Source organism: Sorex araneus, chromosome 1, assembly GCF_027595985.1.
Source record: "Sorex araneus isolate mSorAra2 chromosome 1, mSorAra2.pri, whole genome shotgun sequence".
Classification (NCBI taxonomy): domain Eukaryota; kingdom Metazoa; phylum Chordata; class Mammalia; order Eulipotyphla; family Soricidae; genus Sorex; species Sorex araneus.
Window position 1 is genome coordinate 65,949,125 of NC_073302.1, and position 144,179 is coordinate 66,093,303.

At 40.3% G+C, this 144,179-nt stretch overlaps 2 protein-coding genes, 1 non-coding gene and 1 pseudogene across 3 annotated transcripts; 1 reads left to right on the forward strand and 3 right to left on the reverse strand.

Moving 5' to 3' along the window:
• The first annotated feature begins 4,850 nt into the window (after positions 1-4,850).
• On the forward strand, positions 4,851-5,590 carry LOC101541390 (cytochrome b-c1 complex subunit 7-like; annotated as a pseudogene).
• Positions 5,591-13,423: 7,833 nt separating this feature from the next.
• UHRF2 (ubiquitin like with PHD and ring finger domains 2) lies at positions 13,424-100,259 on the reverse strand. The gene is made up of 16 exons (XM_055136016.1): positions 99,500-100,259; positions 91,853-92,086; positions 84,582-84,841; positions 59,838-60,056; positions 42,042-42,151; positions 36,927-37,113; positions 35,188-35,311; positions 34,153-34,260; positions 28,714-28,818; positions 26,007-26,113; positions 22,562-22,724; positions 21,751-21,891; positions 18,461-18,557; positions 17,527-17,684; positions 15,989-16,087; positions 13,424-14,432 (listed from the first exon to the last, which is right to left on the reverse strand). Exons 1-16 carry the CDS (start codon positions 99,650-99,652, stop codon positions 14,286-14,288), a joined length of 2,412 nt encoding a protein of 803 aa, XP_054991991.1. The 5' UTR covers positions 99,653-100,259; the 3' UTR covers positions 13,424-14,285.
• Positions 44,690-44,788, reverse strand: LOC129401048 (small nucleolar RNA U13). Its single transcript, XR_008628074.1, has one exon. It is a non-coding gene; the product is annotated as a small nucleolar RNA U13 (small nucleolar RNA).
• A 34,944-nt stretch (positions 100,260-135,203) lies between the features above and the next one.
• TPD52L3 (TPD52 like 3) lies at positions 135,204-135,953 on the reverse strand. The gene has a single exon (XM_004600339.2). It carries the CDS (start codon positions 135,951-135,953, stop codon positions 135,204-135,206), a length of 750 nt encoding a protein of 249 aa, XP_004600396.2.
• Between the last annotated feature and the right edge of the window lie 8,226 nt (positions 135,954-144,179).

A 144,179-nucleotide genomic window follows, 5' to 3' on the forward strand; every position in this document is an offset into this window, starting at 1 on the left:
TTTGTTCATGTTTCAGGTAAATTTCCAGAACTCTACCAGGCAATGCTCAGGGCTTACTCTTGGCTCTGTGCTCAGAGATCACTCCTGTCAGGGCTTCAGGGACTATACCAGAAACCAGAATTTGAGCCCAGATTGGTCACATGCAAGACAAGTGCCAAGCTTACTTGTAGTAATTCTCCAACTATAACCCCCACTTCTTTTTAGTGCAACTATAACCATTCTTAGAGAAAAATTCATCTTTCCTTGTTTTGTCTGGAAAAGACTTTCCTAGACTGGGTACCATACATTGGCCTTGCACTATGGTCAGGAAGTCATTTTTCTGGAGAGTAATAGTCATGATAAGCTGAGGGGACCATAGAAGAAAAAAAATCTGAAACGGGTCAGGGACGTGAAGGTCCTGGTGTAGGTCCTGGGGTAGTGTCTGCCAAGCCCTGAGTGAGCTGGATCTTCTAGATGGGAGACTGGGCCCCAGGCCTGGTGTGCTCATCATCTGCTCTGTATGAAGGCAGGCGTGTCCCATATGAGGATTGGAGAGTGTATGTAAAGTATAGCTTGGTTGTGTGAGTATAAGAAGTTACTTTCCGGCCATTCCGCTGCTCCACGAGCACGATCCCAGAGGCCAACTGAACTACTTTTGGACACAAGTAGCTCGCAGAAATGCCTCCAGACTGTGAACTGAGCCACTGCCCCATGCGGCACCAGCGGGGAAGGGTTTCTCTCTCCAGGCTTCTCCATCTTATGAGCACCACAAAAGGGAAGTAAAAGCTTGCAGTGATGCAATTTCTGGTAGAATTTTCCCTGGACTTTATACAATATCTCTTAATAGTCAGCATGTGAAACGGTTCCTTTTTAGCAGGTCTGACTTTGGGTGGGAAACGCCAAACAATAATAGTGAGTTTTTTTGTTGAAATATTGAAGGTAATCAAAGTAGCAGCCATTTCTCTAGACTGTGAACTAAGCCATAGCCCCACACCTGCTGAAAAGAGGAAATATCCTTCTTTCTCAGCTCTTTTCCCTTTTAGGGGGGAAACGCAGCGTGGTGTCTGCCATGTTATGAGGTCTGTTAAGCAGGCATGAACTTGGTGGTTCGGGAAGGGGAAAAAAAATAATTATGTACTTGTAACAGTGGGATGCTTGTCTTGGGCCGGGGCTGATACCAGCGTACGCTCCACTGAGATTCAACCTGGGTGGCCACACTTTTATGCGGCCACTTTGCTGCTGATTGACCAGGATCTGGAGGCCAACTAGACTACTTTTGGTTCCAGAAACTGCTTGCAGCCATGTCTCTAGACTGTGAACTAAGCCATAGCCCCACGCCGGCCGAGGACGGGAAATATCCTCCTTTCTCATTTTTGTTTTCCCTTGTCGGGCGGCATGGCTTCCGCCATATTATGAAAACTATTAAGCAGGCACGAACTTGGTGGCACGGGAAGGAGGGGAAAAAAAAAGTTATGTACTTGGAACATCGGGACTTCATATCTCTTCATTCTCAGCAATGGAAAACTAATTATCAAATGCTTCCTTGGCAGCAGGGCTGTCTTTTTTTGGGGGGAAACTCCAACAACAATAGTGAGTTTTGTGTTGAAATATGGAATGTAATCAAGGTAGAGAGAAAGTGAAGTGAAATTTATCAGTTACGCAGGCGGGGGTTGGGGGGCGGGGGGTGGGAGGTATACTGGGGTTTTTGGTGGTGGAATATGGGCACTAATGAAGGGATGGGTGTTTGAGTATTGTGTGACTGAGACATAAGCCTGAAAACTTTGTAACTTTTCACATGGTGATTCAATAAAATAAATTTTAAAAAAAAAAGGAAGTTACTTTCCAGGGCTGGAGCAATAGCACAGCGGGTAGGGCATTTGCCTTGCACGTGGCCGACCCAAGTTCAATTCCCAGCATCTTTTATGGTCCCCTGAGCACCGCCAGGGGTGGTTCCTGTGTGCAGAGCCAAGAGTAACCCCTGAGCATCGCCAGGTGTGACCCAAAAAGAAAAAAAAAGTTACTTTCCTCCTGATACCTTTACCTGTGTAAGTGAAATTCTCTTACTGCAAGTACAACAGAAGATGCAATTCTCTTCCTTCGCTGAGTATTTAACCTCAACACATACTCACCCACCACACTCCTGCAGTCCCTCCACTAACCTGCTCATTTCAGGGGGCATCTTGCCTTCAGCTAATGCTTTATGCAGGCCGCTGACCCTCAGCTTTCAAACACATCGCTCCATTCCTGCTATGTGTGCAGCTCACCACTGTCCCCCCACCCCCACCCCGAGGCTAGGAATCAATCTCTGTGAATCAATTTGCAACCTCTGCTGTGAGAATACCCATCCCAATTCTGGCTGGAAAATGTCATCAGTTTGGGCGAGGGTGTGGTAACCAGTGCCCAGAAATGGCAAGGGATACTGGACACCATTCCTGTAAAAATGATATTGTTAAATGATTTAATAAGCTCTTAAGGCTAACCTGGGAAGCTACCCCTTTCTCCATCATTCCTATGGAAAATGATGTAGAAACTTGTACAAACTCACACAGATGAGATTTATTTATTTACTTTACCAAATTCAGGTTTTATTTAGAAGGAAAAAGGGAGAAAAAGAAAGGATGAAAGGATGTGTGTCTGGGGTAGGGAGATGGGTGTAAGCATGATTTCCGTTTTCCTTTTTTAACTTTTTAACTTTTATCAAGCGAAAGATTATAGCTCTCATCCTTTCACGAATTCATTTTTGACATGCATGTTGGAAATTGCCTCTAACATATTCTGAATTCAGAATCAATCTTCCTTCCTTGGCTGGAGCAGTAACACAGTAGGTGGGGCATATGCCTTGCACACGGCCAACCTGGGTTTGATCTCCCATGTCCCAGATGGTTTTCTGAGCACCACCAGGAGTAATTTTGAGTGCGGAGACAAGAGTAAGCCGTGAGTGTCACTGGGTATGCCGTGAATAGACCAAAAAAAAAAAAAACCCACCAAACTCTCCCTTCTAATGGCCCTGCAGGAAAGAAATAGGTCTCTAGTTGTCAGAGGAGGTCTAGGGTTTCCAGGAGAACCAAAGCAAAAACAATTTTATTTTTCTTTTTGGGTCACACCTAGCAATGCACAGGGGCTACTCCTGGCTCTGCACTCAGAAATCACCCCTGACAGTGCTCAGAGGACCATATGGGATGCTGGGAATCGAACCCAGATTCGCCGCGTGCAAGGCAAATGCCCTACCTGCAGTACTATTGCTCCCGCCCCGCAAAAACAATTTTTAGCATGCTTTGGATGCTTATTGTACCTGTATTTTAACCTTACAATGTTGAAATTATTCTGCGTGTGACATTTCATAATCTTCTACCAAAGAACTTCTAAAGATTATTTGGAAAAATAACTTAGACTCAGAAGGTTTGAGTTTAAATAACAGTCAGAGTCATAACGTGCCAGAAACCAGTAAGTCTAACGGCACCAGGAGTGACATCAGTCATCTTTTAAAAGTCAGATTTCCCTGCAGGACTGGCAGTGGGAACTTGATCCCAAAGTATTCCAGCAGCAACAACCAAAGAAGAATTAGATACAGATTCTTTCTGGAAAAAAATCTAAGATCCTTTCTTATAAGCATGAGGCGGAAAAAGAACTTGTTTATGTTCAAGATGCTTTATCCAATATGAATTTCATAGGAACACTAAAGTCCCCTTAAACAGAAGAACTAGATGTTTTCGTTGGTTAAAAGTAGCTGCTAGAAATGCATTTCAAAAGACAATGAGAAGAGCATTTTTCCTGGAAGGAGACTGTTGGGCAGGCTGTGAAATAAACTTGCAAAACAGCAAAAATGTGTGTTTCCATCTAAGCTGGGAGGGTGGGAGGAAGTGTGGAGGGGCAGCACTATTTTTGTATTATTCCAAGAAGAAAACCTCTACTTGCAACTCTCAACGCTGTCTGTCAGATGCTTCTGAGCATGAGGCATTTCTGGGAAGAAAGGCCAAAGGTGCCATAGGTAAGCAGGTTCAAAACAATCCTTAAAATTAATTTATCTTCCAGAAATGATTTGCTTTTAGGAATAAAGTTATTATGTTAGAAAATGAGAAGAGTCTCTAAAAAAGTGTGTCATGTCACAAGCATTCAGATATTTTAGAGGAAACTCATTTTACATATTGGAGAGTGGGTCAGTGGGTACAATGGGTAGAGAGAGCTGTACAGTGGGTAGGATACTTGCCTTGTATGTGGCCAACCCACGTTTGATCCCCAACATCCCATATGGTTCCTTGATCCTGCCAGGAGAGTGCAGAGCCAGAAGTAAGCCTTGAGTGCAGAGCCAGAAGTAAACCTTTAGCACCACTGGATGCGAACCAAACATAAATGAAAAAATAGTGTCTAGAAACAGACTTCCCTCCAATAAAAAGTTTACCACAGGGGAGATACATGGGGTCAAGGATGAGGATCTGGTTGGGTGGGTTCTGGGACAGTAGTGGAGAGAAATGGATACTATAGAGGGTGTGGCACTGGAATGAAACCCTACCATTAGATATTGTAAGCCACAGTGCCTGAAGTCACTGTATCACCGTCATCCCATTGTTAGTCGATTTACTCGAGCGGGCACCATTAACGTCTCTGTTACACTCAGCCCTGAGATTTTAGCAGCCTCTCCATACTCGTCTTTGCCAATGATTGGAAGCTCTTTCAGAAGCAGGGGAATGAGCCCTATCGTTACTGTTTTATTTATTAAAGTGTTTTATTTATTAAAGTCAAATTTAATAAATAAAATATTGTATCCAGAGCTGGTTTTCAAAGGGAAAAAGATGTAATAAAAATTACAAAGTAAGGGGCTGGAGCGATAGCACAATGGGTAGGGCATTTGCCTTGCATGTACTGACCCAGGTTTGATTCCCAGCACCTCATATGGTCCCCTGAGCACCGCCAAGAGTTAATTCCTGAGTGCAAAGCCAGGAGTAACCCCTGTGCATCACTGGGTGTGACCCAAAAAGAAAAAAAAATTACAAAGTAAGCAAGGAACTGTAGCTCAGTGGCAGAATATGATTTGTGTGTGAAGCTCTGAGTTGGATTCTCAGTACTAAAACAAACATTAAAAAAAAAAAATTAAACAGTGGAGGGACCAAAGAACCAGGTAAATCTCAAAATGTAGAAGTAATGAAACCCTATCATTAACAATTTATAAAATTGTAAATCACAGTGGCTGAAATTAAAAAATAAAACAGGGAAATAACCAAACTAAAGGTAATGGGAGGTCAACCTGGCAGGCAGATAGTTGCAGCTTTAAGCTGGTGGCTGAAGGGCCCTTTGGAATTGGTATTGCAATGTCACAAGGTTCAATAATCTGAGTTTAATGCAAGATGATACAATCTATGAAGATGAAGACATAAAAGAAGCCATCAGGAGGCTCCCCGAGAACCTGTACAAGGACAGGATGTTCCCCATCAAGAGAGCCAACCCTGGACCTGACTGTGAGGGTGCAGATCTTGCTCAAGGAGCAGAGGACAAAATAGGAAGATAAATTCTACCGTGAACCATATCTAAAGAGGTTATTTGGAAGAGAAAAGAGAGAGAAAAATGGGCAAAAAAAAAATCACAACTTATATTTGCTGTCCTCAAAATCTGTTAGGAAGTTGGTGAAAGCTAAAATATACAATCTTGAACTTATCTGAACTGCAAATGAATACATTACTTTAAATAAGTACCTATTGTAATTACTGGAAAAATTTAATGTAATGGGTAGCTTAGATAACATCATTTTTTGATTTGACCTGAGTTAGATCCCCGGCATCCTATCTGGTCCCCCAAGCTGGCTAGGAGTGACCCCTTAGTGCAGAGACAGGAGCAATGCCTGAGCACTGCTGGATCTGACACCAAAACAAAACAAAACAAAACAAAAAAACCTTACTAAATCTCAAACAAGGTAAATCCAACGAACTCCATGCTCAGATATGTTAGAATCAAATTCCTAAAAAATTAAAGATAAAAATCTCAAAAGAAACCAGTTGGAACATATTGCCCATAGGGGTACAACAATATGAAAGACTACGACTCATAAACAACCCCCCCCCACACACACACATTCCATAAACAAAAACTGATCTGATACTGAAGTTTAATCAAAATGAAAACTTTTGTTCCATTCCATAAGACACCTATTTAAGAATTAAAGAATAAAAATACAAGTCATAGGCCAGGGGAAACATATGCAAAACATTTATGTGACAAAGAACTAGTATTCTGAAGATATAAATAATTCTAAACAACAGTAAGACTCAATCCAATTGGAAATAGGCAAAAAAAAATAAATAAACCACCAAAAATGGTTCATGTATATATGGATTAGCACACATGAAAAAATGATTAAATGATTAAATCATATTTGCTATTAAGTAAATATAAAATATGAGCCATAAGATACCATTATAAATTTATCTATCTGCCTTTTAAGAATACTGACAAGGACCAGCACTGGCAAGAACCTTGGACAATGGATCAGTTGGGAACGTAAAATGGTGCAGCTACTCTGCACACCATTAAGCAGTTTCTTATACGGCTGAACATAGTTACCATACAACCCAGAATTGTGCCCTTGAGAAATCCCAGAGAAATGGAAACATTTTCACACAAAAATCTATGTGAATACTGAGTAGCTTTATAGGCAAAAACAAATGACCTCAAACTGGTGACCGAAGAACAACCTGGAATAACATTACTCAATAGTAAGAATGCAATTATTTGCAGGGCAGGATGGGGATGGCGGGGGGAGGGGGGGCACACTTGGAAATAATTCATGTTACTTCTGACTCTGCACTCAAAAATGACTCCTGTGTGTGTTCAGGGGACAATATGGGATGCCAGGAGTTGAACTCAGGTCAGCTACATGCAAGGCAAGCGCCATATCCATTGCACTATCACGCTAGCCCAAGGATGCAATTATTATAGATTTCCTAGATGGTTGTCATGTGGATAACTTCCTATAGTTATAAAACACACACTCTTAGTAGGAAAATCTGAAGATTACACAGGAATTCTTGATTTTGAAGCCTGTTAGACTAAAACTGGTTCAAAATAAAACTTCAAGGAAAAATGGAACTGGAGATATTCAACTTTAAAAACTGAAGTACTTAAGAAGTGTTTATTGATTTGATAAAATCACTTTTCTGTTTAAGGATTGTCTGACCAAATTAAAACAGTGTGGTTGGAGAGGAAATGTTACTTTAATGGGGAAGAATATGAATGCAAGGTTCATCCAAGTTTAACTGTTGATAGCATAGCAATAAAGTAAATTCTAACCCTAAAGTATTTGGGCAATCTAGGTCACAACTTGTACTTCTGTACAAGTAGAATAAAGGAGGGATGTATGTGGAAAATGAGAAAAATCTAAAACATTTCCTCTATCTGGCAGAAACAGAGTTAGGAGCTGTTTGGAGAAACTGTTCTATTTTCCAACAGTATCATTTCTTATGACAACTCACCAGAAATTTATGAAAAAAAATTCTCAAGAAGTAAATGCAATCAACAATTTTTTGACTATAGGAGGGAAAGAATAATTTAGAAAAAGCTAACTGTAGGGCTGGAAAGACAATACTTCGGGTAGGGTCTTTCTTATCTTGTATTGAGGCTGACGCAGGTTCAATTTCCGGCACACTATATGCTTCTGAGTCCACCAGAAGTGACCTATGAACACAGAACCAGGAGTAAGCCCCGAGTTCTGCTAGGTATGGCCCCTCAAACCAAAAAGAAACAAGTGACTGAGGGTAGATATTAGATGACTACAGTGTAGTTTCTTAATCAATAATGATCAACAGTGTCCAAACTGGGTGTATTTAAAGAGGAAAAGTAAATTCACAATCTCTTTGTAGCAATGAACAACTAGGTTTGTCCGAGGCAAACTCACCCTTAAGGTAACCCTACCTAAATTAATCTTTTGCTGCAAAACAAATTACCCCAGAATTTAGTGATTAAAAGAAAATCCATTCTTAATTTCTATTTATCAGGAACCTTAAGTGGCTTGGATGGTACCTTTGTCCAGTGTCTAGAAATTTAACAAAGGCGTGAGGTCGTCACAAGGCTTGACTCAAGTCCCATCTAAGCTCACACTGAGGCCTTGGGACCTGACATCATTTCCTTGTCACCTAATCTTTTCTCTAAGGAAATCCTAAATATAACATCTCACTTTGGGAGCCGCAGTATTTTGGTAACATAGCTGTGGAAGTAAAAACACTTGCTGCATTCTATTCATTACAAGATTAAGTCCAGCTGATATCCAAGGGGAGGAAATTAAGACTTCAGCATGCAGATTAGAAGGTGGAGATCAGCAGGGATCATTTTATTTTTAATTTTAATTTTTTTTAATTTTTGCTTTTTGGGTCACACCCGGCGATGCACAGGGGTTACTCCTGGCTCTGCACTCAGGAATTATCCCTGGCGGTGCTCAGGGGACCATATGGGATGCTGGGAATCGGGACCATATGGGATGCTGGGAATCGAACTCGGGTCTGCTGCGTGCAAGGCAAATGCCCTACCCACTGTGCTATCGCTCCAGCCCCAGCAGGTATCATTTTAGAGACTGCCTACACACCATCATCAATTTATCAACAGCTCATAATCAATCTGATTAGAATATAATTCAATTGAAAGACAGTTCAATTAAATTCCTTGCCTACTGGTAGGTTGAGAAATTTGGGGAAATTTCCATTAATCAAGATAGGACAATCATTTAATTTCTTAGGGTCTTAAAAGATTTACTTTTTTCTTTTTTATTTAGTGTTTGGGCCATACCTGACTGTGCTCAGCATTTACTCTAGGCTCTGTGCTCAGGGATCACCCCTGGAAGGCATCAGGGAACCTTGTGTGGTGTGCCAGAGATCAAACCTAGGTGGGCTACATGCAAGGAAAGCACCTTACCCCCTGTCCTATCTCTCCAGCCTAGAAGTTCTGTTGTTTTTTTCCTCATTGTGGGCAAAGTTCTATCAAACGCCTCCATAGAAAGAGAAAGCAAGCTCCAGAGATCAATGAAATGCTCTACCTATATGAGCATATTTCTATTACAGCAAACTGACCAACTGGACACCTGACCCTAACCACAAGGATGTGCGATCCTAACACTTGTGCTTGAGAACTAGAAATGCCTGGGACACAGCACACATGACTACTACAGTCATTCTGGTTTCTGAACAGCCATCCATCCTACCTCCTGTAAGAACTACATAACCTGTAGAACGGTTACAACCGAAAGGACGAACTATTAGGATGTGTGCCAACTAGAACTCACATATAATCTACCTTGGAAAAGTCTGTAGAGATATATGGAATTTATAAGATACCGTCAAGATATTTTTCCAATTTATACATAAAGATTCACAGATGCTTTAATACAAAATCCTGGATAGAACTCAAATGTTCGCCCACAGATGAATAAACACATGGTAGGATATCCACGTATAATGGATTACTCAGCCACACTTTCAAAGTTTGGCAGTGTGCATTGTTTTGCCTGTTGCATTTTGTTTTCATAATCTTGTTTATTTCTAAATAGGCAAAGAATTTTAATTGCTAATCTCAAATTACTCATCACACAACAGCTTGGTCTTATTCTATGAACAGTTTGATATTTGAAGATATAGCCGTAAAACCTTTCTTAGTCTTTTCTTCATTTTTTTCCAACAGTAGCCATTGGATCAGTCTTACTTTCTCTAGCTAGCTGCTGATTTCCTATGTCCAGCATCTGGTGATAACTTTGTGTTTGTTGTACTGAGTTCCCTTAGGAAATTTTGTTTGTTCGCTTGTTTTTGTAAGATACCGGTGGGGCTCAGGACTTGCTCCGGATGTTGTTTGGGAGACCACCCGGGTTGTTAGGTAGCCTGTTAGGAAGGCACCCTACCTGTTGTACTATTGCTCTGGCCCCTCCCTTAGGAATTTAAAGATCTGTATGTGGATCCAGTCAGCAGACAGTGACCAAGAAGAAATCTTCCCAATATAAATAAATTAATGATATTATTAAGTCCAATTTCTCCAAATCTGGTAGAGAATAATGAACTTTATCTTTTAGGATGTCCTGAAAAAGAATAGGTTAAAGGCTTGGTCCCTAATACACAAAGGAAAAAAATGACAATTGGCAAGTCAGAGCTATTCAGTTCCTGTAAGGAGGATCTGTGCTAGAATCCAAAGCTTTACATGATACAGGTGGGGCTGCTTCTTGTTAGCCAAATAATCACAACAGAGTTGTGAAGAAGCTAAGCGAGTTTTAAAGTTCTCAAAATTTACCTAATAACTGTTATTAACAAGTACATATTTTTGGATAACCATATTTAGAAGGGAGTTCTAAAATTACAGACCCTATTTACTTTAATTAAAAAAGAAGTTTTTTCCCACATGGAAGTGGCTCAACTAATTATGAATTATTAGTCTAAGACTATTATAAATTACTAAACAAAAGCAATTTAGTGAAAAGCTTAGATTTCAAATCAGATATTATATAAAGATAACCTAAAAAAAGCACACCAACTGTGAAGGAATCTTGTCCCCACCAGCATCCCCCAAATCTTAAAATTTGATCTGGTCATGTTTGAATTCTAACACTCGATTTATAGAAAATAAAGAAAAACAGGTTAAAAGTTATGCCACGTGGTAATAATTAGCAAAATCTATAGTCAGAAGGACTCCAGATGAATTTTGTTTCAAAAATCCCAAAAAGAAAAAAAAAAAAAACATAGATGGAGAGGTTATACACAGGTTTAAAAAATACTTAAGTGATAGTAGTTTACGACAAGTTCTTATTTGGACCCTACCTAGTTCAAACAAGTTAACAATATATTCATGTACTTGAGATACATATCTCAAATTTCCATGACATTTGACATCAACTATTAATTTTCCTATATGCAACAGTGATTTGTGGTATTTTTCTAAAAATTCCTCTTTTAGACACAAACTGCAATATCTATGTAAAGAGTTCTTTAAAAAAAATTAAGAGCAACACAGTATTGCCAACTTTTGGGCCACTTTTGATATATGTAAACATGTTAAGCTGTAATTAGCTTGCTTTCTTAGTCTATCATGTTAGAGTATGAAAGACTATATATGTAAATAGTATACATTTGGGAATCATTTATTTTGCTAACAAGTGGTAGGACTAAACAAGTTCAAGTACTAAAACTCAGAGCTATTCCCCTTCCATCATGCAGCGATATGACCAGTGTTGGTGAGAATCCAAAATCCTATTTAAATTCTGTTCTCAGGAGCAGAGAGAGAGTACAGCAGGCAAGTCACTTGCCTTGCATGTCTTGGACCCAGTTCAATCTCCAGCACCCTATGGAGGCTCCCTCAAGCACTCTAGGAGTAATCCTTAAGTGCAGAGCCAGGAGTCAACCCTGAGCACATCCAAGTATGGTCACCCAAACTAAAACCAATACAAAACAAAAAATAATTTGATTCTTAAAATAAAAATGAGTTTAACATCTATAATTAGCCCTAAGTGACAAGAGCTCCAATCACTTTCGTTGTGCTCCTCAGAACCTGATTTTGAATTTAATTGAATGCAGGAAAAATCAATTAAAGTAGTGTGGCTTCTGATAAACCAGGAGTAGCACACCAGATTAGATGGGATGTAAGTAAGTAGGCAACCAATCTTGATTAGCAAAATATAAACACAGAAAGCTTAAGTTGTAATTTCATTTTAGTAATCTCTTATACAAGGGCTTAATGGCTCCATGGTGATAATACAACAATCTTCACTTTCTTCTAAAAATTCTGTTAACAAATTATTGATAACAAGCAATATAAAACAAATTATTGATGGCCTGCAATGAAGGCAGGCTTAAGAGATAGGAAAATTGAAGACAATGGTAGAGGGAAGGTGTAATGGTGGTAGGATTGGTGTTGGAATATTGAATGCCTATAACAAATCATTACGAACAAGTTTGTAAACCACAGTGTTTATCTAAAGTGTAAGGGGAAATAATTAAAACAATTGCAACAACAACAAAAACCAAGTAGTGTGGCTTATCATCAGTGGGAGAGACTATTTGAAAAGGCAAGGTCTGACAGGATAACACCAAAGTTCACAGCAATGCCACCTGCATATACCCTTTGCTGCTTCTTAACCTCTCTGTGCTTTAAATTGGGGATAAAAATACTAGCCTCTTAGGAGGATCAGAAGACTAATGACTTCACATTAAAAATATCTGATTAGTTCAATGGAAAAATTCAATAAATAATGGCCAGATACATGGTTCTGATTTGATACTATTACAACCTATCTGATGAATATAAACATATGTGATAAAATTTCAGAGACTAATGTTCTAGTTCTATAATATTCTCATGTTCTTTAAATAAAAAGTAAGTTATTTTGATAAATTGAATACAAAATAAGTTCTTGTATGTATATATTTTTTTTAACTTTTTTTTTTTTTTGGTTTTTGGGTCACACCGGCAATGCACAGGGGTTACTCCTGGCTCTGTACTCAGGAATCACTCCTGGCGGTGCTCGGAGGACCATATGGGATGCTCGGAATCGAACCCGGGTCGGCCACATGCAAGGCAAATGCCCTACCCGCTGTGCTATTGCTCCAGCCCCTGTATCTATATTTTTTGGAGGGGCAGGGGGAGTTGGGGCCACACCTCTTAAAGCTCAGGGGTTACTCCTGGCTCTGCTCTCAGGAATTACTCCTGGCAGTACATGGGGGACTAAGTGGGATGCTGGACATCGAACCCAGGTCTGTTGTGTGCAAGACAAGCACCCTACCTGCTGAACTATCTCTCCAGTTTCTCAGAGTTGTTAGATTTTAAAAAGAACGGTTGGAGAGTTAACTCAAAGGGCTGGTGCATGCCTCCTGCATGCCATAGGCCCAGTCTGTTCCCAAGAACTATAAGGTCTTCTGTACACTGATGGGTGTGAGCTCTGAACTGGGAAAATCCTGTGAGTACTGCCAGGCACAGTTCCCCCAAAAAATAAAATTTAATTTAGTTTAGTTTAAAAATCAGGTTTACTAGTTTTCAGTTAGAATCTTGCCAATTTAGTAAAATTAAAACAAAAAACAAGCAAATAAGAAAACTATAAATCCAGTATGAAATGTTTCCTTAAAGCTTAAGTAAGGTGCTGGAGCGATAGCACAGCGGGTAGGGCATTTGCCTTGCACGCAATGGACCCGGGTTTGATTCCCAGCATCCCATATGGTTCCCTGAGCACCACCAGGGGTGGTTCCTGAGTGCAGAGCCAGGTGTGACCCAAAAAGCAAAAAGCAAAAAAAAAAAAAAAAAAAAAAAAAAAAAAGCTTAAGTAATTTCTTACTAATTCTCATTACCAAAACCCAAAACCTTGCGCAGAATGTCTGTTTCAATTTTTAAGAAAAGCATACAATGAAATATTCTGGAAATGACTGCTTCTTAAAAAATACATAGTTACAACAACATAGTTACAAGCCTGAAAAATGTAAATATATAAAGCAAGAAGGAGTTATTTTTCTGGTCATAAAATATTTATTAAGGTATACTTTGGGGAATATAGTGAATATAAAATTTAGGATCACAATATGAAGTAATTTCAATCCTCTCAAAAGTCAGCCCAGCCCTCAATGCTCTGCAGATGTAAAACCACTGGTGAGATTCACTAAAAGCAGTTTGACTAGTACAGAAGAGGCATTTCATGAACATTTACAACTAGAGCATCTGAATACCTCTTTTAAGTGCAAAACCACGCCACATTACACTAATGCAGTAACAATGCATTCATATTGTTCTCATTAGTCATTAGTAGTCAACTTGCATAAAACACCAGAAAAAAAGCACAGTGGTGCTCACAAAATGGGCTAAAAAACACATTGCAATGGAAGAAGATACATTAAAACAAAATATGCACACTACAGAAGCTGCGTTCATTTCAAAGATCTCAGTTGTTATTTCCTTTTCTGTGAAATCAAATTACATGAACCAGGCACAACTAATATTTGAGAGGCAGTGTGTAGCTAAAATTTCATTTAACTAATGATTCAATGATTTAAAAAATCCCCATAAATCTTTTCTGTCCTGAGGTAGTTGCAAAATAAATCATAACTTGGTTATCAACTAGAGCTGAGGCTTTGACTTTTTGCTCATTCAAACTAGTTGTTACTGTCAGGAACTACCTTTGATATTTAAAAGACAGCTGAGAAATGGGCCTCTTACTACACACACAGGATGATGGCTAAGTAGGAAAGAGGATTCGCTGCTTCAGAACGTGAGCGAGATATGGTCCACCATAGCTTCCACGTCCCCCCTCCCTCCCCCCATTTTAGATTCTTTATTGTCCAAAAAGCCACCACGAACAACACAGTGGTAGATCATCGTCCTTTGCTGTACCCAGGGAAGAAAAGATCAAGGAGAGTCTGCAGAATTTCATTGGGGATCATGATGTAATTCTGGCCAAGATCATGCCGGCAAGCAGGGCAGGAGAAAACTTGTGCCTTAAAGGAGCGCTGTAAGCAATCCTATGGCAAAAGCAAGATCAAAGAAAAAACAAAATGAAACATTCAATGTCATGTGAGGATAAAGCATGTAAAAAAGTACTTAACAACTACATTTTTTAGTAGAAACTATAAAATTACTGTATGGCATAATAGGAACATACACGGTAAGTTCTGAAACTGAATTATTAAAACTAGTTTTTTAACATGCCCTTTTTTTGGGCGGGGGAAGGTCACACCTTGCTGTGCTTCGGCAACCGCGTGGGGTGTCAGGGATCGAACCCAGGCTGGGTATGTGCAGCCCTACCCACTAAACCATGGCTCCAGTCCCTTTTGTTCATTTTTAGCACATAAGATGATGAGGACAATGACTTCACTTTTGTTTGTTTTCATTTTCTCATCCAGTAAGTGGGGGCTCCACTAGATCCATCTTTTGAGCTGCATTTTAATTGAAAGTTGGGAGGGTGGGGGGGGACGACTCGGGCCACCAGCAATGCTCAGCCAACCAGGCTTGAGGATGTGTTACTACAGATCCCCAGTGGTTATGGGGACCCTCAGGGCCACCCTGGCAGTAGTATGGGGCCTCTAGAGCTGCACCTGGTAGTGTCTGGAAAGCGAGGTGTCGTGTTTCAAACCAGAAGCAGCTCCCTCCCCCACTGTGACTACCCTAGTCTGTATTTTAATGGAGAAAAGGTTTAAGAAAATAAATTCTGGATTCCTCAGCTTAGAACTATGTTATATATTTTACTAAAAATATATATTGTCATGCAACATATAAAGGAACTTCTAAAACTATAGTATTACATAGTTATAGGACATTGTTATATATATAGGACAAACACTTTTGGGGAAAGTTTATTTCTAATTTATGAAGGAAACTATAGATTAGAAGTTAGGTGAGGGGGCTGGAGTGATAGCACAGCGGGTAGGGCGTTTGCCTTGCACGTGGCTGACCCAGGTTCGAATCCCAGCATCCCATATGCTCCCCTGAGCACCGCCAGGGGTAATTCCTGAGTGCATGAGCCAGGAATGACCCCTGTGCACTGCCGGGTGTGACCCAAAAAGAAAAAAAAAAAAAGAAGAAAAAAAAAAAAAGAAGTTAGGTGAGAGCACAAAACTGGTAAGCAGTAGAATAGGATATTCTAAACCTGGTTTCTAAAATTCTGTTTTACTCTTACACAACTCCGACTAAATAATATTCAATTCAGATGGGCATGCTGCCAAGACAGAATAAGTTTAGAATTCCTCTAAGTGCATGGAACAATTCCAGCTTGACTTTCAATATAGCAAACATATTTGATTTATCTTAGAAAACAGCACTGACATATCCTTACTACTTTCTCCCCATTTTAAACCCTTCTTCGCAATTCTAAACAATAGAGTACCTCAACATATCCATCTGGATCAGTATTTATAGAATTAAATTTACCATCAAGATGCAATTATATATTTCTAAACAAGCAAGGTTCTAGAACTGTTCTGCTTGCTTCTTGCTTCAGAACAGTGCTTCTTCACATATTACAAATAGATTTAGTATGCCTTTGCGAAACAAGGGAGAATAAGAAAGGAATTCTACTTACTTTACAGACATTGTGGAGGCAATCTGTTGTAACAGGCTGGTAGACTAGCTCCTGGCAGCAGACACACATGAAAGATTGTTCCAATTTTTTTAGAAAATTCTAAAATGGTAAAAAGGGTGAGAGAAAAAGGTTAGTTTTATGTACATTCTTCATGTTAATAGAAACGCAGAATTTATAAGAATTACAAATAAGAAATTTAAACTCAGACCTCATTTCAAAGGTGCTTTAACTTTTATTTAAAAACAGAGTAATAATTTGACAGAGTAAATTATCAACAATGTGTCATCCAATACATTAAGAGAATATGCTAATTAGGGGAGATGTCTAAAAAACTCGAATTTTTAACATCACACATCCTCTCCCTGATAAATTGTTAATGACTATCTTTCCCAGTACCTCCATGGTATCTGAAATTAAAATTTAGATACTAGAGGGATTTTGAATTCCATGTACTCAGGGACTCATCTCTGTGAAGTGGTGATGAAAACAGTAAGGCTCCTGCTCTTACAGAACCCTATTTTTCATTTGAAGAGTAGACAAAAATCTATTTCAGGTAAGAGTACCAGAAGAAATAAATCAAAACAACAGAGTGGCTATTTTTGAAGCAATGGCCACGGAAGGCCTCACTGAGCAGTGTCATACTTTTGCAGAAACTTAAAGGATAAGGTGCAAGCCATGCAAAGATAGAGGAGAATTCTAGTCAGTGAGGTAATACATATGGTAAAGGTCTTGAAGCAGAAATCACTGTAACCAAAGCAGTCTGGGCTGACTGAGTAGCAAGAGGAGACTGAAGAAGTAGGTAGAGAAGCCAGAGCATAGAGAACTTTGGGAAGGTATTTGGGTAGAAATTCACTCACATATGTAATATAAATAGCCAACTCCTGTTTTTTTTCTAGCTAATAAATTTTTTCCTGGCTTATCAGGAGAATAGATATAACATAACAGGACAACAACAGTGCATAAGCACTAAGAATTACCCCTAGCATCTGGCTTATTTTACCCGTAGGCTGAACAAATAGGTATTGAAACTTGTGCTGACTTAAGATTTATGCTATCAGGTGACTGAACTGCAATTTTCCTGATGAAGTTCTGTTTTTGTGCCACACCCAGTGATTCTCAGAACTTACTCCTGGCCCTGTGCTCAGGGATCACTCCTGGCAGGGCTCAGGAAATGGCATGTGTTGCCGGAAATCAAACCTGGGTCGATGGGTGCAAGGTAAGTGCCCTACTTGCTGGCCTACTGCCCTGGCCCTCCTGATGAGTTACAGATTAAGCTGAATGGATTCTACAACAGAAAATCTCATCATATCTGAATCTCAACACAAACGAAGTTCAAACATGCACAAGTAAAAAAATCAATTTTAAAGCATTTAAATATTATCCCAGGTTATTTCTGAAAGGTAATTGCAACACTGGATGAGAAGACTGGATAAAAGGATCAGGTTGTGACCAACTTGTGAAAATGACACATCACATGGAAACAAGTTTTCATCATTTTTTAATACACAACATTATTATTTAAAAGAACATTTACATACTGGTCCTTCCACAAGAGACGCGAGCACTTCATCCCATAGCTTCTGGTTTTGATGATCTTCTCTGATTAGACGTTGTTGTTGAGGGGTGAGTTGGAAAGCCTCCACTGCTTCTGCTGAATCTGATGCTTTGGGCACTTTGGAGGCACTTGGACAATTGTCTAGATTTATTTAAAATTACATCAGAGAACTGATAAGTGAGTGGCTCTGAGCAGAACTATGTAACAAAAGCATTAATGCACCAGTTGTATCTAACCTATTTAAAGATAAACTGCATAAAGCAGCATCTAACCTCCCCTGAAGTCTAGGCTATTGGGTGTTGGTTCTGACCCTATTGAAATATACAAGAAATATCCTCTGGGCTGGAGTGATAGCACAGAGGGTAGGGCATTTGCCTTGTATGCGGCCGACCCGGGTTTGATTCTTCCGTCCCTCTTAGAGAGTCCGGCAAGCTACCGAGAGTATCCCACCCGCAGAGCAGAGCCTGGCAAACTACCCGTGGCGTATTCAATGTGCCAAAAACAGTAACAAGTCTTAAGTAGAGATGTTACTGGTGCCCGCTTAAGCAAATCAATGAACAGTGGGATGACAGTGACAGTGATCTCTCTAACCTTCCCAGCACCAGTCCCTCCAAATATTACTTGGTTTTAATTTCGTATAAATTTCATTCTTTATTTTTTTGCTTTTTTGGTCACACCCAGCAATGCACAGTGGTTGTTCCTGGCTCATGCACTCATGAATTACTCCTGTTGGTGTGTGGGGGATGATATGGGATGCCGGGAATCAAACCCGGGTTGGCTGCATGCAAGGCAGATGTCCTACCCACTGTGCTACTGCTCCAGCCCCTCATATAAATTTCCTTCTCAAATAATTATCTAAATATTCTCTTTCTTAGAAACTATGTCATTAGGACTTATGCTCTGCAATCGATACCTACCATCTGGAGTTGGCCTTTTGGAGACTTCACTGGCCTGCTTCTTTGACTGTCCTTTAGTCTTTTTCCCATCCTTATCTGAAGGGTAACCGACTGGATACTGATGGGAGGAAAAAGCATAATACAGACTCAAAACTTCATTCAGAAGGGGAATGGACTCTAGATCCTAGTGAGAAATTTAAAAAGGGAGTGGGAGGGGAGGAGTCTACACTTGCCCTGAACTGTAGTATATCTTTAAACAGAGGCAACAGACATTTAAAAAAAAAAAAAAAAAACCTAACAGAAACGGAATAACAGAATTCTCTGTAGATTCCTAAAATCCCCAATTCAATTTCAAGTCTTGTTTTTACACTATTTGATATCAAAATGATCTATAATCTTAGTTTTGGATGTAAATGAGGAAAGGTAAGTTGTGAATACTTGGTTAGAAAAGCTTAAGGAAGCAGGAAAACTGGAACTGAGACCTAAAGGCTGGGGAACGTCAACCACAGAGCACGAAGAGCTCAGGGACTGCACTCAGATGAGCTCCTCCCTTCTCAGCAAACCTTCAGGGTTAAGCTTCTTACCTTCCAAATTGAGGGAGGGAGGGAAGTTTCAGAACACCTCAAGTCACTAAATTATGGGAATTTACACCAGCTGAAAGTTAGACTTTACTGTGTTAATGTCAGAATGCACAATAGGTGATTCACAATTGAATGTGGCTTCATTAACACATATTGTAACACCAGCATCAAAGTGTTAAGGAATTCATTCTAACAATTATCCTTGATTTTCCTGGCTACGTGCTATTGTTTTTTTTTTTCTCCCTTGCAGGTGGCCAAGCATTATGATTAACATGCCTTTTAAACCTCAAAATATTTCCAGTCTTATTGATGACATCCTTAACTCTTTGTAGTGAATGATCTTCTGTTCAGTTTCAAATCTATTTAGAAAACAACTCTGCTGAAGAGTGGAGCTGAAAACCTTTTTAAAACTGTATTGAACAAGTTTTGGGCTGGAGTGATAGCACAGCGGGTAGGGTGTTTGCCTTGCACGAGGCCGACCCGGGTTCGAATCCCAGCATTCCATATGGTCCCCCGAGCACCGCCAGGAGTAATTCCTGAGTGCATGAGCCAGGAGTGACCCCTGTGCATCACCGGGTGTGACCCAAAAAGCAAAAAAACAAACAAACAAAAAAACAAAACAAAAAACAAACAAAAAAACCAAAACTGTATTGAACAAGTTTTAAAATATTGTTTTATTGAGTTTTGTTTTGGGCCAACCCCAGCAGTACTCAGGGCATATACTTGGCTCTATGCTGGTGGACTCAGGAGCTGGGGATTGTGTGCAAGGCAAGTGCTCTGTCCACTGTACTATCTGGCTCCAAAATTTTGTTTAAAAAAATCTGAGGTGGGGGGGGGCAGTTATTTTAGCAGGTGTAATTCAAACAAATTTCGAGTTTTGAAAGAAAGCAAAACCAGAAATTGACTCACTGGGTAGTCAGGCCCTTGCCCAAAGTTCAGCCTCTACACACACAGTGGGCAGAGCCAGGAAGCACAATGATGGGGAGTGATAGGGTCTGAAGGAGGAGGAACTCAAACCACACTCTGAAGTCAGTGTCGGATGAAGTCTAGGGTGTACAGGCAGTAGAGGCGGAAATATAGCCAGGCTACCCTGCACATAAAGTCTGATGTGGGTTAATAGCTGAGTATGGACAAGGGGGCACAAAGGCCAAATCACTAAAGGTGGTGACAGGACAGAGAAGGAGCTCTGAGGGGGGGAGCAGAGGGGTGAAGAAAATCAAAAAGGGTAAAAGCACATCACTCTTATTCGACACCTTCCCCCGTCCCTACCAGACATGCCCCCATGCCCTCTAGAATTAACTTCACTTCTTAAGGATTCCTTACACCTAAGTTGTAAGGTTCTTTAAAAATTCTTCATTTTTATTGAGATTCTGTGGTTTACAATGATTTTTTCCCGTTTTATTTTTTAATAAAGCTGTTCACAATATTTGTGGGTTTTTTTCTTTCTTTCTTTCTTTCTTTTTTTTTTTTTGCCTTTTTGGGTCACTCCTGGCTCTGCACTCAATTACTCCTGGCGGTGCTCAGGGGACCATATGGGATGCTGGGAATCGAACCCGGGTCGGCCCCGTGCAAATGCCCTACCCGTTGTGCTATCACTCCAGCCCCTGTTCACAATATTTGATTACACCAATCCCATGACCATTACACCTTCCCACCACCAAACCTCCATCCTGAACCCCACACCCTGCCCCTGTACCAGAACCAAAATAATTTATTTTGTATTGCTTGTTATAAATAATCCACTAAAAATGATCCAAAAAAAGGTTTCTCAGAGGATCGTGTGTGAAGATTGTTGTATTTCACCCAGGAGCCAGTAGCCCTTCTATAAGAGATTAGTAACGTGTTATTAAAGGTTGAGCCTTGTGTGCTTATATCTGTATTTGTATAAATACATTTCCCCCCAAGATTGGTTGCCTTCTATTTTAATCCCAATCAATGTGGTGTGCTACTCTTGGTATATCGGTGGCATAAAGTATGAGATGTCTAGGAATAGACTCACTCATGGGTGAGGCTTGGCCCGAGCGTGTGGAGAGCGGCCATGAGCAGGGCTGTGGCTGAGTTCTGGGCTGCCAGGGCTGGGTCCACTGGGGCAGGGAGGGGCCTCACCCACCCCCCTCTGGGGTGCCCTGAGTGAAACAGCCTGGCATGGGGTCTGGAAGCATGGCTATGGGGTATCGTTCAGTGCTCTCTTCTGAGAGATTTATTGTTGAGTCTCTGCATCATGGTTGTTAATATAGTTCCCTCTCTCTTTTATTATACCTTGAGACATTCCAATCTGTGTTTTTAAAAAATTATTTAATTAATTGATTTTTTGCTTTTTAACCACACTTTGTGATACTCAAGGGTTCCTCCTGGCTCTGCACACTCAGGAATTACACCTAGCGTTGCGCAGGGGACCATCTGGGATGCTGGGAATTGAACCCAGGTTGGCCACATGCAAAGCAAATGCCCTACCCGCTGTGCTATTGCTCCAGCCCTGAGACATTCCAAACTGAATGGAAGTACTTTACCTCTCATTGACAAGCCCAGCTTTCCTCAAGCACAAATTGTGGTCTTAAGGCAGTTTGACACCTAGAAAACTATCATTTTCCTTCATATACTTGTGAGATCTCATTCCTCACCCCCTTAGATGTTATAACCTTATAGGTTATGTTCATGTTAAGGAATATCAAATAGTACAGAGGTGTATGTTTTTAATAAAGCAAGTGATTTAGACAAATGCACTCTAACCTGTAAACGTAGACATAACCTCCTTGACCGCTCTATTCCTTCTGAGGTCCAAGGAGCAGGTTCAACGTCATCTCTTCTTAAAAGATAGCGCCAAACCAAAAACCCATGGCTTGATGAAATTTCTGGCCAGTATTTCACCACCTAAATAATAATATGTCAGTACTAGTTTGAAATATAAAGTATGCACTTATTTATAATGTTATGTTAGTGTAAACTTGGCAGAACTAAGCACAAAATGCAAAAGAAAAATTTAAAAGATACTTGCTTTGCTGTATGAGTGTAAACAGACTATTCATTGATACACTGTTCTGACTTTATTTTCAATTAAGATAGTTCCCATAAGTACAGACTGCTATCTATTTGAAATAGGAGATTTTGCTAATTAACAAGACTTTGCAAAACAGTAGATAAAATGGAGGCAGTAGATGCCTGTTTTTTTCTCAATGAATGCAACTTACTTCAAAAGTGATAATGTGCTCTTCTTTGAAAATTACAATTTAATTCATTGTGAAAGATGTTAAGAATCAAGTTCTGTAATAGCCAAGTTTTTAATCAAAGAGAATATATACTTGTAAAAACCATAGCCCAAAATATAACTCTGCCCTGAGGAATTTCAAATAAGCTTTAAAAGCAAAGTATTAAAGTTAAGAGCTTGCTTGTGCATCTGTTACATTTGCAGAAAAGGTAGAAGTAGTGATTACAACGGTCTATTTCCTTCAGCCCACCCACAGAAGAGTAGTTCCCCCTGTAGCTACCCTGTCTTGAAAGCCCAGGAAGAATGACTAACAAGATGTCATGCCAGATAGAGCACCTTATAAATGCCATCATATCTGTTGCCTTCTTCAGGAGCATATTTGCTGATCTTCCTCCCTTTAAAACTGCGTATCACTCTGACTGGCTTACCAGCTCTCCAATTCCGAGACTCTGCTCCAATTTTATCATCCAATGGAGCATCACAGTTTAGGGCCAATGCCCTAAAAAAATAAAACAAAGTCTTTATACCAAGTAATCTTTCTTCAATTATATAATCGCATCATTAGCTCAATTAAAAGGTGAATTATGCCTTACCTGATGGTTAAGTTTCTATGATTCTTTCCATATTATTCCAGATAATAGGATTATGCTTTCCCCCACCAGCAGAGAAGACAAATCAGTTTTCTGATGTCACCCCCAAGCCGGGGGATTGGTTCTCAGATAGCCTGTAGGGTTCTTCTGAAAGTAATAACATCTGTGCCACGTATAATAGAAAACAACTAAAAATACATGGAATTTTCTTTAAATAACGTTTTTTGAGGGAGGGGAGAAAGTTGGATAACTAAAGCAAGTGATTGTTGTAATATTTATTTTTGATAAGGGAATGAGGTAAATTGCTGGAATAATGTAGAAAGAAATCCAGAAAATTTGTTAGCAAGGTACAAATGACCTTTCCAGGTAAACTTTCCACATTCCAGACAAGCATAGAGGTTTCTTATAGTTTAGAATATATTAAGACCAAGTTCAATAAGAGAATATTCTTTAAAGACCTCCAGTAAAGGATAAATTTAAATAAAACTGAAGCATAAAATGCCTTTGCTAAATCATGATAATCAAGATTTTTGGCTGCTTGATATCTCATTTTACTGATATATGAAAAAGGAAGAACTGTGAACTGGAAGCAGAGCCTAGTTCAGTTTCCTTAGTATGTGTGCACACTTAGTAGAAATTAATCAGTAAGGTTATGGAAAAGTTAAAAGAGCTTTCTTGGTAGGGTTTAGCTCTGCCAAATAAAACAAAAAAACCAGAAACCCTAAACTAGAATCTGTTTAAAATTAGTGTTCTTCCTCTAAGTCATCTACTTCCAAAGTGAAAATAAACTACTAAAAACCACGAGGGTTATAATGCGTGTGTCTATGTGTGTGTGTGTGTATATATATATATATATATATACATAGATACACATGTGTATATACACAAACCCAAATCTGGTGGTCATATATAATATAAAAATGGGTAAAATTCCCTTTACACTCAAAAAAAAAAAAAACACAACTTAAAACTAACCTACTGAAATCTCTTTAACATAGTTGTGTTGTTAAAGTAAATGAAGTACTTAAGTACTCTCAAAAAAAAAAAAACCTCCTTCTCTAGATGTAGTCAAAGTTAAGTTTACCAAGTTATCTTTTTTTAACTCTAGGAACTGCTTTAAAATTCTGAGAGGTAGGAGGAAATGTTGATGTCAACTTCAGGGCTAGTGTTCTACCATATTAATGGAATGCTTATTGAGATATACCTAGTTCATCCTCTTCACCTTAAGCCAGGACAAAGATAATACTACCTTCCTATTAATAAGTGGACTGTTCTGGTGCTCACTGGTACCTTCAGTCAAAATGAATGCCACCAGTAACTGGCACCGTTAACTCACTTCTAACTTCATATTCTTTTCAAGCTGTTCAAGGATGTAAAAAGAGTCCAAGAGGATAAAATGAGGCAAAACAACAGGCTTTTCCATTATAGTAGCTGCAGCTCAAGGGGCTGCCTTGAAATGCCCTGATAAAGGATGGTACGTCATTGCAAAGGAAAAGCTAAGAGAGAGCAACAAGCTTTTCCAAAGTAAGAAACAGATGTCTAAACTAACTCTTACAAACTCGAATCAACTCCTGAGTTAGAAAAGATCTCAGCATGGGTCAGAGATAAAGCCCTTTCCTCTCAGTTTTCATGTTTTAAAAAGTTCTGCTTGAGTTCTTTATAACCACAAGGTGTACACATAGCCTGGTGTAGAAATGAACCATATGGATGTAAGAATCGGTATGCCAAGTAAATCCTAAATGGTTTTGAGTCACTATTTCCTTCTCACTACCTCCCATTTAATATATTTTTGCTGCTGTCAATTATTTTCTAATGAAACTATCATAAGATAAACAAGGTGTACTGATTTGATTATGCAAAAGCTTGAAATGAATTTACCATGGACATCACAAGTTCAAGCAGCTAATATAAGTACTTTCATTCCAGCAAAATTATTACTATTAAATGAGAGATGCAATTTTCAAATTTGACAGCTGGAAGAAGTCTTCTGAAAGGTCTAAGTACACTTTCATTGATAAAAAGATGTAAAACTATTTCTCTTTTAAGATGATTCCTATTGAAGAGCTGTTTTCATTTTAGAAGAATTGCTAGGGACTGAATTCCTACCTCAAGAATGTTTTCACCAGCAAATCTGACCTGTCTCCTCTGCTGGTTCAATAAAATAATCCTACTGTCAGAAATAATATAGAAGGAAGATACAAAAACAGAATCTATATAACTCCGTATGCAACAAAGCCTTAACATATTATGGGTATATTCTTCACCCAGGAATCAGAAATTGAGGGCACACTACTTAAAACTGATTGACTTAGGCTCAAGAAAGAAAGGAATAAAAAACCCCAAACCCCCATTCACTTTTACTTAATGACCCACAAAATACCCTTAATAGTAGGATATAAAAATGTTCAACTTTATGAGATGATCATATAATTTTAAATGTACCAAGTTATAATGTGGTTCTTGCTCTCTAGTAGTTTGGGTTACTAATTCTTTTATCATTGGTATTAGCATGCATTCATTTATGAAACAAAACACTTTGACGTTACTTATATGTTCCCAGGGAAGTGGAATGTCAGTAATATATCTATAAAATAAAATAAAGGTCAAAACACAAGGTGGCTCTTTTGTAATAACTTAGAAGCAGTTAGAAAGTCTTTTTTGTAATTAAATTAATATTCCCATTTATAACACTTAAGTGGCAGCTTATTATTATGACTCTTAGAAGCATGTTGAATACAGTTTTGATTAAGTTATTCGGTGTTTCATTTCTACATATAAATGTGGCTCACAAAGACTCCAAATTGACATTGTTAAATTTCTTTTAAACAGGAGTTTGTCATTTTCAAAGACAAATTTTTACTGAGCATAACTTTAACCTATGGGGTAGTAAATTAAAAGGGCCACCTTGTACTCAGATTTGATTAAGTTATATAGGCTTCTTTCCTTTAAAGTTTTTAACGTGTTTCAAAATGCAAGCACGTATTAGGACTAAGAATTATGCAATTTTAAAATAATGATATAAATAAATTAGGATGCATATAATTATCAGATAAATGGGATTTTTATTTTAGATTTTCACCTAAATTTGTTAAGTTTTTTCCTCTATAATATATGATACCAATTATAGTCCTATAATTAAACTTTTATAATAGGCCAAATTCTAAATAATTTTTACAAACTCTAACGAGTACCTGTTCATGTTTGTTAATGTTTGGTCAGCTGATGGTGCACCAATTCGTTTATTACCAGCCAGATTTTTACCACCACTCCCAGTGTATGTGAACTCATCACCTCGGTCCTGCAGGGGAAGAGTTTTGGCATTTAGAAAGTAAAACCCAATAATACTTCCACCAATTCTGTCAGATTTGGTTAAGACACCGTGAATTAATGTTTTCTCAAAGCATCTACCAGAATAAGCAAATTCAACAGCAAATCCAAATCAACATGTGTGCAACATGAAATTGTCATTTCATGAAAAAATTTTATTTTAAATTTATAGTTTTTAACACCTGAAAACGTGACTATGAAGAGATACACACATATACTTAGTCAAATAATTTACTGATTATTTTATCATTTTAATGAATGACTTTCCAATTGCCACCTATACCAGTGTTTCTCAACCTTTCTTTGATCATGGCCCTGTTCTGAACATTTTTCTACCCTTCTTGTGGCCCCTGGTCCTACTAGTTGGCTTCCGAATCTCATGCCATAGTCGCCCCCATTTATGTGATTTGTGACTCCCTTGGAATATCATGGGAACACACAGGAGACCACATGGTTGAGAAATATTGATCTATACCATAATTACGTTTGTGCTAAATTTTAAGTTCTAACAGCAGTAAGTTCCCACATTGAACATTTTTTAGGTTTACTCAAATCACATTCAAGTAAACTGTCACTGTCATCCCCTTGCTCATCAATTTGTTCGAGCGGTCACCAGTAACGTTTCTCATTGAGAGACTTATTGTTACTGTTTTTGGCATATCCAATAAGCACGGGTAGCTTGCCAGGCTCTGCTATGTGGGTGTGATACTCTCGGTAGCTTGCCGGGCTCTGCGAAAGGGGCAGAGGAATCGAACATGGGTTGGCCGCATGAAGGCGAAAGCCCAACCCCTGTGCTATCACTCCAGCCCAAGTAAACTGTAATTGAATATAATATGATGGGGCTGGAGTGATAGCACAGCGGGTAGGGCATTTGCCTTGCATGCGGCCAACCCGAGTTCGAATCCCAGCATCCCATATGGTCCCCTGAGCACCGCCAGGGATAATTCCTGAGTGCATGAGCCAGGAATGACCCCTGTGCATTGCCGGGTGTGACCCAAAAAGCAAAAAAAAAAAAAAAAAAAAAAGAAAACAATATGAAAAGTTGTACAAAATATTTTTTAAAATTCTCTAAAGTTAAAATGTTACATAAACTCTAAATATTCCACAAATATTATATAGCACCACAATATTTCTGTAATAGCTAACAGATTTACATTGATTTTCTCTACTCAATTCAGCACTAAATTACAGCTAAAAGTAATTAACAGTACACATATTGATTCTACAAACACTAGCTAGGTAATAGTTATTAATTCTAAGATTATTTTAATTAGTTTAGAATGAGCTGGAGACACGAAGTTTTCTCTCTAAATGTCGTTGATATTAATGGTCAATTATTCTGCATCTTGTTTTTCCTTTAAAGGCATAATTAAAATCTCATGGCTTTAAACATCTGTATCTGCCAAAAAACCTTGAATTCACTTTCTGTAGCTCCACTTTTGAGGTTTATACTCTGAAGAATAAGAAATTAATTTTTTTAAAAAAGGTTTTGGGCTACATCTGGCTCTGTACTCAGAAATCACTCCTGGCAGAGCTCAGGGGACCACAAGAGATGCTGGGGACCAAACCCAAGTTGGCTGTGTGCAACGCAAGTGCCTCACCCACTGTACTACCTCTCCAGTCCCAGTAATTGAAAGTTTTAATCTTTGCTCTGCACTTGGTCTAAAGGAATTCTAATAATTAAATACATCTAGAACAGTCCAAGGCAATTCTGAAATTGATCAGAAACAATATTTCAAATGTTATCTGGACTGGCTTCATAATGCTGATTTTACCCTGTTGACTTTTAAAGATATAATGTCGAAGTGCTATAAAGGCAAAACCAGTGTGTAGGAGGGCACAGTAGAGACAAGTTAAGCTACATAGATAGCAATTGAAACAGACAAACAAAAATATTCTGAATTATTCTCTGAGCAGTTGATAAAAAAAGTGAAAATTTAAAATTCAGTCATTAATTCCTCTACACCTCAAATCTTTATAGCAACATAAAATAATACAAACCAAAAAACCCAAATCTCTGTATTTTACTGAATGATCGAGACAGGTTCTTTCCACCCTCCCATCCTAGAATTTTTTTTTGGGGGGGGGTCACACCTAGTGGTGCTCAGGGTTACTCCTGGCTCTGCACTCATGGATCACTCCTGGAGGTGATCCATGAGATCTTACGAGGTGCCTGGCATCAAACCTGATTCGACCACTGCAAGGCAAGCACCCTACACAATATAGTATCATTCAAAACCCTCCCTAGGAGTAACATTGTTTTAAAACATTATATAGGAGCCAAAGAGATAGCACACTGAGCTTGCCTTACTGACAACCCAACCATGAGAGACACCACATATGATACCCCAAGCACTGCCAGGAGTGATCCCTGAGCACATGTATAGGAGTAAGCTCTGAGCACCACCAGGTGTGGCCCCAAAACTAAAAATAAAATAAAATGCAACTTTATACAGATATCAGGTATACATTTGTAATTCAATACATTAAGTTCATCATTACAATTCAAACTTCAGTCCTTAAACAAATAGGATCTAAAGAACAGGTTAAAAAGGTTGCATTAAAACTTACTACTTCATCTGCAAATCCTCCAGCCAAGACAAGAGAATAAGCGCCATCGTTACTTCGACCATGAATTCCACCAACATGAGGCCTATGGACACCTGCTTCGCTCACCTACAAAGGAAGTAAAGAGAGATTGAAAATATCTTTAAAAAGTTGAGTTACATTTTTTAAATGCTCACCATATATTATTGGGGCCCCCAACTAAGAAATAAATGTCACCCAGAACCTTAATTTTTGTTCTTTGACTTTACTTTTCCTCAATACACATTCCTTAGGTACTGCACTAATTATTCATAAAATAAAATAGCTTGGATCTAGAATTCTGATTTTCAAAATTACTATATAATCTTCATCCTATGTCCACTAGTTAACTTCACCTCAACTTGGGTAAAAAGAATTTACAATCAGAGCAGACCTCTTTCCCTTCCTATTTCTCAACTTTGATTACAGAACTATTCCTGAGTCAACTGAAAAAACTTGTAAGAGTCCTCTTTGGTTGCAAGTACAGCTGATTTGAGCTCCTAAATCTCTCAAAACTATCTTTTTCTACTTCTTCCACTACAATTTTAGTTTACATCGCAAACGTTAAAAAATAGATTATTTTCACTACTTTCAATGTTCTTTCATTAAATCCAATTTACCCATCATAAATAGAATGATTCTTTAACAAATCTGCTTTTAATTTTCAACTGCTGAAAATACATTAGTCTTAACATATCAAGTACAAGTATCACATATCACCCTCTTTCAGTATAATTCAAATGTTCTTCCCTTTCATTATTTAGCTTCTCCTTGAAAGAGCCTATAGTGTATGTGAGCCCAAACTACTCAATTTTATACCCAAACACTTTCTTAGTCTTGGTTCTGCTATTTTACCATTTTAACGACCTATTACTTTCCTCCTATCTTTAATTCTGGCTCAAGAAAGCCAGAATTTCAAAAATCTGAAACACGGTTCTGAAATTAAAACTCCCTAAGGGGGTGGAAAAAATTTTTAAAGGTTTTTGGGTCATACTCAGCAGTGCTCAGGGCTTTGTCCTGGTTCTGTGATCAGGGTTCACACCCTGGCAGGGTTCAAGGGATTCTTACTGTGCCTGTGACTGAACTAAGGTCAGTCATGTACAAGGTGATCACCCTTTCCCACAGTACTATCCGGCCCTGAGAAAAATATCTTAATTTGTGTGCTTGTTATACAACTGCTATTAAAAAAGAGAAATAAAGGCTGAAATCCAAGTCTGCATAATCGGTTAAGGAAAAGAGGCATGTTGAAACAAATGAGATGCTGATAAGAGTAATAGAACTTAATATTTTGGCCTTGGAATAGCAGTATATTATCAAATAGGATCCTTGATTCACATCCTCACCAAGCTTGGTAAAAATCTGTTTTGAATCTTTCTGCTTCCTAAATGAAAAATCATACTGCTATGGCCAACAATCTCAAAGTCAATTTAGACCACGTAAGGGGCATCTTAGAATTCAACAACGAAACAGTTGACAGGTATATGAAGATTAAAGCAAACAAAAGGTAAGGCAATTAAAAATATACTTTATTAGCTCCGCCCAGACGAGATCCAGAGCACCCGCACAGGAAACGGCCCCTCGACTCCAAAAAGACTATGATCCCGGTGGCCTACTAACCAATTTTGGCACCCAGCGGCTTCTTACAGAAATGCATTTAGACTGTGAACTAAGCTACAACCTCATGCCGCCGGGTAGGGGAAAGGTCTTTCTCTCTCCACCTTTTCTTTCTTCGGAGACAGCAGTGCCATCTTCTAGAGCCCACTATCCAGAGATACGAGTCTGCAGTGACATGGCGCGCAGGAGATCTCGGGAGGGGTGGTGTTACCCGAGCGCTCTCTGCCCAGATGAGATCCGGAGCGGCCGCACGTGAAACAGCTCCTCTGCTCTTAAAAGACTATGATCCCAGCCCTTTGGACCCTGCTGCGGAGCGAGCATGATGGAAGAGCCCAAGGAAGCGCCCTTGGACTCCAAACAGCCCACTGAACTAATTCCGGCATGGGACCAGAGACCCCACGGTGCGCTGAAACAGTGGGAGCCGGGCATCCCCCAATTCTTTTAACCTCTCTCTCTCTCCACACCTCCCCCCTGAGCACAGCGCAGGATCCGCGGTTTTCCTGAGCGCAAAATGGAGACGCCGAGCCTCTCTCTATGCTTCTCCATCTTATGAGCACCATAAAAGGGTAAAAGTTTGTAGTGATGTTATTTCTGGTTGTACTTTCCCTGGACTTTATACAGAAACCCAAAACCTCGCGGCCGCGGCAGCCGTTGATGACCTAATGTCATCTTAGCATCAGCAATATGTAATATGTCCCTTTTTAATGGGTCGGACTTTTGTGGGAGATCCTAACAAGAATAGTAAGTCTGTTGCTGAAATATTGAAGGCAATCTAAGTGGTAGCCATCTCTCTAGACTGAACTAAGCTATATCCCCACACCAGCTGAGAAGAAATATCCTTCTCTCTCGGGAAGAAACGTGGCGTGGTGTCAAACATAGTGTGATGTCCATTAAGCAAACAGACCTGGTGGCGTAGGAATGGGATATAAGGGGAAAAATTATGTACATGGAACAGTGGGACGCTGGTGGAATCTCGAGCCAGAGCCGATACCAGCGCAAGCCCTTCAGTTCCAGAAACTGCTTGCAGACACTCGACTAGTCTATCAACTAAGCCAGAGCCCCACGCCTGCCGATGACGGGAAATAACCATCCTTTTCGGTTTTTTTTCCCTTGTCAGGCAGCGTGGCGATTACCAAACAGGCGTGAACTCGGTGGCGTGGGGCAAGGGGGAAAAAGAAAAGTTATGTAACAAACAGCGGGACTTAATATCTCTATATTCTTAGCAGTGGAGAACTATCAAATGCCTCCTTGGCAATAGGACTGCTTTCCTTTTTTGGGGGAAACCCCAACAACGGTAGTGAGTTGTGTGTTGAAACATGGAATGTAACCGAGATAAGGCATAAACGAAGTGGAACTTATCATGTACAAGGGTGGGGACTGGGGAGGTGGGAGGGGGCGGCAGGTATACTGGGGGGGGTTGGTGATGGGAGATGGGCACTGGTGAAGGGAAGGGTGTTTGAGAATTGTATAACCGACATAATCCTGAGAACTATGTAACCCTCCACATGGTGATTCAATAAAATTATTATTAAAAAAAAAAAAAAAAGACTATGATCCCAGAGGCCTACTAACCACTAACTCTCGGCCTTTTTTTTCGGCGACTTCTGGCAGAAATCTCCCTGGACTTAATTACTAAAATATCAGAAATCCAAAACCGCGTGGCTGCTCATATGTTCTTCATTCTCAGCAATGGAAAACAAACTATCAAATGATGCCTTTTCAGCAGGTTTGATAGTTGGGGGAAAATTCCAAATAACAATAGTGAGTTTTCTGTTGTAATATTGAATGTATTCAAATTATAGAGAGAATAAAGTGAAGATCATTAGCCATGCAACTGGGGGTGGGTGGGAAGGGGGTATACTGGGATTCTTGGTGGTGGAACATGGGCACTGGTGAAGGGATGGGGATTTGATCATTGTATGACTGAGACTTAAACCTGAAAGCTTGGGGCCGGAGCGATAGCACAGCGGGTAGGGCGTTTGCCTTGCACGCGGCTGACCCGGGTTCGATCCCCGGCATCCCATATGGTCCCCCAAGCACTGCCAGGAGCAATTCCTGAGTGCAAAGCCAGGACTAACCCCTGAGCATCGCTGGGTGTGACCCAAAAAGCAAAAAAATAAAAAAAAAAAAACCTGAAAGCTTTGTAACTTTTTTCACGGTGATTCAATAAAAAAATAAAAATTAAAAAAAATAAAATATATATATATACTTTATTATACTTACACTGTTTTAATATATATTACTGTATTTTACACTCTTTGTCATATCTGTATTTTCAGAACTAAAGTAAAAATAATGACATAACCATTGCAAAGATAAAAGGACAAAATATGTTAAACATTCACCTTCCATAGAGAGCAGTGAAGAAAAACTAAAATATGAAGAAAGAAGCAGTATACACCTGCTTAGTCAGAGAAGAGGCAAATCATAAAAAAGAAAAAAATCTAAAACTTTAACTGGTTATCTGATTAAGAAAAAATTGGAGATGCAATGGAGAGTGGGTCTTAAATACATAAACCACCCACTAATATTCAAATTTTCTAGCTATGTACATAGATTCCATTACTTTAATTTTAAAACATTATTAACAATATCAATGAGTCACTCAATGATTATAAAAATTTAAAATCCCAAGTATTTCTAATTGGAAACTATACTGCTTTAAGTAGACTCCCTCACCCATCCCATAGTAATTAATACTGATGAAATTACCTTACTAAAGAGGAAATCAAGAGTATTTATATATTAGCGCTACCTACAAAGGGATAAAAAGAAAGAATCTTATCTTTGATTTGGTACTTCCTTTGATCAGTGTCTATGTTAACTTCTATTCAGGAGAGTAAATCCCTAAGAACACACCTGAGGTTGAAAGCTTTCTTAAAGTTCAATGTCAGTAAGTGAAAAGCATTACAAGACTTAATATTTTGATAATTTGGTTCTTGAATTAAAGCTCTTTTTTTTTCCCCCAGGTTTTTTTGGGTCACATCACACACAGTGGCGCTCAGGGCTTACTTCTGACTGCACTCCAGGGTCACACCTGGAGGGCTCAGGGGACTAGACGGGGTGCTGAGAGCTGAACGCACATAGGCTGTGTGCAAGACAAACATTTTACCTGCTGTTCTACCACTCTGCCCCCTAAAGATTTTTTTTTTAAATTTTAAAAAAATTTCTTGGCAGGGGCCGGAGCGATAGCACAGCGGGTAGGGCGTTTGCCTTGCACGCGGCCGACCCAGGTTCGATCCCCAGCATCCCATATAGTCCCCCAAGCACTGCCAGGAGTAATTCCTGAGTGCAAAGCCAGGAGTAACCCCTGAGCATCGCTGGGTGTAACCCAAAAAGCAAAAAAAAAAAAAAAAAAAAAAAAAATTCTTGGCAGAATTGATACAGAAAGCTTAACAATAATATTAAATAACTTAACTGTAATAAAAAAAAATAAAAGTGACGAAAGGCATAGCTGATGCTTAGTTAACTCCCTGAGATATGTTCTTCTGAGGGAGAGCTTCTCATTCTCAAGAAAATCTTTCACTGGGCCAAGAGATACTATTGTGGGTAGGGCACTTGCCTTGCATGTGGGTGGGTTCAATCCCTGGCACATCCTAAGGTACCCTGTTCCCCATCAGAAGTGATCCCTGAGCACAGCCAGGTACTCCCACCTCCAGAAAATAAAAAAAAAGAAAAAGAAAGTTTTTCATTGTAACAACCAAACGCTATATGGTACTATCTATGTTAGAGCACTGATAATCAACAGAATGACACTGCTACAATTTGAAATTTTGCCCTTTTGACTAAACCAATTAGAAAAAAAAATACCTGAACTCTAAATCTCCATGTTGATCCAACAGGAATCCCAGGAATAGGTCCATAATGATTGGAAGGAACAATGGTACATTCTTTAGTGCGACCAACACAGGCCATTCCCTACAAGTCAAAGAACAAGCTCTTTGAGAAATCAGTTAGGTTAAATCTTAAAGAAAGATTCCATATGACCCAGCAATTCCACTTCTGGAAATATACCCCGACAGCCCAAAATCACAAATTAGAAAAAGACATCTGCACTCCTAGTCACTGTCGCACTATATACAATAGCCCAAACACGGAAACAGCCCACGTGTCCATAAACAGATAACCTAGATATAGAAACCATGATATACACTCAGTGAGTTACTATGCAGCCTTAAGAAAAGATAAAGTCATGTGATTTGCTGCAATATGGATGAATCTGGAGAGTATCATGTTTAGTGAAATCAGTAAGAGGGAGAGAAACAGACTCAGAATGATATATTTCATATGTAGATATGAAGAAATCCCCGGGGAGAATATCAAATGCCCAATGGCAACAGAAATGAGGAGCAGGAGAACTGATCTTCAGCAGGAAGCCTGGCACTGGGGCAGGGGTAAGGGAGTAAGTTAGGGAAGGGAACACGAGGACAACTGGGGGCGGGGGGGGAGTACCTGCCACAGAGGCAGGCTGCGAGGTAGGAGGGAAGCTGAGGACACGGGTGGAGGGTAGTGAGTTTCCTGGCGAAGGGATTGATGTTAGAACAATATATGCCTGATAAAAATGAATCAATATTGCAATTTTGTGATTCACAGTGATAAAAAAGAATGCCCTTACTTACTAAACTCTCCTAAAATGTGAATAAAGTAGAAGCCCAATTACTTTTGAACAACATAATTGTTAACATATATATAAAATTAACAATATAAAATTATAATTATAGGTATTTGTCAATGTTGTTGGCAATCATCACTAATTTCAATGTCACTACTAGTACTGAAACATAACTTGCACTTCAGTTATAAACATTATAATTAGAAAGAAAATGCAACTTCTCTTTTTTTTACCCTGCCCCAGTCTCTCCGGCTTTCTGTACTAGCTGATGGCATCTTTGCTTTCTTTTTACTCATTTTCAGTTTCTCACCAGCCTTTACAACTTCACTGGAATCAGTTTTACAGGACGGACAATACCTTTAAAAGAAAAAATAAGAAAATGTGTTAGGGAGGCTGAAGAGATGATAACATGATAATGGAAGTTTAATACAGAGAGATAGTACAGCAGGCAGGTTGCTGGTCTTGCAAGCAGCTGACCTGAGTTCCATCCCTGGTATCCTATATGGTTCCCTGGGCCCTGCCAGGAGTGATAGGTGAGCACAGAGCAAGGAATAACCCCTGAGTATTGCCAGGTGTCACCCAAATAAAAAAACAAAAAAAAGAAAAAAGAAAATGTGTCAATACGACATTAAAACCAATAATAGGATGGCCTATTCATGTAAAAACCATTTTTAAGATAAAATTTTTTAGTGCTTTAAGAGCTTAAAAGCATTAAACTTACAAAATATTTACAGTTATGCCAACACAATAAAACTAAATAAAAAACCTTGTCATTCTTTTAGAGAAGTTAGTATTTTAATATCAGAAAATTCAGGGATTGGGACAATAGCACAGCAGGTAAGGTCTTGCATATGGCAGACTAGGGTTTGCTCTTCAGTACCTCATATGGTCCCCTGAGCCCTGAGTGCAGAGCAAGGAGTAAGCACTGAGCACTGCTGAGTGTGGCTTAAAATATATATATATATATATATATATATATATATATATACACACATATATATGGGTAAATGGCCAGAGATTAAGTACAGCCAGTATGGCACTTGTTTTGCACGAAGGTGACCCAAGGAGAGTCCCCAGCCCCACGTATGGCTCCTCAGTTACTTCAGAGTTCATGCCCTGAGCACAGAGCCAAGAGTAATCCCTGAGTATTATAGGCCTGGAGGGACAGCACAGCAGGTGAGGCATTTGCGTTTCAGGATGGCATCCTGGGTTCAATTCCTAGCACCCCATATGGTCTCCCAAACACCATCAGGAATGATTCCTGATTGCAGAGCCAGGAGAAATCCCTAAATGGAAGGAAGGAAGGAAGGAAGGAAGGAAGGAAGGAAGGAAGGAAGGAAGGAAGGAAGGAAGGAAGGAAGGAAGGAAGGAAGGAAGGAAGGAAGGGAGAGAGGGAGGGAGGGAGGGAGGGAGGGAAAAAAGGTATACAGGCAGAGAAATTAAGTCAAAGGTACTGTGCTGGGCACTGTACAGTAATATCGAGTCTCCAAAATAAAGGCATAACACAACTGATTTGTATTTGAAAGAACAAATATTCCAGGTTAAGAAAGAACTAGAGTGACTAACAGTTTATAAACTATTATAATAATAAAATTATCAATTCCTAAGTATAAGATGACTACCCATTTTATACATAAAGAAGCACTTTCACACTACTTATAAAAATCTTTTAGGGTGCTGGAGCGATAGCACAGAGGATAGGGCGTTTGCCTAGCACGCGGCTGACCTGGGTTCAATTCCCAGCATCCCACATGGTCCCCTGAGCACCGCCAGGAGTGGTTCCTTAATGCAGAGCTAGGAGTTATCCCTGTGCATTGCCAGGTGTGACCCAAGAAGCAAAAAAAAAACAAAAACAAAAACAACAACAACAACAAAAAAAAAACAAAAAAAAACTTCTTTCATTAGTTCAAGGGAATTATTATAAAAATGTAATTCTTAATACAGTCACAGTGAAAATTCTTGATAATCATACCAGTATTCTTCTTCGGGGATCTTCTCCAAAGGTGGATCCAGGCAGTAGATATGATATGCCATGTTACATTCATCACACAGAAGTTGCATATTGGGTTCCTGTTTCCCACCACATGTACGACAGGAGCAAGAATGGCATTTCTTGTCTGGGTCTCCACCACAAGAATCACATTCAGGGTCGTTTTTCCCTATTAAGAACAAAGTTATAGCAATCTCAATCTTAAGATCACTTTGTATATTATATTTAGAAAGTCAAAAATGGTTTATAGTTCTCTTAATAAAAGACTCACAAGGAAACATCAAGTATGGAACTTTCCAGAATAAATGGGGCGGGGGGGGGGGGACAAAGGGGCGGGAAGAGGAGGAATGACAAGTAGCAAAGAACATGACTTCCATATGCAAGGCCTGGGTTTGATCCTAGCATCACACAAGTACCCTTTCTATCCCCAGTGTGACTCCCAGAACAGTAAGTTAATTCCTGAACTGCATACAAGACTGATAAATTATATTTTTAGGGTTGGAGCCAGACATCTAACAGTGATCAATCTAATGACACACAAGCATGAGTATACCCTTTGTCTTAAAAATTATTTGTTCTCTTGGGGCTGGAGCGATAGTTCAGAAGGTAGGGCATTTGCCTTGCACGTGGCCAACTCGGGTTCGATTCCCAGCATCCCATATGGTCCCCCGAGCATTGCCAGGACTAACTCCTGAGTGCAGAGCCAGGATTAAGCCCTGTGCATCGCTGGGTGTGACCCAAAAAGAAAAAAAAAAATTATGGACCAGAGTGATAGCACAGCAGGTAGGGCATCTGCCTTGCACGCAGCTGATCCGGGTTTGATTCCCAGCATCCCATATGGTCCCTTGAGCACCGCCAGGGATAATTCCTGAGTGCAGAGTCAAGTGTGACCCAAAAAGCAAAAAAAAGAAAAAAGTTCTAAAGGACAGATTTTTTTTTGGGGGGGCGGGGGACCACACGTGGCTCTGCCCTTAGGAATTACTCCGGGTGGTACTCAGGGAACCATATGGGGTGCCAGAGGATCAAACCCACATCAGTCAAATGCAGGGCAAGAGCCCTACTTGCTTAACTCTACCTCTGGCCCCTGGAGGACAGATATTTCAAAGAAATGAAAGGCAAGTTTTGAAAGCAGGAGCCTTGGGCTTGAGCCTCAGCACCATATTGTCCCTCAAACAAAAATTTTATCACTCATGAGCAGAGCTAGGGGACCATATGCAGTACCAGGGAGCAAACCAGGGCTACTTGAATGAAAAAACAAGTGCCAAGTGCCTTACGCCTTTTATTATCTCTCTGGCCTTAGAAAACGGGATGGAAGGTGGGTTCCCCAAGCAGTTCTGAGGTGGCCTGGGGGTCATCTGAAGCATTACTTAGACCACCAGATCAAGCAGTTCAGTGCTGGAGTGTGAGGATGTGGAGCTTCCTGCTCTCTGTGGTGCCCAGGACCACGTCCTGAGACATGCTGGCAGTGGTGGGAGGCCTCCAGGGTCACACCTGAGGAACTTGGAGACCTCCACAGCTATGTGAAGTGATGCCCAGGAGGTCATGTGGTGCTAGGGCTCAAACCTCGGCCCGAAGGTATGCAATGCATGCACTCCTGGCCATGCACTGCCGGGCTCTTTCCTAGCCTCACTCACTTGATTATTCGGTTTATTTAGATTTACTTCTGGGGCCACACCAGGGTGCTCAGGGAACGTTATGTGGTGCTAGGATTTGAATCAAGCTGCAGCCGTATACTGGGAAAGCATCTTTATCACTGTACTTTCTTTCCAGCCCACTCACTTGATTTTTATTTCTTGTCACTGGTTCAGAACTAGAGATAACAACTATTGTCCATACACCACATCTAAACCAGAACACATTTCACGGAGTTATATTTTACTGAATTTTAAAATTAAACTACAATAGAGAGTTAGGCAGGCATATTAAGTTCAAATAGAAAAGTATACAGAACTTATTATTTTTTTAATTGAGGAGTGGTGGTTTGAAGCCACACCTGGCAGTGCTCAGGGTTTCATATGTAGTGCAAGGAATTGTATCTAGGTCAACTGCATGCAAGGCAAGTGCCTTAACCCCTGTATTATCTTTCTGGTCCTTTGGCCCAGAACAAGTTTCTTAACATTATGTACACACATCACTGTCACTGTCAACCCGTTGCTCATCAATTTGCTTGAGCGGGCACCAGTAACGTGTCCATTGTAAGACTTGCTGTTACTGTTTTTGGCATATCGATTACGCCACAGGTAGCTTGCCGGGCTGTCCGAGAGGGGTGGAGGAATCGAACCTGCGTCGGCCACATGAAAGGCAAATGCCCTACCGCTGTGTTATTGCTCCAGCCCACACACAAACATACAAAGATGAATTAGAGAAATATTCCTGGAATGACATACCTTTTGGAACCTTAAAAACCTCATGGGTATTTTGCACTTGGCAAAACAGAGTGAAGGAAAAGGCTACTAATTTTAGTACCAACTTTCTGACTGATCACTACTTGCTAATGGAGGGAAGACTATAAATGTTTCACTTTGACTATGTCAGCTGTGATAACGTTAAGTAATGGAAGTATAATAGACTTAAGAAGCTGAAGGCCAGGCCAGAAAGATGGTACAGTGGGGAGGGCATTTACCTTAAATGTGGAGACCCAGGCTGATTCTTGCTACCAAAGATATATGATCCCCTGAACAACGCTAGGAATAAGTCCTGAGAACAGAGTCAGTAGTAACTCCTGACCATCGCTTGTTGTGGTCTTCCAAAAACAAAAACAAAAAAGCTAAAGGTCTATTTAGAGTTTGGTTGGGAGAATAATCAGATCAACAGTAGTTGTTCTCTCTCTCTCTCTCTCTCTCTCCTCTCTCTCTCTCTCTCTCTCTCTCTCTCTCTCTCCTCTCTCTCTCTCTCTCTCGCTCTCTTTCTTTGTCACACCCAGAGATGCTCAGGGGTTATTCCTGGCTCTATACTCAGGAATTACTCCTGGCGGTGCTCTGGGGACCATATGGGATGCTAGGGATCGAACCTGGGTTGGCTGTATGCAAGGCATATAAATACCCTACCATATGTACTATTGCTCTGGCCCCTGAAATGCTTTCCTTAGAAAGAAATTTAAAGGATCATAGAGAAAACAGGTGCAGGTGCTTGCCTCACATCTGACTGACCTAGGAGTTCAATCTTTGGCACCATATGACCAGCCAGCATCACTCAGTATGGTGCAAAATGCCCTCAAATTAAAATTAAAAAAATAATAACAAAAGTATAGCTATAATGTGATTAGTTTTAGGCAGAGCAAAGAATAATAAAAATATGCAAACAATTAAAAAATCACAAGGACGTGAGATAAACCTTCCTAATCATGGTTTTCTATAGTGGTTTATTAAAAATGTCTAAGTCACATTAAATTAATTTACTTATCAAGTTTTTATTCCTAGGATATAACCATATAAATGATCATACAAAGTATGCTTTAATGTTCTTTATTCAAATATAGGTATATTAGCACAGTAAAAAATGAAAACGACTTATACAGATGAGTAACATGAGTAACATCTTTAACATGGTCCGTTAAAGATCTTTGCCGTGACTCCATGGATATAATGCCCTGCATGAGGCAGGAGGTTCAATTCTCCGGTATCACACGGTCCCCTGAGTTCTACCAAGAGAGACCACCAAGCATCATTTCAGGAGTAGCCACTAAGTACACGGCTGGGTGTGGCCCTAAATGTATGGAATGGAAAGGGTCTTTGTTGTCTTCTAAAATGCCACAGTAGAATATTATGATTACGTTCCAGAAACTTGAGACTGATTCAGCATTATTCTTAACTATACTGACATAAGAAGTTTTGTAGAACCAGAGAAAATACAAAGGTCATGTGGCTGTCTGTCATGTGGCTGGGGATGTGACAGTGGTTCAAATCCCAGCATCACATGATTCTCCAGGGACTGCTAGACATGGCCTCAAAGTGCCATCAAATGGGGACCAAAACCGAAACAAAAATTTAATTATTAAAAATTAATTTTCAGGGCTAGAGCGATAGCACAGTGGGTAGGGCATTTGCCTTGCACGTGGCCGACCTGGGTTCGATTCCCAGTATCCAATATGGTTCCCTGAGCACCACCAGGAGTAATTCCTGAGTGCAGAGCCAGGATTAAGCCCTGTGCATTGCCAGGTGTGACCCAAAAAGCAAAAAATAATAATAACTTAAAAATTAATTTTCTGGGGGCTGGAGTGATAGCACAGTGGGTAGGGCGTTTGCCTTGCACTCGGCCAACCTGGGTTCGATTCCCAGCATCCCATATGGTCCCCCGAGCACCACCAGGAGTGATTCCTGCCAGGAGTCAGCCCTGAGCACTGCCGATGTGACCCAAAAAGCCAAAAAAAATTTTTTTTTCTGTGTGACAGGGGAGATGGCTCAGAGGTGTACAGCACATGCTTTGCTGGTGGTAGTGGCTTGGATTCAACTCCAGACATTACATGGTCCACCAAGCACCACTGGGAATGGATTCTTGAACACCAATCTGGAAGTTGCCCTGAGCACTGTCAAGTGTGGTTTAAAAATCAACAACAAACATTTGGATGATGGAAAAACAACTGAGATATTTCCATTTTAAATTTTACTGCTTTTTTGCTTAAATGCACCAGGATTTACAATACTGTTAATGATAGGGCTCTTAATTTAGTCAGTTTGTAATAGAGAAAATTGCTAAGAAAATGTGCATAAAGTGTTGATTAAAAAATATTTCTTGGGTCTGGAGCAATAGCACAGTGGGTAGGGCGTTTGCCTTGCACTGCGACCGAGCCGGGTTCAATTCCCAGCATCCCATATGGTCCCCTGAGCACCACCAGGGGTAATTCCTGAGTGCAGAGCCAGAAGGAACCCCTGTGCATTGCCGGGTGTGACCCAAAAAGCAAACAAACAAAAAAAAAGAAAATTATTTCTTGAAAAAGTTTTTCATTTGGAAAAAATAACAATTTTAGACACCCCAAAAGTTGTCTTGAAACGTAAGTTCTTCTGATACAATGATACCATTTTACACTTTTCCAAAAGTATTCCCCAGACAAATTTCAATCATGTATAATAGTCTGAACCTGTAAGAAAAAAATCATACTTAAAAACTTTCCATCTGCTAATGAGAGAGGATGAGCTCCAGGCTTCTCAATCTTGAAGATTTCATTTACGAATGTTATCTGGCAGTCATTTAATTTTCCTTCGGTACCCCTGTTTGGAAAAGGAAGAAAGATTAACCTTTAAAGAAATAGCAACAATATATAACCTGTCCAAATGATTAAAAGTCAGTGTACAAACTCAGTGAATTGTTTATTTTCAAATTGGAATCATATTATTGCAATCATTGTTATCGTTTCCAGTAATAGGGAAAAAATTGGAGATCTCATTGTTAACTAGTAAGAGGAGCTTAGACATTTAAAGACAAAGTAATTGATAGTGTCCAAAAGCTTAGACATACCTTTAATAATATTATAATGTTTCTGGGGTAAATAAATTGCTTTTATCAATGTCTTCCAAACACAAGTCATATTTTTAAAGACGTACATTATATCTATTTGCAAATGCTTCTTCAAACTCTCCTGCTATGATGGAAATTACATATGTTCTTTAATCTGTCAACTTTTGCCTTGTATTTTTGAAGCTAGTTATTGGGTACATGCAAACTTAGGATTCTTAGTAATACTTAGTAATGTATCCTATATCTTTGCTTTTTTGGTTATAACTACTTATTGACCTACTTCATCTTTTTATTCTTTTCTTTGAAAAATTTTAATAAAATACACAAGTATTTAATTAAAAATTTAAATGTAGGAAACTGCATAAATATATAGTTAATCAATTGCAAATAGGCACATATCCTTGTAACCAATAATGACAAAAGACAGAACTGTCCATTAACTCAGAATTTTTGACACGCCCCATTCCAATCACAACTGTTCACTCACTCCCAAGATAGATATTTTCCTCAAATTTCTTCGGATGTATCATTTTTTTTTACCTTCCAAACCATTTGGCAATATTTGCCTGTTTAAGATTACAAATTCCCACACAATCTTTTTTTTTCTACCTCGCAATTCAAAGAAACTCATCATTTCTTCTATTTTCCAAAGTACTGATTTTTATATCTGCACCCCCAAAGTGTAGTTTAAATTGTGTTTTCTGACATCCATATTTCCATTAAATTGACTGTTGGCTCTGAGCAAAGGTAAAAAATAAACAGCCTTAATGCACTGCTTATTTTTACTGGAACATGATTCACTGAATTGTTTATATATTCTTTAAGGCTAGTTTGTGCTAAAATGGCAGAGCAGAGTAGTTGTGACAAAGATTACCTGCAACCCCCTCAATCCCCCTACCACACTCCCCCCCCACCTCAGAAGCCCTACTATCTAGACCTCTAGAAAAACAAGTTAATCTTCACACTAAATGCTTAACCAAAGCGCAGGTTAATTTACTTAGTAAAATTATGTCAATTTCCATCAAGTAGTACCCAGTTCTTTAATTTTCTCTTACTATGACAGCAGCCACAGATACTTAGTGCCTATATTTATTGATTGGGGACTGGAAAAATATATTATTCCCTTCTTGTTTATGTGATGGACTCAGAGATGCCTGACTTCATCAAGCATTTGGTAACCCAGTAGTATTGCTTATATAACAAGAGTATACACTTTTTTTGGCAGTTTTTTTTAAACATTTTCAATATAACCAATGATTTTCTGTTTCACTAAGAACTCACGAATTTGAGGTTTTTAATCCACCAGTTATTTTTTTATTTAGATGCAAACTATCTCATCTTTGGTCAATGACTCTTTCAGTTAAATAACAATTTTTTCTTAAAAGAAACTTACTCATCTTTGCCGACTACCTTATTATCCTCTGTAAGACAAGATATTACAAAGTTCATCTTGTACATTTTTCTAGTCTCAGCCAGAAATCTCCAAGGAAGAAGACTGATTTCCTTTAGGTGCAAATGGTTTCTTAAGAGCATAATTTAGGAACAGGAAAGCTTACTGAAAGTTAACAAACCACTTCAGTGGACAGATATAAAATGTAAACATATATGTTAATACAGCTATAAAAGACTTTGTGTTCAGATGAAGCATTTCTGTTTAGATTTCGGAACAGAATAAATTTGCTTGTTGCTCCTAGCGAGGGAGTCAAACCACAGGCAGTCGGGGTCATCACAATGTAGAACTGCAGCAGCACCACCTGGAAAGCTCATGGCCTCAAACCCGGCTTTGGCATTGGCTAACCCACTGATAGCCATCTCCCATCTTTCAGCCCGTTCTCACTGGGTATCCTCATGCCTGCTTTTGGGCAGGACCACAGTTTACACTAGTGTCAGCAAGTGCTTTAAGCCACTGAATCATATTCTGGGCCTAGATAAATCTATTTTTTAAAAAGTTAGCTCTATATGTTGCTGCTTTTTCCTCCAATCAGAATCCTCGTTCTCAGGAGCTGGAGGGAAATATAGCAGGTAGTACAGTGCTTACCTGCATGCAGGTGACACAGATTTGATCCCCGGCACTCTATAGGATCCAAGCCCTGCCAAGAGTGATCCCTATGTGTAGAGACAAAACTAAACCCTGAACTCTGCTGGGTGTGGCCCCAAAAAATAGAAAAAAAGAAAAGGAAAAGAAAATCCTTGATCTAAAAGCCATTAGGAGGCTTGCTCTTCAAGCCCACGTTCTCTCTTGAATATGTGTCTTGCTTGCTGGTCTATGATGTTTTTTCCCCCCCCTCTCATGTCAGATGGGTAATGTGCCTATGTCATACAAGATTTAAAGGATGCACATGTCAAACAAATGTGTGAGCACACAATTATCATAGTGAACTGGAAGAGATCTGTTTCTTTGCTTCTTATTTCCTCTCTGGAGAAGCCTGTGTTTTCTCTCTAACATGTATTTCTCCCTCACCCCTCACATTTTTCTAAATAAATTTCAATAAAAACTACCCACTTCATCAAAGACATAGTAATGTCAAAATCAGAATGCACAAATATCGCTTTGCTTTATTTTACATTACACATAATATTCACTTAAAATATATAGCACATTACTATACACGATTTACAGTTAAAATATTTTTTAAATCATGAAAGCTTAGTTTTTGAAATCCCCTGGTTCTACTCTCCTTCCTTACTTTTTTTTTTTTCTTTCTGGGTCATATGCAGCAATGCTTAGGGGTTACTCCTGGCTCTGCACTCATGAATTCATCCTGGTGGTGCTCTGGGATGCTGGGGATCAAACCCAGGTTGGCAGCAGGCAAAGGCCCTACCTGTATTTTTTGGCACTTTGGGGACCCTCCCAGTACTATATGATCAAAGGACTGAACAGTTCAATCCAAGGGTCTGGCAAAAAAACACTACTCAAAGTCCAGTGATGCCAAGCATCACCAGGACCACCCCAGCAGTGCTCAGGGGAGCATGTGGAAGCAGGGACTGAACTTGGGGTCTTGCACACATAAGTGCCCCTTGACCTCTGAGCTATCTCCTTGGCCCCTCATTTCTCCTACTTTTTTTGTTGTTGCTGCTTTGGGAGCAACACCTAGCATTCAGGGCTTATTCATGGCTTTGTGCTCGGGGATCACTCTTGGCAATGCTTGAGGACCTTATACAGTAACGGAAGGATTGAACCCGGGTCATCAGCATACAAGGCAAGTACCCTACCTTCTGTTTTATCACTAGGCCTAAAATTAAAAAATATTTATACTCTTTCACCTTTCTAGAATACTATATATTCTTTTTATAAAGATTTTTTAAATTGAATCACTGTGAAGTAAATCCTTACAAAGCTGTTCACGGATAAGTTTCAGTCATACAGTTTTCGAAGATCCATCCCTCCATCAGTGTAATTTTCCAGACCAGTATCCCCAGTTTTCCCTCCCATACTCACCCCCAGCCTGCCTCTATGGCAGGCACTTTTTTTCCTGTGTGCCCCCCCCCACACACCCCATTTTGGGCATTGTGGTTTGCAAAACATACTCCAAGGTTTTGTATATCCCATTACCTACCTTTAACACTCAGTTCTTGTCCAAAGTGACCATTTCCAGCTATTATTGTTATTCTGGCCCCTTTCTGTCTTACCTACCCTCTACCCCCACTACACACACTTGTGGTTGATTCCAACCATTGACCAGTCCTCTTGGCACCTGTTTTCCCTGGCCATGGATATTAGTCTTCTAATATTTATATATATTTTTATATACCACAAATGAATGCAGTCAAAGATATATTCTTGTATTTTCAACTTCTAACTTCATTTAAAAATTTTTATTTATTTATTTATTTTTTGCTTTTTGTGTCATACCTGGCAATGCACAGGGGTCACCCCTGGTTCTGCACTCAGGAATTACCCCTGGCAGTGCTAAAGGGACCATATAGGATGCTGGGAATCGAACCCAGGTTGGCCGAGTGCAAGGCAAACACCCTACTCGCTATGCTATCGCTCCAGCCCCTTAAAATCTTTTTATGAGTAGCATATAGTTTTGTTTTTTAAATCTTGCTTGACTTGATTTTAATTTTATTGCTTAGTCACATTTTGTTATATAATGGCTAATCTATTTAACTTTGTTTCTACCACTTCATTTTTCATTTTATTCTTCTATTTTAACAGTCATGATTACACTCTTTCAAATTATTCTAATATTTAGTATTCCATTTCCATCTTCATTTACAAATGTTTTATCAATATTTAGTAGTTCTTAGATATTGTACATTTCAACCCAGACGAGTCATTCTATCTTTTTTTTTTTTGGTTTTTGGGTCATACCTGGCGATGCACAGGGGTTACTCCTGGCTCTGCACTCAGGAATTACTCCTGGCAGTGCTCAGGGGACCATATGGGATACTGGGATTTGAACCCCGGTCGGCCGCGTGCAAGGCAAACGCCCTACCCGCTATGCTATCACTTCAGCCCCTGTCATTCTATCTTTTTTCCACTAGCTTTCCCCAATTATTCTTGAATTCACAGCAATATTTGCTAACTCCATCATTTCGCTGAGTTATCATGCATCTTATTCTACACATATTCAAAACCTCATTTTTACCTATTTGAATAGTCTATTTGTACTGATATAGTCACTTTTTTGTTTTCACTTCTCTTTCTGTTGTCTGTCTGATATTATAGTCCTTTTCCTTAAAGAGCTTCCCTTAGTATTTCAGTGCATCTTTTGGTATTCAATTCTCTTGAGATTTGACTTGATAATATCTTCATGTGGACTTTTTATGGGATACTGTTCATACATTCATAGAAATACATATAAGTTGAGAATGTATTAGTTGCTTGGCTCATGCCTGAAGCACTTTTGATTTGTGGGGAGATGCATGTAAGACCAGATATTGAGCTCAGGAATTGAAGGTCATATCCTCAACTACTTAAATTGGGAATTTTTTTTTCTTTTTGGGTCACACCTGGCGATGCTCAGGGGTTACTCCTGGCTCTGCACTCAGGAATTACTCCTGCCGGTGCTCAGGGTACCATATGAGATGCTGGGAATTGAACCTGGGTCGGCCACGTGCAAGGCAAACGCCCTACGCACTCCAGCCCAAAATGAGATTTCTTAAATCAGAGTTTTCAGATGCCACCCCTGTGTTCTATCTAGCTCACATAACTTGTAATGTAACAAAAACAGTTGTATTCCCATTATTTTTATCTTTCATTTTCAGCAGTCAATGCAACAATGTACTATTTTCTTTAACCTGCTTCCAACTTTCACAAAACTGTCATACTAGGCTGATAGCTTTAAAAAGTTTCAGAAAATTCTGTGTTTTTCTTGTTTGGAGGCCCATCCAGTGACACACAGGGTATTCCTGACTCTGAATTCAGGAGTCACTCCTGGTGGGCTTGAGGGACCAGATGGGGTGCAGGGATTGAACCCCAGTCGGCCGCATGTAAGGCAAACATCTTGCCCACTGTACTATCACACCAGTCCCCAAACCCTGTTTTCAAATCTTTCTACCCTATTTCCTCATTTTAGGAGCTGCAAACATATGTAATACATACCTTTTTACCAAATCTCACACATCTAACCATCTTTTCTGTTGTTGTCTCTTACTTTTTCTGTCTCTGCCTGATAACATCAACTATCAAGATCATTCCAAACCAAGTTTTGGTTTTTCTTTCTTTGGTTTTTGATTATGTGATGCTACCTTTTGATAGCTCTGTCTTTTAGGCTCATGATGGCGATGGATATAAGACATTAGAAGCTTCAGATATTAGCTGGCCTCAAAGAAGGTACAAATTTTCTTATGCTGAGGTGCTACTGTTGTTTGAACATTATAATGATCAATTATACTAAGGGAAAATGGTGCATAGCCTTGGTAAGGTTTAACCTATTTGTATTGCCACGGCATCCACAGTTCTCAAACAAGACCTGTTTGTATATTCTATAGGACCATTAAATCAGTGATGGTAAAACCCATGTGTACCATTTAAGTCTTTTAAGTTCAAACCTCTACTCTTTTTTTAATTTTTTTTTGCTTATGATTTTATTCTAACCAGCAGAAGCTGAGTATTTGGCAAAAAATCCGACAGGAAAAAAAGGCATATGCTTGAGGCATCCCAATGGCAAAAGCTGATTTCTATCCCTACCCTGCCATCAGTTGCTACCAAATAGATTTGCTCTGCATCCATAATTAGAAGTCTCCATGACAAAAGCAACTACAAAAGTCAACTGCCTTCAAACACAAACTTGTATTGTTTGGCTACTCTGTTGCTTTAGACAAGAATTCTAATGTACTGCTAGTGAGTCCATCCTGCTGGGAAATACACTCTGTTTGTGCTTCTTTACACAGTGCTAATATTTTTTTTTTTTTTTTTTGCTTTTTGGGTCACACCCAGCGATGCTCAGGGGTTACTCCTGGCTTTGCACTCAGGAATTACTCCTGGCGGTGCTTGGGGGACCATATGGGATGCCGGGGATCGAACCCAGGTCGGCCGCGTGCAAGGCGAACGCCCTACCCGCTGTGCTATCGCTCCGGCCCCCACAGTGCTAATATTAATGTCACATAAACAACAAAACTAAAATCACTTTCCTTCTAATTTACCTATTTTAGTTGAAGATTTATCACACCCTCAGCATAAAATTGATGAACATATAGTTTAAAATCAAAACATAAACTGTTCATTCACTTTTTCAAGAACAGTGTGTGTGTGTGTTCCCCTCTCTGTACCAGGAAGAAAAGTATAAATCTTCATTAATAAATACCACTGTATCACTGGAGGCAATAAGATGAGATTGCACAACAAATCTATATAATAAATATAACAACATAATAGATAACAACCCTTGTTTGTCATATATTTTGTCTTTTTTTCACAATTTATTTTCCAATACAATAGCTATGCTACAATTTATAGTGATATACTTGGACTGGAGAGATAATACAGTGGGCAATGAGCTTGCCTTGCACATAGCAAACAGGGTTTGATTCCTGGCACTTCGTAGGGTCCCCTGAGCCCTATCAGGTATGATCCTTAAGTACAAGACCAGGAGTAAGCTCTGAGCACTGCTGGATATTCTCCACCAAAAGACAAGTTAGTAATATTCAATATGACTCAACAGAGATTCCCCAATTTACCTTCTACCCACTTTTTATTCAATCTAATAAATGCACAGTAATAAATGCCACATTTCAAAAAGAACTGGTCTGTCAAAAGGCAGTTTAAGAAGAATCATCCGGTACAGTTGGGACAACAAATGAAAGCCAACAATTGTAAGATGTGTAACTCCATGAAATTTCATAAAGAAAAAGAAAAAAAACTGAAGATGAGGTGTCTAGAAGGGTTCTAAGGTAAAAGTTTCTTTTGTAGTCAAAGATAAATGAAAAATAAACTACCTTACAGATTAAAAACAGAAAATAGGGGCTGGAGAGATAGCACAGCGGGTAGGGCATTTGCCTTGCACGCGGCCGACCCGGGTTCGATTCCCAGCATCCCATATGATCCCCTGAGCACGGCCAGGGGTAATTCCTGAGTGCAGAGCCAGGAGTAACCCCTGTGCATCGCCAGGTGTGACCCAAAAAAGCAAAAAAAAATAAATAAATAAATTAAAAAAATAAAAACAGAAAATATACTCGCTTGTTTCAATCACAGTCAGGATTACGTTACCAAAAGAGAAGTACTTATATCTTCTAAAAGTTGAAGTACAAGACATCATTCATGCAGATTTATAGACGTAAATAACAATACCTATAAGGTCCTTTAAAAAAATTCAAGCAGAAAATTAATGTAAGTTAGATGACATTCTAAAGTTTACATAAGAAAACTCAAAATTCTGAAATAATTCAGCTTCAGGGGCCGGAGTGATAGCACAGCAGGTAGGGTGTTTGCCTTGCACGCTTTTTTTTTCCATCTTCCTCTGCTTTTCTTTTTAAAAATTGCATTCTAAGTCTCTTGAGCCTGAATCTATAGGCCATATAATCCACACTTCTTGAAATCAACTCATTAGTCTAACCAATGAAAACGGAACAGCATATGACCTGGGTTCAATCCTCAGCATCCCATGTGGTCCCTCAAACACCACCAGGAGTAATTCCTGAGTGCAGAGCCAGGAGTAACCCCTGAGCAATGCTGGGTGTGACCCAAAAAGCAAAAAAAAAAGAAGCAGAATAAGAATTCAGCTTTAGTCTACCAGCAACTTGAAGAAAAACACTGATTTCAGAGGATTAAAAAAACTGAATCTAAGATTCTATTCAACATTTTATTTACTGAATGAACACTGTAATAAGTACCTGGAATATGGTCTAACACAACAGCAAACAATATGTCTATGGCCATTTATACACATACGCACACTTTGGATAAGTACCTATTCAGGTCTTTGGATCTGAATAGGCAAACAATAATCCAGGCATTGATAGTCTAGTAATACAACAGGCAGAATGATGGGCCCCAGAGATGTGCATGTTCTAAATCCAGGAAGCTATTAATATGTGCAAAAGGAACTTAGAAATGATTACATCAATAACTTTTAAACAGAAGAATCATCCTGGTTGGCCCAATATCATTAAGAGAAACTTAAAAATGGAAGATAGAAGGAAAAGAGAGACTAGAGGTGGGGGGTAGTGGGTGGGGGGAATATAGTTACAAAAGAGGTGTAGAAATTTAACATTGTTGGTCTTGAAAATGGAAGAAGCCAGCCAGACTATCAGAGTTAGGGGGCTGCTAAAATATGGAAAAGAAAAGAAAAATATAGTTTCCTTTAAAGTTCTTAGCAAGATAAGGATCCTGGATGAAACAACACATACTGAACACCCCCTTTCTTTCTTGACCTCGCCCCGCCTCCCTGTAGCTCTCCCAGTCAGGAGTGAGCCTTAGGCACAGAACCAGGAGTAAGCCCCGAGCACCGCTGGTGTGCACTCCTCCCCAAAAATAAAAAACAAAGATCAAGCCAACAACTTTGAAATTTTAGCCAAATAAGTTTGCCCTACAAATGGGATGAAATGCAGAAGGCAACCAATCTTGATTAAGAAAATACTAACACACAAGACTTAATCTCTTATACAAGGGCTTAATGGCTCCATACAATAATTCTTATTAACTTTCTTCTAAGAAAACATTTTTGATCATTCTTTTAGCAAGTCTCTTATAACAATATGAAATAAATTATTGAGGGCCTGCTGCAGGGGCAGGCTTAAGGGGAGGTTGGGAAAATTGGAAATAATGGTGGTAGGAAGTGCAATGGTGGTGGGACTGGTGTTGGAATACTGGATGTCTATAATAAATCATGAACAACTTAATAAAATACAGTGTTTATATAATAAAGTGTGAAGGAAAAATAAAATTAAAAAAAAAAACTTCAATACCCCTATTGCAGACCACAACACCCAAAAGGAGAGAGAGAGAGAACAAATTGGAATGCCCTGCCACAAAGGAGTGGTGGGGTGGGGGGATGGGATTGGGGGGTGAGAGGGATACTGGGTTCATTGGTGGTGGAGAATGGACACTGGTGGAGGGATGGGCTCCTGAACACTGCATGAGGGAAAAACAAGCACCAAATGTTTCAATTTGTAACTGTACCCTCACTGTGACTCACTAATTAAAAAAAAAAAAGACTTTGTCCTACTGTACCGTACAATATTATGTTCTGTTGATTAAGCCACTTATTTTGTGGTAAGCTATTGATAAGAACTAAATATAAATGAGGTAAAAAACACAAATAAGTCAGGTTATAATAAATACTTATAAGAAAAATAAGTCAGAACAAGGAAGAATTCAAGCAATTTATGCCTGGGTCATGTATATATGATTTCACACAGCTTGACCAAGAATGGCCTTTTTTGAAGTGACTGAGCTTAGGTTATAACTTGACATTAGGAAGGAGTGGTACAGTTACCAAGAAAGTCATTAAAGAGATTGTTATGGCAAATGACTATAAATAAAACAGTAAATACAGCAATATAAAAATGACCCTGAAAATTAAGTATATTCATAGTTTCAGTATTAAATCAAATTATTATTTTACTATAGGAATCTGAATTCAGGTTCTGCACTGCAGTGCACTGATGTCCCGTTGTTCATTGATCTGCTTGAGCGGGCACCAGTAACGTCTCCATTGTGAGACTTCTTGTTACTGTTTCTACCTATATAAACCTAAATTTTGTATTGGGACTGTGGTTTAGAGCACTTGACTTGCATGTGTGAAGAAGGCCTGTGTTCACTTCCCGCCACTGCCCCTTCTCAAAAAATTAAAATGAAAAAATAAAAACACCTAATCTTATTAAAATATTTATTACTATAGTAGTGGCCAAAATATTCTGACAAATGGACTTAAACCCTCAACTTTTGTTTTAAATTATTTTTCAAGCTAAAGTAGCAACATAATATATAACAAGTTAAAAACAGAACTTGATAGCTAGAATTAAACAGTTCAAGCATTTTCACTTTTTGGTACTCACAAATTAAAAACAGAAACAAGCATGAACTTTAACTCCAAGTTCCCTTATCAAATCTCCAAGGCAGATAAAAAATCATGTCCTCTATTTTGCTTCTTCCTTTGTACCTTCAATACAATAGAGAGGATCAAAGCTAAAGATTAGTTCTTTGCAAAAGTCTAATAAAATGTCTGATAAACCTCTGGTGATACTGATTAAAAAAGTCACAAACTATGTTTGGGAATGAAAAAAGGATTATGTATATAAAGAGGAATATTACAACAAAGATTCAAAACATTTAAAAAGAAAAGGGTACCAAATAAACTTATGTCTAACTAAAATTTAAATAAAATAAGAAGGTACCTATAAAATTAAACCCTATTTCAAGAACAAAATCTGAATAGTCCTATGATCATCACAGACATTGACTTAATTGTTAAAAAAAGCCTTCGCTCAAACAAAGTTCATTCCCAGAAAACCTTCAGGAAAAGTCCTATTAAGCATTCAAGGAAAGGATAAAAATCTATCATAAAATATAAAAAGAATATTCAACCAAATTATTTTTAAAGCTAAAATAAACTTTTTAATAGACAAATAAGCAATTTTTATTCATTAACACAATCATAAAAATCCTTACATTATATATTATATCCTATCCTATATACTGTTAAACAAAATCCAAGAAAGCTTATCTATAAAATACCTGTATCAATTATAGTTACTGGTGGAATTTTGAAAATTTCCCTTGAAGAGCAAAGAGAAAAGAGATGCCTGCTATCATCATTTCATTTCAAAACTGTGCTAACAGGCAGCTAATGAATAAAGATGAAGTGACCAAAGATAAAAAATTAAAAAAAATCACAGATGATTGTATTAAAAATTCCAAACCCATTTTTATGTAAATTATAATTAGTAAATCAGTAAGGCTACTAGATTCAAGCTCAAAGGTTACCAGTATCAGAGTGAAAAATGAACTAAAAATATAACTTACAGCAACAAGTGGTACTTAAGATTAAATAAGGAAAATGTACAAGAACAGAACTCTGGGGAGACTATAAGGTCAAAAATCTCAGACAGTCAACATTAAAATATTCTAAACCTATAAACGCATGTTTGATATGGATCAACCTAATAAAAATGTGGGGAAAAAATCACACTTGTGGAAAAGACTGAATGCAGTGCCTATCAAATCCCCCCTTTTTTTCGCTTTTTGGGTCACACCTGGCGATGCATAGGTGTTACTCCTGGCTCTGTACTCAGGAATTACTCCTGGCCATGCTCAGGGGACCATATGGGATGCTGGGAATCGAACCCAGGTCGGCCGCATGCAAGGCAAACGCCCTACCCGCTGTGCTATCGCTCCAGCCCCAAACTCCCAAAATTTTTAATTGGAGCAATTAACAAGATAACTGGAAAATTCAATTCAAAGTATACAGAGCTGAGAAAACTACTGGAGAATAAGGTAGAAAGATCTGCCTTATTATGAAAGTATGAAAATGATGTAAAGGATACACAAAATGGATCAATAGTACAGAATAAAGAAATCAAATGGAACATCAAAGACAGGTATGTGACTTGAGGTTGAATTGGTGATCTGTGGGGGAAATGAGCTTTTGATGGTGCTAAGAAAAATAATTATACATCAAGGTAAGTCAAATCCTTACATTGTACACAAGCAAAAAACCTACCCAAACAGATTAAGGTCCTCAAGAAAGTTAAAACCAGTTTTTATAACATAATAAAGATCATCTTAATGTTCCTTAGTAGAGAAAGTTCCTATCAATCACATTTCACTGGTATAACTGATATACAACATTGTGTAGCATTAAGGCATTCAATATGATATATTTACCAGACAAATAATAACCAAAGAAAATTTAGTTAACAACCTTCATCTCAAATTTTCTAATATTTCTGCATAAGTAAGACCCACTATCTTTGGCTTTTTGTTTTCAGACCACACCCAGATCTCCTCAGGGCACACTCCTTGCTCTGTGCTCAGGGATTACTCCTGGTGGGACTTGAGGACATTATGTGGTACCAAAGGACAAATCCAGGTTGGCCACATGCAAGGCAAACATCTTATCCTCTGCACTATCACTCTGGACCCTTAGAATTTTGTTTTTTTAAAGACTCGTCATTGGTTTATATTGCTACTGGATTTCAGGAGCACAGATTAATACCTCTACTTGTGTAAGGGATTCACAATGCCCACGAAGTTCCAGTGCCATCCCACCACTGAAACATCCTCACCTACTGCACTTGCATTTTGTTTGTTTGGTTTTTTTTGCTTTTTTGGGTCACACCCGGCGATGCTCAGGGGTTACTCCTGGTTTTGCACTCAGGAATCATTCCTGGTGGTGCTTGGGAGACCATATGAGATGCTGGGAATCAAACCCGGGTCAGCCACGTGCAAGGCAAATGCCCTACCTGCGGTGCTATCACAACAGCCCCTGCACTTGCATTTTAATCAATATCCCTTTACCTCGGGTAAACCCTGGCATTTTCACCAAGTCTAAAAGTTAAGTTTTATTTTCAGCCAATTTGGTTATTTATATACCATATATAAAAAAACCCATTATCTTTCACTTATTTTGTTTAGCATAATCATCTCAAATCTCACCCATTTTGTCCCCAAAGGCACCTTTAAAATGGCAGAGTACCACTGAGTATACATATATATCCAGGCTCTTTACCTACTTTTCAATCTGATGGATATTTGTACTGATTCTTCCATATTTTGCCTATTTTTAAAAAATAACATTGTGATCTGAACACAGAAGTACAAATAATTTTCAAATTATTTTTATATTTTTCAAATAAATCCTTATGAGCAGCACTGATAAATCATACGGTATTTCCATAAAATAAAAAAGACAGACACAGGCATAAACCCTGAGCACCACCAGAAGTGCCCCAAAACAAAGATAACCTCTATACTGTAGAAGCTGCATCAATTTACATTTTCATCAACAGTATTACCTGGGTTCCTCTTTCTCCCCATACTTGCCAATACCTGTTAGATATATGCTGTTCTCACAGGCATGAAGTGACAGTTCATTATAGTTTGGCTTGCGCTTCCCTTGATACATAAATAAGCATTTTTTCATATGTCTATGGTCACCTGTACACATATACACACTTTTGATACATAAATAAGCATTTTTTCATGTCTATGTCCATTTATATACATACAACCCACTTTGTATAAGTGCCTACTCAGGTCTTTGGATCACTTTTTTTTTTTTTTTTGCTTTCTGGGTTATACCCGGTGATGCACAGGGCTTACTCCTGGCTTTGCACCCAAGAATTAGTCCTGGCAATGCTCAGGGGACCATATGGGGTGCTGGGAATCAAACCCGGGTTGGCTGCATGCAAGGCAAACGCCCTACCCGCTGTGCTATTGCTCCAGCCCCACTTTGGATCATTTTTTAAAAATTAGGTTGCTTGACTTTTTTGTTGTGGTGTTGTATACTCTTTATATATCCTAGATATCCAGCCATTGTCATGCATATATAATATACAAAATATTTTTCCTAATTCTCTATTTCTAAGATGCCCTTTTGGTTTTTGTGGTTCCTTTTCAGTATCAAAACTTTTTAATTTGATATAAACCTAACTGTTTAATCTTGCTTTACTTTCCTTGCTAATGAAGCTAGAGTCCTCAAAATACATTTTATGTCAGGCTACTAGAATTATCATCTATACTGTCTTCTATGTACTTGATGGGTTGGGGTCTTTCAAAGACAATATACAATGTCTTTGATCCTTTTTGAGTTAATTTTTTATGCATAGTATTAAATAGTGATTGAGACTTTAGAGTTCCTTCCCCAACTTTCAATTCTAGTATCTTGGTTCCTTTACCGAACATTAGATGTCCATATACTTATGAGTCTACTTCTAGACTATTCTCTTCCTGGTCTTTGTCATTTTATTTCAACATTTTATGTTTGAATTATTATTTCTTTTTGTAATATAGCTTATTTCTGGACCCTGTTGTTGGTGGCTGCCTTCAGGTGCGCCTGGAACTGAGCTACGTGAACTCCAACCTGCAGATGTTCAAGGAAGAGCTGGAGGGACTCAACATTTCCTGGGCGTCTATCAGAGCACAGAGTATATGAGTCCACGGTGGCTGCAGCTCATGGCCCTTTCCCAGAACATGCTGCATGGGGGGAGGCACAGATGGAGCCCTCGTGGGGTTCAGCCCCCACTGGGGAACGGGGGTGCTCCTGGGGAGGGCCTGAGCCTGGGCAAGAGTTCATGGGGGTTTCATGGGACGTGTCTACAGATGGGAATGGAAGCATTTCTTTTTTCTTTAATTTTTAAAATTTTATTTTCATTTATATGATCTGAAGAGAAACCAGAGTATGGAGTGATAGCACAGCTGGTAGGGCTTGCACGCAGCCTACCCGGGTTTGATTCTTTTGTCCCTCTCGGAGAGCCCTGCAAGCTACCGAGAGTATCACACCCGCATAGCAGAGCCTGACAAGCTACCTGTGGCATATTCAATATGCCAAAAACAATAAGTCTCATAATGGACACATTACTGGTGCCCGCTTGAGCAAATTGATGAACAATGGGACGACAGTGCTACAGTGCAATACATCTTGAAGTTGGAGAATGTTATCTCCACATATTTATTCTTTTCTTTTAGAAATGTGCTATTTGTGACTTTTTATGGTTCTATACACATTTTAGAATTGACCTATAGAACTGTCAAATAATTACTATGCTTTATATATTACATCCCCAGAATTCATTTACACAGTTTAACCACGTTCGCCCCTTTCACACACACACACACACACACACACACACACACACACACACACACACAGATTTCTTAAGCAAAATATATTGCAAGTGTTTAAAAAAAAAGTGTTAAAAAAAAGAACACAAAATCTAAGAAAATTAACATTATGTCCTAGGTTCTGCACACAGCACCAACAAAAACAAAATTAATATTATTCAAATATAATAGGAAATTAAACCACAGTGGGAGAAGGTACTTTCTCTACATGTAACTACTAACAGCCAAGCCCCTACTATAAGATCTAAAAAAACCTAAAGGCAGAGTGGGAAGATAGTATTAAAGGTCAAATGCTTGCTTCACAAGCACCACAGGAGGTACCCCAGCCACAGCTAGGAGTGATGCTGCAGAGCAGAAGTAGCTGCTTCTGGGTGTAGCCTGAAAACATCCTCCCAACCCCCCAAGTCAGAAGACGGACAAGATAGCAATGTTTATAACCTGGCCCTCAAACTGCTAATAATGTTAAGGGAAGGTTCTAAGGCCTAGAGTACACAACTTAAGGCCTTTCCTTGCACACAGCTACAACCACAAACCGGGTTCAAATCCTAGATATAACATAAGGTTCCCAGAACGCTGCAGGCATAACTGTACCAGGAGTGACCCTTGAGCACAAATGGGTGTGGCACCCCTCCACCCCTCAAAAAGAAAGGTTCTAAATCTTTTTTTTTTCATTTTGGGTCACACCCGATGATGCACAGGGGTTATTCCTGGCTCTGCACTCAGAAATCACCCCTGGCGGTGCTCAGGGGACCATATGGGATGCTGGGAATCGAGCCCGGGTCGGCCGTGTGCAAGGAAAACGCCCTACCCGCTGTGCTATTGCTCCAGCCCAAGGTTCTCAATCTTATTGGTAGTCAATAATTGATACTGTTTTATTGTATACTCAAAAGAACCCAAGTCTGATAAAATTAAAGATAGATGGGAACGCACAATAACAGCAGCTCTCATACTGCTGTGAAGTGTAACCTGGTACAATCAATTGAATATTTCCTCCTAGCTACTATAGGTGAAGATGTATAGATTCCATAAGTCAGCAATTTTACATGCATGATGTACTCTAAAAAACTAATATACAATATACACCAAGCCATGGGGATAATAATAATAATAATAATAAAAACACAGTACTTTACATGACAAAGTATTTTATTTTTTGTTTTGTCTTTTTTTGGCGGGGGGAGGGTTCACATTTAGCAGTGCTCAGGGCTTACTTCTGGCTCTTTAGCTGCACAAGGATCAATCCTGGCAGAGTTCGAAGGACCATGTGCATGTTAGAAGATGGAGCCCAGGCCACTGTATATATAAGACAAGTGACCTGCCTTCTGTCCAATTTACTAGGGTATTTTACTATTAGGATACTTATCACATAAATATTGTCAAGTGAGCTAATATCTGAATTGTCTACAATTCATACTCACTTTGAGTTCTAGTTCCTAAAGCCAGGGATACTCATACACCACTCAACCTGTACCCCTGCCCTCCAAAAAGGTAAATATATTTTTTAGAAGAACCAGAGATGCTGATATTTACGTAAGTGAAAAAAAGATAATTGTGCGTCAAAGCATCATAGCAAACCACTTGAGGAAATACCTACAATTACTTTTTAAAAAAGTAATGATAGGGGATTGGAGAGATAGTAGTCAAGTAGTCAAGGGGGTAAGGCCCAGAAAATATTTAATTATGAAAATAGGTATGTGGTTGATTATTTTCATAAATATATTAATTCTACAATTTACGGAAAATAATTGGAAGAAAAATTTCAGCTAATCTAGCAAGTCCAGCAAATCTTAATTTTGTAGATATACACTACTGAAAGGCTGGGTACTTCTAATAAAATATTTGCAGGCTGAGGATGTGGTTCAGACTACAACTGGGGATATGCTTTCCAAGATGCTTTCAAATAATATTTCTAACATTACAGTAGTCATAGAAATTTATAGACTATTCATGAGAAAAAGTTCAAAGAATTTATTTTAAAAGGTTATAAATTTCTATCTTTGACAGATTCTACAGTTAAACTAAGGAACATAAACTTAATTTCTAAGAATAGCATTTCTTGGGCCAGAGATGTGGCTGAGTGGAGAGATCACATGCTTTGAGTGTGTGTGTGTGTGTGTCCTTGAGCATACACAATGGCTCTTGGAATTGCAAAAACAAAAACCAAACCCATTCATTCAATAATTAGGTGGCATCAGTGAAGAGAATCTTACCCCAAGAAAATATTCACATGAAGCTCTTTTTTGGTTCTGGAGATTGTCTTCAATGTAGTAATCTCTGCATCAAACCAAAATCCTCTATCTTTTGGACTTTCTACATTGTAATTAACCATTACCACATCACCGACATTTAGTTCGTTCCATTTCAAAATGGTTCTAGCTCGTGGTCGAAGATCCTTGACATTTATTTCTACAGTACCACTTTCTGGATATCTGAGGAGAGAGAAAAAGAATTTTAGAATACTGATTGCTAAAGATTCTCATCAAAGACAAAATAATATGCAATGCATAAACTACCCTATTTTCAGAGTTAATCATCTAGGATAAAAAAGTAAAATGGTAAGGTCCTTATGTTGCAGATGTACTTTTTCCCTCTGATGTGATACCTACACATGAAGGTTAAGTATGAGCATGAAAATCTCCCCCCATTTCCAGTCTTGGAGAAGTGGCTCTCCTCAAGGCTTGTAATGTGTATAAGTGTTCACTTCTATGTGTAAAAACAACTATCACATCTACTTTGAAGGGAGTGTGTCTGTAGAACATAGTATATCTACTCAGACAAGTATTGACACCACCATTGAAATTCTGAACGAGAAACATTTATTGTTAACGATATATAACGTAAATAGACATAATGATTTTAACTGTCAGAGTAAACAATTCTTGCTAAAATCTTACCATATTCTTTACTAGCTTATTTAAGAGTATAGGTATTGGGGTAGGTGAATACACACATTCTTAAGCTACAATTTCACAATCTTAGTTTAAAATTGTTTTGCTAGTATTAGATGTTGACATCCAAAACTTGGAACTAGTTCCCCAAATTTGACCTTTTGTTCTATGCACAAGGACATGAACTGGGTACATTTCAACAACATCCGTTATTCAGAAAGAAAAGATTCTTGTTCAAACACATAGCCATACCCTAGTAATGGCAAAAATAAAGAGGGAAGATATTTTAAAAATATACCAAAACATGGAAAGATGCAACAATTCTTAGCAGAGGGACTGATTAGTTTGGGAGTAAGAGACTTGCTTCGCATGTGGCAGATCCTGCATATGGCAGAGATCTCTGCTGAGCAGAGCCAGGAGTAGTAGCCCTGAGAACAGCTGAGTGTAGCCCAAGCCCCATCCCCAACAAAAAGAGAATTCTAGTGCTACCTTGATTTTACTTGTAGAAAAAGGTAGGTTTAATAAAAACCTTTATCTTATTAGAATCAGAACCTCAAGTACTATAAGCTTCCTCAGGACTAACGTCTTGGTGTCAGTAATAATAGAATATAATAGAATAGTCCATAATGGTCCTATAAAATTAAATTTATATATATATATATTTTTTTTGCTTTTTGAGTCACATCTGGCGATGCATAGGGGCTACTCCTGGCTCTACCCTCAGAAATTACTCCTGGCGGTGCACAGGGGATCATATGGGATGCTGGAAATTGAACCCAGGTAGGCCACATGCAAGGCAAGCGCCCTACTCACTGTGCTATCACTCCAAGCCCAAAATTAATACCTTTGTACAGTGATCACTTCTGGCAGTGTTCCTGGGACCATATGCGGTGTCAGGAACCAAACTAGGCTCAGCCATAAGCAAGGAAAGCAAGCCTTCTAACAGTGTGATCTAGGCCCTCTCACTTTTAAGAATTGCTTCATAGGGGCCAGAGATACAGTGCAGGGGTAAGGCACTTGCCATGCACATAGCCAACCCCACTGTGATACACAGCACCACCCCAGATCATAGTTTCCTGAACACTTCCAGGAGAGATACTTAAGCACAGAGCCAGGAATAAGCCACAAGCACTAACCTTGTAGCCCCCAAACAAAAAGGAATTGGTTGGGAGTAATTAAAAAATAAATAAACAAGTAATAGTTAAGTTCTACTCTTGGGGAGCTGAATCAACTTGGATTGGTCAATCTGCTTTGGTAGTGATTCTCATGTATGGTTCACAAAATACCAGCAGCAGTAGCATCTGGAAATACATTAAAATGCAAACTCTGGACCCCCACTTTCAATCTATTGAGTCAAACTTGGAATGAGATCCAGGAATCCATTTCACAGGTGCCCTCAGTGATTCTAAAACATCTTCAGGTTTGATTATCTACTGTGCTATAGAAATGCAAGAATTAAGTATTACAGTTTAGTGTGACAGTACAAAGGTCATTAACTTTTCACTTAGTGACCTGCTCAAAATGTGAATGAACACGAAATGCAGCTTTAGAAGCTAATAGGTTTTTGTAAATTAAACAAGTACCATGTAAGCCTAAAACTCTTATACTATAACTCATTAGAATAAATGATTATTAATTTTAGATAGGATTTTTTACTCAATCACCCAATTTACTCAAGTTTCTCATTTACTTAATTGGATAAAAGAAAAATATTGGCAAGAATCTCAGAGAAGATCTGATCCATTTACCCTCACTTGCACAATTCTCTTCTACCACAAACCTTCCAAGTAATCAACCAAATTCTACTCGGACAGTAAGTGATGAGGTGGCTGTTTTAACCCTAAGTAAAGCAAACTGTCTTCACACAGATATGACATAGGAGAGAAAAGATATTTAACACTAAGCAAGCTTTGGCACTCATTCCATGCCTAAGTTCCATGATGAAATGTTTTTTCTCTTTACAAAAGACCCCAATACCTGTCAGTTTAAATGTTCCCATCATTTCTTCTAGGTAGAAGTATTTATTTATTTATTTATTTATCTATTTATTTATTTAAATATTTAAATAAATATTTAAATATTTATTTATTTTTTTTTTTATTGAGTCACCATGTGGAAAGTTACAAAGTTTTCAGGTTTAAATCTCAGTTATACAATGCTCAAATACCCATCCCTTCACCAGTGCACATATTCCATCACCAAGAATCCCAGTATAGCTCCACCCCGAACCCCCACACCCCTAGCCCCCCCATCCTTAGCCCCCCTGCCTGTATAACTAATAAATTTCACTTTACTTTCACTTTGATTGCATTCAATATTTCAACAAAACTCACTAATATTGTTTGGAGAGTCTCTCCCCTAAAGTCAGACTTTAGGGTAGAAGTATTTTTAATGGACTCCCATTAACTTATACAAAAATTTGATTCCTTTATTATCATGATATATTGACTCAAAGTATGTTCTACTCAGTCAACCTACATTTAAATGACCATATTGCACATCTTTGAGGAACAAACTAAATTATGTGTAAAGAGTATTTAATGGAAACTAACTGTATATTCTATCCTTTTTCTTTTTTTTTTTCAGAAGTAAAATGAAGACCCTGCAACTAAATGAAGAAATGTTTGCCAGAGTCTGCAAAAATTGCACAGAAGAATGGAAATACTGTGAACAAAGTAGAGTATTTGAATAAAGTTTAGAAACTGTATATAAAATGTTTATTGTAATAAGGCATAATTAATAATTTTATACACCAAAAGAATTTAAGCTGATATTGCTCTGAAACTAAATTTTTATGATTTCAGAACAGAATTATTGAACATACGAATTATAGAGTATAGAATGAGAGAATATAAAGTCTATAAAAGATACATAAACCGAGTTCCCAAACTTAATTGGCCTACTTAATCTTTTCAGAAAATACATTACTCGGGGCTGGAGAGATAGCACAGCGGGTAGGGTGTTTGCCTTGCATGCGGCCGACCCAGGTTCAAATCCCAGCATCCCATATGGTCCCCTGAGCATGACCAGGGGTAATTCCTGAGTGCAGAGCCAGGAGTAACCCCTGTGCATTGCCAGGTGTGACCCAAAAAGAAAAAAAAAAAAAAGAAAAAAAAAAAAAGAAAATACATTACTCAGCAATTCCCTGGAAATCTACCTTAAAAGCAAACAGAAGAGGTCCCACAATTACACTTGAGGCTACTACTGTATATCTCCCACTTGAGGTATTACATGTCTCAATATAAGAAAACATAGGAAAACAAGACTGTCCTCACGAAAGTCAAAGCATGTCAGATTTTCATAATTTACTTATCTTTCCTTGAGGCAGATCTTTATACATCTTACCACATAAAGTCATAACTTGGAAGATTGCTCTAACCCCAAACTTTGTGCTCAGATTCATATATTTAACTACATTTCTTACTCTGAAGTCTCAAAAACATCTAATTCAAAGGATTTAATACGAACCCCCACCTCCAGTCCACCTGCCCCGTAAATGCTGACACTAAGTATTTTCTAGAGGAAACTTTCACATTCTCAACTTAGAAGTCATCCTTAACTGCTCTTAATGTGTGTCTGCCCGATAACTAAGTCCTCTCTATGGTATAACCCTTAGAGAAGACCTGCATTTCTGTGTCAAAGTACAGCTCTTCTTTTTTGCTTTGGGGACACACTCTGAAGTGCTTAGGACATACTCCTGGCTTCACACCTAGGGATTACTTCTGGGAAGCTCAGAATACCAATGGGTTGCCAGAGATCAAACCCAGGATGGCCCCATGCAAGGCAAATAAGTGCCCTACCCTCTGTACTATCATCCTGACCCCAGCTCTTCTTCTACCTTTTGGGTCATTCCTTACAATGCAAATCATACTTTTGCCAAAGATTTTAAACCAAGTATGTTTAAAATATTTTATGAAATTTGATAACCTGTTCAGAAATCCTGGGAAAGTAATCATTCTCATATATTAATGATGGGAATACAGTGATACTTCCTCCTTGATTGAACCCTGTATCCCGAATACCACATCTTCTTCCTTGGTTTGGCTTCTAATTAGGGTGGCTCAGTTAAAATGTTTATTCCTATAAATTAACCAATCCTCATGTTATGGCATTTCTGTTGTTTATAGTTTACTTTTTGATAGTTTTATTCTATATGCCTACCTCCAAAGAACCTGATGAATCAAAGGCCAGAGCTTTCCAAAATTTCTTTAGTGCCATTTTATTTGCTTACATGTTGTTGGCTTCTCATCCTTATGTTTCTGCTTTCTCTGGTCTATTAGTAAGGTTTCATATTAGCTTACCTTTCAAGTATTCTTTTTCCTCATACATATTTTATCCCACTTTTTAGACATGAGGGTTTATACATGAATTTTGAAATGGGGGAAGAGGAGTGTTGGACTACACTGGGTAATGCTCAGGGGTTACTCCTGGCTCTGCACTCAGGAATCATTCCTGATGGTGCTTTGGGGACCACATGGGATGCCAGGGATTGAATCCAAATGGGTGAATGCAAGGCAAATAGCAAATGCCCTCTCTGCTGTACTATCACTGAGCTCTAAGCATGAATTTTTTTACTGTCTTCAAGAGTGGAAGTAAATATGCATCCTAATCTGTCATGAGTAACTAGAAATCTTCAGTTGCCTTTAGTTTCATGTACCATACTACGTTTTCAATTCCAGCTATACTAATCTATTCTCAGGTTGCCTCATATTTCCTACTTCATTCTCAGTACACTGTTCTATTTCAGGAATACAGAAATATCTCTTCCTGAAGCTCTCAACACTCTAGGTACTCTAAGAGGTAGGTATACATAATTCTTTCAGAACTTAGACTAAAACAGCAAATTTTTGTTGAGTTTTAACACTACATTCAAACTTTAGTGTTGGGATATACCAGGACTACAAATGTTTAAAAACAGGTAGCTCATTAATGTCTCCGCCCTTTCCAGCACCTCCAGCTATGACCCAAGTGACTGTTCCCCAAGCAGCTCCCTTTGCTTGTGGCCTTAGTACCTTCAAGTTGTGGTTCCCACAATAAACAGATCTCTGGGAGTTGGAGTGATAGCACAGAAGACAGGGTGCTTGCAACCAGGGTATGGCATTCCACATGGTTCCTAGAGCAGGAGTTAATTCCTGAGTGCAGAGCCAGGAGTAGCCCCTGGCATCATGGGGAGGGGCCACCTTTTCCCCCCCACTTCCAAGAAATCTCTGACCTGCTTGTCTCCTACCCTCTTTAATCTAGTTACATAGGAACATATAATTTAATACAGTACCAATTTTTCAAAAAACCTTTTGAAGATTATTTTAAAAACAAAAAACCCATAGCCAGCTCAATTACAAAAGTAATACTTGAAAAAATCCGGTTTGTAGGCAGTTCCCAACATAGTTTCATAAACTATCACTCCCCTTCCCCATGTTTATGCTGAAGACAGCCACTGCAAATTAATCTAAGCAATTATCAACTTCTCCCAGAAATTACACTGCAGGAGAATGAAACATTTTGGGAGGTACTGCACACACTTGAATGACTTTGATTTTATTTTTTCTTTTTGGGTAACACCGGCGATGCACAGGGTTTAACTCCTGGCTCTGCACTCAGGAATAAGTTCTGCTGGTGCTCAAGGGACCATGTCGGATGCTGGGAATCATACCCGGGTCAGCCATCTGCAAGGCAAACGCCCTACCTGCTGTGCTATCGCTCCAGCTCCACTTTAATGACTTTTAAACCAGGTCTCAAGAATAGCCCAACAAACAGAACACAGAGATTTAGAACAGTTCAGTGACAATTACGTCCACAATGGATCAAAGAGCAATCCTTACATGTGAAAGAAGAAATAAGTTCTTATTTCTCTAGTAAAATATGAGCTCCTGTTCTCAGGACCTGAAAGTATTCTTATAGCAGCATAAAATAAATTATTCTAGTTAGCCATATACATCCTTCAGAGCTTAAATCACTTTGATGTCAAATTATTTTCAGATAATCTTTAAACATTCATAGCTGAAAATTTCAGCTTTTTTGTTTTGTTTTGTTTTGTTTTTACCTCTGGTGGTACTCAGGGTTTACTCCTGGCTCTGTGTTAAGGGATCACTCTTGGCAGGCTGAGAGTACCACATGTGGTGCTGGTGATCAAACACAGGTCAATCACAGGCAACACAAGTACCCTACCCATCCTACTATTACTCTGGCCCCAGTTTTCAACTTTTTCATTGCTCCCAATACTCCCTATATGTCTCTTACAGCTATTTTTCAGAGTACATGCTCTTTTGATTATTCTTAACTATGTGACATCTTAGCAAGAACCAAGTTTTCAATTGGCAAACAAAATAATCAATGATTACATAGAAAACCCTGAGGAATTGAATTAAATTAACCCCAGCCACAATATGGTGCTCAAAGCATTGCAAGTACCAAGCTTGCTATAGTAAATTGAACACTGTCAGATGTGGTCACAAAACAAAACAAAACAAAACAAAACAAAACACCCCATCTTTTTGGCAAGTGAGGTGGCTAAAAAGGGCCAGAGCTATACTTTGAATGCTGAAACTCTGAGTTTGATCCTGGCACTCCATGGGCCCCCCCAATTTCTCCATCAAGAAGGACCCCTGGACACTACTAGGTGTAGCACCACCCTAACTCCACACCCCCAAGTTTTCTAAATGTATTAAGCAAAGGGATTCAATCCCTGTCATCCTAAGTGGTCTCCTGAACTCTGCCAGGAGTGATGCCTAAGTGCAGGGCCAGGAGTAAGCTCTGAGTACAGCTGGATATGGCCCCCTTCCCCTTTTTCTTTTCCCCAAAGAAAAAGAAGCCAGCAGATTATGTTAAGCGAGGTCTATGAAGACCAGTCCTAGCAGCTTCATATCTCATAATTAAGTTTTTTTCCCCCGCTTTTGGGGTCACACCTGGTAATGCACAGGTGATGCATAGTTACTCCTGGCTCCGCACTTAGAAATTACTCCTGGCAGTGCTCAGGGGACTATATGGGATGCTGAGAATCAAACCCAGGTCAGCTGCATGCAAGGCAAACGCCCTACCCACTGTGCTATCACTCCAGCCCATAATTATTTATCTTTGAGAACAGTATCTAGAGCAGGTTTATATTTGAACTGTCTGTCACTAATTGTTCAAGACTATTATTTTGGTGATCTTTCTTGGCTGTCTTTGCACAGGACTTTATGCCTTTCATTCTTTTTGTTGGTTTATCGGATGGACAAGAGTCCCAGACTGATCTTTATTCCCATATTTGGATTTTCAAACTTTAATATTTATTCAGCTATTAATTTTTTTCTTTTATGTAGATGCCCACCTGGGAGAGCCTGGAAAGCTCCCTGTGGTGTATTCATATGCCAAATACAGAAACGATGATGGGTCTCATTCTCCTGACCCTGAAAGGGCCTCTAATGCAGCACCGTAGGGAAGGACGAGTAAAGAAAGGCTGCTAAAATCTCAGGGCTAGGACGAATGGAGATGTTACTGGGCCCGCTTAAGCAAATCAAGGATCAACAGGATGACAGTGATAGTGATTAAGCAAATTTCACTTCTTCCTTGAAATCATGGCTTCTTAAGGTTAATGCACTTAATTAAGGACATCAATTATGCTGAAGGCATGCACTGGTTTATCAAATCTCTAATATACCACATGCCCCCCAAAAAGCATTTCTTATTCTACTAAATAACACTAGATTTCAAACTTTAAATGTTTATTCACAGGCAGGAATAACTTATTTCAAACCATTTACAATAGTACTTGATAAATAACATAGAAAAAAAATCTCATTGTAGAACACACAAGCAACAGTATGGTTTGATAACAGCAGAAACAGTAGCTAGGTTTAAAAAATAGCTGGAGTGATAGCACAGCGGGTATGGCGTTTGCCCTGCACGTGGCTAACCTGGGTTCAATTTCCAGCATCCCATATGGTCCCCTGAACACCACCAGGAGTAATTATTGAGTGCAGAGCCAGGAGTAACCCCTGAGAATCACTGGGTGTGACCCAAAAAGGAAAAAAAAAGTATGCCAAATCCATACTACTTAAGAATATTTACCAAAATCATTATGTTTTATTAAAAAATAAAAGAGCAGAAAGTTTAATTCTATTATTCCTGGGTACATCTCAAGTTCATTAGGAAAATAGCAAGATTGAAATGTTTGTAGATGAAAATATTAAAAAATTCCAAGAGTACAGCAAAACAAAAAATTCTTAGTAAACCAAAGCCCTATAATTTAAACCAAAATTTTACTCCAATGTCTAAACTACAAAGCCTCTTAGAGAATCACTTAAGGTATATATACCTCTGGGTGCCTACTTGAGCTCTAACCCCAGGCTCACCAATCACACAGCGTGTAGAGGTAGGGCCTGGTGTCAATCATGAACCTGCATTTTCAGCATCTAACCTGATACTATGTACAGTGCTGCTGGCCATCTTTCTGAGAAATACTAACGTAAAGGGGTAACATAATCTGAAAAGATGAAACCAACTGATGTTTATATCAACTGATGTCAGTTTTCTCAAGTCAGATCACTTGATCTGACAATATAACAGAAGAGCAATGTATAAAGTCACAGACCTAACTTCTTCCAGACTCACTTGATCATGCACTTGAGATTCTATGCAAGTCATAAATAGTGAAATATTCTGACTCTGTTAAATGTCAGTAACAGCTAAGAAGCAATTAATTGGTCATACTGATTATGCCCAACTGGACATAGCCTCATGACTAATCTCAGAAGAGACACAAGCCAAGCTACCAGAAGCCCTAGCAGAGCTCCATCCATCCCACATGTTTGGCCATGTAAACAATGGCACAGTTGCAAGACTAACCTCAAAAGAGATGCAAGTCAAGCCACTGAAACTCATGGACTTACAGATGAAAACTCTGGGACCCCCAACATGGAGGGCAGTAAGAATCATCCCAGTTCCACAGGCCCTGGAGCTCCTGGCTGCAAGCACTGTGCAATGGCTCCAAATTCCACAACACTGACAGCTCAGTAGGAATACACCAAATTAGACGGGAAAGAGCATAGAAGCCAACTAAGCTTAGTAAACAAAAACAGTAACACAGAAGACTCAACTAGCAACATACAGTTTGTGAACCTTCAACAAAAGAGGGTAGGGAGGGAGGGAAGGAAAGAAGGGAAGGGTAGATGAAGGAAATAAGGCATATGTTATTACAACATACTCATAAATAGTTTTAACATTCTATTAAAAAATCTTTAATCATGCCACTTGAGTGCCCAGGAAATAGAGGCCCAAAACCTTTTCTTTTAAGTGCTGGGCTGCTACATGCATAAACTCTAACCCTGGCAGCTCTACCACCTGAGATCCCTGGCACTACAAGTGCTCTCCAGCTGCATATGGCTAGGTGTTATGTGAGCACAACTAAAAAGGGCAAAGGGATAGGACTTCCCCTCCCCTCTCCCCCAGAGAGCATCAAAACGGGCAAAAGACGTGTGAGCATCGTAGGAAGCAGCAAGCATGTGTGCATAGTGAGCACCACAACCTCATATGACTCCGAGTGAACACACAACTAAAATGTGCAGACACCATAACCACATGTAGCCACAAGTCACTGCAACAACAGCAGTAATATAGGGTAAACAACTTTCTTAAACATAACTGGGCCTAATTTAGAATTTCCTGACTGACCTCTATTTTCAATGACAAAATTAACTCTAGCCAAAGGCAAGCACTATGGTCTGGCAACAGCTTAACCAATCTGATGCAACGCTGGGAGCAATCTTAAGATATATGCCAATCACACTTTTAATTGCAGCCTAGTATTAAATTCCTTCGAAGTACTAAGAAATGACATTGTTAAAAGCATTTTAACCTATCCTTTACTAATAAGTTATGTATTATCAAAGAGATATTTATGGATAGGTAAATTACCTTAGGTTTATGGAGCACTACAACTGGAGAGATAATGGAAATCTTTTAAATTATATAAATTCTTTCTGCTACAATTTAGAATATTTTATAAACACACTTCTCTCAAAAAAAATAGTATACTAAAAGTTGAGCTGGAGCGATAGCACAGCAGGTAGAGCATTTGCCTTGCATGCAGTCAACCTGGGTTCGATTCTTCCGCCCGTCTCAGAGAGCCCGGCAAGCTACCAAGAGTATCTCGCCCACATGGCAGAGCCTGGCAAGCTACCCGTGGCATATTCAGTATGCCAAAAACAGTACCAAGTCTCACAATGGAGACACTACTGGTGCCCACTTGAGCAAATTGATGAGCAATTGGATGACAGTGATAGAGTGATAGTAAAAGTTACAATAACGTGCTTTTCTGAATCCAGGTTTCCTACTTACACTAGCCAATACTCAACACTGGGTAAGTTAAATTTCAAAACCTTGCAGTTGTTTCACACATAAAATATTTTTTTAAAAAAAATCATGATCACATGAGATAATCCAGGTAAAATATTTACATGATGTCTGGCAAGTAGGGTTATTTAGCATAATTACTTAATTAAAAAGAGGATTAAACTATTATTCTTATTTAAGGTACCTTAGAATAATTAACTAGGGAGTCAAAACAAAAAGAATCTTTTTCTAAAGTAAACTAACATTTCTATTTTAATGTTCTGTGAACATTACATAGCATGGAAAATCACAGTAATTTTCCTGTCATTATGAAAACTGTTAGCAATCATTTACTTGTTTTTAAGGATTTCAACTTTGCCTAACTACAGGCAATTATTCAGTCACATGAGACAAAAACGAAAGTGACTACTTTCACATGTATTTTTTCTTCTTCATACATAATGACTTTCTGTTTAAATTGTTAGATGTTTTCTAGTCAACTTTTCTCTATACTGAACTCAGCTAAAATTTAGAAATCAAGACCTCTAACCGAGGTCACTAAATACAACATGGCAATTAAAGAAAGTAAATCACTAACAGCCTTCCCGGATTCACCTTCTTTGGTGGCCCTAAAATTACCTAAAGGTACACATTTATGGGGACAGAGAAACAGTACAATGAGTAGGGTGCTTGTCTTGCACACAGCCAATCCAGGTTCAATCTCCAGCACCCACTGAGTTCCCAAGTCCACCATGAGTGACCCCTGGGCAGAGAATCAGGAATAAGCCCTGAGAACTGCTGGGTGTCCCAAAAATCAAAATAAAGATAATAATAATATAAAGTACATGTTGAATCTTTAGTTACAAGTTATTATGGGAAAACCCAAGATCCAGTCACCCCTAAGTCAAATTAAAAAAAAAAAAAGACTCAGGATATAAAACCAGAGCAAGATCTCACAATATTCAACTATTCTGGAATATTTTCCCCCATTCAGGAATTTACTACTACAGGGCTAGAGAGATAATTCTATGTTTGAGCTTATGTTTGACAGGTGGAGTCCCCGAGTTCCACCCTCAGCACCACACTGTCCCTTAGCAGTGCTGGGGTAGCCTCGAGAACCTCCAATATCACTGGCCCCAAGCAGCACTGCATTGTCGGACCCGAGCATTCAACTAGCACAGTTAGGACAAGGATTGCCATAAGTGGCCCCCCAAGGTTCAGAGTATACTCTTGAGCACCTCTCTGGCCACCCCTACTAACACAATACATAATAAATTTCCGATCAACATACTGGATTGTATTTTATGAAGTAAATACTACACAGTAGAAAATGATCTCTCAATTAAATTCATATAGACTCTTTAGTTTGAATATTTTTGGTTTTGGGCCTCACCAGTGGTACTGGGAGATCTGTAGTGTTGTCAGAAATGGACCAGGACTCCCGCATGCAAAACATGCTAAACTTAGCTCATTGAGTTATCTCTCTGTCCCTAAAATAAATTTATTTAAAACATTTTAACTCTAATAATTTTGTCCATGTGGGGGAAAAATATCAACAAACCTAGACATATGCTAAAATCCTTATACACATTTTTAAATAGTTACTCACAAACCAGCCTTTCTCCCATACTGCTCTTTAGTAACAGTTACTGGATAGCAACCCATAAGGCTGGGCCAAAGACAATGAGTGATTCAGAAACTCGAAAGCTCATCAGAATCACCATGAGAAGTTAAGAAAACAAATGCTGGACCAATTCCCAGAGATTGATTCACTAAACCTGGAGTGGGCCCAGAATTTGCATTTCTAACAAACGATTCTGATGTTCTTGCCCAAAAGACAATACTTTTAGGAACACTGGTCTAGGGCAATTGTTCTCAATCATGGATACAATAGAATCACAGTGAACTTCTGAAAACACCAAAACTTGGAGATCCTTTAGGTCAATCACATCAGATGAACGTTTCAGAAGTAGATCTCCAAGCATGGTTATTTGTATTTGTTTTTAGTGAGGTAGTATTGAGTTACAGTTGCATGTTTTAAGGGTATTTTCACACTTCTTAATGTTACCATACCATAACCACCAAAATACTAATATCCTCCCACCACCACAGTCTGCTGGAATATTATCCAAATCCATACCTCATCAGTTTAGTGGTCTGATCTCAAACACTTATACAAGATTATCCACAATAATCTTGATAATAGATTGTCTATTATGTCTTTCTCCTGATTTCTATTATCAACAAACCAGACATAAGGTAAATTTTTATATACACTTTTAAATGGTTAAATGGTTCTCTCTGGTTTCATACAAGTTGTTGTAAGATACAAGATTTCATCTATTGTGTATATATGCCGCAACTTCTTTACTCATGTCTTTCAGCCTTTCAGTTGCTCCCGGATTTTGGCTATTATACGTAGAGTGCAATGAACATAGCTATTATTCTATCTTTTCATTTGGGAAGGGTTTTTTGGGTGTGCGTGAGGAGTAGGGGTGCCACATCCAGAGATGCTCAGGGTCAGTCCTGGCAGGGCTTGGGGGGACTATATGGGATGTCAGAGATTGAACCTGGATCAGCTGCCCTACACCCTGTACTACCTCTTCAATCCCTACTATTTTATCTTTTTGAATTAGGGCTTTTTCTGTTCTTTAGAAACCTAAGTATGAAATTGCTGGATCACATAGCATATCTATTATTTTGAGAAATTTGCATATTATCTGTCTATCTATCTATCTATCTATCTATCTATCTATCTATCTATCTATCTATCTATCTATCTATCTATCTATCTATCCCTCTCGGAGAACCCAGCAAGCTACTGAGAGTATCCCGCCTGCACGGAAGAGCCTGGTAAGCTCCCCGTGGTGTATTCGATATGCCAAATACAGTAACAAATAACAGGTCTCATTCCTCTGACCCTGAAAAGAGCCTCCAATTGTTGGGAAAAATGAGTGAGGAGAGGCTGCTAAAATCTCAGGGCTGGGACAAATGGAGACATTATTAGCCTGACTAAATCAATGAACAACAGGATAACAGTGATACAGTAATTGGGATTCTTGAGCTTTGACTTTATATATCTTGTATATTTAGCCTTGTGAGATGTAAAATATATAATTATCTTCATCCATTCAGTAGGACACCTTTTTTGTGTTTTGGAGGTCATAACCAGCATTGCTCAGGAGCACCATCCAATGACCTGAACTGAACTGGGATTGGCCCTATATAAGGCAAATACCTTAATTCCTGTATTATCCCTTGCAACCTCTCATTTTTTTTTGCTCTGTAGAGGTATTTTTTAGTTTGATGTAATTCCATCAAACTGTTATTTTGCTTTAGTTCTCTTGTTGGAGTTGTATTTTTTTGTCCCCCATCGCCACCCCTGGAACTGGCAAAACTGGAAGATGATGGTGATGGCACTATGCATAGTGTGAGATACAAACCAGGACCACAGGTAAACACCTTAACTTTTGTACTCACTCTCCAGCACTAAAGCCATATTTTTAAAGAGTTTCCTAGACATCTAATATGTGGCCAGGGTTGAGAACTAATCAAAAATAAATCAATCTATTCCAAATCCACAGAAAATGGGTATTTCTTTTAAAAGCAAGATAAGGATTTAGTGCCCCTCCAGATAAAGCAGCCAAGTGATAAAGTAAAGGTTATATCTGGTAAAAGTGGTATCAGTTGCTTACACAGTTATGTTTAACTGCAATATAAGTTCTATTTGTGCTTTCTGCTTTAAATCTAGGCAGTCTTAAAAAAAAGAAACGCCATTAAATGGTTAACTTCTAAAGTCTTCAGTAGTACAAGTTATTACCAACAGACATGCACCATGTTTAAACTAAATGGCAATTCTGCATACTGTTTAACATTTAGGTGCTGGAGTTTAGACCATTTAATAGAGGTGACCTTTGCCAAGTTATATGGTCATGCCTTGGTCTCTTCATAAGGAAATTAATAACAAAGTAGTTATAAAGATCATGTGAAAATCCATTTAAGAAGTTAGCTCATAGCCTAGCCTAGAAGACTTAACATCACCTAATCTGTACATAAGCTGAAGAGATATGCTATGTAGGATGGAGGGCGCCTGCCTTGCATGTGGCTGAGTTAGGTTCAATCCCTGACATCCCATATGATCCCCCAAGCACCACCAAGAATGATTCCTGAGTTTAGAGCCAGGAATAACTCCTGAGCACTGCTGAGTGTGGCCCAAAAATCAAATAAAAAAACAACGTGCACATAAGTTATGCCCTGCACTGTGTTTACGTACTAAAAACTCTAAAGAACTTATTGTTCTTCTCCAACTCAACTTCTGGCTCCTTAGTCAATTGCAGGGCTCTTCATAGCAGCCCCTAACTTTACAAGTCTGCAGTCACAACTCTAGAAATGTAGATGTGCAGGGCCTCAAAAAATGCAAAACTACTCCTATCTTAAGTACAGAAATTTTAGGAAGTTACAAAAGCACCTAGTACACATTTACAAAATGAAATACAACAAAATCTAACATTCCTTGCCCTTTTAATAACTGTGTCCTTTTCAATGCTTTACATTATCTTAACAAATCTGTTCACTCAAGACCCTTCTTTTCTCTCCCATGTCCTTTTTTGTTAAAAAAAAAAAGAAAGAAAGAAAAGAACTTTTTAGTCTGGCATAATGTCTCCCCAATAATCTTTCTTATAATATTGAGGGGAACAAAGGTAGTTATTTTAACACCTTGTGTGTGACTACTAACAAGGTATTTATAAAACTCCTGGGTCCAGAGAGTACAGTGGGTATAGTGCTTGCCTTGCATTGGATACAGTGCTTGGGTACAGTACAGTGCTTGGGTATAGCTGACCCAGGTCCAATACCCGGCACCAGATACGGTCCCCTAAGCCTTGCTAAGACTGATTTCTGAGTGCAGAGACAAGTGTAAGCCTTGAGTACAATGGGTTGTGCCACTTGCTCCGCAAAATTCTGAGTGCTTAGTCCCTTGGAATATAAACCTCTAGTCTTCATTTGATTCCTAATACCAACTCTTTCCCACCAAGTAATTGCTAGGTTGGTTAAGTTCTATAAATACATGGTCCTCACTAAGACAAAACCCACAAAAGATGAGACATATAGAATAGAAATCAGAAAAAATGTTAACTCTGTATTTCCTTCATGTATCTGCAAGAATATGTGAATAATTAAGTTTACAAGCAAAATAAAGGTTTCTTTAGATGTTTACAAATATCATTAAAAACAAATTCAAGGCTAACATTTTACACCTCTTTTAAGACTCAATGTGCCTACCTTCAAACTTCCTGTGCCACCCACCACCAAAAAGTCCTGTCTACCCACTCTTTCTGCTGCCCTCACCCATTATCTCAGCGACCACCAGTGTTTATAGTTTTTGATTTTTGCCAGTTTTACATCCCATGTATGTGAAACTATGCTGCAAGTATCTTTAACTTGCTAATTTCACTCAGCACAACTACCTAAAATTTTATTTATTTTGTTTCCAAAGGCAGATTTCATTGTAGTTTTGGGGCAACACCTCACTGGTGGACAAAATGCGGTGCACAAGATCAATCCGGGATTGGATGGACACAAGGCAATTGCCTTACCTCCTGCACTATCCCTTTAGTTTAGGATTACATCTTTTTAAATGGCAGAGTTCCATTCAGAACATATAACCCCAGCTTCTTTAACAAGTGGTTTGTTGATGGGCACTTAAACTGGTGTTTTAGCTGTCACTGTCATCCCGTTGCTCACTGATTTTGCTTGAGTGGACACCAGTAATGTCTCCATTGAGATTTGTTGTTACTGTTTTTGGCATATCGAATACGCCACGGGTAGCTTGCCAGGCTTTGCAGTGCGGGCGGGATGTTCTCGGTAGCTTGCCGGGCTCTCCAAGAGGGGTGGAGCAATCGAACCCAGGTCAGCTGCATGCAAGGCAAGTGCCCTACCCGCTGTGCTATTGTTCCATCCTGGTGTTTTAGCTACTGTGAATAATGTTATTTTAACATAGGAATGGAAACATTCTTCCAAATTAATGCTTTATTACCCTTCAGATATATGCCTAGGATAGTACTGCCAAGTCATGACATTTTTCCCCTTTACTGTTGTTACTACTGCTGTATTCCACATCCAATGGTGGTGTATATGTTCTTGTGTGTATATGTGGGTGAGAGTGGGGGAGGTTGGTGTAGCGCCCAAAACATACACCTGGAAGTACTCTGGACCACTCAGTAATGCTGATCAAACACAGGGTATCACACATGTGGGGAATGTACTCTACCACTTAAAGCCTCATGCCCTGCTTTCTGTTTCTAAGTAACCTCAGTACTGTTTTCCATAGAGACATCAATTTATTCCGACCTAATCACATACCAGTTCAATTTTCTCCATGTCCTTAACAATATTTATTTCCTGCTTTTTTTCTTTTTTTTTTTTGCTTTTGTTCAGGGATCAATCCAGGCAGTTCAGGGGATCAGATGGAGCATAGGAGATGGAACCCAGGTTCACCATGCACAGGGCCCTCCCCTCTGTATTATGTGGCCTCTGATGTTTTTCATATAGGCCATTTTCAGAGGTGTGGAACAATTAACTCTAATTTGCATTTTCCTAATGATGTTGATCAGTTCTTTTTAATGGACATGTGGATAATTCGTATGTTTTCTTAGGAGTACTGCCTCCTCAGATCTTTTATTTGGGCTGCTTACTTTTTTGTTTTCAATTTGTGCAATTCTTTTCCTTAATTTTGGGCACTGTGATTTACAAACTATTATTAGTAAGTTGTTTAGTTCTTTATACATTTTGGACATCCATTTATTGACATATGACGTGCAAACACATTCTCCCAACTGCTGGGGTTGTCTTTTGTTTTTATTGTAGGTCCATTTGCTGTGTAAAATATTACTAATCCAATGCAGACTCAATTATTTTTAATTAATTCCCTTTACTAAAGGAGTCTCCAATATATAACTGATGTTGGAGTACTAGGGTGTACTGCAACCAAGTTTACTCCTGTGTACCTGATAGTTCAGGTCTAATACCCCAAGTTTTTAATCTATTAATTTTACAGTCTGAGTTGATTTTTTATATATAGTGTTAGTGATTTCATTTTTTGTTTTGCATGTGGCTCTCCACTTTTTCCAAGACCATTTTTGAAAAGGTTTTCTATTTTATGGACTTACCCCTTTATTGTAGATTAAATGCTCATAAATAGGGATTTATTTCTAGTATTTCTCTCCTATTCCACTGATGTGTGTTTTTATTCCAATAATAGACTATTTTAATTGCTATTGTTTTGCAACAATTTGAAATCAGAGAGCACTTTGCTTCCATCCTTCTCTTTCAGAAGTTTTTTTTTCCACTATCCTATACAAAGTTTAGAACTATTCTATTTTCTTGAAGAAAAAAAAAAGTGAATGGTCTTTTGACAGGGGATTATGTTTAATCTACAATTGGTTTATAAGTGGTTATAGTGAGGCCACTTTTACAGTATACTTGCAATTCATGAACACACTGTCTTTCCATTTGTGTCAATGTACCTCATTCTCAGTACATACTTCTTTCACAAATATTTTATTTTTTTTGATGCAATTGTAAATGGGATGGTTTCCATAACTTTATTTCTATATATTTGCATGTAGAAAATATTTCTATATATTGACTTTGTATCCTGACATTTTACTGAACTCATTATAGCTAACAGCTTTTTTGTGAGGTCCAGGGTTTTCTATGTATACCTTCATGTTGCTCACAAACAGCAATAGCCTTATTTTCTGATTTTTTTTTTTTTGCTTTTCGGGTCACACCCAGCGATGCACAGGGCTTACTCCTGGCTCTAAACTCAGGAATTACTCCTGGCGGTGCTTGGGGGACCATATGGGATGCCAGGGATCGAACCCGGGTCGGCTGCGTGCAAGGCAAAAGCCCTACCTGCTGTGCTATCACTCCAGCCCTCTAGCAATAGCCTTATTTTCCAAACTGGATTTTTTTCCCTTGCCTAAGTGCTCTGGCTAGGACTTCTAAAACTATGTTGAAAAGAACTGTTGAGTGGATATCTTATCTGTTAAGAGAGTTAAAAAAAATTCAATTTCCACCATTATGATCTTAGTGGTGGGTTTATTATATATAGCCCTTATCGTGCTGAGGTATGTTTTTTCTATTCACAATTACTGTGCTATCACAAAACGGTGCTAAGAACAAGGGGCCATATTCAATTTCAGGTACCACATAGTCCCCCAGGCCACTCAGAGCAATCCCCAGCAATTCCCAGTGTGGCCCAAAAACCACAATTTAAAAAAAAAAATTTTTTTAGGGGCCAGAGAAACAGTAAAGCAGGTACGGCATTTGCCTTGCATGCAGCCAACTTGGGTTCAATCCCTGGCACCCAATGTGATATGTCCCCCAAGCACCACCATGTCCCTGAGCACAGAGCCAGGAGTCAGCCCTGAGCACAGTCAGCTGTGCCCCACCCCTCAAAAGAACACAAAAATATTAAAAAAAGCTTTATCAAGGTACCTATTTTGTAATAAGGTTTTTATTTGTTGGAATAAATCCAAGTATTATGATCATATAAACATATTATTAGATTTACCAAAATTATGCTGAGGATTTATGCAACTATGTATATCAGAAATATATATGGTCTGCAGTTTTATTTTTATTGGTCTCTTTGTGCACTGTACTTTTCTGGTCTGGGAGTGAGACTACTAATGACCTCCTAGACTGTTCCTGGCCTCCAAGTTTTTTGAAGAATTTGGCAGAAGAAGCATCTTCTTTGTAAGTTTTATAAAATAAACTGATGAAGCCATCTGATTCTGGGCATTTTTTCCTAGAGAAAATTTTAATTACTATTTCCATCAAGAAATCTCTTACAAACAGGAAAACACAACACAATTAAGTATGTCTTAACCTATATTTCATGTGTTTACAATATGTGTATCTTTATTATTTGGGAAGGGTGGCTGGAAATGGGAATCATACGTGGCTGTCCTCAGTCATGGCATATTCCTACACTCAGGGATCACTTCTGGCAGTGCTTGGGGGACAATATGTGGTGCTGGGAAATCAAACCCAGGTCAGCAGCAGTTGAGACAAGAGCCTTTTCTCTCTGGCTTCAGTATATTTGTCTTTTAATTGATAGCAGTGAAAAAGGAAAACAATTAGAGGAAGTGATTTATACTGTAGAATAAAACCTACCAGATTTCACTAGTATCATTTGTTGTCCCGTTGCTCATAGATTTGCTCGAGTGGGCGCCAGTAACATCTCCATTCATCCCTGTCCTTCCCAATGCTGCTGTACTGGGGGCTCTTTCAAGGTCAGGGTAATGAGGCCCAATATTGTTACTGGTTTTGGCATATTGAATATGCCACGGGTAGCTTGCCAGGCTCTGCTGTCTACCAGATTTAGTTTTCTTTTTTTTGTGGGGAGGGGAGGAATTAGATATATTCTTCATAATATAAATCTAATACCAATCTTTTCACATAAGATTAATAACATACCAGATCTACCAGGTGATTATAAAAAGTTCTTAAGTAGTATTTTTTTAATTGACTATACATATCCCTTGGGGCCGGAGCGATAGCACAGCAGGTAGGGCGTTTGCCTTGCACGTGGCCGACCCGGGTTTGATTCCCGGCATCCCATATGGTCCCCCAAGCACCGCCAGGAGTAATTCCTGAGTGCAAAGCCAGGAGTAACCCCTGAGCATCGCTGGGTGTGATCCAAAAAAAAAAAAAAAAAAAAGACAATACATATCCCAAAACTGCACTGGAGCAGCGGGTAGGGCATTAGAAATCCCTGCATGCGGCCGACCTGGGTTTGATTCCTCCAATCCTCTCAGAGAGCCCGGCAAGCTACTGTGAGTAACCTGCCCGCACAACAGACAGAACCTGGCAAGCTACCCGTGGCATATTTAATATGCCAAAAACAGTAACAAGTCTCACAATGGAGACATTACTAGTGCCTGCTCGAGGAAATCAATGAACAATGGGATGACAGTGCTACAGTGCTATCCCAAAACCATTACAGAGAAAAGGTTCCTTGGTCTCATTTATAGTACCTCCCTATCTTGGCTAAATGAAAATTCATTCAAGTTGCATCACACAGAGATTTGGAGATTTGTTGGTTTGGAGATCTGGAAAATTGTTGAATAGTTTTGTCAAATGAGCAGATTACTTTTCAACTTAACTTTAGGGAAGAAATGAAGGAAAATTATAACAATATCATATGGAAAGAGATGGAAAGCCCCCTTAAGCACTTTAAGTACAAAAAAAACTGAGGAATTCTGAAGTGAACTGAAAGTAAAAATCATATGGAATTTGGGGGCAGAGCCAGTAGGGGATTGCCTCAGATGAAGCAAACACTGCTTTGATCCCTACCATCCAATATGGTTCATGAACTCTGTCAGGAGCAATCCCTGAGTGCAGAGGCAGCACTAAACCCTGAGGTGTGTGCCCTCTCCCTCCAAAATATTTATACAGAAGTTACAGATCACCTAATCCCACTATTCTAACTTCATAAATTGTGTCACAAAGTTCTATTTCATAATGGAAGGTAGCAAACCATCTTCTACAGAGAGTGAAAAACCATATTCTGGGACTGGAGAGATAGTATAGGATGATCAGGTACTGTCTTGCACGCCATCAACCCAGGTTCCATTCACAGCATCACCAGGACTAAGCCCTGAGTACCAATAACTATAGTCTAATTAGAAAATAACTGGCCTAGTATCATTCAACTTGTTGTACAAACACCTTCTAAGAAACCATTTTTACATTAAACTATCTGAAAGTCATATTCTACTGACTCATCCAGAGATTATTCCTCAATAAAATCTATTACTACTGTTAATTTCCACAATTCTGCATGTTCTCTTCAATACATCCTCTTCCACCATCCTAGGACCTTCCACCATCCTGTGACATTATCAACAAGTACAGGAGCTGGAGAGAGCACAGTGGGTAGGGCCCTGACTTTGCATAGACACAGGCTGGGTTTGATTCCTGGCACCCCATATGGGCCCCATGAGCTCTCTAGGAGTGATTCCTGAGCACAGAGCCAGGAATATGCCCTTATGCACTGCCAGGTGTAGCCCCCAAACTAGAAACAAAACAAAAATCAGCAAGTATTGTACTATATTTGCCAAGTTTTCTAACAGCCACAAGGAGTAACACTTTAACAGAATTTTGTTATCAAATTCACATGAGGTCATGATTCTTTCTAGGTGCATATACCAGTCTCATACTTGGAACTCCTATCGCTCATCTACTTACATTATACAGCTCTTTTCTCTTTTAAAATGAGACAACTTAGCTTCCCCCAACCCCACAAAATGTTCAGCTGTCATCTCTTAAAATTACAGTACTGAAACACTTAATTCTATCGTGTTAAATAATTTTTTATGTTAAATAATTTAAGGCAAGCAATTTTCAGTCCTCTGATCCATGCTTAGATTTCCCTTTATTAACATTCATTCTTATTAAGACAAATGTCTCCATTTAAAAAATAATAATAACAAAGTCAAAGGTACTCTGATGTTTGCTCTAATATTAAATCAAACTCAGGCCTATCCCTCAAAATCTTACTTCAAAACTAACTTCAAGAGCACTTAAAACTATGAAACTTCAGAGGCTGGAGTGATAGCACAGCAGGTAGGGAGTTTGCCTTGCATGCTGCCGACTCGGGTTCAATTCCCAGCATCCCATATGGTCCCCTGAGCACCGACAGGGGTGGTTCCTGAGTGCGGAGCCAGTGGTGATCCCTGTGCATTGCCAGGTGTGACCCAAAAAGAAAAAAAAGAAAAAGAAAAAAAACCCTATGAAACTTTAATAAGCTTTCTCATTCAGAAGTAACAGTTTAAAATATCCAGCTGATGAAATAGTTCAACAGTATGAGGGCATGCTTTGCATATAGGACACCTGGGTTCTATTTCTGTGTTTTGTTATATTGTACAGTACTTTTGTGCTCCCCAAATTACCCTTTATTAGCCAAAATAAATTCTCAGTAGTGTTTTTATGTATTTCTTCAATTCTCTTGAGAAGAAAAACTCAAAACATATCAAAAATTCTACTTATTTGACAGCAGATACAAAATCATTATTTGGCAAACTGGTCCCATCTCAAAATAAATAAATAACTCAGCACTACTTTGGAATATCTTTTTTTTTGGAATATCTTTTTTGAAGGAACTAAGAGCCCCACCATTAAACCAAATGTCTCTACCATCCTCCTCCACCCCTCATTGCTACAGTGCTCCTTCTGAGGGGAAGAGAGCATCATCACCCATTTGGGGGAACACTGGTCCAGACCCTAGTTTCCTACACTGTGGATTGTGACCCCATATGGGTCATGTAATTAAAAGTGAGGGTCATGAAAATTTGGCAATAGTAAAACATTTCTCAACATATAATGACCGAACATTAATTCAAAATCACATGTGAATGGATTATTTCTGGCATTATTCACCCATGTTGCATTTCTCAAGCCAATAGGGCCAGTGAGAGAAAAAACAGGGTTTAAGAAATGCGGTCTAGATTAATTTTCCAGATCTTTATTCATTTTATTTATTGATTCCTAAAACATCTACGCTGTTTTTTTTTTTTTAAAAAAAAAAAGAGTAGCACAGGCCAGAAAGATAGCACAGCGAGACGGGTGCTTGCCTTGCAGGTACTCAACAAGGGTTTGGTCCTCAGCACCCCATTTTGTTCCCTGGGCTCAACCAGGAATGATCCCTAAGTACAAAGCCAGGAGTAAGCCCTGCACACCACTTGGTAGGGCCCAAATATAAGCATCCAAAACCAAAAAAAGTAGTACAATGGCACATTTAAATAAGCCATGTTAACAGGTTGACCATAATCCTATGCATTAGGAAATTATAGGGCCCTAATTTCAACCTTTTCAGGTATTATGAAAATCTCAATTGCATGTTTTCTATATAGAGTATAAAATACTACTAAAGTATTAAGAAATATTCATTCAGTATACTGAAAAGACTACCCTGTCCCAATAATTGTAACATTATAACATGTGAGCATCAATTTTTAGGATAAGTTTTAAAATAATTTATAATTAAAACCTAGATTCTCCAAGACAAGTTTTTCCTTTTCAGCAAAAAAAAAAAAAAAAAAAGAAAGAAAGAAAAATCTAATAAAATTTTACCAATTAGAAAAAGAGGGGAATTAAGAGTGACTGATAATGAAAATGGGGTTTATTTCTTGGAAGATAAAAAGTTCTAAACTTAATTTGTGATAATGTACAATTCTATAAATTAACAAAAGTTAAATTTAATCCTCTAAATAAACTGTCTATGAGCATTATTTCAATAAGCCATTCAAGAAGTATTTCAAGGAATGGAGCAATAATACAGAAGACAGGGCGCTTCCCTTGCATGCAGCTTATCCGAGTTCAATCCCCAGCATGGTCCCCTGAGACTGCCAGGAGTGATTCCTGAAAGTAGAATCAGGGGTAATCCCTGAATACCACTGAGTATGCCCCCATAACCAAAAAAACATAAATAGTATTTTAACTTCACTCTAATTACATTACATGGTATCAAAAAAATCTGAAAAAGAGAAACCCTTACATCATAAATTAAGTTAGATAAGAGGACATTAAAAAATAATCTACTTAGGAGCCAGAGTTGACTGAATACTAAGAAACACTTATTTTAAAACCAACCAAACAAAAGATAATGTAGATGGAACATAACCCCTGCATGACTCCTCCAGGAAGACCAATACACAAAAACACGAAGTCCTCAACAGCATGAGCACTTACTCATCATACTCGATATGATAAATAACGTCTTCATCAGCAGCAACAGAGTCTGAATTAGACGTAGAGGGCACACTGTCCAATTTATTTGTGTTTTCTTTGGAATTAAGATTTACATTTCCATTAGTCCTTTTACAAGAACTGCCATTCTTCAGTGGAGTTTTGCCACGTGAATGTCCATCAGAAGCTCTAGTAACACTATGTATATGTGCTTCAAACCAAGCACCAAGGCCGACATCTCTGGCATCCACCAATTCATTTACCTAAAAAAAGTTTAAAATTAGTTAATGAAGCTTAATTTCATCTGTTGCTTCAAAAACTTTAACTCAAGTTATTTCAAGATTATCATGGTTAACAATATTTACACCTTACTCATTTAAAATATCTCAAAAATTAGAGCCAAATTATTGTTTTTGGGTTATACTGTCTTAAATTTATTATTTACTAGTTAGTATGAACATTATATACTCTCAATTTTCTTCAAGAGGCATTTTAACTGCTCCTTATTTATGTCTACTTTAGACACTTTTTTACTTTTATGGTCTCCAGGACTGAACCCAGGTCTCACATGCATTCTATCACTGCACCAGGAGCCTATATTCGACTTTTAAAAATGTAACTTTTTATGTATGTAAGTCATTATGGTAGGTCATTTAACAAAGAAAATACTGCTAGAGAGCCAGGAGCCAGACAGATAGAATGAGTAGGCAAGTCCTGCATGTGGCTGACCAGAGTTCAATCCTGAGCATGGAGCTAGGCAGAAGCCCAGAGCACCACCAGGTGTGGGACCCCACCCCCAAATTAAAATGGAATAAAGTCACAACTTTGTATTAGTTTGTTCCATTAATTTCTTCACAACCCTAAAGATTATTTAGAATCACAGTCCAACCAAAAAATAGGAATGCACTAAACAGAGAAATAAAATTTAAATGGAATAAAAATACTATATAATCAAGATTAGCATATGATCCAGAGCAAAAACCATGCAGTTTGAACAAAGAAAGCCAGTATTAAAACCCAAGCATGCTCCTCTGCTCATTGTACAGGAGGTAAAGGGCATCTGCCTCGAGTGCCACCAAATGCTATTTGACCCAGCACAGCAGAGTCCCCCTAAACACCACCCAGTAGCACCCTGAGCACAGAACTGGGTGTAGCTCCTGAGGACCACCAAAACAAATGAGTGTTTGAATAAATAAATGCTCCTCTCCCCCTTCAATGACATTATCAGAGTGGTACCTAATCAAGTTGACTCAGAAGGTTTAGGAAACCATGAAAAGGGTGGAAGAGACTGAATAGTCTGTGGGGGGGAGGGGCAGGAGAGGGGATCATAAACTACAAGTTTGAATATCTATCCATATGCAAGGTGTATTACAAAAAATCCTTACTTAGGCTTGTTTAGCACTACCTTTGATTTCTATTTTTAAGAGATAAAGGCAAGAAAGGCTTTAACAAGTTAAAGTTTTCCAGATGAAAACTAGAAATTGAGCTTCCATATGACCCTACAATACCGTTTCTGGGAATATATCCTGAGGGTGCACAGTAGAAATGATATCTGCACCTATATGTTCACGGCAGTATGGTTCATAATAGCCAGTATCTGGAAACAACGCGAGTGCCTGAGAACAGACGACTGATTAAAGAAACTGATACATCTACATAATGGAATACTATGCAGCTGTTAGGAGAGATTAAGTCCTGAAATTTGCTTATAAGTGAATGGACATGAAGAGTATCATGCTAAGTGAAATGAGTTAGAAAGAGAGACAGACACAGAATGACTGCACTCATTTGTGGAATAAAATGTAACAATGTGAGACTGACACCCCAGGACAGTAGACACAAGGGCCAGGAATACTGCCCCATAGTTGGAAGCCTGTCTCATGAGCTGGGGGAGAAGGCAGCTGGAATAAAGGGATCACAAAGGCAATGATGGTTGGAGGATTCATTCGGGATGGGAGATGTGTGCTGAAAGGATCAAACGTGATAACCTTGGACATTATGTATTGCAAACCATAATGTCCAAAAGTAGAATATGGGGGAAACTGTCTGCCATAAAGGCAGGGGGAGGGTTGGAATGGGGGGCTATACAGGGGACATTGGTGGAGAAGAATGTGCACTGGTGGAGGAATGGGTGTTTTGTGATTGTATGACTTGAACTCTAACATGAAAGTTTTGTAACTGTATCTCACAGTGATTCAATTTTTTTAAAAAACCTTTCCAGATGAAGTTACTGAAATGTAAGCTACAATTTAAAGGCACCCTGAATTTAAGGCATATATTCTGGATTTCTAAATTATATGATAATTTAAAAAATAATCAAAATATCAAAGATTAAATTAAGAACTTATAAATAAGATATTTAAACTATATAAAAAAGAGATTCAAATCATATCAGCATTGACAGTAATGACAAAGACAGATAAAACCAGAATAATCACTGCCAGAGCAGTACAACATTTTACCAAAAACACTAAGAATCAACACTGTAGCAATAGATAAAACAGTAAAATATAGGCCAAATGTAAACTAAGAATGATGAGTTTAGTAGAAAAGGCTGAAGAACTAAGCAGGCTTAATGGAGAAAAAAAATCAGATGAAATATGGTGAAAGTTCATATATTAAATATATGGAGAAACAGTGATTGAAAATTTCAAAGACATTTAGGTCACAGAGCTAAAACAAACATGTTAAAAGGCCTATCACTGTTGAGAGAACTAAGGCTACTACTTGTTGATAGAAAATTAATATACAAAGGAATTTATATAGTACTAAAATTATAAAGCTAGCAAAGAATTGAGGATATAATACTGTAACAGTGATAAAAAAAAAAACATTTACCAATAGGAATCTTACAGTGTAAAATTCTAAGAGGCATCAATAAAAATTAGAATTTCGTATTTCTATATTTCAAATATAAGAAACATCACTTACAAAGTCACTAATCACTTAAAAGCCTAGGCATTCTCTGAGAAAAACTAGATTTTAAACTATAAACAAAAACTTAAGGGGAGGAGAAATAGTACAGGACCCAAGTCTGGTTTGGTTCCCAGGAACTGCACTTGGTCTCCTGAGTATGGCTAGGGTCACTCCTGAGCACACAGAGATAGAATTATTTCCAAAGTACCACTGGCGCATCACCCACACCACAAGAAAAGTCACCAAAAAATAAAATAAGAAGAAGAAAAAGAAAAGAAAAAAACCCTGCAAAAACTAAAAATTTTATAAGCAGTTGACAGCACATGATAATGCATATAAACCGGCAGAAAAATATTTTTTAATTCAAAACTAAAGTTGCAACAAATCATAAAGCACTGACACACTCTGCACTAAACTGCATCTAAGAAGCTAAAATTTCCTCTGCAAAGCCTGAGCTTTGAAGGCAGTTCAAAAGAAAGTACTTAAACTTGTAAGAGTAATATGAAAACAGAAGATACTGCCTTGCTTCTCAGTTGAAATTAAGAGCTGTAATGCCCAAACTCACTAAATAACCATCACCACAAATGAAGACTAATGCAACTGTGGACTTCAGAATTTGGGAAGAATTCTAAGAGTTAAACTTAGAACACTGAAATAGTCAATAACAGAATTTAAGTGAGTCATACAAGGCTTCCACATCCAAAACTCAAAATTAAAATTGGCTTATCAAAATTTCACTGTTTCAGAAAATAAATTGTTTTCAAGAGTTGGTGTGATCAATTTGTACTAATGGTACATGGGGAAGGAGGAATTCAGCCTCTAAATAACCTATAGGCTCTCCCAATGTAATAGTAATATCAAGTTTTTTTACAATCTCTAAAAATAAATCTGAAACTGATCAAATACTGTTCGGTTATAAATGTGCCTAAGATAACATTCATCATAACATATTAAGTTGAAATAATTACCTAAGCCAGTTTTGAATAACAATAATTTAAACTCACATTTATACCAGCTTATCATTATGATCCAAAGAAAGGGCCAGAGTATGTGGGAGACCTGGGTTTGATAGAAAGAAGAGAAAAGGAAGAAAAGAGAAAATAGGCTAGGAATGTGGCTCAGAAGTAGAGAATTTGTCTTGCACATGTGAGGACCTGGGTTCAATTCAAGCACTCCACAAAAAATAAAATAAAGCAAACCACCCACCCACCCACCCACCCACCGACCCAACCCCAGAAGTTGTTTGCTTGTCCATGAACCGATTTTAGTTACAGAACTGTTTCTAAAAAGACACAACATAATCAAGAATTTAAAATAAAGGTCCTAACTTTAAGTGATGTATATATTATTCATAGAATTGTTCTAAGGAAAATTTATCAATTCAAAAGTTTTAAGAGTTTTCAGATTAACCCAGAAAGAATATCTAATAAAATTCCAGAGGGGCAGGGGGCAATACAACCTAGTTATATTTTTCTAAGCCTAATACAAATAAATGTATACTAGAAATCCAAACATTCATTCAAGAATGAAGCACTTCTAAGCTGAAAAAAGTTCCCTAGTCAAAATACCCAAACACCCATGACAATTACTGAGCTTCATCAGAAAAACCATTATTAATCTGTTCAATAAGGAAGTTTAAATGTAACTTTGACCAAGAATTTTACTTTATAATTGAAAGTAGCCTTCTAAGAGTTTAGATGCCAGAAGCCAAGTCTGTTTCTAAAAGAGAAATGTGATACAAAGGAAATTTTTCTTGGCAACCTTGTACAAGAACTGAATGAAATTAGAAACCAAGTGTGAGGACAAATTGGAAGTCTTTAATATATAGTCTATATTAATATAAACGACAAGACTCCTTAAAGTACTAAAAGAAGTTAACAGCCAAAACACTAAAACTGAAGATGAAAAAAGATCTATTGAGAGCAAGTTTTTTATATTACTCTAAATTAGGGGTGAAGAAATACAGCAGGGTATTGAAAAAGAATTTTAAACAACCAGGACTGTTTGATCTTTATTAATCTCAAATTTGCAAACACATAAGCTGCAACTCCTATGAAAACAAATCTATGTGTTCCACTGTACAAACAAATCAAATGTAGCTAGCAGCTTCTTCTAGAATGCTGTCACATCTTCACCACCATGAGAATCCCAGAAACCACTTATACCCAAGCACTGTCAGGGGTCACTTCTAAGAACAGAGCCAGAAAATCTGAGAACCTCCAGGTGTGGTCAAAACAAAACACTAGGCTGCTGCCACTTACCAAAAGTTAACAATAATGCCAGCTTATTATACAGATTGTCACAAATATTTACAAATACTTGGATATACAAAAGTTAATAAATATACATGAATTTCCTTATTGTCCTCTGCGGATCTTAAGAGCTGTTAAGACACCAGATTAACATGGAGCATACAGAGTCTGCCTCTTGGTTTTTAATACCATTTTCCAATTCAAAGTGCACAGGGGACTTTGCACTTTGCATATGGAATGGATTGAATCCAGATCAGCTGCATGCAAGGCAAGCTCCCTACCCACTGTATCATCTCTTTAGCCCCTAGAGAACCATTTTAATAGCATCAAAACCAAAGCTACTAGGAAGAAATCAAACAAGATAGTTAAGAAGAAAAAATAAGGCACTGCATGCAGAGATAGCTCAAAAGGCTAAAGTGTCTCCCAACCAAATACCCCTGGGCAGCATGACCTGATAACTGACCCTTAAGCAACAGTCACCAGCAATAGAGAGAAAAAGCAAAAATCAGAAAAACGAAGATATCAAATATTAGGGTTGGAGAGGTAGGACAGCACAGAAGGCACTTGCCTTGTAAGCTGCTGATCCAGGTTTGATCCCTGTGCCCACTAGGAATAACCCTTGAGCACAGAGCCAGGAGTTAAGCCCTGTGCATAACTGGATGTGGCCCCCAAATCAAAATAAAACAAAAATATATCTAAACAATGGAAAACCTGTTATGTTCATGAATTGAGGACTCAACATTGTAAAAATGTCAGTTCTGCAAGCTCTCTTTCACTCTCCATTGAAATTCTGTCAGTTTATTTGTACAGTTTTGAGAAAATAATTCTAAAATTTTTACATGCAAATACTAAAAGCCAAAAAGCAAGGCACCCCTAAAGAAATATTAAATTTGGGAGACGGGAAAAGGTAAATCAAAACAGCTTACAAGGCTAGAGTACTTAAGATCAGTATGGGCAAAGGAAAAAAGCAAATGATGAAACTAAAAAGACAGTAATCTGGCAGTATCCCACAACTAAAGCACCGGCACTTCTAATTCTAGGCAAAAGTTTCTTTCTAAACAAATTCTTGGAACACACCAGGATACAAATAATAGTTTCAAACAGTACTTTTTAACACAGCTGAAAGGAAACAACCAGAATATCAATCATGGGTTAGCTAGATTATAGTATCTACGGGTTAGCTACACTGTAGCATCCGAATGTAGCTGAAAAACATACAACTATACATATGATAATCACTCAAAGGTGAGAACAAGTAGAATTCCATATAGAATTTTAAAATACTGGTCAAATGACATTGTTTAGTGATACATAGTAACACTCAAAGAAAATTATAAAAATCAGAGTAAGTAATTTAAGTTTTAGGGTCAGAAGGAGATACATGTTCTAGTAGGGCACTATGCACACTTTAAGAAGGAAGTGAGGGGCTGGAGTGATAGCACAGTGGGTAGGGTGTTTGCCTTGCACGCAGCCCACCCGGGTTCGATTCCCAGCATCCCATATGGTCCCCTGAGCACCGCCAGGAGTGATTCCTGAGTGCACGAGCCAGGAGTAACTCCTGTGCATCGAGGGGTGTGACCCCAAAAAGCCCCCCCCCCAAAAAAAAAGAAGAAGGAAATGAGTGCTACCACTACTGGGTGTGGCACCAGTGGCTGCCAGCAGTCACATGATAGGTCTAAGCTCTAAATCAGGACCCAGTATTGCCATAAGTGGCTCTTGGACCCTCTCTCTGAAAAGCACTCTCTCAAAATAATCATATAGTCCCCTGAGCACAGAGTCAGGAGTAGGCCCTGACCACTACCAGATGTGGCCTAAATTAATCTCCACTCACCCTATCCCCATCCCCCAAACAGACTGGCAAAAATTCTATTTCTGGACCTTTGGGGAATTACCCAGGTGTGTCTATTTTACTCCTAAAATTATACATATCCACTATATACATGTCTAAATATTTTCTGTAAGTTTTTAAAGACTACTTTTAAGTTAACAGCATTAAATAATATTAACAGTCCAGCCTACACTTTTGAACCGCAATGCTTACTTATTCACAATGTACAGAGTATAAACATCCGTATTGTCAAAACAAATCTGAAGAAAACAACATACCTTGTATAGTCCGATGCCTGGATCAATAAGAAAAACACGAGAAGATGTAGACTGCTGACTTGAAGATCCTGCCCTTGGGGTTTTCTTTGCTTTAGGTGGACTATTAGAACAGGGTTTGGCGTGTGCATCTGTCTGTTTAGATGTGCTGGGAAGATCGGAGTCTGGACGAACCAGCAGCTGAATTATATCATTCAGTCCAACATCATAGTCAAACAAAGTATATCCATTTTCCAGCTAGAAAAAAAGATTAAAATGCTTCTCTTAAAATGTGATCTTTACATATTCAGTTATCCATATATTCTGGCTAAGTGATTTCAATAAAATACACAGCATTAAAGTCTATGGACTCTGATGTCAGCAATGTCTTCTCTGGAACCCAATAAATCACCCCACATTAGAGAGAGAATCAACCCACACTGACTACAGGAAATATGTACAGTCATTGAAACCAAAAAGGCATAGATGCTATAACTCATGGTCTAGGAAAAAAACTCCAGATTTCACATCAGTTATTGAAAAAAACAAAAAACAAACACAAAAACAAAAAACAATGCCTAAATATCCAACAAGTGCCAGGGTTAAGGGTGCTTGCTCTCCTTAGCATCCAGCTATGGCCATGACCCTAATTTAAATTATGGTCTCCCACAAAATCTGCCAGGTGTGGCTTCTGAGCACAGAACCAGGCATGGCCTCAAAACTAAAAACAAATCAAAAAGACCTACTCCAAGAAAAATGTGAATTTTGAAATTGAGTTTTTTAATCACAAGGTTTTCGTAAACACACTGGCCATTTCAGCTTTTTCAAATACCATAAATTTTAAAAAATAGTGCAGAAAAAATTCAACCAAGGATAATTATAATTCTTGCCCAGGCTTTTCAACTTGCCTCGAGCTCTCTAATTCAATCCATCTAGAAAGTTCAGTCACAGCAGGAAGTGTTCCAAGATGAATAGTAAATAAATTATCTTGCATTACCAATATTTTGGCAAATTCTTTTTAATGAGTTGATCTATTTCTCTCTTTCTCCTAAATATGCTGAAATCCCAAGACAGAGTTTCTTAGAAGTATTTTAGCATGTAACTGTATTTGGAAGTAAGAGAGTCTACAGAAGCGATCAAGGTAAAATTAGGCCATGTGGGTGAGTCCCTAAGTCCTTTGTGATAGATGTTTATAGAAAGTTAAAATTTTAGTTGTGACTCATTGTAGAGTTCAAGCCTTCTATATATGTGAGGACCTGGATTCAATTGCCTGCACTATGGGGCAAGGAATGGGAGGCACTGGGCCAGAGTTGAAATTTAGATGGAGAATTAAATATACTGAGATGTAAAGACCCAGGGAGAAACGGAATAACTGGAATGATACATCTATAAGCCAAGGAATACCAGGAATTGCTAACATCTGAAGCTAAAGGAAGAAAGGATTTTCTAGCATCAGAGATAACATGGTCCAGCTAACACCTGGACTTCAGTTTTACAGCCTCCAGAACCATGAACAATAAATTTGTGCTGAGAGTCTGATTTGTTTTTGTATTTTTAAATAGAAGCCCTAAAAAATGAAGCTACCATTTGTTTTTCTATATAATTCATTGGGGGGGGGGGAAATCCCTCAAAATTAAAGATCATAACTATTTCTTCCCCCCCCAAAAAAACACTAGTAACATAGAAGCAGTTCATTTTCCTTCTTTGCCTATAATATCAATTGCCACTCATGACTCTCTAAGTACAATATGATCATATTTGAGACATAAACCAAAGGAAATGAACAGAAACCTGTCCTGGAATAATAAACTAATTAATGTGCTAAATAAGAAATTTGGGGCTGGAGAAATAAAAAAGGTAGGGTGTTTGCCTTGATGCAGCCATAACGAGTTCGATCCTAAGCAACCCATAGGGAACCCTGAGCCAGCCAGCAGTACTCCCTGAATGCAGAGCCAGGAGTATGCCCTGAGGAATGCTGGGAGTGGCCCAAACCACCCCAAAGATACTCAAGTGGTTCAAGCAAATACATAACTCAGGTCAGCATATTACAGGTGTTTAACATGGGATCGCAAATTTCCCAGTGTGAGAATGAAATCAGATACTCTCTCATAGGCTAGTTAACACATTTATTCCAAATAAACCCACAGAATCTTGCAAGTCAATAAGTAAATAAGCCCTTACAGGAATAGGGATGTTAATACTGCTTACCTTACTTAAAGCAAGTAAGAATGCTGGTTAATCCTGAACTCCTAGGAGAAAAAAACTCAAGAAAAAAAACTATTGTTCTATTCCCCAATGCAAGTACTCCATTCCCATTAAAGGGCAGAAACACCAATTGTGGAACAATTTAAATACAAATGCAGCATTTTTTTTAAAGTGGAAAAGAAATTAAACAGCATAGAACATGCAAATTAACTTGTATGCAATTTATCCAAATAAAGTTAGCTGTTACAATGGTGAAATAATTTTAAAAATCCCAAGTATTTCTATAAGCATTTCCACTGAAATTTGAAGTTCAAGAGTGTGAGTCCTTGGAATCATTATTTACCTTGGGTGGGTGGTGTGGGAAGTCCTGGGGGAGGATGGAGAGGTTTAGGTCACATCTGACAGTACTCAGGGGTCCATGGGGTACCAAGGATGGAACCACGGTCATTTACTTATGCACCGTAACTCCCATATCTCTTGATATCTCTTGTCCCAGGGAGCACCTTTATAACTCATCCAATCTGGCTAGTTGCTAATGAAGTGCTCAGAATAATAGCTGCTTCAAGAGATACTTAGTTTGAAAAACACAATGTCTTAAGTTAAAGTGAAAAAATAAGCATATCAATGCATAAGGCTCAATAAACATATTAACATGTAAACACTTTCCTCCAATTATTCATTGCTAAAACAACAACTTTTATAAAGATTATCTACTCCTTTCACTAACTTGTAAGTCTTCCTTTCAGTCATACTAACTAGGGATTATTGTCGTAGAACAGTTGTAAGAATGTTTACAAATATAGTGGTTGAAAAGTACTTAAGTTCTGGGGGCTGGAGCAATAGCACAGCGGGTAGGGCATTTGCCTTGCACTCAGCTGACCTGGGTTCAATTTCCAGCATACATATGGTCCCCTGAGCACCGCCAGGAGTAATTCCTGAGTGCAGAGCCAGAAGTAACCCCTATGTACTGCTGGGTGTGACCCAAAAAGCAAAAAAAAAAAACAAAAAAAAGTACTTAAGTTCTCCTAAATTTAATCAAAGTATGTAATAAAAGTTGCCACTTAGGGGCTGGAGCAATAGCACAGCAGGTAGGGCATTTGTCTTGCACGAGGCCAACCCAGGTTCAATTCCTAGCATCCCATATGGTCCCCGGAGCACCGACAGGAGTAATTCCTGAGTGCATGAGCCAGGAGTAACCCCTGTGCATCATTGGGTGTGAGCCAAAAAGAAAAAAAAAAAAAAGTTGCCACTTAGATTATTTTGGAAAGAAAGGGACTGGGTCGCTTAGAAATTATAGACAGTTATGAATTTTAGGCATGCTACTATAGTCAATCGATATTCACAGCAGAAAGTGTGAGAACTAAAAGCCTTGAACTTGTTTTTTCAGACTGCACTCTTGCATTTATACAGAAATAAAGGAAGGAATTCTAAGAAACATGATGAACTGCAATAATGATACAAGAAAAAGTCTTAAGCAAATACTAGTGGGAATTTTGGCAAAGGAGATGAATTAACTTACTTGCATGTGTCTTTCAATGCATTTATGTCATACTTTAAGCAAATACTTTTGCGTTTGTGTGAAAATAAGTGTGTTTGGGGGAGGGAACAGCAAAAGGTTATTCAGTATTTTTCCTAGCCCTTTTCATATCCCATGTCTATCAATTATTCTAAAGTTAATACTACCACAGCACAAGGGAAAGAATAAGAGAGAACACCTACAAAACAGGAAAAATTCTGAGGCAGGAGAAATAGGTCAGGAGTCAAGGCATTAGTTTTGCATGTGACCAACCTTGGTTTAATGTATAAGGCAATGTACAAGGTCTCTTAAGCACTGCCAGGAGTGACCCCTCAATACAGAGCCCAGAGTAAGTCTGAGCACTGCCAAGAATGCCTCCCCCCAGAAAAAAAAAAAAAGAAAAAGGGGAAAAACAGGAAGGAAGGAAGGAAGGAAGGAAGGAAGGAAGGAAGGAAGGAAGGAAGGAAGGAAGGAAGGAAGGAAGGAAGGAAGGAAGGAAAAACAGTCGGTCCTGGAGTCTAAAAAGATTTCCAGATTCACTAATATATAACTCTCTTTAAAAACAAAAAGAAAATCCCCAGGGTATTTTACTAATGTTCCATTTACAAGTATGTCCAAATAGTTACTCTACTCTAAGCTGAACCTATAATTCTGAATCAGTACTTTGACCTTCCTCAATTACTGCTCCTCAAATTGAAATTGCATACATGTCACAAGCAGACCTTGCTAAAATAGATTCTACTTGAGTAGGCCTGACGTGAGGCTCCCTGTGAAGCTAATGCTACTGGGGTCTTTTCCCAATCCAGGAACCATACTTTGAAAGAAGTGAAGAGACAACTACCTTCCCAAATTCATTCTCAAAGTCCAACTTCCATGAGGATCTCCTATGGGATCTTATTAAGTCAGACCACGCAAAATTCCAGAGAGAGCGGAGCATCGATAATAAAGATCCACAAGTGATTCTGATGTACACCAAAGAACGAAAAGTAGCAGACCCAACATACGGTGGCAGGAAGAGAAGGGTGTCTTTACATCACTGACACTGTAAATCTGTTTTCACTTGATGACTAGTTACCCACTTGTGGCAGTAAACTCATACTGAGGAAAGGTGGACTTTCTTCTAATAAGCACAAAGGCATTCTATAGTAAAGAAGCAGCCATGTGATGATGCCTGCTACACTACCTCCCTATAGACTGTGGGCTCCAAAAAAAAAAAGAACAAAGAAAAAACCACTACTTGGCTCCTTGCAAGCTCACAAAGAAAACACAGCTGCACAGCCTTCCTACTGTCTTCAGTAGGAAGTGCAGTAAGCGGGGCTGGAGTGATAGCACAGTGGGTAGGGCATTTGCCTTGCATGCGGCTGACCAGGGTTCTATTCCCAGCATCCCATATGGTCCCCCGAGCACTGCCAGGAGTAATTCCTGAGTGTAAAGCCGGGAATAACCCCTCTGCATCGCCAGGTGTGACCCAAAAAACAAAACAAAAAGTGGAGTAAGGTTCATCCCTATTGGCTTATAACCGACCTCAAGAAATCAAAATACAATAGTGAGTTATTGACTGCCCTGGTGGAAGGGCAAAAGGCTGATCTCTTTAGCAGTCTTTCCCTAAACCTGGAACCAGATTCCCAAATTAGTGAAGCTATCTCGTTGCACTGAACTTAACGGAATTTTGATCTCAAGTCAGAGAATTTTATGTATTTTCTTTTATACGTTTAATCATTAGACTCAAGGGGAATGGTCCAGGAATATACTCATGCTTCATTTCTTTTTCTTTCTTTTTTTTTTTTTTTTTTTTTTTTGCTTTTTGGGTCACACCCGGCGATGCAACAGGGGTTACTCCTGGCTCTGCACTCAGGAATTACCCCTGGAGGTGCTCAGGGGACCATATGGGGTGCTAGGAATCGAAGCCGGGTCGGCCGCGTGCAAGGCAAATGCCCTACCCACTGTGCTATTGCTCCAGCTCCCTCATGCTTCATTTCTATGTCTGGACTGAAGTTAGAATTATCACAGAATTCCTGTACTTCTGTCCCTTGCAAAAAAATAAAACTTAAAAGCTTGTTTACAAGCTTTCACCTTTGGTCAAAAGATAGACTACATAGCATTTAAAGCAATTACTTCAAAATCGAAGTTTACAAACGAAATTACAAGTTTCCTTTACAACTAAATTGAACACTTGTTTTAACAAGTCAAACATAAAAGAAGCAATATGATGCTTACAATACACATCAAAGCACTGCACTTGTAGCACTGTAGTCCTGTCGTTCATGGATTTGCTCTAGCGGGCACCAGTAACGTCTCCATTATGAGACTTGTTATTACTGTTTTTGCCATTTCAAATACAACACGGTTTGCCAGGCTCTGCCGGGATATTCTCGCTAGCTTGCCAGTAGCTTGCCGGGCTCTCCGAGAGGGACGGAGAAATCGAACCCGAGTCAGCAGCGTTGCAAGGCCCTACCCGCTGTGCTATTCCCTCCAGTCCAATACACATCAAAGGACACTATAAGTTATTGAAAAAGACTCAAACCACCCTTGGCTTTTTAAGTGGAATTCTGTTACTCTTACATTTCTGGGCAGCCCAGGAAGGGTAAGCAAGCCTATGAAGGAGAGAAAAACGATACTTCCAAATCCTTTGTAGTTGGGGCTTGGCGATAGTACTGTGGGAAGGGCGCTGGCCTTGCATGTGGCCAACCTGTCTTAGATCGACAGTATCCAGTACGGTCCCTGATCCCCGCCAGGAGTGATCCCAGTGCGCAGAATCGGGAATAAGCCCAGAGCACCGCTTAGTGTGACCCCAAACCTTCCGCCAATAAAATAAAATAAAATCTACTTTTACCAAATCAGAGCTGCATTTATTTTAAACCATAATCCAGAAGCCTAATTGGTCTATGAAATGGCGGGGTCTAACTTTTTTGTGGGTTAACTTTTTTTTTTTTAAAGGAAAATGGCATGGGGGCCGAGAGGGTGTCTAGATATAGGCCACAAGAAGCTTCTGGCTAAGGAAAAAAAAAATCTTCATAGGATATCTCAAGGCTACTACATCCAAGTAAGAAAGACACCCACAGTCACCCCCACCGCCAAAAACCGCTTTCAGCCTTCAAATATGTACCCACGGGCTATGTTCCAGTCGCTGCGTTAAAAGCTTGGGCGAGGGCAATAACAGAAGGTGGAAGGAGAACAAAACAAGTTGTTGTTTCCTTTCAAAATTTCCTTGAACTTTCCGATCTGCCAATAAACCCGGCCCACAGCGCCAGCAACAGCTCCTCGGGCGCAGGTCTCTAACCTACTCCCCCGCCCCCAACCCCATTAGGAATCTAGGAGGGAAGGGAGGGGGACCCAAAGTTCTGCAAATCCTTTTGACTCTTCCCTGTAAACAAATCCCTCCCACCCCCGAGGAGCAGCGGTTCGCGATCGTCCTCCTCCAAAGAGGGGGCCGCAAGTCAATTTCCCCCTACAGCGGCGGAGCGTCGGGAGCGCGGCGACCCGTTAGTCGGCTCGGCGCTGCCCGGAGCCCGAGTGGCCGGCCCTCCCCGCCCGCGCTATGGCATGGCCGCCGGAGCCCGCCGCCCTGCCCGCGCCCCGCCGCGGCCCGGGGCCCCGGCCGAGCGCGGGCACCCACGGCACCCCGGGCGCTCCGGTGGGGCAGTTTTCCCCGGATGGGCAGGGAACAGAGCAGCGAGACCTCGACGATCCTATCCTGGGACGCGCCCGCCGGACGCACCTGAGCTCTCGGGCAGCGGGGCACTAAGCGCGGCGCCCCCCTCGGCGGGCCCAGGCCCGATGCCCACCCGAAGTGGGGCCAGGTGCACGCCGGAGGGCGCGCGGGGTTTCGGAGTGGGGGTGGGCATCAAGCCCGCAGGTCCGCGCTGCCCACGCGACCCGGACTTTTCCCCCTAGGCGGCCCCCCCCCACCACCCCTGGTTCCCCGAGGGGCGCGGCGGGGCACGCCTCACCTGCTTGCCCCGGTAAAAGAGGCGCTGGCACTCGGGCCGCACGTCGAACAGCGCCCACACCCGCTCGCGCAGCTCTTCGATCGTGGCTTTGCGCGACACGTCCTCAATGGTGCGCGTCTGGGAGCCGTCGATGGTGCGAACCTGTATCCACATCTCGACGCTGGGGAGAGTGGGGGGGTGCGGTGGGGGGGGGGAAGCGAGCCCGGCTTTGTCTCCCCCTGCGCTTCGGGGCGCTGCGCCCCGCCCGGCTCGCGCCGCTTCCTCGGGCGTCTCCGGCCGCCGAGTGCCGCCGGGCGAGCGCGCTCACGCGCGGGGAAGAAGCCCCGACCGGACGTCGGCCTCGACAGGCGGCGGCGAGTGTCGACCGCGCGCCCGCGACAGCCAGAGGAGCCGAAGAAACCGGAACCAGACGCGGGCTCCGCGGCTCCCGCAGCCCCCACCCCACAAATGAGAAGAAGCCTTGTCTGCACCGCGCGGAGTGTTTACTTATAGAGCGCTAGCTCCCACATGGAGGTCACGGCGCCAACCCAGATCTCGCGAGATCTGCGCCCGGCTGAGCCTTAAAGAGGAAGAGGCCCGGGAAGTCGCTACGGACTTGGGGGGTACGAAAATAGGCGGGTGCGGGGACGTCGGGAAGGAGGGGAGGGGCTGCCAGGACTGGTTATTTGCCCGCAGGCCGGCACCCAGGCCTTGGTCACGCCCTCTTGTCGCTGTGGGGGCGGTCACCCGCCTACCCGAACTGCTCCTTCGGGCTCTAGTTCTGGAAGTGAGTGGGCGAGCTGCCCCACGGGCCTAACGGATACTCTTCTGTGCTCTCAGAAACACACCAAAACATGTATAAATATATATATATAATTTTTAATTGACGTGCATTTCTAGAATCCTGACCTGTGCCGTGTACGGGCTGGCGCGGCCTAAATGCCTGAGAAAGGACCAGGGGAGGTGGGGGGAGCGTGCGCTGCATCAGCAGCCGGGCAGCACCCGCCACGCGGCCTGGCGGGACCCGCAGCCCGCCCAGACAAGGCCCCGGGGACCCTTCTGCTTCGCGACCTCGTTTCCCGCCCGACCGGAAAGCTGCCTTCGCGCGGAAACCTTCTTCCTGGGGTTTCCCGCCGCCCGGCCGAGGTGACGGCCCCGGGCCCTCTGGCCGCGGGTCCTGCCGGGATCGTGGCTGTCGCCGCCCGGAGGGCCGCGCGCTGCCAGCGCAGGTTTCTGCTCGTGGCCCTTTTGTGGTAGCCCACCTCCGGCCCAGGGAGCCGCGAAGGCCTGGAAAAATCCTCTTAGAGGATGCAGAAGCACATAGCTCTAAAGGAGGAATCGTAGAGATCCCCAGTGGTGAGAAATAGGCCCAAGGCTCCACTAGCTTACAGTGAGCTTATTAAAATGAAAGTGCGACTCCATAAGAAGGAAGAGAGCATTGAACGGAGGAGAGGGGGGAAAATACGACAATTGGACTTGGTGTTTCTCAAAACCCATAACTTGCATATTCAGACTGATGCTCATTATTACGATAACGGTAGGGCAGCATTTTGGAAATGATCAGTTGCAATAATTCCAAGCACAGAGAAACCTGGCGTGTCGTTATATAAAACAGAAAAGAAAGGAAAGATGGACCCAGTATGGGAGGGACAGAAAATGGAAAACATACATATTTCATGTTTCCACCCATGCTGAAAAATTTTCGCATTCTTGTGTATCCTCTAAATAAATTTGTTGGTTCCTCATTTAAGTAAAGCAATCATTGAGCGTTTATGGCATGCATAAATGAAAGAGATACAGATACTATAACCTGCCCCCATAAGAGATAGCTAGGAGCAGTTATAAGGTATGCAATGCCCTGGTGGAAACATTAAAAACATTTTTTTATATTTGCACACAAAAATTCTCAGTAAAAATTAGAAAAGGGAAAACATTTGATGAATAATTTAGTACCAAACAAAAGAGGACAATTTGACCAGGACTTGATGACAAGTTGTAAAGGAAGCTGCATTTAAATACTCAGTTTACAGATTAAGATAAATCTCAATTGTAAATCCAGATTTGCTACTTACTTAAAATGTGATCTGGTGCAAATTACTTAGACCATAGGGGATTGACTTGGTGCTTATTCTTTGTCAGTATGATGCAAAGATTTTATTGCTCTTAGGATACAGAAGATAGAGATAAGTAGAGGACAACCTCACAAAGAGTATTTAAGCAAAAGCCTAAGGAATGCTCCTTTTTAAAAAGAAAATGTCTCCCAATCTTGATTAGCAGTTTGATGGGGGCCACCAGCACACACCCAGAGGTGCTGGAGAGGTATACAATGACAAGGATTGAACTTGGGGATCCTTGCTCAAGGCAGAGAAGCACTGCACTAAGCTATCTCCCAATTCCTGAAGGCAAGCTTTTTAACAGATCAGAAGAGATTGCATATCAGAGAAAGGCCAACTAAAGGGAGAGGGCAAGAGTGTGAAGATTTGCAGGAAAAGATTTTGCTGGCCTCAGGAGGAAAGTAAGGTGGTGGTTTTTTTTTTTGGTTTTTTTTTTTTTTTTAAGGAACCTACTGTTGTGCTTAAATCTGCATTTGGAAAAACCTCCGGAGGAATGCAAAAGAATGCCTCAGGGGGAAGTTAAAGGACTGGAAGATAAGACTTCAGACTGGAAGAGTCAATTTACCATAGAGGCCATTTGTCTGCTTTGCGAATTTTTTTTGTGGTACTAAGTAATGAAAGAATAACCTATTCTAAAAAATGAATCCTTTATAAGGCTCACAGAATATGTCAATGTGAGAAATATTGAGTGCTAAGAGTAATTAATTCCCTAGTTTCTAGTTTGGGTGACTTAGATGATGGCTTGGGTAAGATGTTCTTCATTGTTCCTTAATGTTTTTCATTGAAGTAGAAGCAAAAACAATCTAGGAATTGTAGTGAGCTTCTTGCAAGCTATTTTGCATTTGAAATGCATTCAGTGTGGAGACTTTTAAAGGACAGAAACACAAAATCTAAGTTTTAGAAGGAAGTAAAAATGTGCAAAAGAGGAACTAGTCAAGACCTTTGTACTCATTCCCATGAAGTGATTTTCACCCCATCTTAATGTGGCAAGGCTTTAATGAGGAGGACTGATTGAGGGGAGAAAAGTTGCTGTCAAGATAGGGTACCTACTGAGATGATGATGGACTTCTGCCAGTCACTATCAGGCTTAAAAGATTGACAGGGTAGGGTTTAGAGACAATTTATCCAGAAACAATGTATTGGCCCTCACCAAGTTACAACTGGAAACAAGTTTATATATATGTTACATAGTATACAAAGTTGCAAATAGTGATCCTACATGTTACAAAATATATCCTTTGAGGCTATAGTGATAGTGCAGCAGGTAGGGCACTTGCCTTACAGGTCTTGGCACTACAAATGGTTCCCTAAGAAACTCTAGGAGTGATCCCAAGCATGTAGAGCCAGAAATAAGTCTTGAGCACCCCTAGGTGAGGCCCACAAACAAACAACAAGAAATAATGTTATAAGAAGTGAACTAGAGGAGCTGGAGCAATAGCACAGCTGGTAGGGCATTTGCCTTGCACACGGTCAACCCGGGTTTGATTCCCAGCATCCCGTATAGTCCCTTGAGCACCGCCAGGAGTAATTCCTAAGTGCAGAGCCAGGAGTAACCTCTGTGCATCGCCAGGTGTGACCCAAAAAGCAAAAAAAAAAAAAAAAAAAGAAGAAGTGAACTAGAGGGGCAGATTGGTAGTACAGCTGGTAGAGCAGTTTGCCTTACACATGCCGGGCCTGGGTTTTATCCCCAACAACCATATGGTCCCGCAAGGCCACCAGGAGTGATCCCTGAGCAGTCAGATATGGCCCAATAAAAACACTAAAAATAAAAAGTCCAATAAAAACACTTTGCTTTGTGGCTCATTATTTAAACTGCTTTAAAAAAAATTAAATTACCCTGTGATACACACAGAGTTGTTCATGATTGGGTTTCATTCATACAATGTTCCAACACCAGTCCCTTCACCAGTCTATATTTTCCCACTAATATCCCATTTCCCTGGTTCCACCCTTAGTCTGCCTCTACAGCAGGCACTTTTCTTCTCTCTCTCTCCACTGCCCCCCACCTATCTTTTTGGGCATTGTGGTTTGCAATATAGTTTGAAATGTTATTGTATTTGTTCCTTTGCCTACTTTCAACTCTCAGTTCTTGTATAGAGTGATCATTCACAACTATCATCATAATGGTCTATGTTTTTTAAGGTGTACACTTTCTTTTAATAGAATCATGGATTTTTGCTGTGTAAATTTAGAGATCATTCCATTCCAACCTTTTTAACAAAGAGAAAATGATTTGTTTGAGGATATATAATCAATGAGTAGCAGAATTACAGCTTAACAAACATATCCTATTTCTCTACTTAGATCTTTGCACTCTTCAGCTCTCTTAATTCTCTGGAGTCTTTGTCGAAAAAATATGCCTCATCCTTTCTGCTATGAGTGCTCCTGGTTCTCTGAAGTAGTTGACAGTTCAGGTCAGAGTGGGGATCAGAGATGTTTACTAGACTTGTAATTTATTTTCCTTTTTCTGTCACATGTCCTCGCCTTCTTCTGATATTGGTCCTTTTGTTTCTTAAGGTATTTGGATCAGTTTAGCTCAGATTTCTCCACTACTATAGGTGACTAAGGTTTAGCTTTCTAGATATAGGTTCCAACTTACAGTTTAGCTTCCAGCTAGGATGTCACAACTTGCTTGTGAAAATAGGCTTCATGTAACTCAGAACTTGTTCCCCAAAACATGCCACTTTGTGGGATTGGAGAAATAGTACAGTAGATAAGGCATTTGCCTTGCATGCTGTTATGGCAACTGCAACCCTGTTTTGAATCCCCAGAACCACATATAGACCCCTGAGCACAGCCAGAAATCACTCAAAAGTACAGAGCCAGGAATAGCCCTTGAGCACCTTGGGTACAGTTCAATCACACCCCTCAAAAGAAGAAAACATTCCACTTTGATGTGTGGTTATTTTTAGTTGTGTGATTGTTAGAGTACATTTAGGTTCAAGGGAAACTTGCTGTACCCTTTTAACTCCCTAGAAAAGTGGAAAATGGATAATTGTCCAGAACTTTTGTTTGGTTGGTTTCAGTGCACAGGGGCCACTACAGTCTCTAGGCTTTGAGGTCATGTCTTACAGTATTTGGGGGATCATGCAGTTTTTGGAATCAAAACCAGGCCTCCAATATGCAAAGTATAAGGTGAACCTGTTCACCTAACCTTCTCTAAAAATGGAATTTTTATCCATTTTTTTATCCAACAGACAGGCTTAACCCGTCTGTTGAAGAAACTTGTGTTTCTCCATTGATATTTGCAGAGCATCAAGTCTTCATCACATGAGTCACCATCTTCTCATCATGTGAGTCTTTTCTCTCCTGATGCTCAGGTCCCTATCTTATTCTTAAGCCAGGAATATTCTCATTTTGCCCCAGTGGATTTATATCCTCGTCTATGTAGAATGCCCATGTTTATGTAATGAAATGCTTTTCTTCCTCCTACTAATCTGTCTGATGTTAATTTGATTGACCCACCATAACAAGAAGAACGCAGAGGGGTAGAGAAAAATTCCTCCTCCCCAGTGTACCTCAAAAATAAATTTTAGAGGTTAAAAGTAACAATAGTTACTTTACTTTTCTGGGAGATAGCAGTTCTAAAATAACTCACTTGAGAAGCCTGGGTTCTGGTTCCAAGTTTTTCATGCCGTTGCAGTTAGATGCAACTAGATCTGAAGAAGAGTAGCTGGAAGTTCTCTGGGCATTCCCCCCTAAGAGGTCTTTGGGTTTGGTCATGTGCACTCTCTCTATAGGCCAGTCTGGATTTTCTCACATCAAGGTCATCTCAGAATAATCAGCTGCTTAGTTGGCAACTTTAAGAGTAAGAATTCCAGTAAGCAGAGTATAAGTTGTATCACATCTTACAACATACATTGAAAGTCTACCATACTAATTCATAAAATATTCATAGAAGTTAGAAGCCAGAGTGATAGTACATCTGGTAGTGTGTTTTACAACTCCAAGTAATGGGTGAGGGGGAACAAAGATGGGTTTGGGGACACACCTGGCTGTAACCCAACACCCCTCTCCCCTGCCACAAGAATCTTTAAAGTGATTAATGCAAATAAATTAATCAAGAAGAATATAAACTTTTATAATAACCACTATTTTAGAAATAAAAATTTTGAAAAGTTTAAAACTTAAACATCACCACCAACCCTAACTTACATTTCTCTTCCTCTGCCTTTTGAAAAGAGAGAAATTGAATTGTTATTTATTATCATCCAACAGGGAACACCTGTAAAGGAAATTAGAGGCCGCTTCAAAAGCCTCTGTCCCCCTGTCCCTCTGTCCTTCTTGGCAAGCTACCGAGAGTATCCTGCCCGCAGGGCAGAGCCTGGCAAGCAACCTGTGGTGTACTCGATATGCCAAAAACAGTAACAACAATGGTCCTCATTGCCCTGACCCTGAAAGAGCCCCCAGTATGCCATCAGGCTACTGGAGATGTTTTACTGGTGCCCACTAGAGCAAATCAAAGAACAATGGGATGGCAGTGATATAGTTGTCCTACTAGGATTTTATTTTGGTGGCATTGGGGGTGAACCACACCTACTTCCAACTCTACTCAGGAGACCATGCAGTTCCAGGGATGGGATCCGGTACCCCTACATGGAAAGCATGTGCTCCAGCCCATTGATCTCTCTTTTTGGCCCATCATGTTGTTTTATTAATGTTACTTTTTGACTACACATGGCAGTGCTCAGGGTTTAATTTGAATGATTGTCATAGCTGCAGCTGAATGCAAAGCAACAGACAGCCTACATTCCATCTCTCTGGTTCTGTATTTTTTATTTTAATACATATAGTTTAGTAATAGTCCTTATACTTTATATACATACACACATATAATCACAAATCACGAATCATGAAAATCCCGTTAATCACCGATTTCTCGGGTGGGCACAGTAACCTCTCATTTCAGTAACCCTGAGATCTTAGAAGGCTATCTTGACTCGGCCCTCCCAACAATGTCACACTGGGGGCTCTTTCAGGGTCAGGGGAATGAGATCCAGCTTGTTACTGGATTTAGTAGCATATGAATACACCATGGGAAGCTTGCAAGGCTGTCCCATGTGGACAGGAATATCATGTCAGCCACTCGATATCATGTACCTGCTTCTCCCTCTGGGAGAAACTGGCAATCTTCTGAGAGTTTCCTGCCCACATGTCCTGCCCACACACAAATAAACAACAGTAAATTAGAGGAGAGTATCACCTTTTAAACTTTCTATAACATGATTTTGTTATTATTGTTCTGGGCCACCCCAGTGATGCTCGGGGGTCAACTCCTGACTCTGCATGAAGGAATTACTCCTAGTGGGGGGACCTTATGGTATGGTATCCAAGGCAAGTAAGTGCCTTTACCTTCTGTACTTTAACTGCCTTCTGTACTTCCTATAACATGATTTTTAAAATAATATTGAAACTTACTTTTTAAACTATTTTCCTGAGGTATTTATATTGTAATACATACAATGTATAATTCTTTTTAAATTTTTATTTATTTTGTTAAGACACCATGATTTACAAAATTGTTTCAGGCATATAATATTGCAACACCAATCCCAATAAGTCTTTTGATTTTATTCTTCAAAAAGGCTTCACTTAAAAAAATGTTATTTTTCTTGCTGACTCTGTTTCTCCTTTCAGCACTTTCATGACAATTTCCCACTCCTCAATAAGGGAAATATGCTTGATTCTGTCTAGGACACACATAGCATGTATAGAACTATCATAGGCCCAGCTGACATGAGGCTTTCTGTTGATGTTTTAGATGCCTCTTAAGAACTTTTAGTCTTGGGGCTGGAGCAATAGCACAGTGGGTAGGGCGTTTGCCTTGCATGCGGCCGACCCGGGTTCGATTCCCAGCATCCCATATGGTCCCCTAAGCACCGCCAGGGGTGATTCCTGAGTATAGAGCCAGGAGTAACCCCTGTGCATCGCCAGGTATGACCCAAAAAGCAAAAAAAAAAAAAAAAAAAAAAAAGAACTTTTAGTCTTGGGGCTGGAGCTGTAGAACAATAAGTAGGGCATTTGCCTTGCATGCGGGCAACTGGGATTCGATTCCCAGCATCCCATATAGTCCCTTGAACACTGCCAGGAGTAATTCCTGAGTGCAAAGCCAGGAGTAATGCCTGTGCATCTTCGGGTGTGACCCACAAAGCAAAACAAACAAACAAAAAACCTTTTGGTCTCATGGCCAAACTCCTCAAAGCCAGCTGGGCACATACCACATGCAGACTTTGGAGCGTTCCCAACCTTTTTGGTATAAAGTTAAACAATTGGGGCTGGAGCAATAGCACAGTGGGTAGGGCATTTGCCTTGCACGCAGCCAACCCAGGTTCGAATCCCAGCATCCCATATGGTCCCCTGAGCACCGCCAGGAGTAATTCCTGAGTACATAGCCAGGAGTAACCCCTGTGCATTGCTGGGTGTGACCCAAAAAGAAAAAAAAAGTTAAACAATTCTATTTCCAGGGGTTAGGGGTAGCTAGTTTTCTAACAAAGTTATGTCAAATGCTGGACCATTCTGAAGGCCTCTAAGACCATAGAAAAGGAAAAGGGTTATAATAATATATAATTCTAAACTTTATATCCTTGCTTCCTTTCTTCCTTCCTTGCTTGGTTGCTCCCTTCCTTCTTCTTTGTGTTCCCTGAAGAACACTTCTAGGATAAATCAAAATATTTTTCATCTAATCCCACTTTTATCATGATCTCAGCTAAAGAAGGAATTTTTAAAAACACTGATATAGGAGATAAAGCAATAGATTTGTTAAATTTTTGTTTGTGGAAAAGTTTTCATCTTTTACTCCAGAAGGTAAAAGATTAGCCTGAGATTGGAGACATAGTACAATGGGAATGACAATTGCCTAATATATGACAGACTTTAGTTTGATCCCCAGCACCGCAGAGTCTTCCAAGCACTTCCAGGAGTAATCCCTGATCACAGAGCAATGCTGAGTGTGATCCAAAATTCCCCTCAAAACACACTAACAACAACAACGAAAAATGTTTCCTATTATCTATTAAGCACCTAATAGATTTATGGTAAGGATAAGTGACTCATAACATATGAGTTCTTAGCATACCACTCATTGATTATATTATGGATAGTTATTAGCAGGAGCAGCTATTGTCAGGGATCAGTGGCAACTGTGAGTTCTTCATACTGATAATTAGTACTTCCTTCTTAATTAAGCACTAGTGATATGCTTATATTTATTTATATTTTGCTTCATAACAATCTACCTCAAAATGTAGAAGGTTTTGAGGAGCCAGAAATGGATTAGTGACAACCCGACAACCCCCAAAGGCCCCCAAACCCACCTGCCTTGTAAGCATGCAGCATTGAGTTGGATCCCTGGTGCCACACACATGAATACTCTGTTTGGCACCTTCAGTGCCCTAACCAAGTGTGACAACCTATAGCTTGGTATATGTAAGCCCCACAACTCACACAAGTGAGCACTATGTTCAGGTGTGAAACTCAGGCAAGTGTGTGACAAACATAAAAATCCATGGCAAACTCTACAACCAGAATGTATGTGAGTACCATAACTAAAAGCCCTCCAGCAAAGCATTTACACTAACCTGCTATCTCCCTGGTATGATTCACTTTATGTAAAGCTCAGTAGCATAAAAATTTAGTCCATAATATTTGAAGTCAAAATTTTGGGTGGTAGGGTTGGAGCAATAGCACAGCGGGTAAGGCATTTGCCTTGCATGTGGCCAACCCAGATTCGATTCCCAGCATCCCATATGTTCCCCCGAGTACCACCAGGAGTAATTCCTGAGTGCATGAGCCAGGAGTAGTAACCCATGTGCAATGCTGGGTGTGACTCAAAAAGCAAAAAAAAAAAAAAAAAAAAAAGGTAGTTGGAGGAACTGGGAAAACTAGAGAAGAAACTCCAAGTAATGACCCGAATAGTGGCCACAGGGTTTTGTATGTAGAAATTTACTGAATGGTATAGTTATGACATATTTCTTTTATGTATACACACTAAACATTTACATATTCATACACTCACACAGTTATATAGATTGTATCTATAGAAAAGTGCATTTTTCATATCCATAAATATCTGATACAAATAACACATAAATCCTCCTTGGACCTCTGTGTTTATCTGTAGAGAAAAATTGAAAAGATTTCTGTTTTCATCCTCCTCTCTCAGAGATTAATTGGAAAATCCTGGTTAAGAATATGGTTTGTGGCCTGAGTGATAGTATATTAAGTAGAGTGCTTGCTTTGCTCATGGCCCATCCAGGTTCAATTCCAAGCATCACATTTAATCCTCTAAACTAGGAGTGATCCCTCAGCACAGATAAAGGTGTAAGCCTTGAGCAACACCAGGTGTGCACCCCTTCACCCTGGTGGGGGCGAGGGGGTTATGTGTGGATATATATATGTATGTATACATATATATATATATATTTCTCTGGCCCCAATAGTTGTAAGTCTTAATATTTTGAGAAATGTCCATATTTTCCACAGAAGTTGAGTTCCTTTCTAAACATATTCTTCCTAGCATTTCTTCACTTTGGTCTTCTTAACATAGGTCATTTTTACTGGTATAAGGTGAAAATTCTTTCTTTAAAAAATCTATACTGGGGCTAGAGCTATAGTACAGCAGGTAGGGTGTTTGCCTTGCATGCAGCCGACCTAGGTTCAATTCCCAGCATCCCATATGCACCACCGCCCCCCCCCCAGCACTGCCAGGAGTAATTACTGAGTGCAAAGCCAGGAGTAACCCCTGAGCATCGCTGGGTGTGACCCAAAAAGCCCCCCCAAAAAAATTGTACTGAAGGTTACAAAATATACTGGTTGTGGACTTGGAGGCCTCCAGGCACCACTAGGGAAACCCAGGTAATTCCTAGTATATCACATTTACCTGGGAAGTCCTCAAGTCCTCAGAATGAACTGCCAATAATTTAGCCAAGAATTGCTGGGGAGAGGAGGGTGGGAAAAGAATTACTGGGAGTAGCTTTTGGACTTCCTAAGCACTGTTTGGGAAGTGCTCCCCTAAAAGTATTATTATTATTATTTTATTTTGGTGTCATAAAGCAGTGTTTAGTGGTACCTCAAAGTTTAGTGCTAAGGGGTCACTCCAGTGGTGGTAGGGTGAACCATGACATGCTAGAGATAAAATCTAGGGATCCTGCATGCCAAACATGTACCCCAGCTTTTTGAACTATTTCCATGGCCCTTGTTTTATTTTATTTTTATTACCTAATACCCCTAATATGAATGCATCTTAATTTATAAGTTTAGATGAAATTTAAACTTTATTTTTAAGCCCAAAGTGGTAGTGTTGTTGACACCAGGACCTCTGATTAAAATTGCATGTAATCTGTTATCTTTCTTGGATAGATGATATGCCCAATTCACAGCTTGGGATTCTTAATTTTGGATTTCCCTCCTGCCCCCCAAATTTTGGACCTCACCTGCTAACACTCAGGAATCACTCCTGGCTCTGCACTCGGGAATTACTTTTGGTGATACTCAGGAGACCATACCAGTGCCACAGGATACAGCCCGGGTTTCTGAGTTTCTGACCCTTCCAGGTGTGGCCCTAGAAGCCCCTGAGCACCACTAGGGTGACCTGAGTGAGAAACCTCCAGCACTGCAGGGGCCAGTCGGCACCTTTCTCTGAAGCCCTCAGACTAAACCGGCCTGGTTGACTGAGTCACAGGAGTGAATTCTCATAAACACCTTGTCAGCACCTGGGAGCCCCATACCCATAAAATCCTAGACTGAGGTCTTTTTTTTTTTTTTTTTTTTTTTAGTTACAAGCTTTCATGCTTGGGTTACAATCACACTCATCTCTCCCTCACTGCACATTCCCCACCACCAATATCCCCTGCATACCACCCTTCCCCCTTTCCCACCCTCCCCTTCCCTCCATGGCAGACAGTATTCCCCATACTCTCTCTCTACTTTGGGGCATTATGGCTTGCAACACAGACACTGAGAGGTCAACTGAGGTCATTTGTTTAAAAATTTTAACTGTGTCTTAGCAGCAGAGAGAAATCCTCTAAGATACATTAAGTAGGTTTTTTTCCAGAGCCTGTCTCAAATTTTAGTATTAAAGAAGGACCACTCCTGGGGCTGGAGTGATAGCACAGCGGGTAGGGTGTTTGCCTTGAACGCGGACGACCCGGGTTCAAATCCCAGCATCCCATATGGTCCCCTGAGCACCGCCAGGGGTGATTCCTGAGTGCATGAGCCAGGAGTGATCCCTGTGCATCGCCGGGTATGACCCAAAAAGCAAAAAAAAAAAAAAAAAGAAAGAAAGAAAAAAAAAAGAAGGACCACTCCTAGAAGTTCTTGAATTGTGTTAAATGGTAAAAATTGTGCTACAGGTATATTGTGTGGAGGTGGTCAGGGAAAGTCAACTTGTCACCCTGATCACATCCCACAGGGACCCCTAGTGTTCCTGCTTTTGCTACCATGGCCCCTGCATCCTGAACAAGCTAGTAGTTTTTATTAAGGGCAGAATAAATACAGCACAGCTTGTAGTCTAAGGAAGCAATACACTGGATTGGCCAGAAACCCACAGTCCATAGAACAGTTAAGCATGCAAGAGTATGATTACTCTTTTTTTTTTTTCTTTTTGGGTCACACCTGGTGATGCACAGGAGTCACTCCTGGCTCTGCACTCAGGAATTACCCCTGACGGTGCTCAGGGGACCATATGGGATGCTGGGAATCGAACCTAGGTCGGCTGCGTGCAAGGTAAATGCCCTACGTGCTGTGCTATCACTCTAGCCCCGAAAGAGTATGATTACTCTTGGAGGCAAAAGAAAAAGGGGACAACGTAAGGGCGAAACTGATGCCATGATTGGTGGCAGAAATGAGAAAAATTAAGTAGGCCTCAGGTTCAGTTCCTGGAACTGAAGCAGATTCAGTTTCCCAGCAATAAAACAATGTGCAACTAGCCAACCTGAACCCACCTGGGAAAGTTCCTGGGCTCAGCAAGTGGGCTCAATTCATCAATTCTCACAATGCCCCAGAAGTTGTTTTTTGTTAACCCTAAAAGAACGAGAAGTCTATGTAATCATAAAATTGGTTCTGATACTGGAAATTATTGTTTAATATTGCCTAACCACTGTTACCCTAGACACTTGCCAAAACACCTTTGTTTGGTAACTAAATAAGATTCTTTTCTGAAACAATAAGGCACGTACTTCTTATGTAATCAGACCCTATATAAACTGCTTGCTGTCTGAAGTCAGGGTCGCTATCAAGAGACCACTCTGGGTGAGATAGTTGACCCAGTATATTGGAATAAAACTCCTTCTGCTTTTGCATTACTGAGTTAGTGTTTCTATCTGTCTTGCCACTTGGGAACCCAGAATCCTGGGCTTAACAGGGCTATTTCTTTTTTTTTTTTTAATTTTTATTGAATCACCATGTGGAAAGTTACAAAGTTCTCAGGTTTATGTCTCAGTTATACAATATTCAAACACCCATCCCTTCACCAGTGCCCATATTCCACCACCAAAAACCCCAGTATACCCCCCACCCCCACCCCCTCACCCCCAACTGTATAACTGATGAATTTCACTTCATTTTCTCTTTACCTTGATTACGTTCCATATTTCAACACAAAACTCACTATTGTTGTTGGAGTTTCCCCCCCAAGAAAGACAGCCCTACTACCAAGGAAGCATTTGATAATTAATTTTCCATTAAAAGATTGTATGTTTTCAATTTTTAAAAAAGGTCGCACAGCCGCTAACGCGGCCACACGGTTCAGAGTTGTCCCAGTCCTGCATCCTGGAGCCGTTAACAGGGCTATTTCTAACTCTGTGCTCAAGAATGGCCCCTGGAAGTGCTCAAAAGACCATATATGGTTCTGGGGATATGAACCAGGGTCAGCAGGAGGCAAGGCCCCTAGAACTCAGATTCTTGACTATGTAGAACATATTCTCAGAGGGAAACCTACCTCACTTTGTATGAAAATAAAATTTACAGATGGGAAGGTAGCTCAAAAGGGTAAAACATGTTCACTGCATGTACAAGGCCCTGAATTAGATCCCAACTCCCATTTGGTCCCCCAAGTACCAAAGCATCAGGCCTTTTCCACGAGTTCGCATATTGTAGGGTGTAACCCCTGAGGCCCAAAGTTCATCTGGAGAGGTCCCTATATAATTTTATATATTTATTTTTGAACACCCTATAAAATTTAAATAAATGTATCAAAAGAACTTACTTAAAGACTTTAGATAAAGAAGAAATGTATTCTTTCAAAACTATATCTGTAATAAGTCAAAGGTATTAAAAATCTAAATTTAAAATAGGTAGGTAGTGATGCCAATTTTCCACTAACAAAACAGCAGCAAAATGCAATTTATCTTTGGCGAACAGTAAGTTAGAGTTAATTTGCTAATACCCTAGATGTGAAGGGCTAATTCATCTCAACTACATTGCAGTATAGATAGCAATGCTTTGCCGAGCAGAGCAGATGATAAGGTGATATTGATCAGGTATTCTAGCTGTTTTGCTAGAGTTGAGGAAATGAAAGTCAGCTTTCAAAGATGCTAATTTTTTAATAGGGTGAATGTTTCTGATTTTTCCTTACAGGTTACAATTTGGGGTCACCAAGGAGAGCCAGGGCAAGCCTGCTGGAGTCAAATGGTATCAGGAAGGGTCACCCAGAAATAGGATAGTTTTGAAATCTGAAGATACCACCTGTGGTTCAGAAGACCAAAAAAGAGACTTTTTAAAGAAGGTGTTGGAGGTTTTCATCTGTGATTCAGGCAGGAACTATTACAGAGCCTAGGTACTACATGTGAGTATTAGGTTAAAGTTCAAGGTTCTTAGGGCTTACTCCTGGTCCTGTGCTCAGGGATCACTCCTGGAAGTGGTCAGGAGACCCTATGTTGTGCTGAGGATCAAACTCAGGTCACTTGCATGCATCAACAATCCTCTGTACTCTCTCCTCAGCCTACCTTTGTAAGGTTTACAGAGAAGACATATTTTGTTATTTGCTTTAGGAGCCATACCTGGTGGGGCTCAGGGACTACATCTAGTTCAGTTCACAGTCATGGGGCCATGACTACTAAAAGGGTTAAGGGGCTTGTCTTGAACAAGATAGATAGACCAGGTTCAATTGAGGCAAGGCACGGCAAGCCCCTTAACCCTTTTACTATTTTTCCAGTTCCTTTGGGCTATTTGAACAGAACCTTCTGTGATCCCAAGAATCCGAAACATATTCTAGAAAGTTTGGTACTGGATTTTAGTAGTCATGGTCCCTTGACTATGAAGTTTGCTGTACATGAAGGGGCATGAGTTAAGGAAGACTAGATGATGAATAGTAACAAAGATGGACCTGATCAAGGACTGCTGTAAGGAGGTAAGCATGGAACACTATGGTAATGAGTTTGAGTAGAGGGTACATAGAGGTAGTAATGAGGTGCTTGGATTTTTGTTATATTTGCAAACTTATTGTTCATCTGTACTGAGTCCCGTGGGGCCTTGTGTGAGAATTGATTAAGACTTTACCTAAAGTTTTTTTTTTTTTTTTTTTTTTTGGTAAAAACTTGGAACAGGAAGTCCTGATGAAAGAAGGGACATTAAATCGTGTGTCTAAGGTCAAGTAGATCAAAGTTTTTGTATAGAACTAAATCTGATATCATAGCCCCAAGGAAGGAGCTCTTATAAAACATGGTTTACTGCTGCACACCCCTGGGCCTAACAGGATCTATTCAATTTAACCAAGTGCCAGGCACAATATTGGAAGCCACATGTGTTATGTGTTGCTATTTTTTTTAATAATGTAGGAGTACTGCTATTTATTCAGCCATTGATTAAGCTGATTGAATTGGGCATGAACTCCACATTACTTTTTTTTTTATTATTCAGAACGTTTATTTTATTTTATTATTATTCCCCCTCAACCCTTTTTGGATTCACTGTCAGATACAGTTACAAAGATTTCATGTTTGAGCTTCATTCATACAATCATCAAACACCCATCCCTTTACCAGTATACATTTTCCACCACCAAAATCCTCAGTATTCCCCCAACCACCCCTCTTCCAACCCTTCCCCTGACTATGTGGTAGACAATTTCCCTCATACTCTCTCTCTACTTTGGTTACATTCCATATTTCAACACCAGTCTCACCACCACTTAAACCTGCCGAAAAGACAATGCTAGACGATTTGTTTTGTATTGCTTATTATGGATAGAATATAATGTTCAGGAAGTTCTGTGTTCTCTTCTGGGAGCTTTAGTTTATAATCTGAATCTTGGCCATTGATGAGATTACATGGCCTGGGGGGGCAGTTTGTGGATGTGACTGCAAAGCTACTAGAAAACTGGGGACCTGGGGAGAGGAGGCCCAGTCCTGATCCGAACTGGCTTGGAGGTCTCAGTCACGAGTTCCTGCATACCTGGGTTTTCCTGCTGGTCCGCTCTCCACTGAGGTTCATCCCATCTTGGGTGAGGCTTGTCCCTTCTTGGGAGAAGTCATCTGAGCATGTGGAGAATGGCCTTGTGCATGGCAGCGGTTGGGTTCTGGAGATTTTTGTCTGCCGGGGCTCTCTTTGGGATGGAGAGGGCAACTCAACCTGACCCCTCAGAGGTGCCCCAGTGAAGAGAGCCTGGCACAGGTTCAGGACATTTTGTGGTGCTCTTTTCTGGGAATTTTAGTTTATAGATAGCCCAGTTAAATTATACCCAAGTGCCAGGCACAATATTGGAAGCCACATGTGTTATGTTGCTATTTTTTTTTAATAATGTAGGAGTACTGCTATTTATTCAGGCCAATGTGAACAATGGCCTGGGTCTTGGCCATTGATGAGATTGCATGATGTTGGGGGCAGTCTGTGGGTGTGACTGCCAAGCTACTGGAAAACCAGGGACCTGGGGGAAGGAGGCCCAGTTCTTATCCAAGCAGGCCTGGAGTTCTCAGTCATGGGTTCCCGCCTACCTCTGCACCAGAGGCCCTAACTGCATCTTTTGATCTCTTTTGAGATTTATGGGTCTCTGAAACAAGGCCAATAAGTGAGCTTATATAGCTCAGCCAGAGGTGGTTTGTGGGTGTCTCTCCCACATACCTAACTTTTGGTCATTTAATTTCTTGGTAAACTTGGTCCCAAGTTGTTGGGGTCTGGCCGAAGGCACAGCAGCAATTTTGGGATATCTGGAGGTCTGAAGGCACCATCAGGTTGTTGATGTACTAGCCCCGCAGGTACAGGTTGTCCTACTGGCAGCACCATAACCCCATGTGTTTCTTTGAATCTGTCTAATCTGCTCATGTATCCTTTTATGTTTCTAGTGTCTTGGTTTCACTTACAAAAACACGCTGAGGCTCTTTGTGGCAATGCCCTTGGATCCTTTTCTTCCTATCTCCTTGTAAACTGAATACAAGTCAGCTTCATTCTCAAATTCTGGTACCATCATTCCGGGTTTTGGGTTATGTATTAGTCCTTTTGTCCTGCAGCTTTCCAAGTAAACTCTGCAGTGAATTCTCCCTTAATGACCTATCTGACTTCCTGATCCTACACAGCAGTTTTGAGCATTTAGAATCTAACTTTTACTCTATCTAGGAAGAACTCTGCCTCTCAGCAAGGAGCAATTGAGCCTTTTTTTTTTTTTAATGAACTACTGGATTCAGAGCACCTACTTGGTTTCCCTGGCAACAAGGCAATGGCTTCGCTTTTCTTTAGTCCCTGGGACTGAGAATATGACACTAGAGAAGGAAAATATGAAAGGAGGGCCCCTGCTGGAACCGTTCAGTCAGCAGAAGTTGCGATGTAGATATAGTCCTTGCTTTATTGCATGAGACTAGCTGCAGCTGGGGACAGCAGCACTATCCCTATCCATCCATCCAGATAAATCTAGAGGCAATTTAACCGGGCTATCTGTATCAACAGTCATAATGATTCATCAATATCCAGAGCATTGGCTAAGAATTTGGAAGTGGCGTGGGGGTGGGTACACTGGTAGGCACAGACTGAGTTGCATTTATGATAGAGTGTTTTTTTTTTAAAGTATAGATCGATATGTTTATTTCATGTGACGGCACCTTTCACAAGATATATATGTTCAGAATGTTGACATACCACTGACTTTCATACACCGGTTCTGTAAAGGATTGAGTTATAGTGTATGCTGAAATAAATTCTTATTTGTAAACAGCAATCCTCTATAGAGAACAAGTAATTCACAAAGAGATCTTTAGTGTTTAATTTCTGCTCTGCTTTCAACAGTGCTGGTAGATATTTTAATAATACACAGAATTATGGCTAGTTATTGACTGCATACCTTCTAACTGTCCTAACTGTGCCTTTGCAGCAACATGCCACTTATAATGTCCATGATACAGGCCAAGCTATTACATTACATATATTGTAGTCTATAGTTTACAGTCAATAGGGTGCATTTTGAAGAAATATGGAGGGTGATAGCTCTGCTCCTGAAGCCATTTCTGAAGGAAGAACTAACAAAGTTCCAACCACAAGAACTGATGGGCATTGCTTAGCTGCTGGGAAGAAAGATGGATACTTCTAGAGCTTTAAACATTGTCCTGGAAGAAATTACAGGAAGTGATCCAAACGTTCATCACATTTCAGCCATAGCTTCAAAAAAGTTTATGCAACAAGCTTGATCAGGTTCCAAAGATAGAGTCTCCCAAAACATGCAAGCCTCAGGAATGGTTCCCAAAATATACAAGCCTCTGTACTAGGCAAGATATGAGCCTAGCACACTCCATGCTTCCCTCTTGACTGTTGTGTATGCAGGAGCATATGTGTGCATGTATGCATACTGCCCCCTTCTGTCTGCCTATCAACCTAAGCAGGGCGCCTATGGCCCTATATGACATTGTTTCTTTTCTTTATGCAGACTATTCATATTCTACTTAGAAAAGATTCATGCTCAAACAATGTCTATTGCACAATATATTAATAAATTGCATTAATCTTCAGGATTTGTGGCTAGCAATAATGTTCAAGAATCCATTCTTCTGTTGAGTTTCCTTTCCTACAAGGAAAACCTGGCTGTGTTTTGCTCAGGGTAATCCTTGGTCATAGTGGCTAATGTTTAATAGAAGCAGCAGGATTTCTGCCATTTGGAAGGCAGCAGAGTAAGTACAAGGCTGGTTCTGAGCCACATATACTGATTCAAATGTACACACTACCATTTGCAAGCTGCGAAAACTCAGGCACATTTCCAATCTCTCTGCTTTAATTTCATCATTTGTGAAGAGTATTAAATTCTTTATTAAAAGGCATTAGTGGGGTCAGAGTGATAGTATACAGGTAGAATGCTTGCCTCACACACAACCAACATTGGTTGGATCCCCAGCACCCCATGGTGGTCCCCTAGCCTCATCAAGAGTGATCCCTGTGTGTAGAGCCAGGAGTAAGCCCTAGGTAATGACAGCTGTGCTCCCCCCCCCCAAAAAAAAAACCCAGACAAACAGAATAACAACAACAACAAAACCAAAAGTGGACCTGAGTGACAGCACAGCAGATAAGGTGCTTGCCTAGCATACAGCTGACCCAGGTTAGATCTCCGGCACCCCAAATGGTCTCCTGAGCACCACCAGGAATGATCCCTGAGTGCAGAGCAGGAGAAAGCCCTGAGCACCAAAGCAGGGTGTGGCAAAAATCAAAAACAAAAATAAATAAAAGGAATTAGTGGTGACTAGAAAAGATAATAAATGTAAAGTAGCATATAGTTCCCAAATACATGATATATATTTATTTGACTTTATCACTGATGAATGCACTTTAAAGTTTGCCAAACATTTCTTATATGTAAAAATGCTTGTTACTGAAACAGTAAACTTGAAACATCATCTCTTGCTATTTTCTTTTTCTTTGTTTTGGGGCCACATCTGGCAATGCTCAGGGGTTACTCCTGACTCTCCACTCAGGAATTACTTCTGGTAGTGCTCAAGGAATCATATGCTGGGGACCAAATCCAGGTTGAAAATATGCAAAGCAAGTCCCTTATCCCCTATACTATCTCTCTGGCCCCCATTTTTCTGCTTTCAAAGCATGTTTTGGGGGGCATATCCACTGGCATGTTATTTGGGGGGTCAATCCCAATGGTGCTTGGGTGATCACAAGGTGCTGGGGATTAAACCACGCCTCCTTCATGGAAAGCATGCACACTTTGGGCACTTTGGACTATATGCCCTTTGCCCCTCCACTTTTATTTTTTAAAAACAGTACAGTGTAGAAATATTTTCATGTACTAGAAGTTGATTGAATTGTTTTGCTCAGGGTACCTAAAAGAATAAACATGATCTGGTGGTTAGCTTGCACATAAACAATGAGCTCACTTAGTCACAATGTCTTTTTTTTTTTTTTCTTTTTTTTTTTATTTTTTTATTTTTTTATAGTTTATTTTTAATTAGTGAGTCAACGTGAGGGTACAGTTACAGATTTATACATTTTTGTGCTCATGTTTCTCCCTTACAAAGTTTGATAACCCATCCCTTCACCAGTGCCCATTCTCCACCACCAGTAAACCCAACATCCCACCCCCCCTTCCCAGTCCCGTCTCCCCCCACCCCACACTGCCACTATGGCAGGGTATTCCCTTTTGTTCTCTCTCTCTGATTAGGTGTTGTGGTTTGCAATAAAGGTGTTGAGTGGCCATTGCGTTCAGTCTCTAGTCTATATTTGGCCCGCATCATCTTTCCCCCACATGACCAACAACCACATTTTACTTGCTGTTCCCTTCTCTGAGTTGCCCAGGATGAGAGAACAGCCTCCAAGCCATGGAGTCACAATGTCTTAACTGAGTTAACTAGACCGAAAGCTTCACTGAGAAAACAGCTGAGTTATTTTCTCTCCTTTGCTCTCTATGTCTCTGTCTTTCTTACACACAATTTTTACAAAGCAAGTAAAATACCATTTCATAATCCAATCTTAGATTAACTTAATTCTTAGAGCTTTAGTTTAAAAAAAGCACACTTTTGTCAGATATGCTTTGGTAGTTTCTATGAGTAAAATACCCAGAGAGAGCCATGGAGACAACTCCAGTGGCAGAGCACATGCCTAGCACACATGAGACCCCAATTTCAATCCCTGAGCTACATGATCCCTGATGTCTCACGCACCATCAGGTGACAATTGCTGGGAGTGTTGCCAGGCTTCCTGAGCTCCACTGTGCCTGATTCCTTAGACCAAAGACTTAAAACTCACATGAGACCTCACAAAATGCCTTAAAGAGCCCAAATTAAACTTTCTGGTAACTTTTATTTGTTTTCTTACATTTCTAAATAAGTTTCATGCAGTATCTTTGTTTTATCTTTTAGCCAAAGATGTGTTGATCAGAGTCTTTTAAGACCTGGCCAGAAGGAAGGGAACATATTTTTTTGATCTCTAAGATGATCAAAAGATAATGCAAGAAAGCATTCAAGCAAAAAGGACATACAATCCCTTCTTGTCTTATGAAACTAAGTATTCTGAAAGACATCAATGTATTTTCCTCTCTCATCAGAGAGTAGCATGAGCAGTACCCGTGTCGGAATGGCAGAATTCCAGTAGTTCATTTGTAGAAGCGAATTATGTGGAACTCGGAATGCTTTCTCCACAAAAAACATAATATGCATGGCGGTTAGCTATATTTAACCCATGACGCTCTACAGTAGAATTTCAACAGAACTATATGTAGGACTTGGTTACTAGAAGAATACTGTTTTCTAGGGAGATTATGGTCAAAGGTTCTAATTAGGAAGTGAGAAATGGAGTGTTTAACCCTCCTCCTCTTTGTCCCACTTGTGAGCCTGTTGCCTAGGGTTGGAAACCCCTACTTTGGGAAAACAGGGAGGAGGGTAATGAAGTGTGGAGCTCCAGGCCTCCAACACTGGGGTGGGGAGGTGTTGTGGGAATCTGAGAATTCTTCTTTGCTCTGCTTTGGAGCTACTTCTGGTGCACTTTTTCCCCTCTTCTTTCTTCCTTTCTTTCTTTCTCTTTCTTTCTTTCTTTCTTTCTTTCTTTCTTTCTTTCTTTCTTTCTTTCTTTCTTTCTTTCTTTCTTTCTTTCTTTCTTTCTTTCCTTCCTTCCTTCCTTCCTTCCTTCCTTCCTTCCTTCCTTCCTTCCTTCCTTCCTTTCTTTCTTTCTTTCTTTCTTTCTTTCTTTCTTTCTTTCTTTCTTTCTTTCTTTCTTTCTTTCTTTCTTTCTTTCTTTCTCTCTCTTTCTTCCCTTTCTTTCTCTTTCTTCCTTTCTTCCTTCCTTTTTCTTTTTCTTTCTCTCCTATCCATTTTTCCTCCCTCCCTCCCCCTCCCTTCCTCCCTCCCTCCCTCCTTTCCCTCCCTCCTTCCTTCCTCTTTCACTTTCTTTTTTTTTTTTTTTTGCTTTTTGGGTCACACCTGGCGATGCACAGGGGTTACACCTGGCTCTGCACTCAGGAATTACCCCTGGCCGTGCTCAGGGGACCATATGGGATGCTGGGATTTGAACCCGGGTCGGCCGCGTGCAAGGCAAACGCCCTACCCGCTGTGCTATCTCTCCAGCCCCTCACTTTCTTTCTTTTGGTGGGCAGGTAGGGAGTTGGGCCATAGCAGCTGGTGCTTAAGGACTACTCCTGACTCTGCTCAGGGACCAGTCTTGGCAGTACTTGGGGGACCATATGTGGTATCGGCTATTTAATCTGGGTAGGCCACATGCACTGTTAGTGCCTTATCCCTGCTTTATTTCTTTTCATCCATGTATCCTAATAACTGGCCCTCTTGCTTTTGCCTTCACTACCGCAGTCTATTCAGAGAATAATTTCTGTTGTCTCATTTTTGACCTAAATGAGACTTGCTTGCTTGATCCTAAAAGCAAGTACATGGATTTTCTCACATACTCTGAGAGTTAATACAACTCTTTTCTTAGTGCTCAAAGTGGATTCTTTAATCTATAAGGCAAAACCCTAATTAATGTTGCCTTTTTTTTCTTAAGGAACAGGTATGAATTTTCTCCATATTTTAGGTAGTATAGTATGTAGAATGATAGATTTGGGCTTTATTGATAAACATTTTCATCAAAAGATGTGGCTGATGGAGGTTTAGAGGTGAAGCATATGACAGTGGGGTCTTGTGTGGGTAAATAGGTAAAAAAGAGTAAAAATAACAGTATTGGAATCATCTAATAATGGAGTAAAGAATCTTTGAATGGAGCTGGAGGGAAGGAGCAGGCAGGAGGTGGTTGAGGGAAGGGGCAGATGATCGTTTCTCTGTATTCATTGTATCACTGTCATTCCATTGTTCATCAATTTACTCGAGCAGGTGCGAGTAACGTCTCCATTTGTCCCAGCCCTGAGATTTTAGCAACCTCGCCTTACTCATTTTTCCCAACAATTAGAGGCTCTTTGCAGGGTCAGGGGATTGAGACCTGTTATTGTTACTGCATTTGGCATATCAAATATGCCACAGGGAGCTTGCCAGGTTCTTCCATGCAGGCGGGATACTCTCAGTAGCTTGCTGGGCTCTCCAAGAGGCATGTAGCTATATATTTTCCCTTTTATGACAATGTGTCGTGCTGCCGCAAAGCAGCCGTGTGGTCCAGAAATATGTTAACTCATGCGTGAGGCTCAGCCTGAGCATGGAGAAAGTAGCTTGGAGCATGGTGAGGTCGGCTACCAGGGCTGGATCCCTTGGGGCGGAAAGGGCTCTCACATGCCCCCTTCTGGGGCGCCCCTGGTGCAGAGTCCGGATAATAATAATAGTAATAATAATAAAATAAAATCCATTCTATAACAACTCAAAAATTCAGAAGAAAAAAATAACTGGATACTATAATTTACAACTCTTTAATATTTACCCCACCTTGAGATTTCTTTCAAGAGCAAATTTCTCTGAATATTTATTAAAATTAACTTTTTCTTATTTTTACTTTCTAAGGTTATACTTAGTGATGCCCAGGGGTTTCTTCTGGCTCTGTACTCAGGAATCACTCTTGCCATTGCTCAGGGGACCATATGGGATGCCAGAGATTGAACCCAGGTAGGATACATGCAAGGTAAGTACCTTATCCACTGTACTATCTTCACAGCCCCTTCTAAATGCATTCCTTACAGAGATAGGAGTCCCATATGTTGTTTGTCTGATCAGGGATTTCTGACAAAGGTGTTTGATATAATTCAAGAGACAGCATCTAAGAGCAAACCATATTTAATATGCTACCAACAGGAAATTGGGAGAGAGGCAAAATCCAAGTGACCAGCTAGGAGACAATGGGAGAAATGAAGCAGAAATTTCTAGAGTTAGGTGGGAGCTCTTGAAGAGATTCTCAGCTGCAGGGGCACAATGAGAATTTTCTTTCTTTGGCCTCTCAAATTCTAGGATAGAAGGACACGATGGAAAGCACTTAATAGATGGTGTATCTTTTCTCACATTATCACTGATCTGCCTGGGCACAGGATTGCTGGACACAGGATTGCTGAAGCATGAGAGACACTCTTAAAGCACTCAGGAGGTTGACTTCTTAGCAGGAATAAAGCAGAAGCAAGGCACAAGGCCTAACAGCCAGTTACATGGAGGCGTAGTTCTTGGTTGACTGCATACCCCTATATTTTTAGTGATTTCAAATTCCTCCTTGGTTGGAACCGAATATGCTTTTCTGATCAGCTACTTGGATCTTTTTTTTTTTTTTGCCTTTTGGGTCCCACCGGCGATGCATAGGGGTTACTCCTGGCTCATACACTCAGGAATTACTCCTGGCGGTGCTCGGGGGACCACATGGGATGCTGGGAATCGAACCCGGGTTGGCCGCATGCAAGGCAAATGCCCTACCTGCTGTGCTATTGCTCGAGCCCTTACCTGGATCTTTTGGTGAAGTGGATATTTGTCATCATCTTGACCTCATTCTGAGTACAAACCATGTTTCACTTATTGGTCCAGTCCTGCCTCCTTTCTGAACTATTGCATCTGATGAAGTATGAGAACAGTTCTGTTAGTTTCTGGCCTTTACCTCAGCCCTTGTCTTTTTTTTTTTTTGCTTTTTGGGTCATACCCGGCGATGCACAGGGGTCACTCCTGGCTCATGCACTCAGGAATCACCCCTGGTGGTGCTCAGGGGACCATATGGGATGCTGGGATTCGAACCCGGGTCAGCCACATGCAAGGCAAACGCCTTACCTGCTGTGCTATCACTCCAGACCTTGTCATTTATTTATTGAGCCCTTGTCATTTGCCAGATATAGTATCCAATATTGAGATATAACAGCAGACAAAAGTGGCAAAATATCTGCCCTAATAAAGTTTGCATTAAGGTGAAAGAGATAACAAATAATATGTGACATGTAATTGTTAGTTTTTATTTTTTTTAATTGTTAACTCTTATACAAGGTAGCACTGTAGCACTGTAGTCCCATTGTTCATCTATTTGCTCAAGTGGGCACCAGTAATGTCTCCATTGTGAGACTTGTTGTTACTGTTTTTGGCATATCGAATATACCATGCATAGCTTGCCAGGCTCTGCCATGCAGGCGGGATACTCTCAGTAGTTTACCAGGCTCTCCGAGAGGGATGGAAGAATCGAACCTGGGTCGGCCGTGTGCAAGGCAAATGCCCTACCCTCTATGCTATCGCTCCAGTCCTCATACAAAGGTAAATAGCAGAAAACATAATTTGTGCTACACAGAGCTAAAGAGAGAAATTAATATATGATGGCCATATGATGATCAAAGTGATTATATATAGTTATGTACATATATATAAATTTTGCCCCACTTTATTTAACATCATGGTTTATAAAGCTGTTCTTGCTTATTTGCAGCAGATATTTAATATTCCAACATCAGTCCCACAATCACTGTTACTTTCTTTCCACTCATTGTTTCCATTTTCCCAACCAACCCTCAAGTCTGCTCCCATAGTACGTCCACAAAAGTCCTTATCTGAGGGCTTACTGAGCTGTTGTTGCAGGCTAAACCATCTCTGTCATGTTTTTATTAGACAAGATTGATTGGCTCCTACAATACATCCTATCCAATCTGCTATGCTACTATTGAGACATAGACTTTGGAGATGTTGCTCCAGAAAATTCATAACATTTAACTGGATAACTGGCTGGATGTAAGGTGGTGACTTTGGGGTGTAGGAGCAGCTACTGGGGCTTTGGTGGGGTGGGAGTTGGCCTGTCCCCTTCTGAGATTGCCCTGGAGTTCTCAGCCTGGGCCACGTATCTGAGAAATTTTTGCAGCTAGTTAACCTCTTTTGAGAATTTATTTATGAGTCTCTGGAATGAAGCTGGTAGATGATCTTACCTGGTTGTGGCAGTGGGACATGGGCATGACTTCCAGGTCTTCCAGATGTATGGAGAGGAGAGGGGAGGTCACGCATCCTGACTCCAAGATGGCCTGGTGTGTGTGTGTGTTTTCTCTTTTGCTTTTTGGGTCACACCCAGCGGTGATCAGGTGTTACTCCTAGCTCTGCACTCAGGAATGCAGTACTTGGCAGTACTTTGGGGATCATATGGGATGCTGGGAGTGGAACCTGGGTCAGCTATGTACAAGGCAAACACCTTACCCACTATACTATTACTCTGGCCTTGGCCTGGAGTTTTCAGGAAAAATAAAAAGTCCCATGTACCTGAAACTTTCCACAGACTAGGTTCTCTGTGAACAGGACCTGAAAACTAAAAGGACAGGCAGTTGTGGTGGCATCAAGGGCTCTGCATTGAGCTCAGGGGTGCCATTCTGCTCCACAGATACCAGGAAGTCCTGTCCATGAAGGGTGGGAGGACTAGGCATTCTGACTTGGCCCTGCCTAGCCATGGGACCTGAAAACTAAAAGGATAGGTAGGCATGGTGGTGTCTGGGGCTCTGCATTGAACTAAGGGGTGCCATTCTGCTATGCAGGTACCAGGGAACCCTGCACACAGAGAGCATGGCTGCTCCACTTTGCTCTGCAGCTGCACATTTCTTCATCTGTCCATAACTCACTGTAATCATACAAAGACATCCTAACTGTGGGTTCCTAACCACACAACGCATGAGAAATAACTCCAAACTGCAAAGGTCACAATAGTAAAGCAGTGCAGAAACTCACCAGGCTTAGTGAGTCAAGACACTAGCCCAGATGACCCAATGAGTACTAATAAGCTGTCACTGTCACTGTCATCCCATTGCTCATCGATTTGCTCGAGTGGACATCAGTAACATCTCTCATTGTGAGACTTGTTGTTACTGTTTTTGGCATATCCAATATGCCACGGGTAGCTTGCCAGGCCCCGCCGTGCGGGCAGGATACTCTCAGTAGCTTGCAGGGCTCTCTGAGAGGGGTGGAAGAATCGAACAGGGGTTGGTGGCGTGAAAGGCGAGTGCCCTATTGCTGCGCTATCGTTCCAGCCCAATAATGAGCTATATAATGTAAATCTCATGCTCACTTGGGCTGTGTAAGCCTCTCACATGAGCGGGGATTACACGTGAAATGATGTTTGTGGCCTCTCCTGGCAGCTCTCTCTCGCTGCCCGCGTTCGGTGCTCTCTCGAGCCGCTTCTCCACCTGGGATGGCTGTTGTCTTGGATGGATGAAGGAAGAATGAGGGCCAACCTGATTGTTGATTAGTTGCCACTTATTCAATCTCTCGTCTCTCCCAGCTCTCATCCCACCCTCCCTCACTCTCTCTGCCTATCTCTCTCTAACCAGGCAGTTCTTTCTTCCTGCTGTATCCACTGTCACTGTCACTGTCATCCCGTTGCTCATCGATTTGCTCGAACAGGCACCAGTAACGTCTCCATTGTGAGACTTGTTGTTACTGGTTTTTGGCATACTGAATATGCCACAGGTAGCTTGCCAGGCTCTGCCATGTGGGCTAAATACTTTCAGTTGCTTGCCAGGATCTCCAGGAGGGGCGGAGGAATTGAACCTGGGTCTGCTGCATGCAAGGCACATGCCCTACTGCTGTGCTGTTGCTCCTCTCCTTTATCTCTCTCTCTGTTGTCTCTCTCTCTTTTCTCTCCTTCAATCCCCTCTCCTTCAGTCAATCAATCCATCCCTTTCTCTCTGCAGCCTTTTTTTTTTTTTTTTTGCTTTTTGGGTCACACCTGGTGATACACAGGGGTTACTCCTTGCTCTGCACTCAGGAATTAATCCTGGAAGTTCTCAAGGGACCATATGGGATGCTAGGAATCAAACTGAGGTCGGCTGCCTGCAAGGCAAATGCCCTACCCACTGTGCTATCACACCAGCCTTAACAGCCATTCTTTTTTATCCTCTCACCACACCTCCCCAACCACGCCTCCCCACTGGAAGCTTGATCAAAAGTATTTTTCCAGTCTTCCCGACCACCTGCTTCCCACAAGGGAAAAACAGCTCTTAAGGTGTGTTTATCCTCTCCTTAGACCTGCAACTTGATTAACATCTTTAATACTACTTCCTAATATTTACCATTTGGTATGGACACAGTAATAGACACTTTTAGCCTTATAGGGTGACTTTCCTTGGGACATCTTGCTACAGACTCAGACTATAGTGCTCAGGCTGGATCAAATCATTCCTAATTCCAGCAGGGTCCAAGTCTAGTTATTACTTTTTGGATCATGACATAATTTGTCCATGACCAAGCTCTTAACTACGGTTAAGCATTAGGGCACTTTGGTCAAGCCCATTTTGATGCCAGGGTAGCTCATAGCTCACTGCTTGCCCTGGTTCCATTCAGTCCCTCGTTGGGACCCTGCTTTGGAGATCTAGGAAGTAAGGGCAACTGAGGCTTAAGTCGAGAGAGCAGATGTCCAGGAGGTAATATTACCTGGAGTCAAACAACTCCCAGGCCACAGACTTGTCTTTTTAACTGTCTTCCTGTATCCATACAAAAAACAATTGCTCTGAAATAGCTAATAATGCAAAGGACATTAAGGAGAAGAGAAAGATAATATTTATAAGTCAGTCTGATAAGAAGACAAAGATAATTGACAGGTTGAAAGGGCAATCAGCAAACACAAGTTCCCAGTGGCCAGGGAGGAAGGGCAAACCAACGTTATTCTGTACTATATAACCTCTCTGGTAAGGATTTAGAATGTAATTGCTGAGGATGCAAAAGAAGCTCAAAGAAACAGTGGAGTCCGCCTAGATGAGATCCTGAGCGGCCGCACACGAGCGGTCCCTCCGTTCCTGAATGCCCATGATTCTGGAGACTAACTAACTACTTTCAGCATCCAGTAGCTTCTTGAAGAAATGCCTCTAGACTGTGAACTAAGGTCCCGGTCCCATGCCTCCCTGGGAGGGGAAAGGTTTTTCTCTCTTGGCCTTTGCTTTCCCTGGTGGCGGCGTGGCGACCACCATCTTATAAGGCCAACTAAACAGAGGTACAAGCTTGCAATGGTGTAATTTCTGACAGAAATCTCTCTGGACTTATTTACTAAAATACCAGAAATCCAAAACTGTGTGGCTGCTGTTGCAGTCACACGACCTCATATTCTCTTCATTCTCAGCAATGTAGAACAAATTATCAAATGATGCCTTTTCGGCAGTTCTGATTGTTGGGGGAAAATTCCAAATAATAATAGTGAGTTTTCTGTTGAAATACTGATGTAATAAAAGTAAAGAGAAAGTGAAGTGAAAATCATCAGCCACAGAGGCAGGGGGTGGTTTGGGGGTGGGATGGGAGGTATACTGGGGTTCTTGGTGGTGGAACATGTGCACTGGTGAAGGGATGGGTGTTTGATCATTGTATGACCGAGACTTAAGCCTGAAAGCTTTGTAACTTTTCACATGGTGATTTTTAAAAAAAATTTTAAAATTTCTTATTGAATCAGATTCAATTTTATATTGAATAAGATGGCGGTCGCGACGCCTTTCACCCCCCGGAAAGGAAAAGTGGAGAGAGAAAAACCTTTCCCCTCCTGGGGCAGCATGGGGCTTAGTAATCAGTCTAGAGACATTTCTGCAAGAAGCTGCTGGTACCAAAAGTAGTTTAGCTGGCCTCCGGGATCATGGTCATCCAGCAATGGAGAGGTTGCACACATGTGGCCACTTGGGTCACATCTCAGCAGAGAGCTCACATGATGATTTATCAAAAAAAAAAAAAAAAGACAGACAAAACATTAAAAAAAAAAGAAACAGTGGAACTCACTCCCAATAAAATGCAAGAGGATATGAGTGCAGAAATGAGGAAAATACAAATGACAAATACAAGCAGAAATGACAGATCTGAAAAAACCTGGGAAGTGAAATGAAAACCTCTCTGAAAGGCCTGAGAAGAAGAGTAACAGCTGCTAAGGACAGAATCAGTGAGCTCCAAGATGAGGTGCAGAAAATCTTCAGACAACAGCAGACGATGAAAAAGAGCCTTAAAAGAAACCAACAGATGATAGGTTCTCTGTGGAGCTCAGTCCTGAGGCAGGGGAGTCCTGCAGGAGGCTAGGTGGGTGGCTTTGGGGTGTGGGAGCTACTGCTGGGGCTTGTTAAGGTTGGAGTTGGCCATGCCCCTTCTAAGATCACCCCAAAATGATAATATATTTTTGGGAGGGCCACACCCTATGGTACTCAGGGGTTGCTCCTGTCTCTACACTTTAGGGATCATTCCTGGGCTCAGGTGACCATATAGGGTTCCAGGGATCAAACCCAGGTTGGTTGCATGCAAGGCAAATGCTTTATATTCTATACTATTCCTCTTACCCCAGGAATGTTGTTCTTGAATACAAATTTGGAGCTTGTATTAGTTTAATAGGCTGCCATCAAGAGAGCACAGACTGGTGGCTCAAACAATATGCATTTATTTTTGCTCTTTGTGTGCATGTGTATGTTGCTGGGGATCAAACCCAGGGCTTTTTACATGCCAGACATTTTACTGCAGAGTCATATTCTTGGCAGATATCTATTTTTTTTTTTGCTCTTTGGATCACACCTGGTGATGCACAGGGGTTATTCCTGGCTCTGCACTCAGGAATTATCTCTGGCGGTGCTCAGGGGACCATATGGGATTCTGGGAATCGAACCCGGGTTGGCCACATGTAAGGCAAACGCCCTACGTGCTGTGCTATTGCTCCAGCCCTGGATATCTATTTTCTTACAATTCTAGAAGCTGAAAGTCCAAGATCAAGATTCTGGCAGGGCTGGTGAGACATAGCTTCGAGGGGTGCTTAAGATGGCTCTGCTACTTCATTAAAAAAAAAAAAGTTAACTTTAGAGTCTTAGTTTCCTAATTTGCAAAACTGGAATAATAAAGAACTGAACCTGCAGAAATATAATGAAGATTAAATAAGTTAAGGCGATGTAGCACTAGAATAATTTCTGGATCATGGTTAAGTGATATGTAAATTCTAGCTCTTATATCACTGATCTTTTGCCAATTATTAGCTCACTAGCCAATTTTGGTGACTTCAAATGTGTAAGTTGTGCATCTCTATCACATTTAGATGGGCTTATCAGGTTTTCAAAGCTAAGAAGACATGGGTCAGAGAGATAGTATAGGAGGTAGGGCATTTGTCTTCCATATGGCTGACCTTGGTTAGTCCCTGCCATCCCATATGTTCTCAGAGCCCACCAAGAGTGATCCCTAAGCACAGAGTCAGGAGTAAACCCTGAGTGCACGCACACACACATACATACACAACAATAAAAGAAAGATAGCAAGACAAAGTCAGAGAACTAAGAGCAAACTAAATGAAAAAATATTCCATTGTGCAATGACAAGGGCTTTTCGACAGAGTACTTGGTTTAATACCAGATCCACAGCACCAAGCCCAAAGTTTGCAGTGAAGAGAGCCAAGTATTTGTACTCAGAGGCAGGACAGTTCAGAGGAAGGAGAGATCAGAGTATAGGAATTGGCTCCTAGAACCCTGGGTGCCACTGTCTTTATTCATTCCAGTGAAACAAAATGCCCTGGCTAGGGTCTAAAAATTGCTTGCAGTGGAATGCTAATTTTCATGGTCATTTTTCTGGTTCCTCTACAGTATTACGAATGAAGAGTGCTCAGGTTTCAAACAGCAGGTGTCTGATTTTTCTAAGGCTACAACTTGCCAGACCAGGATTTTGTAAAGGTGGGTTTGGATTTAGAGGGACCAGACTTAGAAATAATCAATAAAAGGCAGGATGATTATTCAGGGATGGAAATAATTAGGGAACTTTTGTGAGGTAAATATTTTGAAGAAAAAGAAGACATACTTCTTTTTTGCTTGTTATTTATTATTTTTTGGGGTGTGTACCCCTTTCCAGGGCTTATTTCTATCTCTCTGCTCAGGAATCACTCTGTTTGCTGTGCTTGGACACCATATATGGTACCAGGGATAGAATCAGGGGTGTCCTACAAGGCCCTGTGCTGTCTCTTTTGTTCCCTGAATCTTTTTCTGTGGCAACCAGAGTAATCTTTCTAAAATGCAAACTTCCTGGTTACTTTTCTTTCTTTTTTTTAATTTTTTTATTGAGTCACCATGTGGAAAGTCACAAAGTTTTCAGGTTTAAATCTCAGTTATACAATGCTCGAATACCCATCCCTGGTTACTTTTCTAATGAAGTAACTTCAGAGACTCATTTCTTATAAAAATAAATACTATGTCTAAGATAGTGTGCAAGACTATAACTTGTAAAAACGCTGTTTTTAGAAATCTGTGAAGTGTGTAATATGTTAATGGCTATTGTTTATCAAGTGATTAGTCTGACTGGAGTGATAGCACAGCGGGTAGGGTGTTTGCATTGCACGCGGCCGACCCGGGTTCGATTCCACTGTCCCTCTCAGAGAGCCTGGCAAGCTACCAAGAGTATCCCGCCCACATGGCAGAGCCTGCAAGCTACCCGTGGCGTATTCGACATGTAACAGTAACAAGTCTCACAATGGAGACGTTACTGGAGTCCGCTCGAGCAAATCAATGAACAGCGGGATGATAGTGCTACAGTGCTACAAGTGATTAGTCATTTATTTCTCTCTTATCCCTCTCCTTAGCCATAGTGACTTGTTACACTACCATTACATTCCTGCATGACTTAGTCTGGATTTTTTTCTGTATTGTTCCACTTTTTTTTTGCTTTTTGTGTCACTCCCGGTGATGCACAGGGGTTACTCCTGGCTCTGCTCTGCATTCAGGAATCACTCCTGCTGGTGCTCAGTGGACCATATGGGCTGCTGGGAATCAAACCCGGGTCAACCATGTGCAAGGCAAATGCCCTACCTGCTGTGCTACTGCTCCAGCCCCGATTATCCCACTCTTTCCTGCCTACCAAATGCCTAGTTACCTCTGAGGCTTTCTGCCCTACATGAATTCTTTTCTGATCTGCTAATGCGAGTTGAACCTTCTTTTCTTCACAGACTTCTTAGGAACAGAATTTAACTGTAACACCTAACTGCAGTGAATTGTAATGATCGGAAATCTGTTTCTAGAGAGAAAGGATCATGTCTAATTACTACTTATGCCTTTGAGTTTATGACACTGCCTGATACATAGTAGGGTTTCAGGTTATTTTCAAATAGGAAAAATGATTTATTCAAAAGCAGAAGAAAATTGTTCTTGAGCTCATGTTTTTGCTAATCTCCAGGATCCAAGATTTGATCTCTCAACTATGTGACAATCTTTCATTACTGCAATATGTATTTATTAGATAACTACACTAAACCAGTGTGCATGGTTTTCAACAATAACTATAACTAGAATGGTGACTAAAATAGATTCTTTCCCTTTGTGTGTGGGGGGGTAGGGGGGAATACCCAGAGGTGCTCAGAGCTTACTCCTGGCTCTGTGGTAGGCTTGGAAGACCATATAGGAAGCCGGGAATAGAACCTGAGTCAGCTGAGTGCAAGACAGTACTATCGTTCTGCCCCAGAACAGTTTCTTTATAGCTCCCAGGAGTTGAGAATTTACTAGGGAAGTCATTACTGCATTTGTTTTAATTACTTAGTAAATTAGGACATACTCTGCTTTTGGCCCATGATGTCAGCCTGATATTTTCTCTAACACAAAGTCTTCTGTCATATGGAGTCAAAGCTTTTGCCTTTTGGACTATTTTAACTTTTTCACACTCTAAGACTGTCCTGAGTTATTCAATGTAGAAAAACATTTTGGTTGATAAGTGGAACAAAATAAAAGGAAATGCTAAGTAGTTGATGATCTGTTTTAATCCAAGTAAAACTTTATTTTTAGAAATCTGTGAAGTGTGTAATATATTTACGACTATTGTTCATCAGGAGCTTTTGCATTTATCGTGATATTTGGTTCTTCTTAAAGGAAACCCAAAGGTATGTATGGAGAACACACAGAAGAATCAACACATCAGGAACATCATCTTAGATTGGAGACACTAATTTTCTGCAGTGTGATACTGTAAACAAAATCCAAGCAATAAAGGTTGTAGTCTTCCTAGTAAAAGTCTGTTAAGGATTAAAACATAAAGTATGGATGGAGGAAAGAAAGAATCTGTGAGTCTTATCATTTTGAAAATGGAACAGGAAAAAAAACCCTGAAATGCATTCATAGCTTCAGTGAAAATCAGATATGGGAAAATTTGAACAAACCAAATCAAGCGCCAATGGTTTTCACTATCCTGACTTCCCATTGTTAGGATTCTATTTCTTCTCAGTTGGGTTTAGCTATAATGATAGACTTGGAGTCAAGTGGACCAGTGAAGTATAATCAGGTTTTCTCAAAAGGGAACAATCAACATTATGGGGGATAGACATTCTGTTTTATTTTTTATTTTAAACACATTAAAAAACATTCTGCCTTAAATGTTGCTTAATATAGAGATTTAGAAAACAGGAATGAGCTCAGAGAGACTGCACTTTCCTTGCATATGTGAAGCCCTATGTTCCAATCCCAGCACTATGTGAGGGAGTGAGGGATACAGAAATTTAACTTCCTTGAATTTGGTGATTCTGTATTTTTGTGCAGCTCTTCAGTTGCTCACTAACAAGGACTTACTGCAAAACAGAGAAGTAATTTTCTTCTTTTTAGGTGATGTCTCATTGATAGAGACATGCTGTCACAGGGTTAAACTTCAACCCCCTTATTTTTATAAATAAAAAGATTAGAAAGCACAAGGTGAAAACAATTTTTTAACATCAGCTAGGACCCCCGTAGTTAGCAATCTCCAAAAATGAAACAAATTATTTTGCTTAATTAGGAACTTAAAAATGAAGATTTGTTTTGCTTTCTTGGGTCACACCCATAGTTTCTCAGGTGCTAGAGTTTTTAAGGTGCTTTTTGGGGGGTGGAGGGGAGTGAACACATCCAATGGTTTTCAGAGCTTTCTCCTGGCTCTGTGCTCAGGGATCACTCCTGGGACTCATGAGACCTTACGTAGTGCAGGGGTTCCTGGTCGTTTATGTGCAAGGCAAGTACTCTAGCCTCTATACTATCTCTCTGGCCCTAAATTAAGAATATTTTAAAAGATTTCCCAATTCTAAATATTCTTCCTAATGGCCACCTGATAGACTAGATTTTTAAAAGTTTGGGTTTTGGCCTAAGATCCCGCCTGAAGCCACACACTATCCATTTAAATGCAAGCCCAGGAAGACTAGCATAGTGATACATTTCATCTACAAACTTTAGTGTAAAATAACCAGATAAAAAAGTGGGCTTTCTTTCTAAAAAGCAGCAAATATCTCTCTATAAAACCGGAATGCCTTGTCTTAAATCAGACTCTCTCCATTTCCTGTTTAGCTTTACCATGTGGTTTGGTGCACCAAGTTGTATGAGGGAAGGGAGTTCTTGTCTTTGTAAGTTAGTTACCTTGGGTTCATTCGGGATCCAGACAGGGGAGGAGGTCATCCTTGTTCTGCGGAGGCTGATTATCTCCTCTGCCTGGGGTGGCATCATTCCCATTCCCTGAAGGCGGGAGAGGGTCATTTCCCCTCCCTGCAGAAGAAAGGCAGTCATTGCCAAACTCTCTGCCACCTGTGACCCTGGACTTGAATGTCCCCATCAAACCTTCGAAAGATCTATACGTGGCTGACTTCTTCATGTCTCCAAGTTTTCTGCAGATGGCAGTGCCCATCAAGGACAGGGCAGCTGACGTTTTTTGTTTCACGTAGGCGTTGGACACCTGAACGTCTTGCCAGCTCTTGGACAGATTCTGTTTCAGCCCCACCAAAGCCGTGTGGCCCAGCTGCTTCTTGAGCTCCACGCACCGTCTCTCCTTAGCTGCCAACCTGCAGCGCAGGGCTACAATTTCCGCCTCCAATTTAGTGAGCTCTGCTTTGAGTTCCTTTTGCTGGGCTTCGGTGAGTACCTCTTGTCCGGCTGTTGGGTGGGATTCAAAGACGTCAGCAGGATTCTGGGTCAGGGCACCTGGCAGTGACTGGGCCAGATCTTCGTTGAGCGAGTCCAGGTCCAATTCTTGGTAGAAAGAGTCGAAGTCATAACTGGTGGTGACAAGATCTTGGCTAGCAGAGTTGAAGTCTAAGCCTGCGGGGTTGGACTCTTGCCCAGAGGGTGCACGGTCAGGCTCTTGCCCTGTGGGATGCTGCTCTAGGCTGGGTGGGTCCATAGCTTGCGGGTGGAATGGAAGTCTTGGTCCGTAGGCCTGTGCACTGGCCAGTGAAGCGGGCGCCTAGCCAGCAGGGACCCACTTCCGGCTGAGCAGGTGGGGGGCGGTGTTCCAGAGGCGGGACTTCCGGCCCCAGGGCAGCGGTGAGCGGAATCCTGCGGGGCTCTGCTTTGGTACCTCCCTCGCCGAAACCCTCACTCTTGTTGGGGTTTCGACATCACAACGACCCTGTGAGGTAGGCAGTACCTCTATTACTCTCAGGAAGGAGAGGGTATTTCCCCGCCTGCTGCGGTGGGCGGCAGGGTCTGTCTTTCAAACTGAAAAAAGTCTCAGTCCCATTATAGTCCTCTTTCGGCCACATCATCTTCAAACCTTTTATCAAGGGCCCAGAGTAAGCAGAGAGCCTGTAAGGAGTAACAAGAGACACCATTTCGCCCTTCTTGGTTTCCAGAGGGACTCAGAGAAACTCCTGGCACCACTCAGTGTGGTTCTGAAGGTGTCTCAGAACTCCCAGGGGCTAACATGTTCCTGCTGTGTCTGAGGCTTGAAATAGCGGGGCTGAGAGTGTGAGTCCGCAAGTCACAAATGGCATGTTGTTGGGGTAAGGGGGTGGAGAGGAAGGGAGAAGGGTAAATATATCATTGTATCGCATTAAAGAAAGCATTGTCTTTATGTTGCTTTGCAGTGCTATCTCAAGTTCAACTTAAACCTCTGTGTTACATTCCCTACCCACAGCCAAAGTTCCGGGACCACTGACCACTATCTGATAGATTGGCTGCTACCCATTTCTCTTATCCCTCTGGAAAACACCATTTCGAGTTTAAACGTTTCTTTTTATTTTGTTTGTTTGAGAGTCTCTTGACTGAGCGCCTGGCTGTCTTCCCCGGGACCTCCTCGGAGGGGATGGGCTCCAGCTTCCCTCCCCACTCCCAGCAGAGCTCCTGGAAGCCGAAGACCTCCAGAGCCTAGCCACAGCCTCTCCACATGTTCGGACGAGCCTCACACGTAAAGGAACCGGCAAAGGAACCCAGGTGTGTGGGACCTGGGGCTGAGACCTCCAAGGCTGCTTGGATAGGGACTGGGCTTCCTCTGCCCAGATTTCCCATCTCCCAGTAGCTAGGCAGTCACAGCCAGGGACTGCCCCCTACGCTGTGTAATCCTGTCAAGGGCCAGCATCCAGGGACTTAAAAGCCAGCTTCCAAAAGCACGCAGCCACTTTGTGGCCTCGCGACATCTTATAGCCTACTTCTCCCTCTGGGAGAACCTGGCAAAATACTGGGAGTTTCCTGCCCACATGGGAGAGCCTGGCAAGGTCCCCATAGTGTATTAATATGCTAAAACCAGTAACAAGCTGGTTCTCATTCCTCTGACCCTGAAAGAGCCTCCAGTATGGCATCATTGGAAGAAGGAGTAGAGAGAGGCTTCTAAAATCTCAGGGCTTGGACAAATGGAGATGTTACTGAGACCACTCGAGAAATTTGACAATCAATGGGATGATGATGATGATGATGATGATGATGATGATGATGATGATGATGATTGTTTGTTTTGCTTTGTTTTGCTTAGGGGCTTGGGAGATAATACAGAAGTTAGACATGTATTCTACCTGGGTTCAATCTCTGGCACCACGTGACCTTTTGAACATCACTGGCTATAGCCCTGGAAGATCCTGAATAATCCGGTGTGGTCATGGAGGCACCCCTGATCACTGGGTGGCTCTGATGGTCCCCTGGCACTGTAGGACCCAAGCAGTACCACATCTGTAGATCATAGCAATGAACAGCCACTCAGGTGACTGAATATTACTGAATATTTTTCTATTCAGAATATTTTTCTATTCTATTCTATTAGAATTTATCTGTTTTAATTTATCTTTTCAATTGCACCTGGCAGTGCTCAGGGGATATGGCTCTGTGTTCAGAAGTCATTTCTGGAAATGCTTTGGGGACTATTTGTGGTACTAGGACAGAACTGGGGTTGGTTAAATGCAAGGCAACCACATTAACCCTTGTATTTGTTCTCTAGTTCCCAGAGCTTGTAATTTATGCAGTGGAAAAATTAGGACTTTAATCCTATGAGGTCAGACAGTCAGGAATCACAGAGCTCGTTGTCTGGCTGTCTATCCCAATGAATAACCTTGAGCAAATATTAGACTCCAGTGATTTTTTCTTAGAATGTTCTAGTAATTTTTACTATTCTTATCTTGTGGAATAGGATATACTCCATAGCAAATTTCAGCAATTTGTTATACTCTTGCCTGAGTAGCTGTAATGAAGCATGTACTAGTGCATGTAAACCAAATTTAGCTCTCCTGTTGGTTTCAAGTCAATAACCACTGCCACATTACTTAGTAGTGTTTTGGTATATATATTTTTTGCCCTGAAGCAAGAATAAAGTGCCTCTATAGATTAAAAAATGTGGATAGTTCTTGCTGGCAACATGAAGTCTTGTGAGGGATATGGATATGTGTATAAAGGCCTGAACAACATCAAGGACTTTCTAAAAACTACTTTGATGAAGAGAATGGCTATTTCCTTCAATATGCCTGCAGAAATGCCAGTACATTTTTTAAATGCTCTCAGACTTAAAAATTCTCTTTTAAAGTTGCATGATAAATAGATAAAGAAGCTAAATGACATGGACTACATATATGTTCAATATTGAGATTCTAAATCATTAGATATGATATTGCATTTTCTTATGATCTTCTGCTTTGTTTTAGCTACTGACCTTACTGCCTATCTTTTTGTTTTGTGTGTCCTTCAGTCAAAGTACGAAATACTCTGTTGGGCTTTCATTCCTTTTGATAGAATAATTATATCCCTCATCGAAGAATTGACCTGACCCCTCTCAGCAAATTGGTTTTAAGGTTCCAAATAAAATGTGGCCTCTGAAGCACATGGTAGTGATTAACTGTTGCCTCACCACCCAGGGGAGGGATGCTCCAGGTTCTTGCTCAACTCACAGATCAGAAGGTTATGGCATGGGGGCTGGAGAGATAGCACAGCGGGTAGGGCGTTTGCCTTGCATGCGGCCGACCCGGGTTCAAATCCCAGCATCCCATATGGTCCCCTGAGCACGGCCAGGGGTAATTCCTGAGTGCAGAGCCAGGAGTAACCCCTGTGCATCGCCAGGTGTGACCCAAAAAGCCAAAAAAAAAAAAAAAAAAAAGAAGGTTATGGCAAGGGAACAATGTGGGGGAGCATATGAGGAAGGTAGCTATCTAGTGAAGTTTTAAGCCAAGGGCCTGGTTATTGCAAAAAAGCTACACATTAAAGGGGTTGTGGGCATTTTTGTGAGTGGTGGGTGCCCTGCAAGGTAAGTGTCCTTGTACAGGGCTGATGCAGGTTTGAACCCTGACACTCCTATGGTCTTTGAGCTTGCAGGAGTAATCCCTGAGTGCAGAGTGAGGAATAAACCCTGAATACTGCCGTGTGGCCCAAACTCCACCCCCCCCTAAAAAAAACCTAATTGAAGTAACACGATTAGAACAGAGTTAATATTTATTAACTAAATTAGTTAATTTTTAAATATTTTTTATATTCAGACACAGTGATCTACAAAGTTATTCAAAGTAGAATACAGGGAATTTCAGGGATACAGTATTACAGCACCAGTCTCACCACTAGTGTCCACTTCCCTTCACCAGTGTCCCTAGGCCCTCCTAGTTCCAGAACTAGACTCCTTGGTGGGCACATTTTAAAGTATTTTGGTTATTGTTATTTGTATCTCATGCTTATGGTGTTATTGGCTCTGTGTTTTAGATAAATATTAATGCCGCAGGGGTGTGGTGCTGCCAGCAGTTCAGTCGATACCTGCAGGACGTGCATCAGCAGCCTGATGTGCTCTCAGGCTTCCAGATACCCCAAAACTGCCGCTGTGCCTCTGGCCAGACCCCAACAACTTGGGACCAAGTTTCCTGAGAAATTAAATGACCAAAATTTAGGTATGTGGTAGCCACACCCACAAACCCCCTCTGGCTCAGCTACACAAGCTCATTTGTTGGCCTTGCTTCAGAGACCCATAAATAAATATTGAAAGAGATCAAAAGCCTCAGTTAATCTCGGACCCACAGAAGGCTGAAGACACTGGGTAAATTGTAAACTGGAGGGGACAGGCCGGCCTGGTGCCTGTCCAAGCAGACCTCCCCGCAGCCGTTTGCTTCCACAATCCAAAATTGCTGCATGTTCCCGGCTGGACTCCACTGTCTTGGAATGGACCTCACTGAGATATAATCTGCTGAAAATTCGGGTACTTGGATTTTATGACTGAAATTCTCAGGCTTTCTCGGGGGTTGGGATGTGAGATGGGCTGCCTCCCCCCACCTCCCTGTACTTCTGGAAGCCTCAGCAGTCATGTCCACACCCCAAAACTGCCACAGAATTAAAAAGCTATTCTAGCCTTACCTTCCCGAAAAAAATACTGAACACCAAACACGAAGGCCACTTAATACCTCTATTGCAAACTACAACATCCAAAAGAATCGAGTACAAAAGGGAATGCCCTGCTGCAGGGCAGGGTGGGGTGGTGGGGGGTGGGGTGGGGGTGGTGGATGGGATACCGGGATCATTGGTGGAGAATGGGCACTGGTGGAGGGATGGGTAAACGATCACTGTATGACTTAAAAGCAAACACAAAAGCTCATAAGTTTGTAACTGTACCTCACAGTGATTCACTAGTAAAAATTCAAAAAATATACTGGACACCCTGAACAAACACGATGACCTCTAAGTGTCAGTATTGCAAATTATAATGCACAAAAGGGGGGGTGGAGAGAGAGCGAGAGAGCGAGAGAGCGAGAGCGAGAGAGAGAGAGAGAGAGAGAGAGAGAGAGAGAGAGAGAGAGAGAGAGAGAGAGAGAGAGAAAGCTTCTGCCGTAGAGGAAGGCTGGGAGTGTTGGTGTTGGGGGGATGGTGGGAGGGAAACGGGGAACATTGGTGGTGGATATGATATACACTGGTGGAGGGATGGGTGTTGGATCATTGTATGACTGAAACCCAATCAGTAACAGCTTTGTAATGGTCTATCTTACATATATTCAACCACCACCACAACAAAAAATCCCTAATACCCATCTCTTCATCACCAGTGTACCCAAGACACCTGACTCCTGCCCTTGTTACCTTGTATTCATCTCTTTTTACTTCACCCTTGATTTCTTTCCCTCTCTGTCCTTCAATATTTGTTTTTAATGTAAAAAGTCACTGCACCTCTACTACCACCAAAGTTCCAAAGAATCCCCGCCATGGTATTTGTCTCTTCTTCTTTGCCCACTCCAAATACTTTATCCAACTTGATAGCCTCAGTTCTGTAGTCAAAGTTCAAGGGTTTGTTGTAATTTGATACTATTCATTCCCTCATGTTGTTTCTTTATATACCATGTGTGAATAATCATCTGGTATTTGTCCTTTTACCTCTGACTTTTTTGCATAACCTTATTTCATACATGTTGTTTTTGAAAAACAGGCAAGATTTCATCTCCCCTTATAGTGGAGTAGTACTTCATTGTGCATATATGTATATATTCCTATCACAGATTTCTTTATCTACTCATATATGGGGAGCCTCACGCATGAAGGTACTGGCAGAAGAACCCAGGTGTGCGGGACCCGGGGCTGTGATCTCCAAGCCTGCTCGGATTGGGACTGAGCCTTCTCCACCCAGATCCCCCATTTTCCAGTATCTTGGCAGCCACACTCACAAACTGCCCCTGGTGCCATGTAATCCCACCAATGGCCAACATCCAGAGACTATAAGACCAAGCTCCCAGAAGAGAGCGACACAGAGTCTCTTGTCCCCCGAGACTGGCTGTCTTCATTGGGGTCCCTTGGAGGGGATAGGTTGCCTTTCCCTCCCTGCCCCATGCAGAGCTTTGACAGTTGAAGACCTCTGGAACCCAGCCACAGCCATGCTCAAGGCCACTCTCCACACGTTCAGACGAGCCTCACGCATGAAGGTACTAGCAGAGGAAGACAAGTGTGTGGGACCCGGGGCTGAGATCTCTAAGCCTGCTCGGATTGGGACTGATCCTTCTCCATCCAGACCCCCCACATTGTCCAGTAGCTTAGCACCACACCCACAAACTGCCCCCAGCTCCGTGTAATCCCAGCAACAGCCAACATCCAGAGACTATAAAACCAAGCTCCTGGAAGTGCGTGGCCGCAAAGTGGCTGCGCAATATCTAATAGCCTTGTTCTTCCTCTTAGAGAACCTGATAAGCTACCAAGAGTCTGTTGCCCACATGGGAGAGCCTTGCAAGCTCCCCATGGCATATTCATGTCCCAAATAAAGTAAAATATATATACATATCTCTCAGAGAGCCTGGCAAGCTACTGAGAGTATCCCGCCTGCACAGCAGAGCCTGGCAAGCTATCCTTGGCATATTCGATATGCCAAAAACAGTAATGATAGGTCTCATTCCCTTGACCCCGAAAGATCCTCCAATCGTTGGGAAAGACAAGTAAAGAGAGGCTGCTAAAATCTCAGGGCTGAGTGTAATAGAGATGTTACTGGTGCCTGCTTGAGTAAATTGACAAACAACAGGAAGACAATGATACAGTGATACTCATATGTCATAGAAAATGTTCGTTGTTTTCATATCTTAGCTATTGTAAATAGCACCACAGTGAACATACGTAATGTTTCAATGTTATTGTGATAGATACAATGAATGGAATTGCACAATTGAGTGAATCATATGGGAATTCTGGGACAGTGATCTTTTGTATCACTCTAGAGAGGTGGAATTATGGGGTGGGTTTCAGATAAGTTGCAGGTGGTTGCATCAACTTCGAGTTTTGTGCATTGAATTTTGTTTGCTCTCATTTTGTTTTTGGATCAAATCTAGCAGTGTTCAGGGCCTACTCTCATCTAACTGCTCGGGACTCATTTCTGTGTTGTTCTGGCGAACCATATGGTGCAGGGAATTGAACCCTGGATTCCTGCAAGTAAATAATACCCTTAGACTTTGAGCTATCTCTTCAGACAGATTCCTGTGCATTGTTGAAGTAAAGATCACATCTCTGACTTCCTGACTTCTGTTACCCTTAAATCTGCCCTTTCTGGTCTAATGCCCCATGGAGGAAGATTACATAACTAATTTGCACTAAAAAAGGGTCTCTAGGGGCTGGAGAGTGTACAGAATTTCAGGCATATGTCTTGCATAGGCCAACTCAGCATCACAGGGTGCAGCCTTGGAGGCTTCCTGAGCCCTGTGAGGTGGTCTGGATAATCCCTGACACCATAGTATCACATTTCCAGGCTCTCTTTTCAAACTGCTGCTATTGGCTAAATATTGCAGGCAGGGTCCCCTGAACCTTCTCAGCACTGCCTGGGAGGCCCCTTCTCCCCAAATAAGGCTCTAGATAAGCATGAGGGAATTTCCCTGTTCTGGGTGTCATAGTGGTGGTGTGGTGAGCGTTTCTGCATCTATTTAAACAAACAAGTCTCTGGGAGGTGTGGTCTAGACAGGAAATGGGTGTGCCTAGGGGTCTGTGAGGATTCTTGGGCAACAAGGATCTGTCCTTTAGCCCTGCCTCATTTTCTAGAAAGAAGTATTCTGTCTGCTTAGATCTGAACAAATAAATAGCAGCACTAAGGAACAATCTGGTTTATAAACTATCTATAACCACATGTGAAACAGTATTTCAAAACATTGATTTATTTATTAAAATTTATTTGACTACATAGTGATTCTAATAATTTTTAGAACTATTCTTTTAAGTTATAAAACACCAAATAATCACCACATATGATTTAGAAATTACCATTTCTGGGGGCTGGAGTGATAGCACAGCAGGTAGAGCGTTTGCCTTGCACGTGGCTGACTGGGGTTCGATTCCCAGCATCCCATATGGTCCCCTGAGCACCGCCAGGAGTAATTCCTGAGTGCATGAGCCAGGAGTAACTCCTGTGCAACGCCAGGTGTGACCTCCAAAAAAAGCAATAAATAAATAAAAAAAATAATTTACAGTTTAAAAAAAATAGAAATGACCATTTCTGGGTTAGACAATGAAATCATCCATATTTCATAAAAGGCCACAAAATTGTTCTTTAATTTATTTTTATAAAGTAGTACACAATATTTGATTACATTTAATATTCAAACACCAATCCTACCACCATTACACCTTCCCAACACCATATTTCAGATGTTTCCATCCCGAACCCCAACCCCTGCTCCTAAAGTAGAAATGAAATAATTTATTTTGTATTGTTTGTTATAAA

Coding starts and splice junctions, on each gene's coding strand:
- UHRF2 (XM_055136016.1), bottom strand. CDS start 99,652: ATGTGGATACAGGTTCGCACCATCGACGGCTCCCAGACGCGCACCATT. Junction 42,152..59,837: donor CATGTGAATATTTTCTTGGG/GTAAGATTCTCT, acceptor TTTTCCAAACAG/GGGTACCGAAGGAAAATTAA. Junction 16,088..17,526: donor CGTCTCTTGTGGAAGGACCA/GTATGTAAATGT, acceptor TTACCATTTTAG/AATTTTCTAAAAAAATTGGA.
- TPD52L3 (XM_004600339.2), bottom strand. CDS start 135,953: ATGGACCCACCCAGCCTAGAGCAGCATCCCACAGGGCAAGAGCCTGAC.